This window comes from Urocitellus parryii, chromosome 3 (genome assembly GCF_045843805.1).
Source record: "Urocitellus parryii isolate mUroPar1 chromosome 3, mUroPar1.hap1, whole genome shotgun sequence".
In the NCBI taxonomy this organism is placed as follows: domain Eukaryota; kingdom Metazoa; phylum Chordata; class Mammalia; order Rodentia; family Sciuridae; genus Urocitellus; species Urocitellus parryii.
The window spans coordinates 52,337,022-52,458,917 of NC_135533.1; the positions used below are offsets into that span (position 1 = coordinate 52,337,022).

The following is a 121,896-nucleotide window of genomic DNA, read 5'->3' on the forward strand; positions in this document are numbered from 1 at the left end:
AGAAAAAAAAAATGACTTTATCCAGACATAATTTACAGTGTACAATTCCCTCCATAGGGATTCAAATAAGGGGTGCTTTGTCATTGAGCTATATCCCCAGGCCTTTTTATCTTTTTTTGAGACAGGGTCTTGCTAAATTGCCCAGGTTGGCCTCAAACCTTCAATCCCCCACCTCAGTCTCCCGAGTTGGATGTGCACCACTGGGCCAAGCATCCACACGTTTTAAATATGTTCACCAACTTGTGCAATTATCTTTTTTTTTTTTTTTTAAGAGAGAGAGAGAGAGAGAGAGAGAGAGAGAATTTTTTTAATATTTATTTTTTAGTTATCAGCGGATACAACATCTTTGTTTGTATGTGGTGCTGAGGATCGAACCCGGGCCGAACGCATGCCAGGTGAGTGCGCTACCGCTTGAGCCACATCCCCAGCCCCAACTTGTGCAATTATCACCACTAATTTCATAACATTTCTTCACTCCCAAAATAAACCCCATATCTATTAGCAAACATTCCCCATTCCCCTGACAACCATTAACCTATTTTCTGACTCTAAATTTGCTTATTCTGACATGTCTCAAATGAAATCATACAATATGTGCCCTTTTGTGTCTGATTTCTTTCAGTTAGCATGTTTTCAAGGTTCATTCATATTGAAGCATGCATCAGTACTCCATTTTTTAAAAAAATGTTTTAAAATTGTCAGTGAATCTTTTATTAATTTACTTTTATGTGGTGCTGAGGATCGAATCCAGGTCCTCACGCATGCTCGGCAAGCACTCTACCACCAAGCCACAACCCCAGCCCAATATGCCATTTTTTTATGGTTGAATAATACTTTATTGTTTCACATTTCAACTATCCTTTCACAAGTTGATCAACATTTGAGTTGTTTGCATTCATTTGGCTATTGTGAATGATTCTATGAACATTTGTGTACATGCTTTTGTGTGAATGTATGTCAATTATTTTGAATATACTTAGGAGTGGAATTGCTGGATCATATGGAAACTCTGTTTAACCTTTTGAGGGACTGTCAAGCTGTTTTCAAAAGCAGCTACACCATTTTACACTTCCAATAGCAACATACAAGCAAAACATCCATTTTCTCCATATTTTCACCAACACTTCTTTTTCTGATTTTGTTTGTGTTTATTATAGCCATCCTAGTGGGCCTGAAGAAGGATCTCATTGTGTACATTCTAACTGGTGGGTTTGTTTTCATACAAACTGACACACACTATACTTGCACTATATGCTTATCTTATCAACATACTGTGGAGATGATGTCAGTATGTACAGAACTGCTTCTTTTTTTTTCTTGCCAAATTTAACCAGTTCCTTATTGATGTTTTTTTCCCCCCAGTTTTTTGCTATTACTAACAGTTGCTGCAATGACTATCCCCTACTACATTCTCCACACATAGAATATTGTCCACAAGGATAATTGCTTGGTGTGGAAATCCGGGTTAAAGGGTACAGACATTCTGGTATAATGAAGGACCACAAAATTGCTGTGGGTTGAGGAGGGAAGTTGGTTTACAAGTGCCTGTCTGTCAGCACGTCTTCATCCCCAACTTTCTCCTTTTCCAGCCTCCCCACCCTATCTTCCTCACACACCATAAATGTGAAAAGTAGGGGAAAGGTTGAGGCAGGGATTTGGCTTCTCCCTTCCCATCAGTTCAGCGCCTTTTGGGCAGAGCTAGCCAAGTTGGGGGAGTTCCCGGGTTCTCTCAGCCCAGCCAGGGCACTTGGTTTGGGCACAAAAATTCATTGCATCCCTACTTGAGTCAGCACTGCTCCATGAGCTTTGACCTGCTGTCTCCTCCTTCTCAGGATAAAGACCCTGAAGCTACCCCCAGCCTTCCCTTCTATGGAGTGGATGTTCATTCCAAGTGGCCTCTTCATTCTCATGGTCTCCCCAGGACTCTTTTTTTCTGAGATATTCTCTGGCTCTCTCACAACAGAACATCGTATTGTTTTGGTTGGTGTGACAGATGGCAGCCCTGTCCCCAAATCTGGGCATAAAACTGAATTGCAATCTCCTTAGCTCTTCAGATCAAGTATCCTTAGCAATTATATAGGGGGCGAGAGCGTGGCTCACACCTGTAATTCCAGCTAATCCGCTGATGGTTTACATTTGATGGCAACCTGGGCAATTTGGTGAGACCCTGTATCAAAAATTAAAAATACCGGTGAAGGCTAGGGCTGTGGCTGTGGCTCAGTGGTACAGCATTTGCCCAGCACATGTGAGGCACTGGGTTTGAGCCTCAGTGCCACATAAAGATAAATTAATTAATTAAATAAAGCTATTGTGTCCATAAAAAAAGTTTGGAAAAATACCGATGGAAAAAAAATCACTCAGCAGCCAGTGCCCCCACAATAGATGAGACTGAGTGTTTTGCCCATACCTCACCAGGGCCAGGAGTACCTCCAGTCTCTTAAGCAACATGACAAACTTTTATGAAAAGTGAGTTAACATGATACAAAAGGGCTGCCACCATTCCAGAGAGATCCGTGGTAAATTCAATCTCAGGATCTGGAATGGAGGGTGGAGAATGGAGTCTCAATTGGTTCTTCTAAGAATTCAAACAAAAGCCGCTCTTCAGTCCCTGAAATGGAGGGGTGGAATGGGGGTCCGACGCCCTCTGACAAGTTGTTCTTTGGGAAGTCTCTGGTTAACTCCCTCTACCGGCTGGGGTTGTGGCTCAGTGGTAGAGTGGTTGGCTGTTGTGATGGGCAAAAGGTGCGACTTCTGCAGTCCAGGGGGAGAAATACAGAATGTCCACGAGCTTCTGCCCTTTTCAATACTTTATTCACTCAAATCACTCAATACAATTTAACTCTATAGGTTCTTAGTCAAGAAAAGATAATCCTTAATGCTAGCTACTGCAACAGATATAATCAAATCACAGCAAACAATTCTAGATTAATTCTAAGCACTGCAAACACACTTAATCGTGACAGACTATTGACAGACATTTCCTCTGTGTGCTAAATTCAATCCAGATCAAAAGTCTTAAGGCTTAGGCTTTAAGTCCAGCAGATGCACACTCACTCAGATGGAGGTGATCAGATCAGGAACCAAGTCAGGCTTCTCCTGGGATGGAGCTGATGGCTGAGGAGAGGGTCATAGAGAGAAGTTGCGGTTCTCAACAGGGTCAAGATGCGACTATAGAGTTTGAGAGCAGTGAGGACCACACAGAGAATCAGGCAAACAATGACAAGTGATGGGATGTCAGTCCAGGTCCTCATCATCAGGCTCTCCAGCTTGAGTGCATCTGTATTGGACTGGCTTATATCTGTCATTTGCTCTATTATTTATACTAAATTTGGGGGCTTTTGAACCCCCCTCCTTTTTCAATCCTTTATCAGCTATCAAGGCTTCACTTTTGAGTTTATCAGGGTGAGTGGAAGTGACTTGTTTGTGCCTGGGGGGCCATACTGGAGGGCTCAATTAGGTTGCCTCACGAGACAGCAGGTTTCAAACCGAAGCTTAGGGTCTGGCCTAAGGCCATCCTCACATTGCCTAGCAAGTGTGAGGCAGTGGGTTCAATCTCCTTCACCAAACACAAAAATAACTAAATAAACAAAATAAAGGTATTGTGCCCATCTACAACTAAAAAAAAAACCCCCAACCAACCAACCCAACCAACCAAAAAAACCCAAGAACCCCTCCGCCATGGCGGAGCCTTCAGGGGTCATCTGAGGTGTGCTTTCCGCGGGACGTGGCACAGATTTATGTGTCTTCTGACTCCTTCAGAAGTTTAGGACAGGCGAAGGCAGGCGGAGGTAATGCACTCGACAAGTCCCACCCTGGCGGCAACGATTCTGAACCATTCGCCACACACTTTTAAGAACACGTCTGCCCTTAACCACCCACGCAGCCTCCAACACCAGACCGCTTCGCGCCGGGGCCGGGGCGGGGCCGCTGGCGGAGGTGCGTGCAGGCCTGAGCGTGCGGACGCCATCGCGAGTGCGTCAGCCGCTCGGGGGCGGGGCCGCGGATATAAGAGGCGGGGCCGGGCAGGCTGACTGTTGGTGTCGCCGCGAGCTGGGCTTTTGCCTTCGTAGACCTTAGTGCGTGGGGCGCTCGAGCTGCTGCTGGTCGAAGGACTTGCCTTCCGATTCCTGTGCGACCTGCTGTGACCGTTTGCGGGCCACTCCCGGCCTTCCCCCTCGAGGTGAGTGGCTTTCCCGGCTCCCCGCCCCCATCCTCCGAGCTGCGTGCTGGGCTGGCCGCCTCGTGGACTGGGCCGTCAGGAGCTTTGGCTTCTTGTCTCTACCGGTCAGCCGCCCCAACCCGTTTTCCTCTAAAATGGACTGGGATTCCGGTAGCCCACCCCTTGCTTGCTGGTGTTTGGATTAGGCATCCCTGTCACGCCCCCCAAAAGCACCCTCAGCATATTTTTTCCTATCCCAGCGTGTAGCTTGTTGTGTCCTAACTAACTGTCCAGTGAGGGCATGGTTTGAGTCTGTGGGGTTATCTTGTGGCCCTAGTACCTTCTGGCGTGCCTGACACTCTTAAGTATTCAGGGTTTATTTGTTGAGTAAATGAACTGATAGATTTGACTCTTAAGGTTATTTTAACTTTCAAAAAAATTATGGTTAATTGGAATCTAACAGTAAAATGGGAGAGACTTCTTGGTAAGTTGTCTTGTATTTCCCCCTTTCCCCTGCAAGAAGGCTCTACCTCTGCTACAGGTAGCAGCACTGTAGTATAGGGTCTGTGCATTGTACCTGCCAAGAACAGTCTTAAAGAGAAGTAGAAGTTTTAAGTAGTACTCTTGAATTAGAGAAGCAAGTGAGGCTCTACAGTAGTGGAGTTTGCAGTGCAAATATGTACTTGGGGATTTTGTTGTGGGAAAACTGTTGGCCACTGACTCCCTGGCTGGCCAAGCCTCTCATTTACTCCTGGGAGGCAGAAGTGTTGGGGAATGATGCATGTAGATCTCCAAAGGCTGAAGATTAACCCCTTCCTTTCTTTCCTCAGGATCCAGAGACCATCCAGAAGTAGAAGGCAGCACTACTGCTCAGCAAAGGAGTGGGGTACTTTCAGCCATGAAGAATATGTTGAACCTTTACCTGCTAGGTGTGGTGTTGACCCTACTGTCCGTCTTTGTTAGACTGATGGAGACTTTGGGGGCCTTAGTGGAGAGCCCATTGCCAGGGAGTACATGGAACACCAGAGGTCAACTAACCAACACAGAGTCCCCCAAGGGCCTACCAGACCATCAATCCAGAGGGGTGCAGTAAAACTGTCCTCTGCATCAGCCATACTTTGGAACATACTTTGCAACGCCAGCCAAGTTTCCCATTTACTAGCAGGCAAGCTCACACCACCAGTGTTTCCAGAGAACTGTTACTAGGCACAGACAGACCTGTTTGACTGGATATGCTCCTTGCCCTCGGGGTGGGGGAGCCTGTTTAATGCACAGATATGCATGGGTTGCCTATGGCTACGGGATGGAGTGAACTTGCCCTTCTCCCCAGGATGGGCTGTATGCTTTGCTGTCCTTCACAGTGTGGATCTTGACACATCTGGGATGCGGACTTGTGCTGCACTTTCAGCTGTTGGGAGATGGTGGTGTTTTCAACCCAGCATCCTAAACATCTGCCAAAGGTTTCTTTGGACATGAATGTCTTGTGGTCAGTTTATTTGGTGTTCAGTTTTTTCTTCCTGAGAGCGCCTCTGTTTCTGGGTAACTATTAAGGTGTGTACATTGGCTACAAGGAAGGAGATGATAGAATATCCACTGTTTAATTCTCATTGTCCTATATTTTTATAAGTTCTTTCTCCAACATAGCATGCATGTGTTTGTGTATGTTGGTCTGAAGAGGGCAGTGGGATGATAAAGCCTGCTTAGGATGTGGGCATTTTGGCCACTATGTGGTTTAAATGAATTTTTTGATGCAATAAAGTTGAAAAAGTATTTCCACTGTGTTATTTTGACTTCTGACCTTGAAATTAGTGATAGGGAAGAGTTTTAATTCCTAGTCTAAGGATTAACATCCTAAAACTTCAGAACAGGAAAATGCTTAAAGCACTTTTGTTTAATCATAAACTTCTGAATTTGGGGGTGTAGGCAGTTTACTACCCATATAACAACCAGTTATTAGAGCCTATGCTTCGACTATTACAGTTGACTATATCAGACTAATAAAATTTTATATTCATGGATTCAGCCAAGTGTAGATTAATAAGATTTTTTTTGTTGTTTTCAGTACTAGGAATTGAACTACCATTAAGCTGCATCTTAGCCCTTGAAAGTATTTTTAATTAAAAAATTGCTTCTGAACCAGGCACAGTGGTAAGCTCCTGTAATCTTAGTTCCTTGTCAAGCTGAGGCAGGAGGATTGCAAGTTTGAGGTTAGCTTGGGCAATGTGGACCCTGTGTCAAAAATAAATAAAAAGGGCTGGAGATGTAGCTCCGAGGGAGAACACCCCTGGATTCAGTCCCTACTACAGCCAAAAAAGTCTGTACTGAACATTTAACATTAACAGATTTGTCATTCCTAAACAATATAGGATAACTACATGGTATATGGCATTGTAAGTCATCAAAAGATGATTTAAATTACATGGGAGAATGTGCAGAGGTTATATGCAAATACTATACCATTAAATAAAACAGACTTAAGCTCTAAATGGGGTAGGGGCAGTCCTGGAACCAACCCCTAAAGATAAAGAGGGACAACCACAGTCCTTTCGTGACTATCCATTCCCTTTTTCCTTTTTTTGTGCTGCTGGGGATTGAACCCAGGGCTTTGCCTGTGCTAGGCAAAAACTATACTATTGAGCTATATCCTCAGCCCATTTATTTTTTATTTTGAGGCAGTGTCTCACTAAGATACTGAATCTGGCTTCAAACTTTTGATCCTTCTGCCTCAGTCTCCCGAGTTGCTAGGATTATAGGAATGTGCCACCACGCTCAGCCTCTATTTCTAAAAAAAAAAAAAAAAAAAAAAAAAAAAAAAGATCCCTCTTCCAGGCCCTCAACTTTAGTCTCTGGGGAAAAGAGAATTACCAGTCCAGGAGACTTTTTTCCTTCTATGTTCTTCAATGTCTTTTCTTTACGAAAATGACTGCTTTATTCTGATCAGGTCATCTGACAATATCTGCATCTCACAGGTAATTGTTTTTGTTCTCTTGTATCCATCATCACTCCTCCACATCCTGTCGCATGTGTAAGTATACATCTATTCACTCTGCTTTTGGTAATATACCTATTTACACTCCCATCTGGGTGTATGCATTATTTTATTAATTTAATTTTACCAAAGAAAAGAATGGAACATGATGTCCTCTGTTAAACCAGTTTATCTTCCCGAGTATTTTTTTTTTCTAGTTGTGGATGAACACAATGCCTTTATTTTTACTTGTTTATTTTTATATAGTACTGAGGATAAACCCAGCACCTCATGCATGCAAGGCAAGCATTCTACCAGTGAGCTACAGCCCCAGCCCCTGAGTTTCTTAAATTTAAATGCCACTACCTGAGAAACTAGTGGTTTAGGCATCAGTTTTATTTATTACACTATGGTAGTCAGTATGGGACTAGTAGACTAGTCCCTAAGAGGTTGGTTAGATTTATGTGACTTGTATTTTGTTAGTATAATACTATAAAAAATGTAGTTGGCCTTTTATCTCTGATTTTAGGGCAGTTTCATGTGCTAATACCTGCCCTTTTCTAGATTTTTTTTTTTTTTTTTTTTTTTTGAGTACTGGAACACACTGTAACTCTACCATTAAGCTGTATCCCAAACTCCTTTTATTGAGACAAGGTCTCACCAAGTCTCCTAGGGTGCTCTTTAACTTGTGATCCTCCTGCCTCAGCCTCCCAAGTTGCTGGGATTACAGGTATTCACCTCTGCTCCTGGCCTGTGGTCTGATGCTTTACACCTTCTGACAAATAGCTATTCTAATAGTTTGTTGTCAGTGACAACAAATAGTAACCCATATTCATGTTGCTAAAATTCTGTCTCTCCTAGATCTACAAGCTTGTTAGATAAAGTCACTGTAGGCTACAATTCTACCACATATTTTGCTACTACATAACAAGTGTTTGACATCCTTCCAGCCTCCAGCAAGATCTCTGCTGCCCTCTGTGTAAGTTAATATCGTACATGTTACTTTTTTTTTTGTTTCATTTTGTTCTTTGTGACTCTGGGAGTTGAACTCAGGGCCTCATGAATGCTAGGCAAGCTGTCTACCACTGAGCTCTGTCCCCTAGCCCTTTTTTTTTTTTTTTTTTTGAGAGAGAGAGAGAGAGAGAGGGAGAGGGAGAGAGGGAGGGAGGGAGGTAGAGAGAGAAGAGAGGGAGAGGGAGAGGGAGGGAGGGAGAGGGAGAGGGAGAGAATGTCCCCTAGCCCTTTTTAATTTTGAGGGTACCAGGGATTGAACTCAGGGGCACTCAACCACTGAGCCACATCCCCAGCCCTATTTTGTATTTTATTTAGAGACAGGATCTCATTGAGTTGCTTAGCTCCTAGCTTTTGCTGAGGCTGGCTTTGAACCTGTGATCTTCCTGCCTCAGCCTCTGGAGCCACTGGGATTACAAAGTACACCACCACGCTTGGCTCCTTTTTAATTTTGAGATAGAGTTTCACCAAATTGCTGAGGCTGCCCCGAACTTGGGGTGGTTCTTTTTCAACCTCTTGAGTACCTGGTATACAGGCATGTGCCACCATGCCTGTTTTATTTTTTAAATATCAATACCCCTCTCTAGATTCCAGTTTCTGAGTCAGTCAAGGACACATTAGGTTAGGTTATGCTGTAGCAAGAACACTAAAGTCTCAATGGCTTAAAACAGAAAAATAAACAGCTCTATTTTGTATTTTATTTAGAGACAGGGTCTCATTGAGTTGCTTAGCACCTTGTTTAGTTGCTGAGGCTACCTAAGAATCCCCTCCTAAGAGGTGAAATTGGAGCCTAAGCAAGGTTATCCTCTTCCCCCAGGGCAAGAGGTCCTGCCACATCTGCCTAGTGGGATATCATCATCACTACATTGTGGTGCCTCCCATTCTTCCTCTTCCTCCTTTACTGCTTTAGTCTGTCATTATTCATTACTGTGCATTAGATATGCAGGGCACATAGCTTGTCTTTTTAATTATAGATCTCCACCTTAAGCCTCATCTGAAACTAGTGGAGAAACTTTTGTTCATCACCCAGAGATTGTTATATTTGAATCTAATATTATTATAGCCAACTCTTTAACCAGTCTTGGATTGTTTTCTTTGGGGGAAGGGTAATGAGTATATGCCACCTGCAGGAGGAGAGAGTGAGCTGCATGATTGTCAACAAGAATCCTTAGTGGTAGTCTTTGGTATTCAAATACGTCTCCCATACATTCTAAGCACCAGGTAGATGGTACTTTTTGACCCCTTTCTGGTTGGATGGGGCCATGTAATTAATTCCTGACAGTGAGTTGTGAGTGGAAGTGACTATATCAATTCTAGGTTAAAACATTTTAAAGAGCTGATTCCCAAACCTGCAAGGCCCTCTTCCTTTGCCTCAGTGACTGGAATTGTTCCATCTGGAACTGCTCCATTAGGGTAGGTCCTGGAGTGGAGAAGCCACAGAAAAGAACCCTCAATGGGGGCGGGGGGCTGGGGTTGTGGCTCAGCGGTAGAATGCTCACCTAGCACGTGCAAGGCCCTCAGCACCACATAAAAATAAATAAAATAAAGGTATTGTGTTCAACTACAACTAAAAAAAAAATTAAAAAATAAACCCTCAATGGATCCCTGATGAATACAATTACTTTGCTGTGTTAAGTTACTGAGATTTTGGGATTTGTTGCTGAGGTATAACTTTGCCTCTCTGCGCTGATAAATTGCTTACAGAACATTTCAGATGTCAGGCTTTAACTAAGACCCCCAACCACTATTTCCTCAGATAATGTATGTACACAAGGGAGTAGAGGGTACTGACACTGTGGCACATGCCTGTCATCCAAACATCATGGGATCCTGAGGCAGGAGGGTCCTAAGATCAACCTCAGCAACTTAGTTAAACCCTGTCTCAAAAAAATAAAAAGGGGCTTGGCACAGTGGCACATGCCTGTAATCCCAGTGGCTTGGGAGCCTGAGGCAGGAGGATTGTGAGTTCAAAGTCAGCCTCAGCAAATAGCGAGGTGCTAAGCAACTCAGTGAGACCTTTTCTCTAAATAAAATACAAAAAAGAGCTAGGGATGTAGTTCAATGGTAGACTACTTGTCTAGCATGTATAAGGTCTTGGTTCAATCCCCAGTTAACCCTCTAAAAAAGATAGTAGAACGAAATTCAGGTAAAAAGATGTACATAGTTCTGTAAAATAAATAAATAAATTTATACACACACACACACACATATATACAAAAGGGTACAATAAAGTCATTTGCAGGCAACAGTAGATGTTAAGGAAGGGCTTCTTAGAGGAGCTGAAATTTTTCTTAATTTTTTTTTTTTTAGTTATAGTTGGACACAATACCCTTATTTTTATTTTTATGTGGTGCTGAGGATTAAACCCAGCGCCTCACATGTGCTAGGCGAGTTGCTGTACTGCTGAGTCACAACCTCAGGCCCATAGAGGAGCTGAATTTTTTTTTTTAAATTTTTATTTATTTTTTGATATTGGGGATAGAACTCAGGCAAATTGACCACTGAGCCACATCCCCAGCTCTGTTTTGTATTTTATTTAGAGACGGGGTCTCACTGAGTTGCTTAGCACCTTGTTTAGTTGCTGAGGCTAGCTTTGAACTCACCATCCTCCTGCTTTAGCCTCCCCTGAAATTTTTAAAATGAGTAAGCTTGTGGGCCTGCTGCCCAAGGTGAGTAAAGAGTTTTCCAGTTGAGGGAATAATGTGAGCAAAGCCAAGCAGATGAGACTATGCAGAGCACAGTTTAGGAAGGTGCAAGTACAAATTTTAAATTTCTAAATTATTAGGTAGAGGTCGGAATTCTAGTGCCATCTAGTGGACACTAAGGAAGGAAGGGATTACTTCAAACATACATGCTGCAGATGCTTTCTTGATTTGTTTTAGAGAGGAGAATATTAAGGGCTGGAAGATATGATCTAGCCCAGTGTCATTCAATAAAAATACAATGAAAACCACATGTATAATTTTAAATTTTGTAGTGGCCATATTAGCAAAAAGAAACAGGAAAATATATTTTTAACACTTCACCTAATATGTTCAACATATTATCATTTCAACATATAGTCAATGTAAAAAATCATTAATGGGGGCCAGAGTTGTGGCTCAGTGGTAGAGCACTTGCCTAGCATGTGTGAGGCACTGAGTTCGATCCCCAGTACTACAAAAAATAAACGAAGGTTAAAAAAAAATCCTACATTAAAAAAGTCATTAATGAGATAGTTTAAATTATTTTTTAGTGTACTAAGTGTGTATTGTGATGATGGGCATTTTACTCCTCCAATACATCTCCATTTGGACTATCCTCATTTCAAGTGCTCAATAGTCAGAGAAATGTGGCTACTGTATTAGACAGTGTAGGACTAACCCAATCTTCCCATTTTACTGTTGAGGAAAAGAAGACACCAAGTGAATCAAATAGTTTTAATGAGCTAATTGGTGGTAGAGTCTCAGAATAAAGCTCTATTTTCTACATCATATTTTCTTCTTTTTCTAGGACTCTTTAAAATGCATTATAGCAAAACATATTAATAATAATGAACTTTTTCACTCTCGAGGTAATTCTTATGTGGGAATGTGTGGAATTCTAAAAAATAAATAAACCCTAAACCAGGTGAGGTGGCATATAAACTGTAATCCCAGCAACTCTGGAAGGTGAGGCAGGAGGATTGCAAGTTGCCCAAGTTGCCAGCCTGGGCAACTTTATTTTGAGACTTTGTCTAGTGCCACCTAGTGAACACTGAGAACATTTGGTCTCAAAATAAAAAATTAAAAGGTCTGAGGAGATAGCTCAGTGGTAAAGCACCCCTGGGTTCAATCCCCTGTATTACAATCAGTCAATCAACCAATCAGTTTTATTGTAAACAAATTAAAATTCTAAACAGATATAACTTAAAAATGTGTGCTGCTTTGCCCATGAACTATTAATAATGCATATACACTTGATGTACTTTATATAGTAAAAAGTTTGCCAAATTATAACTCATAACTCATCACTTGGATACTATTTTTTTATTGTTTCCTTCTAGACTTTTTCCATACACGTGGAACATTCATATATTGCTGTACTAGTATGAGTGCAATTTGGACTTTTTCCTTTTATTTAACACTGTAAATGCAGAACTAAATAATTGATTAAAGGTAGTTTTCATTTTTATGTAGTGTGAAAAATCCTACCCAGAAGGACATACATTCCTATAACTTATTAGCAAAATATAATGTTAAATAAATTAATACAGTGTTACATTTTTAGGTTTTAGGTGCCCAGAGGTAAAAGAGATTAATAATCAGATGGAAGAATGCAGAGAAGACAAGACATTACCTTCAGAAATATGCTAAAAGTGTTTCAGAGGAAAACTAAATTATTATACAATAATCAAGAAGAAATCAAGAGTTCCTCTCCCTTCTTATGTAAAGTTTTCCCTTTTCTTTAGGGCTTTTCTTTTCCTCCTCCTTTTTTGGTTGATTCCATTTGTTTCAGTTAATATTTCAGTTTTCTGTTACTGTGTAACAAATTATCCCTAAGCTTAGCAGTTCAAACAATTGTTTTCTTATACAGTTGCAGAAGGTCGGGAATCTGGGAGTGGCTTAGCTGGGTGGTTGCAACTCAGCATCTCTCTTGACATTGTAGTGGTGCTGTTGGTCAGGATGACTGTCATCTGAAATCTCATTGGCCCCTAAAAGATTCCTTTCCAAGGCCATTCATGTGGCTCTTGATAGGCCTTAGTTCTTCACTATGTGGGCTTCTCTGTAGGGCTACTCAAAACATGCCAGATGGTTTCCTCCAGGGTGAATGATGAAAAAGGAGCGAGAAAGAGAGAGGAAACCACCAAATGGAAGCTTCAGTGCTTTTTATTACCTAATCTCAGAATAAACATCCTACCACTTCTGCTTAGTTTTTTAGTCACACAGACCAACCCTGTGAGATTTTGGTGACAACCAAAAGTAGGAGTAACAGGAGGTGACATCACTGGGGCCCTCTGGGAGACTGACCACCACAGTTGTCTTTTCCTTTTCAGATCACTTACAAAGATTTTGTTACCACAGAGATAGCTGTGGGTATTATCAAAGGGTACATGTTGTACAGTACTTTATTGTACAAAACTCTGCAGTGAAACAATGAATAGATCATTGCCAAAACAGTTATAAAGTGTAGAATTGGGGGAGGGGAAAACTAAACTGTCACATGATAGGACTCTCAAAAGTCTGCCTGTATACACACATAAATGTGCATTAGGGAAAACTAAGAAGTGACCCAACAATCTTCCTAAAGTAGTATTGTCTAGAGAGACTGATAGATCTAACAGCATCCTGAAACGGTGTTTCTGGGGTTTCAATAGTTATAAAGAACTTGACAAACAAAGTTGACAAATAAGTTAATCTAAAAATTACCAATTTTTGCAGGTTCATTTCAGTATACCAATTATAATCTTAAAAGAAAAGGGAGAAAGGATTGATTTTTTTTTTTTTTTTTTACCAACTGTATTCCCATTTGGGCTTTTACTACTGTAGAAATGGAAATACTGAAGTCCTTTTTTGAATGGGTATGGTATTGTGGGATAAATCTGCAAATGATAAATCAATAGCTATATTTTCCTGTTATACAAGATATTCATGTGATATGATGTACTAATGCACACTGTGAACTTAGATTTAGATTCTATTGGTTAGATGTGAATCTAAATGTTACTCATTTCCTTTTTAACCTTAAATATTTACATATATAGGTTTTTAATAATAAAGATCACTTTTATAGCATTTCAAGATATAGATATTGTTTTTCTTTCTTTTTTTTTAAAGAGAGAGAGAAAGAATTTTTTTAATATTTATTTTTTAGTTTTCGGCGGACACAACATCTTTGTTTGTATGTGGTGCTGAGGATGGAACTTGGGCCGCACGCATGCCAGGCGAGCGCACTACAACTTGAGCCACATCCCCAGCCCCTAGATATTGTTTTTCTTTGTTTTATTTGGTACTGGGCATTTAATCCAGGCACATCTCCCACCAAGCTACAACCCCATCCCTTTTAATTTTGCTAAAGTGCTAGGCTGGCCTTCAACTTGCAATAATCCTGCATCAGCCTCCCAAAATACTGGGATTACAGGTGTGCACCACTGGCAAGATAAAAACTATTCTTAAATAATTTAAAAAAATTTTTAGCTATAGATGGACACAATGCCTTTATTTATTTTTATGTGGTGCTGAAGATCCAACCCAGTACCTAACACATGCTAGGCAAGCACTCCAACACCAAGCAAAAGCCCCAGAAATAATTTTATTCATGTTAAATTTTTCTGATTTCAAAAACAATGATGAAATTGGTAGTGTATTTGGAAATTGTAGAAATTTGGGAAAGTCCCAATGTGAAAATGAGGATTCCGATTCAGATCAGCTGCACCCAATGTTACTAATTTTGTATCATCTTCATATTTGACAATTATAGTTAGGGTCTTCTTTTTTGGTACTGGAGATTGAACCACTGAGCTACATACCCAGCCCTTTTTATTTTTTATTTTGAGATAGGGTCTTACTGTGTTGCTGAGGGCCTTGTTAAGTTGCTGAGGCTAGCTTCAAACTTGTGATTCTCCATCTGAGCCTCCTGTCTCTGAGATTATAGGCATGCACCACTGGGCCTGGCTCAGAGTACTTCTTTTATGATGTAGCGTTAGTAATTTATTTTATGACTAACTTTTTTTTTCATGTTGAGGATTGAAACCAGGGCCTTGTGCATGCAAGGAAACCAGTCTACCAACTTAATTATATCCCTAGCCCTAGGACTAATTTTCCCTGAGCTGTTATTATGAAAGTCTTTTCTCTGCTGTGAATTTTATCCAGGCAGAGACAAGGAACCAATTGCAAACAATTGCTTGTCTTACTGAAATTTTTTAAAAACTTGCCAAATATGAAGTGCCTTACTATTCAAACTTATCTTTCAAATTCTCTGTGTTAGAAATATCCCATTCAGGGCTGAGGGGGTGGGGCAGGAATAGGCAGTGGTAGAGCACTTGCTTAGCATACCAGAGACCTTGAATTCAAACCCCAGCAAAGGAAAGGAGGGAGGGAAGGAGGGAGGAATTATTTCCTTCAAACTAACCTGATCAGATTAGGAAATATTATAAATCCTCAATATTTAAAATGGTATGGTACTATACTATGAATGGACAGATCAATGGAATATATAATAAATTGTGAAATTGGGCCAATAATAGGACTTTTGATTATGATGAAGGTGACATTGTTCTCTTAAATCTCAGTGAGATTAAAAAAAAAATCTATTTATTTTCTATGTGGTGCTAAGGATTGAACCCAGTCACACATGCAAGGCATGCACTCTACCACTGAGCTATAGCCCCAGGCCTCTCAGTGAGATTTAAACTACAATCTGCTCATTCCATCCTCCACCAACCTTTCTGGTCCCCTTTATTCTGCTTCCCCAACCCCCCACTTTTTACCCATATTTCATTTCCTAACTTCTACATAATTATTTGTTGTGTTTATTTTTTATTGTCTGAATCCCCTTCCAAAAATGTAAACTTTTTGTTTTGTTTTCTTTTGTTCAAGCACCCAGGATGTAGTAGCATGTAGTAGGTACTCAGTAAACTCAATGAATGAATGACTCTCAAATCAGTGACAAAAATATGTAACTTACTATACAGTAAGGGTGTTGGACAATTAATTGGTAGCCATCTAGAGAAACAGAAAAAAAAATACATTGATTATAAACTTCACATGACATACCAGGAAAAGAATCTAGATAAATTAAAGGCATATAGAAAGGTAACAAACATAAAAGTAATACAGAAAAGCCTGGGGAAATTATTATATAACCTTGGAATGAGAAAACTTCTTCAAAATATAATACCATAAATAAAAAGATTAATAAATTTAATTACCAAAATAATTCCACCTGGCAAAAAACACTGTAAACAAATTCAAAGACAAATTACAAACTAGAAAATAATGCAATTCAGTTTACACACACAACAAATTATGTTTCCAATATTTAAAAAAAGGCCTGAAAACAGAGAAAAAGAAGACCAGTAATGTAATAGAAAAATTGGCAAATGCTATGAACAAAAATTAATGGAAGAAAAAAAAAGCAAGTGGAAAGATGCTCAATTAAAATCACATTGAGATGTCATTTGTTTTGCCTTTCAAAGTTCAAAAGTTTGATGATCCACAGAGATAATGGATCTATAAATATGAGCTATCAAACATTATTAGTGGAAATGTGAATTGGTGTAATGTTATAAACATCTTCCAAAGGATGAAAAGAAAATGACAACTTTACCAAAGGCCAAATGTTTTCTCTGTTAAGCAGATGCTGATCCATAATGCAGGTGGGGGGTTGGGTAGGGGAGAAGGAAGGAACTCTGTGGATTGTGCAGATGGGAGGGAGGGGAGGGGAAGAGGGGGTGAAGAGGGGAAGGGCAGTGGAATGAGATGGACAGTATTAACCTATATACATGTATGATTATACTACTGTATCATGTACAGCCAGAGGAATGAGAAGTTGTGCTCCATTTGTGTACAATGTGTCAAAATGCATTCCACTGTCCTGTATAACTAATGAGAACAAATTAAAATAAGAATGACAACTGTGGCTTTGTTTGGGGGAAGGTTAGTGGGAATTGGGTCAAGGACAGGGGTGGGAGGGAGACGACTCTTCTCTATCTCCCCTTTCATGCTGTTGGATGTTTGTACCTTGTGAATGTGTTGTCTGCTCAAATTTTTATCTTAAAAATAACTATAATCAGTCTTTGCCAATTTCTAGTTTCTGGAATTTTTATTGGGGCTTTATTCAATATACAGATCTACTTAGGGGAGAATTGACATCTTAATACTGAATCTTCCAACCCCTGAACAGAATATGTCTCTTTTGGTTGTGGGTCAGTGATTTTGTGTCCATTTCTGACTAGTCCTGGTCTGTTGATTTTTTTTTTCTTACATTGTCTTTATTTGGTTTTGGTAATGCTGGATCATAAAATGAGTGCTATTTCATTTCCTGAGTTTAAATTGATGTTATTCATTCCTCAAATGTTTGGTGGACTCCTCTAGTGATGCCATATGGACCTGGAGTTTCATTTGTGGAGAGATATTTAATTACGAGTATTGTGTGAATATATATATTTATTTGATATATATTCCTAAACAAATTTTAAAAGTCAGCCAAAGGCTGGGTTATAGCTCAATGGTATAGCGCTTGCCTAGCTTGTGTGAGGCACTGGGTTGGAATATCAGCATCACATATAAAAAATAAATAAAGGTCCATTGACAACTAAAAAATAATATTTTTAAAAAGTCAGTTAAAAAAAAAAATATATATATATATATATATATTTGATACTGGGGATTGAACCCAAAGGGACTTTACCCCTGAGCCACATCCCCGCCCTTTTTATTTTTTAAGACAGGATTTCACTAAGTTGCTCCAAGCCTAAGTTGCTGAGGCTGGCTTTGAACTTTCAATCCTCTTTCCTCAGCATCCCAAGTTGCTGGGATTACAGATGTTGACCATTGTACTTAGCTTAAAATGTTTTTTTAAGACAGTTTTACTCAATTGTATGTAATGGCATAGAAATAGAAAGTCTAAGTTGTCAATTTTTGGCATGAAGTTATTGGAACTATTTTCTTTTCATACTTTTAAAATTCATAATATCCATAGTGATATTCCTTCTGTCTTTTAAATTGGTCATTTGTATTTTCTCGCTTTTCTAGATCACTGTAGCAACAATTTTTTTTTCAATTTTTATCAATTTTATTGTTTTTTTTTATAAATCAACTTTTGGTTTTATTTATTTTTCTTTGTCCATTTCTATTTCATTGATTTATATTCTTTATTTTTTTACTCTTTCCATTTAATTTGTTTAATGTTTTCTTTTTAGCTAAATTTTATATGGAAGCTTAATTAATTTTTGAACTTTTCCTATAAGACAATTAAACTATAATTTCCCTTCCTAAGTACTGCTTTTATTTCAATTCATGTTTTATGTTTTCATTTTACTAAATTCACAATATTTTAGCTGGGCATGGTGGACTTGGGAGGCTGAGGCAGGAGGACAAGTTCAAGGTCAGCCTCAGCAACATAGTGAGGCTCTAAGCAACTTTGTAGACCCTGTCTTAAAATAAAAAATGAAAAGGACTGGAGATATAGCTCAGTGGTAAAGTACCTCTGGATTCAATCCCCAGTACCCTTTTTTTCCTCTCTCTCCATATATATTATATATAATATAGTATATATAATATATATTTTTATATATTTTATAATTTCCCTGGTGATTTCTGATTTCTTCTTTGATGATGAGTTATTTAGAAACGTGCTATTTTATTTGCAAATACTTTGAAGTTTAAAAAAGAACAAAAGTTTTTTTGTGATGGGGTCTCTCTATGTTTGCCAAAGTTAGCCTCAAACTCTTTGGCTCAAGTGATCTTTGTCCCTCAGCCTCCCAAGTCATTGGGACCACAGACACTTGCCACTGCACCTAGCTTCCTTCATGACCCATTTTGAGTTGGCTCAAAACGCTGTGCCAAATACTTCTTCCTTTGTCCACTGTTTCTAAATAAATGAGCCTCTTTGTTAATAGCCTGGTAATTAAAAAATAATTCTCATTTTATCCCATGAGATGGGGTAGGAAAAATGAATTCCATTCTCCCACCCTCCATTCTCTCCACTCATCTGGGTAGGTCAGAGCCTGATCTGAGGTGAGCAATTCAGTCAGAGTTTATGTGAGCAGTTTCACTGTGAGGAGAGAGAATTAAAGCCTGTGGGTGTCCCCAGACCCTTTCTCGCTGTCCTGGCCAACTCACTTCTCTCACAGTATAATCTTGGGAAGGTCATTTTCCTCCTTCTTAAAGTAAGACTGAATGTTGGAAGAGTGGAAGAGGCTTCGTGACTGGTGGTTTGTAGCCAGTAGAGAGAGGTACAAGAGGGTCCTGCATATCCGTCATGCTTCCTGTCCTCTTCTTTTTTCCTTTCCTGTTGTTGCCCCTCACACTCCCTGATGTCATTCCTGCCATTGTGAGCTGACAGGCCCTCCCAGCCCTGGGGGACAGCCATAAGGAGGGAGGGAGGTAGAGCTGCAGGAGGTGGGGGAAGCAGTGGTCACAACAGCAACACCTTGGAGTTGGGCTGGGTCTGCAAGGAGCCCCAGAGATGTTCCCCAGCCCATTCTTCCCAAGAACCAATGAGTAAAATTAGGGGCCTCCCTCCTAAGGTCAGGGAACCAGGCCCTGGAGTAGCACTTGGGGTGGAAAATGGCCTTCTTTGTCGACTGATTCATTCTCCAGAATTCAACTTATTCTCCAACTCAGTAGTGTTTGAAAGCAACTTTATCCAGGTATCTCCATGCCTGTCAGGGCCACCTGTCTTCCCCTTCCTGAAACTGTTCCTAGGGGTTGTTCACAAGATGCTGTGGACTTTGAAAGCCCTGGGGTGGAGAAAGAAATCACCAAAGCCAGAACAAAGCAGAGGATCTGGGTCCAAAGTTCAACTTCAGTTTGTGTCTACAGCATGAGAGAGCTCCCTGCAGGCATGTGCTTTAAGGAACTAGACTCAAACCTTACAAGGAAGCCAGAGCTGTCTCCAGGTAGGACCACAGGTGCCCTTTCTGGGCCATTTGTCTGAAGTGGATGGTTTCAGGGAATGGAGGCCACTTTTGGAGTCCCTGCTCTGAGACCCAGCCTCTCTTTCTAAGATAGTTTAGAAACATCTATTTGAAAACAAGGCCCCTGGGCAGATTGGTCTTGTTTAGATTCTGCCAAGTTCCCACAGAGAGGTGATAATGACAGTGGAAGTGTGCATTCATGGCCTGGGGAAGCATGGAGCCACTGGGAGTAGTGTGAGGTGGTTGTTTGAATAGGCATCTGTTATTACCCAGGTCCTGCCTGACCTCCACAGACACTAGCCTGACCCTGTGTGTCTATGCTCCTTTGTAGTATGATAAAACCAATTAGCTAGGAAGCACATTCTCAAGGCCTATTGCATGCAGGGCAGAAGATGCCCAGAATATCAGGTAGTGTCTTGGGCTGAGAAAGCTTATATGTTTGGTCTACCCATCATAAAATGCTGTCTAAGTAAGCTCTGTGTTGAATAGTTTGGAACAACTGATCCCCAAGGCATGAGCACAGAGAACAGGTACCTGGAGCATCCAGAGCACCTCCTTTGAACTTAAACAGTTGGAAAAAGCTTTCCAGAAAACAGTGTTGTGAGGTATTGCTGAGTCTTTGGTGAGCGGAAGAACAGGAGTGGGATGTATCTGGCATAGGAATTTCAAAGTATCTGGGTCAAGGCAGGAAGGCTGGAATTCACAGAGTCTGCAGGACCCACCCAGATGAAGTGAATAAGGGGCAAGGAATTGTAGGAGAGAAGGGGGGAACGTCTGGAGGTATGTCAGCGGCTTAATTTGGGGATTACTCACAGAACAATAAGCTACTTCCTATTGCAGTTCCAGAGTGGAGGAGCTGTGCTCAGGGGTCCTGGTGCTCCTCAGGGGGTCATGTACTTGGGGTCAGCTGGTAAGCCCAGGCAGAACTCATTGCTAACACTCTCGTGGAAAAGGAGCATTAACATGGACTTGGGATCTGATTTCTAGTCGTTTCTCTTTGGATGTAGTGTTTTGGCAGCAGATTTGTCCTCTTAATATTTTCTAGTTGGTCTAATATTAAAACCATTTGGAATCTCTGAGTGGATACCAGGTGGCCTAATAGGCAGTAGGGAACTCAGAATGTGCCAGGGAAGATGGACCCATAGCAGAAGTCAAAGTTTACTTGTTGTGATTGAGCCCGAGATTAGTCATAACGCAGTGGTGCTGCCTCCTCTGTTCCTGCTGTCTACATCACCACCTTCACCTCAGAGCAGGTTCAGCTTTTATGGAACGCTACTTTCAATATGTGCTGTCCTCTATGTTTCGCAGGGAATACAAATTTCATTCTACAACATGGGATCCAAGAAATGTCACTTTTCCCCATAACATCAAAATTCATGTTTCTTTTTTCTTTTTTTTTTTTTAGTTGTAGATGGACACAACATGTTTGTTTATTTTTGTGTGGATCGAACCCAGTGCCTCACACATACTAGGCAAACTCTCTACCAACTGAGCTGCAATCCCAGCCCAAAATTCATTTTTCTAGGAGTACCATTTGGTCAGGCTGTTGGGAAATAAGTTCCTGTTATTCCTGGGGCCTTCTCCTTGTCCCCAAGAGCAGAGCAACAGTCTTGGTGACTTTACAAAGTCTAAAATGTTGGGAGAAGGCTTAGTGTCTTGGGAACATAGGTGTCTCTCCTCATTTGTACCTTACCTTGGTCCCTGTGTCTCCTTAGTGGCCACGGCTCTTATGCCTTTCTGTCAGTGAACTGAGACATTGTGTCCCAGTGCCCGGCATCCATCCAGACTTTCTGTCCTGGCATGCCCCCACTTGCTTCAGAACAAGTCATATGGCACTCAAGACCTAGCAACAAGCTGCTCCTTGTGCTGAGGAAAGCTCTTGAATCTCCCTCCACTTGAGTTGTCTGGGTCTTCTCCCTTTGACATCTCTTCCCTTTCTCCCCTCCTCTTCTGGGACTTTCTTCACAATAACTCCCTTTCAAGTCATTAGAAGCCAGTGCTGGCTTCTGCTAACCAAGGAAGAGAAGATAAAATTTCAGTGCCACTTAACTTTTTTCTTACATCTTTTTACAGTTAGGAAATGCTACACAGGGTTCCTGTAGCCAGAGAGCTTAAAGACTATTTGCAGAGACCAATAAAAAGGACTAATAGTAGATCATGGCCCAACCCAGTATGCTCTACACCTGTCACAAGCTGAAGTACTGTTTTCTGTATCCTCCTACCCTTCTGCTCCTTTCTGATCCATGTTCCTGGGGCTGATTTCCAGGTCAATAAACCCACAGACTGGATGGATGTCTGGGAAGGTTCTACCCCCATCATTCTTGGGGTGACGTCCTCAGTGCCCTCCTTGCCACTCCCCAACGTCCTCCTGATGGCCAATGTCACCTGGCCCCAGAATCAGTTTTCTACCTGGAACACACCTCGTGTCCCAGTCATCACACTGAGCAGGTAAAGGCTGGAGGGAGGGACTAAAAGTGGTAGGAGGTTACAGCTGTTCTGCAGTTAGATTTCAGATGAAAAGAAAGAACAGTGTTCTTCAGAGTGACCCTCATTCATTCATTTAATAAGCATTTAGTATCTAAATATAATAAGCATTGTGTATGGTGCTGGGGGTGAAGTTCCTGTCTCAAGTTGTTGAGGATTTTGTCTTCCTTTTGTTTAGTTTAATTTTTTTGCAATATGGAGGTTCCCCAAGAAAAGATAGAGATATGAAAGTAAAATCTGACTGTAATGTGTTAAGATTGAAAAGAAAATACTGACTATATAGGAGACATCCATCCTTGTCCTTACCCTCTCAACACAGATAATCACAATGTAGGGAGAAAGCCTGGAGATGGAGTCAGAAAAACCTTGTTCCAGTTCCCATTTGAGCAAACTGATAAGACTTCCCAAATCTCAGTTTTAAAATCCGTAAAGTGGAAGTACAACACTTATTTTTCCTCCATCAAAATGTTGCTGTGGGAATTAAATGAGATATTACATTGTTATTGATGTGGGCAGATTGGTTAACAAAAGTCCTGGTAGTCAAAGAGGAGTCATCCCCACTCTCAGAACACAAGCTTTCTCGCCTCTGTATTCCCAAGCAGTGGTGGGAGGCACCAACATGGGAATTTCCTGATTATGCCCAGGATTCTCCCCCTGAAGTATGTGGAGCTACAAATCTATGACCGGACCCAACGTATTCTGCGACTTAGAACAGTGACAGAAAAAATCTACTACCTGAGGCTCCATGATAAACATCCAGAGGCTGTGTTTCAATTTTGGATCCGCTTGGTGAGAATTCTACAGAAAGGTCTATCCATCACCACCAAAGACCCAAGAATCCAATTCACTCACTGCCTGGTACCCAAGATGCCTAGCCCCTCCACTGAAACAACAGTAAGTAGGCATCCCTCCAAGGTCTGCAGTGAAATAAAAATAAATGTAGATGTGTCTGTATGCACACACATAATATACATATGTACAGAGGCACAGTGGCCTTCCATATCTGCAGGTTCCATATCCATGGGTTCAACCTCAGAAATATTTGAAAAATAGATGCTGGGCTGCATTCAGTCTGGCCCATCGACTGACTTCCTCTCTCCTCTCATCCCATTCCATTGACACTGGCCCATAAAGCTCCTTGAAATTTTTCCCTCAGAACTTTGCACTTGCTACTTCCCCTGCCTGGAGTTTTTCCCCAGATTTCTATAGGTCTGTTCTCTCAGCTCTGTTAGATCTTCGTTCAAGGGTCGTCTTTGCAGTGAGGCTCTCTCTGACAAGACTCCATATTCCCTTCCCTTGCTTCCTTCCAGTTGGATGCATGTTACCTTAGACCACATAAAAACTTATTTATTATTTTACCGTTTGTCTCTGAAATAGAATGTGAGGGCAGAGATTTCTTTTTGTCAATTGCGGGTTGGGCTATAAAAGGGTAAGATAGTATATATTTTAGACTTTCTGAGTCATAGAGTCTTTGCACAACTATTCATCTCCACTGATATAGAGCACTGAAGGATATAAGGAAGCAAAAGGGCATGAATGTATGTGTTCCAATAGAATTTTACAAAAACAGGTGGTTGACCAGATTTTGGTCTAGGGACTAAGATTTGATGAACCTTTGTCTAATGTGTTCATTGTTTTATCTTCAGTGCCTACAGTTGTGCCAGATAAACAACTGGTCCTCAGTATTTTTTTTTTCTGCTTTTGGACTGAGCTAATAACTAAAATGGAATTCAGTGTAATTTTTTGAAAAGTTACAAATTAGGAAAACACCATGATTGCTTTCATTACTACACTTTTAGATAAATATCAAATCAAAACTGTGAGGTTAATTATGTCTTAGGCTCTAGTGATTTTTTTGCTTTTGCTATTATTTTTGTTAATGCTGTAATAGAGTACACACATACACGACTTTATAAGTAGTTTGAAATTATTTTGCTCAGAAAAATTTAAAGTTTTAGATATGTAAAAAGAATAACAAAGCAAATGATTATTTTTCCACTGCATAGAAATAACAATGAGCAATAATTTACAATACTGGGCTGGGGTTGTGGCTCAGCTGTAGAGTGCTCACCTAGTATGTGAGAGGCCCTGGGCTCGATCCTCAACACCACATAAAAATAAGTAAATAAATAAAACAAAGGTATTGTGTCCAACTACAATTGAAAAATAAATATTTTTTAAAATAACTTACAATATTTTTTCAAGTCTTTTTTTTCAAATGTTGATGGACTTTTATTTTATTCATTCATTTATATGCAGTGCTCAGAATCAAACCCAGTGCCTCACCCATGATAGGCAAGCAGTCTACCACTGAGCCACAACCCCAGCCCCTCAAGTCTATTTTTTTAATGAATAAAAGGTTGCAGGTTAATTGGAAATCCTTTTTGAGCACCTCTAGTCCTAGTTATCTTTCCGCTCCCTAGGGGTAACCTATCATCATGAGTTTGATGTAACCTTTCTGATCCATGATATTATTCTTCTGCTCTATGTAATTTGAGATATATCTCAATGTTAAGTTTAAACACCTGTCCTTGGTGTATGTATGTGTAGTTCATTATTTTCAATTGTTGTTAATGCTAAATTTCATTATGTATAGACAACATGAAATAAAATATTTTCATTTTCCAAATGAAAATATTTACAAGGACAAAACTTGCAAAACCATTTATCGTATTATAGGGCAGTCTTAATCATTTTTTTTAGATTGTGCCTACTGAAGCCCAGTGTTGCTCAAGTCTTTTACCCAATAAAATAATTTAAAACAAACAAAAGAATTTGGAATAAGAAATTGTATCTGGCCAGGTGTAGTGGTGCAGGCCAACCTGAGCAACTTAGCAAGACCCTGTCTCAAAATAAAGAAGGCTGGGGATGTAGCTCAGTCCCTAGTACTGTGAAAAGAAAGAGAGAGAGGGAAGGAAAGGGAGGGAAGAGGGGAAGGAAGGGAGGGAGGAAAGAAAGAGGAAAGGAAAGGAAGAAAGGAAGGGAGAAAGAATGAGGGAAAAAAGAAAGAAGAAATAATAAATTGTGTCTGTAGTGAACATATCACACATTTTTTTTTGTCATTTTTCCCCAAACAATATGGTCTATTTACATAGAATTTACATTGTATTAGGTATCATAAGTAATCTATAGATGATTTAAAGTAGGAGGACATGTGCAGATGATATGCAGTATTGTGCTATTTTATGTAAGGGACTTGAGCATCCATGGATTCTGGTATTGGGGTCCTGGAACCAATCCCCATGGATACTGAGGCACAAGTGTGTATATTGGTGAATGCTGTTTTTTTCACTTTAGATTATATTATAGGATTTTTTCCATGTCATAGAGATTCTGTATCCTTATCACAATAGAGTAATGATAAGTCTTAACAAATTTTCTCATATGATGGGTAAGAATGTGGCAGATGGATAAGAATGTGGCATTAATTTCAAGGAGTCTGAACATTGTTACTTGTGTATTTGTGTTTTATTCCTTTTTTTTTTTTGCATTAACTGTTGTGTTCCTATTTAATTTTTTAGTGGTGCTGAGAATCAAACCCAGAGCTTGCTCATACCAGGCAAGCGCTCTACCATTGAGCTACTTCCCCAGATCATGGGGTGATTTTTGACACCTTTGCAGCCTTTCTAGGACCTGCCTAGTGTAGAAGCACAAGAAAGAAAGCTTGATAGATTATATTTCCCTAAACCTTGGTATTTCAGAACCTGAATCCTTGCCTCCTCTCATTATGTGGTATAGTTTAGGTGACTTATCACGGACTTTGAAAGTCAGCCATTTCGACCACAAGATCTTGTGTTTTGGACCAAGTAGCCTCTAAAACCCATCAGAGACAGGATACAGTCCTTACAGGCATCCTGTGTTTGGTCTGATGATTCTAGGGCTGAATGCTGAAGGAACAGATTTCCAGGATTAGGCTGTGAAACTCATGTATAAGCCCACAAATTCCTTCAAGGTTATGCCTGGGGAGTCCAGGGATTCTCAGGAGCAGCCTGGCTTTCTGACATGCATTTCTCCACACAGCCTGAATGCAGCCTCTCATCATCCTCCCAGACCAGTGAGACCCTCAGGCTGCTGGCAGCTGAGCAGAAGAGTGGCAGTTGCTTGGGACTCTCTACAAGGACCCAGCTCACATCAAACAGGTGGGTCCAGTTTGGTCAGCTCCATTGTCCCTTCCTCCTGCATGGAGTCACAGGGTCACTGACAACCTCTACCAACTTTCCTTTTATTCTGAATAGTCATGCACATGACTCCACTTTGTTGTAAGCCCATCCTTGAAAATAGAGTCTGTAGGGGCTGAGGCTGTTGCTCAGTGGTAGAGCACTCACCTAGCACAGGTGAGGCACTGGATTCGATCCTCAGCACCACATAAAAATAAATAAATAAATAAAAATAAAGTCATTGTGTCCACCTACATCTAAAAAAATACTTTAAAAAGGGGGGGTCTGTGGTATTCAGGTCTCTTTGATCTGACTGTTCATTCCCTAGGCAAACCACAGTGTTTTCATATGGCAGGTGCTTATTAATAAAAGGGATGAAGGATGAGTAAATTAAGCTTAAGAAACATTCTTAATAACCCCAGTTCATAGAGTTAGCTATTGACTCTCTTTGTCCCAGCTTAAAAGAGTTACTTGGGAAGATGCTACTTCTCTTTGCCTCACCCATGTCTTCTGTCAAATGGACAGAACAGACAGTGACCCATAGGGGAGATATCTCTAGCTCCAATGTTTTATTAATTTGCTAATTATATTACATTTTTTGGTAACATGCAATAGAAATCCACAGCAAGTGCAACAATATGTTGAATGAGTATAGCTTATAGTTGGGCACAGTGGCCCACACCTGGAATCCCAGCTTCTTGGGAAATTGAGGCAAGAGGAGGTTAAGTTTGAGGCCAGCCTGGGCAGTTTGACAAGACCCTGTCTCAAAGTTAAAATTAAAAAGGGCTAGGGATGTGATTCAGAGGCTTAGTGCCCCTGGGTTCAATCCCTAGCTCTACAAAACAAATAAAAGTAGAATTTGTAGGATATTATCAAGATGCAAACTTTTTTGGGGAGGAGGGTACCAGGGATTGAATTCATGGGTACTCAGCCACTGTGCCACATCCCCAGCCCTATTCTGTATTTTATTTAAAGACGGGGTCTCTCTTAACACCTCACTTTTGCTGAGGCTGGCTTTGAACTTATGATCCTCCTTCCTCAGTCTCCTGAGCTGTTGGGATTACAGGCATGTGCCACAATGCCCAGCACAAACTTATTTTAAAAAAATATATTATTTTAGTTATTGATGGAACATTATTTATTTGTATGTTGTGCCGAGAATTAAATCCAGTGCCTCACGCATGCTAGGCAAGCGCTCTACCACCCCAGCCAGCCCCACAAAGTTATTTTTATATTGATTTTTTTCAGTGGGAGAAGTTTTCCTTTTGCTAAAGGATAAAAACTGCTTTTCTTGGCAGTCCCCATAGCATATGGATCTCTGTGTGTGCATGTGTGTGTGTGTGTGTGTGTGTGTGTGTGTGTGTGTGATCCCTTTAAATTGCAAAAGTGGCCTCAATTCTGAAATTAGAATGTCCAATGCCTGAAGATTTCAAGACACTAAATTTATTACTTTATTACTCCTCTTTCTCTTTACTACCTTAACCTGGCCCTTTGTCAAATTGTCCTTTCCTAGTGGTAGACTGGCAGACTGAGTTGTCACTCTTTCTAATGCTTTAAGGTGACTCTTAGGAGCTTGTTTTCTCCCTTCCTTTGTCCCCCTCTTCCCCAGTACGGGAGATCAAACTCAGGACCTTAGCATGCTAGGCAAGTGCTCTCCCACTGAGCCACATCCTTTTTGAAAATTTTTCATTTTTGAGACAGGGTCTGGCTAAGTTGCCAGTTTGTTTTTTTTTCTATTGCTTTCAATGACCCTGACATTTCTGGTTTCGCATAGATATACCCAAACTGCCAACTTAAGCTAATTTGCTTAAGTTGCTGGCCTTGAATTTACCTTTCTCCTATTAGCCTTCCAAGTATGAAATTATATGTGTGAGCCACTACCTGCAGCTTTTGGGTTCTTTAGAGTCCCTCTCTTTAATTGCAACTCTGGAAATATTGTGATATCTCCCTTGTATATGGCCACTCCTTTCCCTCAGGGTCTGGCTCTACAGATGTCCTTGCCACCAAGCACCAGTTGTCAGCGTGCCCTCTTGGGTAGGACTTGCAACTGCTTCATGCTGGTATACCATCTGTCTGTGTGTCTCTGGCTGGTACTCCCCACATCTGGTCCTCAGGAAATGTCCTCTTGTACAATGACCAGCCACTTGGAGGAGGACCGTGCTTCCTTGATAGTAGCAGCTTGTTACTGCACAAAGAAAGAAGCCCTTGTCTCATCTCTCCTGCCCTCCCTGTGCCTGGTCCAAAATGTGCCCCATCTAAAGTGTCTCCAGATCTTAGGACCACAGCTCCAGCTTTTGGGTGGCCTCAGGAAGGCCCTCCCTTTAGCCAGTCACTCTTTGCAAACGACGCCCTGGGCACAGGGCCAGCCCTTGATTCCCAAAGCTGGAGAGTCCCACTGGCAGCCCACTTCACACTCCCTTCTCTGGTTGGGGATTTGGGGTTCCTGGGATTATTTGATTTGTAAACTCAATAATGCACTTAAAATTACATTTCATATCTTTTATCCAGGCATTTTGTAGCAAAGAGGCCTTTAGATATTTTAGCCGTATTGCCAGTTTTTAGCTTTTAACTAAATTCTAAAATTATCTTCACTTAAAAGAACTCATTGCATTTATCTCTGAATAGTCACAGTGTGAGCAATTTTTACTTTCTTTTCAGTGTTCTTTTATAGTTTTTGTGTTTTTCTCTTAATCATCTATATCACCACTGAGCCACATTCATAGCTCTTTTTTTTAGAGTCAGCATCTTGCTTAAGTTGCTGAGGCTGACTTTGAACCTGCAATCCTTCCTGTCTCAGTCTCCCAGGTCACTGGGATTACAAGTGTATGTAACAGTGCCTGACACCCCCAACTCTTTTTATTTTTTATTTTTGAGACAGAGTCTTGCTAAGTTGCCTAGGCTGGTCTTGAACTTCCAATCCTTCTGACTCAGCCTCCCAAGTCACAGGGATTATAGGCCTGGCATAAAATGGTTTTTAAAGTAGAATTTTAACCATGTTTTTTTTTCCATTGCTTTCAATGACCCTGACATTTCTGGTTTCCCATAGAAACACCCAAACTGCCATTGAAATAGGCAGTTGCCACAGCTATAAGAAACCCTCACTGGTGACATCTCCATTCAACTTGAATATACCCATGAGAGCCACCTTGAACCACAGCCTCTGGGAACAAGAAGATCCAGACGAGCATTTCCTACAGGTTCCTGTAGCCAGTTCCCTAGGAGAGAACTTTCTGGGCCCCTGACACCTAGCTAAAATGGGGTGATCATCCTTGATGTCTGTGCAGCCTCTAAGGCTGTTCACCACGGTGCCAAGAGACATGGGTGGGGTAAGATGGAGTTACTAACAACGTGCTGCTGTACTTCCACCAATAAACCTCCATGTGAGTCCCTCACTGTTTGTTGGTTGTTCCATGGGGAGATTCTAGGCTGGGGAACAGGAGCTTGCTCTGTGGGAAATGAGAGGTAAGAGAGTTGAAACCCCAAAGCAACTTCCTTTCTCAAAGGGATAAGTAGGTACACAGGAAGGGCTTGGCTACAAGCTCAAAGTTAAAGAAATCCAGAGGATGATGGTGACCAACTGGGAGATACCTCTGTGTGACCCTACTTATCTCGAGTAAAAAATTGAGTCTTCATTTCCCCACTCCCTGTATTAGTGTAAAAGGTGTAAAGGGTCATCCTGGGCCATGAAGACTTAGATTGCTAATGAAGACATGGCTTCTGGGAAGGAAGATGTTACCTATGTATCACTGCAAGCCCCAATCGAATTGACTATCATATTTCTATCCAGGACCTAATGAAAGTAGACTGAGTGACATTGTGTCTTTGCATATTGGGGTTGGGGCAGGAGTTTTGGCCACCCTCTGCACAAGTAAGAAATATTTATTCAGAAAATTCCAGCACACTGCGGATCAGAAAGTCACAAAAATGGCATTTTTCTCCTAATTTTAACAATTGATATACCTTGCTTTAGTCTCTAAGAATACTCATTACATATTATGCCAGATTATAAAATACTTATTTTTTAAATGAAATCTATATATTGACTTTCTTATCAATTATCTTATTGTGCAAACAAAATTAGAAATACTTGGTTTAAAAACAACACCTAAGGGACCTCCAGATAACTTTTAAGAACTTATTTAGCTTTGTGGGTGGTAAAAGGGTTTAATATTTTGTAGAAGTTTGGTCATATTTTAATGGTCGTTGTATGGCAGTATGTACAAACTGTGTTAAGTTCTTCAACAATCTCTCCTTTAAAACTTTGAGGTTAATACTTTTGTGCAACTGTGTTTGTGGATAAAGCCAAGAAAGTGTTAAAAAGAAAACAACAACAACAAAGAAAATGCCAGCACACTATTCAATAAGTATTTATCAAGTTCCTGTTTGTGTCAGACACTGTACCTGATGCTGAATGTGTTATATCAGAGAAGACACAACAGACGGTCAAGTTACCTGTCATCAGGGAGGGTATAGGAGAAATATAGAGCTCTGTTTTGGAGACAGAGCAAGGCCATTAAAGCTGACATGATGTTTGAGCCACTTAATGTACAAATAAAGGCTGGAGGATCTGCCTTCCTGTAGTTCACATCCTGAGTGATGCAGAGAGAAATAACTCGATTTCCCTCCCTCTTGTGCTTGCTTAGTTGGGCTAAGTGGTAAATCCAGGCTAGACTGAGCCAGAAGAGATAGCTGAGGGGATGCCTAATGGTTGTGGGTTTCTTCCTGCTTCTGTTAAAAATACAAACATAACAAATTTCCTTTGACATATTATAATCAAATAAGCTGAGCATTGTTGGTGCTGGTGAGAGACATTTAGAAGCTGAAATGAGAAGGGACTAATGTGGAAAGTTCCTGTAATTCCCAATTTATGTCTATTGTCCTACTATTACTGTATATCTATTTATCTCCTAATTGTTCCTGTATGGATAAATTGTATGAATACCCTATGAACATGGTATGTGAATGAACATTTAAAGGGTCTCTGGCCCCATTTCTGTGGCTTGGGTTTAAGCTTATATTAATTCTCAGCTAGACTGTTGAGATTATCCTAATTGGTCTCCCAGGCTCCATCATCACCATAACAATAATAGCTTATTAGAAACTTTCTATGTGCCTAACACTATGCTAAGGCTGTACAGTTATCACTCAGTATACACCACAACTCACTGGGAGGTAGCTACTCATTACATTTTATAGGTGATACATGTGGGCACAGAGAGACTAAACAACTTTCTTGAGATTACATACAGGTAGTAAGTAGCAAAGCCAGGTCTTGAATCCAGTCTTCAAAGCCCACACTCTTAATATTCCTCTAGGCTTTTCCCAGTCCATCCCCTTTCCACACCTCTAACACAGCAACCTTTCTGAAACACACATATAACCAGAACTTCACTTCAATAAAACTGAACTCTTTGACATGAAATGACCAGGACCCTGCCAATATTTCAGCCTTTCCACTGGACACCATTTCATTTGAACTTTATGCTCCCATAACACCAAATTTATTATGGTTTCCTAAGTACACCATGTTTATTGTTGTTGTTTGGTTTTGTTTTGGTTTGGTTTGGTTTGATGTTTTGGGGTACTGGGGATTGAACTCATGGGCACACAACCACTGAGCCACATCCCTAGCCCTCTTTTGTATTTTATCAGAGACAAGGTCTCATTGAGTTGCTTAGGACCTCACTAAATTGCTGTGGCTGGCTTTGAACTTGTGAATCCTCCTGCTTCAGGCTCCTAAGCCACTAGGAGCCACTGGGATTACAGGTGTGCACCACTATTCCCGGCTTAAGTGCAATGTGTTTTTAGATACTGCAATGATGTTGCATCTACCAAAGTCACTTTCCCTTGCATTTTCTCTCCATTGCCCTCAAGATACTTTTCCTTGTTGACAGAGCTTTTCTGTATTACTTATGTGCCCTGTGTGTGCCTTGTATTATAGCATTTCTCACGTTATTGTAGTTATTTGTTTACATGCCTGTCTCCTTTGTGAAACTGCAAACTCTTTGAGAACAGATATCATTTGATATCAGAATGCTTTGGTTGCAAGTAAAAGAAACTGACGACTGTAACTAACTTAAACCCAATGGATTTCACTGGAAGGATGTGGGTTGACTCACAGAACCAAACGGACAACTGAAGAGTCAGTCTTAGAATGCAGTGACACCAGAATGGGTCTGGGAATCAGGGAGAGGCGGCTGATTGATCATCACATCAAATGCTTCAGCAGGCCAATTGTTTTCCTCAAGAGTGTTAAAAGAAAACAAACAGGAATGGGTGTCTGGTTGCTAATAATAACAAGTATCCACTGTACTCACCTGTCGGAGACCAGCTCCAACAGGGGGTCTCAGGAGACGAACGGATGGTGAGGAGTCGGCGAAAGAGGGGGTGGAGAAACAACACAGACACCAAAGTGAAGGTGTTGATCCCAATCTTTACTTGTGAAGTTGATCATATATACTTTTCATTTTGGCAGGCTTACAGTACTTTGTGGTTACAAAACAGTAATCATTATTCAAAGAAACAAAATATTACGTAGTTACAATTAGAATAGAAGAATGTATCTTGGCTTATGCATAAGCAAGCATTTGTACTTTCAGTTCGCGTTTTGTTTTGAGCTGTTTCTGCTTAGTTAACTTTTAATAATAGTTACAAATGTCCCAAACTATTGGCCTATACCTTGACTATTGTTTCTTGACTTACTGACTGGAACCGGTGCCATGGTTACGGCAAGTGGTTGATTTGTTATTACTTTTAATCAAACAAAAGTAAGAGCACAAACCATTGTGCACAGGAACAAGAACAAGTTGCCCAGTACTAAGCACTAATCTATCTTCTCTAGATTTTAATTTAATTTCTCAAAAACTTCCTTGACAGGAATACAGGGAGTTTTTCTTTAGACATTAACAATTTACACTCCATAGCTGAATCATTGCATTTAGAGCAAACAGATCTATGCTTTAGAAGTAGTTGCATTAATTGGGAAAGTCATGATTTTTCCTTCATACTTAATGGTCATATGAGAAATCACAACTATACTTATTAAAGGAATACAAAAACAAATCAGCCCATTCCCAGAAACATACTGCGCTCCTCCAGAGGATGGACGCCTTGCGCCATCCACCTCAGTAGGGCCTTGCCATTGCCTGAGTCAGGGGAGGGGCGAAGCACTCACCTTAGTTTCTTTTATGGAAATGGTCTGCCATGGCCTTGTGTACATCTCTACACATCCTTACTAAGTATGCCGAATTTCAAGACCTAACTATCCTCTGACCCTGAACTATTTTTGTAGCTAGTCACATAGGCAATTAAGGAGGTCAAGGCAGCCACAGCATGGTTACCAGCTGACTTCTTACTCTCCCAGGGAGGGATCTGGTTTGACTAATGTCTGCTTAATCCTGGGCTCTCAGCTGCACTGCAGCCCATTGCTGGTGTAGCCATGATCTGGGCCCACTATGTTACTTGGGTCAGGGCAACTGGGCCTGCCTTGTGCTCCTGCTATTTGCTGAGCTAGTAGTAGTAAATTATCTGACTTTGACCCATTGAATCCCCTCATCTACCTTAGGTGCCCAAACAATTATGGTAAGTCAAACCGCTTTCTTGTTTAGTCACTTTTTTACAGTATTGTTACTCTTTGCCATCAACAGTGAGACCTAGCTTCTTCCCTTACAGTGACCCCCAAATTCACATATACTCTCATTCTATCATTTTATTCACTATTAAAATCATCTTCAACTAACATAATGCCTCTGTTTCTTTCTCTCTCTCTCTCTCTCTCTCTCTCTCTCTCTCTCTCTCTCTCTCTCCCTGTGTGTGTGTTGTGTGTGTGTGTGTGGTATTTTTAAAATTTTGAGACAGGGTCTCACTACTTTGACCAGGGAGACCTTGAACTCAATGATCCTCCTTGCACATTCCAGGTACAACCTGGAATGCCTCCGAGTAGCTGCCATTCCAGGTTACCCCACCATGCTTGGCCTCAATTTTGAAGAAAACACTTCTCTTTATAAAGACCAAGCCTCTGTCTTAAGTCTGTTCAGGCTGCTTTAACAAAAATATCAAACTGGGTGGCTTATAAATAATAAATATTTGTCTTGGTTCTGGAGGCTGGAAGTCCAAGATCAAGGTGCTGGCAGATTTGGTGTGTGGCGAGGACTCATTCCTCACAGATGGCACCTCCTTGCTGTGTCCTCAGCAGGCTGTTTGCTGTGGTGGAAGCAGGTCCTCTACGACAAGGGCTCTGATCTCATTTGTGAGGGTTCTACCCTCATCATCTAATCACCTCCCAAAGGCTTCTACCTCTCAACACTTGTCACCTTAGGGATTAGGTTTCAACATCACTATCCTGGGGGACACAAAAGTTCAACCCTTAGCAACTCCCTGAGTTACTGTATCCCTCCTCGAATCTCGATCCACTGGGTAAAGTCCCATCTTCCTCTGGTTTGTTTCTGTTTTAGCTTTGTGTTCCAAAATTTCCAGATCCAATGGTAAATTTAAATGCCATAAACACATCCTGCATACAATAATGAGAGGAGGAATAATTTAAGTAATATGTGTCACTGCAAAGAAAGAAATACAGGTAGGAGTTTTAGTTCTTATTCCTGTATCTTGGTTCCAAAGTAGTAGTAGCCGGTACTTATGATTCTGCTTGTTTACTACCCATTTCATATACTTCTTGCTTTGCCCTGCTAGTACCTGATTGGAGTTTTTTCCCTGGTTGGGAGCCCACATACTTTCCCTCCTAAAGGCCCAAGCCCTCGATTGTTTTGCTCATACAGTGTTTGTGATCTTCTATTGGGCTGAGCAGGGTGCAGTGAGGATGCATCTCATTTCCATTTGGGTGCCATTCCTTCTCCTTCCTGTACCCACTTTGTAGAAGTCATTCTTTTTGCCCTCAAAGACATTCCACTCCAAACAACTCCAGAACCCCCCTTATATATATGACCATCATTTTTACCTAAAGGAAAGGTAAGTCCAAAATGGCAACATTTGCCTTAGTTTTCAATCATTGGAATGACTTTAGTGCCCCTATGTATTAAAGTTTTCTTCCCTTAGGTATTAAAATCTCCCAAATTCAGACATGTTACATTATAAATTTTTTGCATATAGCTTGTGTTTGTCAGCTTTCTGTTACTGTGGCAAAATACCTGAGATTAAAAAAAAAAAAACTTGAAAAGAAGAAAGGCTTGTTTTGGCTTATATTTTTGGAGGTTTCAGTCTATGGCCTGTTGGTTCTGCTGCTTTGGGGCCTGTGGCAAAGCAGCACATCATTCTGGGAGCACATGGTAGAAGAAGCCCATTCACCACATGACCAGGAATGAAAGAAAGGAGGAAGAAGGAACTATGGTCCCAATATTCCCTTCAAAGTCATACTTCCAGAAGACCTCCCACTAGGCCTTATCTCTTCAAGTTTCCACTGCCTCCCAATAGAGCCCAGCTGGGGAATTTGGGGGGACATTCCACATCTAAACTACAGCACAATTCTTTGGAGGAAACTCCTAGAGGATGTACCCCATTAAAACAAAATCAAAGCAGAAAGAGGAAAACATAGGCCCAGGAAAGAGGTGGGTTCCATCAAGGAAAGAAGTGAAGGGAATATCCAGGATGACCTTTAAGGGAGAGTCCAGAATGACAGTGGGGCAGCAGTCAACTATTGTTGACCAGGAGAGAAGAGCCTGCTAGATGTGTCAGCCATCAAGTTGGTGGAATGCCTGTCGGGGTTGAGTGCACTGAGGAGATTTGCACATGTCGTCGAGTTAAAGGCATGTAAGGAGCCGAGAACCCAAGCGAACAAAAACATGAAAATAATTATTAACCCTAAGAAGAAAATGTTGTACAAAAAATAAATATCATTTAAGTATGTATTATCTCTGTGACACTCAATACTATAAACATTGAGTAAAGATTTAATCAAGGGTGATGAGAACTATGGTTGAAGAATAGCTGAAGGGCAGGTGTGTTGGCAGGGAGGGAAGGAAAGTGAAGATAATTTCCATCCTCCATAATCAGAAATTCTGTGCCCCTGAACTCCTTTGGTTCCTGCCTATTCCCTCAGTAGATCTGTGCAGACCAATCCAACAGGCTCATCTCCTCCAGTTTCCCGTGGGTTTGGCCAGTGGGAAGTGACCAGAGGGAGGAGGAGTGAGTCAGGACAACTCTTCTTCTTCATGGTCACATAAGGCTGGCTCTGTCCTTTAACAAGGGAACTGCTCCTGTCATTGACCTCCTCTAGGAGAGTCCCCTTTCCTGGTCCAGTAACCTCTCCCTTCCCTTGTCCTTTGGGTTCATGGCATAGATTTAGCTAACCCAATGCTTCTTCCCTCCTGAATTTTATGTGGACAGGGATGGCATTCATCTCCATGCAGGTGTGGCAGCGGGGACAGCATCCTAACCAGGTAGTTCTCTTCTCTCCAGCTCCTTGCTTCTCTTTTTGTTCCAGCCTATTCTCAACACCTGGTGCCCTTAAACTTCAAGTGACGTCAAGACCCCCCAACTGCCATCCAACAAGTTCCCCTTGTCTTATTTGTCTTATTTGCCTGTGTATCCTCCGGTGCCTGGTCCCTACCAGATACCCAATTAGAGGTTGTTAGGTAATCTATTTCTGCCATCACCAGCTGCCCCACGCTGTCCCCACCACCCCAGGCTCCAAACAAGGGAAGAGACTACAGCCCTTGAATGGACTTCTCAGGGAAATTGATTTCACAGAGACTGTTTCTAGGATAAAAACAACACCACTCATGGGATTAATAAAGCTATTAATAGCTGATAAGCATGCCATTGAAAAGAGAAAAGAAAGTGTTGCAATCCAGAGTCAATTAAAGACCACCAGGACATGCCATTTGCAAAAACAATTTCCCAAACAATGAGAAACATACATCTTAAGGTTTCTGAGATTGAATTTAGAAAAAATACCCTCAAGGAATAATAACAAGATGGACCCACTTAAAATATGTAGTGGGAATGAGATAAGAACTCCACAATTGCCCTTGGAATTGAGAAAGATATTAAATGGGGGGTCCATGATGACTCTATTTGTGCTGATGCAACAGCAGGAAGGAGAGGCAGAGAGTCTGGGAACATGGAGAACATGGAAACAAGCAGTTTTGACCTGCACTCGGGTACCATAGAATTCACCCGGACCCTCAGAACCACAGGCCATTCACTTGGAGAAAAAACAAAACACAAGGGGCCAATCTTGAGAAATCCAAAACTATTGTTTGAAAAGGCCAACTGCAGAGAGTGATAAAGGTTCAGAATTTGAAGTAAACATAGAATTATGAAGGCCAAGGCCACTTACAGGAGCTATAACTAACTTGAATGAAAATAACCAGCAATATAGAAATCTGGAGATATGCCCGCAGAAGGCTATTTTGCTTTTCACTCTTTCTCTGATTCCTTCCTGACTTATAGTGTATTTCTCTACTACAGAGATGGATAATTTTTTATTAAAATATCACTGAAATTTTGAATTAAGCCCAAACAAAACACTGTTTGAGGGATGTTTATGTTGCTCTAGTAAGAAGAAGCACTGACGTGTTCCATGACATGCAAAGAAATACTCACAGACGGTTTTTTCCTAAGTTGGGCTTTATAACCCCCTAAAGTCTCCAATTAAGCACATTTCTCTGGACAAAGAAGGAAAGGAATTTCCTTCACATCCATCTCTCCCCTCATTACCATTCAAGGACCAGATCTAGATGCAAGAAGAATGTGGCACCTAGTGATATGGGAGTCACATACTCTCAGACTCAGGGTTTTGAATTTGGAAATGCTTAGCATTTTTGAAAATGTCTCCACATTTGTAACCTAATGAGAGTCTTATAATGGTATAAGATAGCTGTTATTATTAATTATACTTCACAGGTGAGAAAAGTAATACCCAGAACAGCTTAAATTATTAATAAGCCTATTACGATTCTCAAAGTCCAGCAGGCAGTGCGTGATGGCCTCTGGCTAATGCACCAAGGGAAGGGTATAACATGGATGTTGGGTCTTCAGTAGGTACAGTCAGAGATGAGCCATGGTCCTATGAATGTTCTGATCGCCCCTACCCCTCACCCAGTGGACTCAGTTTCTTCCAGGATTCAAGAACTTCTCTGAACCCAGCACATGCACCTGAGGGCCTGATGGTGGTGACCCAACTAACTCTCCAGAGCCCTCCATGGAAAGCGGAAACTGTTTCCCACCTATGGTACTATCAAACATCCCGTGTTCAAATTTGTCTAACTTGTTTTTTAATTTTATTTTTAATTTGTTCTAATTAGTTATACATATCTAATTTGTTTATTTTACAGTAGACAACTAAATCTTATCCCTTGAGCATTTCTTATTTATTTTTTATGTTTGGTACTGGGAATGGGATCAGAGGGCGCCTTACCACTGAGATACACAACAACATTGTTTAATTTTTTTTAAATTTTGAATGAAGCAGCATCTTGCTCGGTTGCTGTGGCCAACCTTGATCCTCTTGCCTCAGCCTCCCAGGTCGTGGGGATTCCAGACATACACCACTAATCCTGGCTACACTTGATCATTTTAAAAAAGATAACAGTTAACCTTTTCTTTGGACGCTTTTTGAGAATGTCACATTTCCTTCCTGGAGCCTTACAGCAACTCTGTGCCGGATTAGCAGTCCTCCTCACAGCCCTAATTGAATCCTCAGGAGCCAGGAAAACAGATAAGTGTGTTTCTTAATATCATTTGTAAACCAGATGCAGCTCCAGCCTCTTGCCCCCTGGAGAGGCAGGTATATACACTTCTCAGCTACTCCCTAACTTTGACCTCCAGCACCACCGCATGCCTTCACTGTCTGTTTTAGTGTTTTCTCCCTCCGGGTACTGGGGATGAGCCCAGGGGTTTCTACCACTGGGCTACATGCCATCCCCTTTTATTTTTTATTTCAAGACAAGAGTCTCACTAAGTTGTCCAGGCTGTCCTCAAACTTTTGAGATTTCCTGCTCAGTCTCCCCAGCAGCTGTGATTACAGGTGTTTAGAGCTCAACCATCACTGTCTTATACCCAAACCTCCAGAGCTCAGGACTTGTCCTTAACTGCTAAAGGAATCTATACCAAGCATATTGTGGACTCTGTTAAAAATCAAGAAGTCAACTAATAGGGATTTCTCCCCTCCTGATGGTTTTCCTCCTCCCTCCCCTTGCTTCCTATTCCTTCTCCCAGATCATCTCCTGACTCCAAACTCTTCTTCCTACCATGCAGGGAAATCCAGCTCTCCCAGCTCCTGCATAAGGATGAGACATACCAGCTTGCTGAGGTACTCAGCAAACAACACATGACCAAGGAGAGAACCCTTCTTGGAGAACATGTGCGATAGTAAATCTCTCCCCCGCTTCACACTGCTTGGGATCAAACCCAAGGTTTCATATATGCTAGGCAAGTGCTCTACCACTGAGCTACACCCCTAGCCCAATATTTTTTAAAGGTAAAAAGGAAAACTAGTTATTCTTGCCTATTTCTCTGGAATAAATAGGCTAAGGATGAGGAAATGATGAATGGGCTTTTGTTCATTATAACATATAATCCATGAGAATATAAATAGACTTTGTTAAAACAATTTTATAAGGGATACTGGTAACAAGTATTTTTCCTCTGTGAGTTTAAGAACCCAGTTTATACATTTTTTTTTCTATATCAGTACACATTAAGGCTCTTTTCTTTGGGAGGTTTATGAGAACAGGAAATGGATTGGTTGAAAATGGCCACATTCATGCCCTGAAATGAAGACTACATTTTGCGATGTAGATGATTTAGGCATAAATATGGTCACCCAACTATAAATACTCAGCTTGGAGTTCTGACGCCTATACTTCCAGGCTTCTGCTTTGCTCAGGTCTTATTTGGACTCTTTGTCCCCAGATCTATTGGTTTTCTTTGTATGATTCATGCTGTCTTCACCAGAAAGTTGCTTCTTGCTTTAGGCTCTATTAGCTATTCTCCTGTTGAACTGTAAACAAGGAGAACCCATTCAATGACAGCTTAGTAACACTTCACTCTCCCGAGCCAGTGAGTGAGAAGGCCACGAGTTCACTGTTTCTAACCTTTAAAGTAAAAAAATGTTACCTAATGTGTCCAAGCCAAACCAAGTTCTTTGGTGTCATGCTGAATATCTGTCTGTCCCTCACTGTCCAGGCCAGGCTAGATCCCATTCCACCACCCTCCGTCCTTTCTGACGGGTGCAGATCTCTATGGGCTGGATCACTGAGGCTCGTGCCTCCTCTGGCTTTGTCAGTGGGGAGGCAGTGCGGGAAGAGTCTCAGGCCGCAGCTTCAGGTCTAAGAAGGTTTTGGCCAGACTGGTAAAGAGCCCTCATATCAGTTGCTCATTAGAGGAGTCTGTTGTCCCCCAGCCCATTGCATTCAGTGGCTGGTGGGAGCAGCAGTGGTTAGCTGAGTTTCAGTGGTCCCAAATCAGTGGTGGGTCCAGAGGCAGCCAGTGAGTCCTCCCCACAGCTGATGTCTAAGGAGAGCATTTTCATGGTCTCACGTAGCACTGCCCAAACCTACTTGAACTGAGAGTACTTTTTCCCTATTGAAACTTCTGTTAATACCCCTTAAAACTGTTATTAAAATGTGGTTTGGAAGAATAACATAAATCTTTCTTGAGAATTTTTATTTTTTATATTGCATTATTTTTATTGCCTTTAACTTCCCCAATAGAACAAATTCCAACACATACTATGTGTTGTGTAAAATAGAATTATGTTTCACAAGATTATTTTCAAGTTTTTTTTTTTGTAGTACTGGGGATTGAACCCAAGGGGGCTCTATCATTGAGTTATACCCCCAGCCCTATATATATATATATATATATATATATATATATATATATATATATATATATATTTTTTTTTTTTTTTAATTTCTGAGACAGGGTCTTGCTAAATTGCCTCTGCTGGTCTTGAACTTGCAATCTTTCTGCTTCAGCCTCCTGAGTAGCTGGGATTACAGGCATATGCCACCACACCCAGTCCTTTTCAGATATGAAGATGTGTTCCCAAGGATGTATGGATGCCTGTGTAGAATCTCAACACACCCCCTTTTCCCTTTGTGCTTTGAAATTGCCTCTCTCCCTCTCTTGTTGTTCTATTTATCGTATCGTCTCCTGTGTCCCTTTTGTACTTTAAATGCATTTGTATTGACTTTGTCTAGTCCCTCTCTCAACTCAGATTTCTGTCAGTAGACTGAGATATTCGACCAGGTTATTAATGTTGTCCAAGTCTGATTCTAAGTCAATGAGTTTTAGAGGGGCATAATCTGCTTTTAGAGTTGTTTGGAATTTTTTAATTGATGAGAGGTGTTTGGGGAGTTGCCATAGTTGGAGGCCACTAAAGCATCTTGTAGGCCAGGCCCATGATGCCAGAAGTCCTATGGAGAACAAGTTACCCAGCACCCTGAATAATTTTTTTTTTATGCCACTGGAAGCATTCTAGTAAGTGTAAATCTGTTTGCAACTACTCAAGTCTAGATGGTAATTCTGAAGTAAGCCAAAGATCTCCCAGCCAACTCTCACCCCCAGTTTTAATATATACTAAATTTTTCCAGGAATGTAACCACCATGTACATTGAAGGGAGACAATATTTTGTTTTCTTTGGCACTTGACCACGTTTGTTCACAGTTGAGAAAATCATAACAAAGTTGTATTTGGTACAGTATAATCTATCTAATAAGCAGATTTGGATCCCAAACCCTCATCTTAGTTGGGATTCACTGAGCAGGTCTTGAAGGGAAAGGCAAAATCTTCCAGGAAAGGAGGACAACCAGTCTTGCAGGTGGAGGCCTCTCTTCTCCTGTGGGTCCATATTCTCCCCATCCTTTTCCCCAAATCAGGCCAAGGAAATAGGCGCCAAGCAACCAGAGACTGCTGGAATCCAGTGCCTCTTCTGGAGATCCTAGCCAGCCTCAGACTCTGATTTTTTCACAATACTACATAAGCAGAATGAAAGATGCCACTACGTGGCGCCACACACAGTAGGGCCCCTGTGATGGGATCTGCCCCTCCCATCTGCCCCTCTCAGCCCCCAGTGGAACAGGCTAACCCAGGCATTTTATTAACTTCACAATAATGCTACCCTATCTTGACTATTTTAAACCCCATTATCAATCTGCAGTGGAGCTTAACTGTTTTTGAGTAACCAGTTCAATTCACCTTTACGAGTCTGTTTTGTTCCTTCTGCATTTTGGGTACAAGCTCTTGATTGTATTTCATAACCTCTAGTGGAGTCACAATCAATCATTTATGTATTGGCACACATATTATTTTATGCCTTTTCCTTTTATACTACAGTTGGAACAGTGTGCCTATTTTTTTTTTAAAAAATTAATAAGTAGGTTATAATTGCTGTTAATTTTATTTCAGGATGGTGAAAGAGTGTTACAAAATATTTGTCATCAAAAAACCTTGGGCTGGATGTGGTAGCACACACCTGTAATCCTAGCTACTTGGGGGGCTGAGGCAGGAGGACCTCGAATTGGAAGTCAGTCTGGGCAATTTAGTGAGAATTTTTGTCTCAAAATAAAATTGAAAAAAGGGGTGGGAATGTGGCTCAGTGGTTAAGGACCCATGGGTTCATTCCCCACTACCACAAAAAAGATGACAACTTGGGTGAGACAGAGTTCGAGTCACTTTATTGGAGCATTGGCCTGCTCCTCACTACTTCTCTGTTGAGCCTCACCAAAGTGAGGCTTCTCCACCATCTCCACTGCCTCCTACTCCCACCTCATACTGCGGCTGCTCCTCAAGATTCCTTTGCTCAGTTCTTCCCACACCTTCTCCTTGCTCTCAGGGTAGCAAATTCCTGTTAACCTCACCTAAACCCAGGTGCACTCCCAGCATGGCACAGATGGCACAGCCCCCTCCTCAGAGTTGTCCTCCTCTGCAACTCGGTTCTGCCTGTCTCAACTCATCCACCTGGAGCCCCAACTCCATTCTCTTCTGGGCTGTCCATGCACGTGAGGGGACCCATTTGCACTCCTCTCCTGTCCACAGGTCCAATGCCCCCTCATCATCCAGTCCTGGGTCAGCCTTCTGAGCCCCTGGGGGTTCCTAACCAAGTCCTGTCATATCTGTAGTCACCTGAGTTGTCAGACATTCTCTATAATCAATGTCTTCCCTGTAGGCTCTTGTTCCTGAAGTCTTAACTGTCTCTGTCACCACAATACTCTAGGACAACCAGGTTCAAGTCCTCCTAGTTACCTTTTTTTTTAAATAATATGATAATTTTAGAAAGCCTTTTATTTTAAAATCACAATAGACCCTCAGAAAGTTTAAAAAATGATGTAGAAAGGTTCTGGGTATTCATCATTTAGCTTCCTTGAATAACAGCATCTTATATCTCTTGTAGTACAATATCAAAACCAAGAAATCGACATTGCTAGAATCTACAGGCTTTATTCAGATTTCAACAGTTTTCAAATTATTTATTTGTTTTTAGTTATAGGTGGACATAATACCTTTATTTTATTTTTATGCGGTGCTGAGAATTGAACCCAATGCCTCAGGCGAGCACTCTCCCTCTCAGCCACAACACCAGCCCCTCAACAGTTTTAATATTTGCTTATTTGTGTGTTTTCATATGACAGTTCTATGTAAATTTACCACATGTACAGACTTTTTCAAAATACATAAGAATGATAAATACTTTTATTATCATGATCTCCAATGCACATTTTTTTCTTTTTTTTTCCCTCCTGGTTATCTTTGACTCAACTTCACCTTTGTCTCTCATATTTCATCAAACACCAATTGAATGAAACTTAGTGAACATTTTAATGAGATTTTTGTTTTGCTTTTTATAAAATTTAAAATATGTATTACAAAAATAATGTTCATAAAGATGCCAATTAAGAAATAGAGTCATACAGGTCTGCAGGAAAGGACCCATTGATGTTAAATCAGCACTGTCTCAAACGTGGGATCAAAAACTGAGACAGGTATGTTACCTGTCTGAGTTGCTCAATCTATGTGGGAGAGAGGTGGACGATAGTCCTTAAGGCTCTTCTTATTTTATGACTTGCAATTCTTTGTGGCATTCCTCTGATGGAGATAATAAATTCTCTTTGGTCAGGAAAAAAAATAAAATAAAAGAAAGAAAGAAACAGAATCATTTCTGTGCCCATTATCTGTCCATCCCTCCAAAAAACACTTTGTTGAAAAAAAAAAACACTTTGATAAACTTTGAAATTAAGAAGAAGTCTGTGGTATCAGACTAAAACCAAGCTCTCTACCAAGAAATGAAGACTACTGGAAATAAAATAAAGGAAAGCAATATGGAATTCATTTGTTAAGATTTTAACTTCTCTAATAGATAACTGATTGTCTAAGGAAAAATAGTAGCAATATTTGTGAGTTTATAGTATATATAAAAAGAAAATGTGTGATAACAATAGCAGAAAAATCAGGAGGGAGAAACTGGGAGGACCTTTTGTAAGGCTGTCTCACTACATAGGATGCAGTATATTATTATATATTCTAAATATGCAACATATTCATTTTTAGGTTTAGATGAGGTGTCCCCCAAAAGCTCATGTGTGAGACAATGCAAGAAGGTTTGGAGGAGAAATGATTAGGTCACAACCTTAACCTAATCAATAAATTAACCCCCTGATGGAATTAACTGAGTGGTAACTGGAGGCAGGTGGGCTGTGGCTGGAGGAAGTGGCTCATTGGGGTATATATATATTTGTAAGTGAAGTGTCTCTCTCTCTCTCTCTCTCCCTCTCTCTCTCTCTCTCTCTCTCTCTCTCTCTCTCTCTCTCTCTCTCTCTTCTGATTATGATGTGAGCTGCTTCCCGCTCCCATACTCTTCTGCCTTGATGTTCTGCCTCACCTCCAGCCCCAAGGAATGGAGCTAGCCTTTTATGGACTAAGATCCTTGAATCTGTGAGCCCTCTAGTCACAGCAGCAAAAAAGCTGACTAAAATATTCATAAAATAATAGTGGTGATAAAATGAAATCATAAAAATAGCAATAAAAAGAGAAGGCAGAAAAAGAGAAAGAACAAACAGAACACACAGTGCTTGGCAATAGTATGCAGCAATAATCATATTATATATGGACAGTCCCTCTAAATGCACCAGTTGAAAATCAGAAATTGTCAGACTGGACTTAAAAAATAGAACCCTAGGGGCTGGGGGTGGGCTCAACAGTAGCACACTTGCCTGGTATGTGTGAGGCACTGGGTTCAATTCTCAGCACCGAGTATAAATAAGATAAAGGTCTATCAATAATTAATATAACCTAACTATTTTCTCTCTACAAGTACATTGCTTTAAAATATAAAGACATGGAGATGTTAAGAACAAATGTATGGAGACATCTATACAACACACAGACACTAAGGAAAAGAAAGCTGGAGTGATAATTTTAATGTCAGATAGCATAGATTTCAGAACAAGGAATATTATAAAAAATAAAGGGGGTAGTATCGAGTATCAAAGAGATAAATTCTTCAAAAAGACAAAACAGTTCTAAACATGTATGCATGTAACAAAAAAGCTTCAAAATACATAAGGGAAAATATAATAGAGCTTAAAAAAGAAGAAAAAATAAACAAGTCCACTGTTATAGGTAGATAATTTAATATTTTTTCTCAGTAAATTGATAAAAATAGAAAGTCAATGATGATATAAAAAATCTTGGCTGGCATGGTGGCACATGCCTGTAATCCCAGTGGCTTGGGAGACTGAAGCAGGAGGATCAAGAGTTCAAAGGCAGCTTCAGTAACATAGTGAGGCCCTAAGCAACTCAGCAAGACCCAGTCTCTAAATAAAAATTTTTAAAAGGGCTGAGGATGTGGCTCAGTGGTTAAGCACCCCTGGGTTCAATTCCTGGCACACACACACACACACACACACACACACATACCAAAAAATCCTGTCCACCAACTAGGTCAAACTGATATTTACAGGACACTCCATCCAATAACAGTATGAGGCACTCTCTTTTCAAGTGCACATGGAAATCTTTTAATTAAGATAGACTACATTTTGGACCTAAAACAAACCTCAATGACTTTAAAAGAAACCATATAAGCATGGAATCAGACCACAACAGAATAAACTAGATATCAATAACAGAAAGATTTCTAGGAAATTCCCAAGTATTTGGAAATCAAACAACACATTTCTTAAATAACCCATGGGTCAGAGAGTACTCAAGGGAAAATTTTAAATATCTTGAACTGCACTGAATGAAAATAAAAGTACAGTCTATCAAAAATTTGTAGGATGCTGTCACAGCAGTGCTTAGCAGGATGGTGAAGAATTCAGTGGGGCCCGGCATAGTGTTGCACACCTATAATCCCAGTGTCTCTGGAGCCTAAAGCAGGAAGATCAAGAGTTCAAAGCGAGACTCAACAATTTAGCAAGGCCTTAAGCAATTCAGGGGGACTCTGTCTCAAAAAAAAAAAAAAAAAAAAAAAAAAAAAAGGACTAGGGATGTGGTTCAGTGGTTAAGCACCCTGGGTTTAATCCCTGACACTCCCTGTCCCTCCCAAATAAAAACACCCAGTGGCACTAAGTAGAGGCTGGGGAAAGGTTTGACTACAGGCCCCAAGGCAATTCTGGGGTGGCCCCATATTGGTGGATACGTACCTATGCATTTGTGAAAATCTATAGCATATATATTACTAAGGGAGTTTCACCATATGCAAAGGGGAAAAAAAATCAATCAGAATGTCAGGGGGACCCAGGGAAGAGTGCACACTATGACAAATGAAGGGCACAGCTACTCTGAAGGGAGTGCAGGAGAAGGAGTCCACCCAAGTAACTTGGAAAAACAGTTACTAATTAAGAACCAGAAAAATTGTCTAGAAACATTGCACTCAAGCAAATTTGTTTCTCATGGGTGTGGATTAGCAATTCTGAAATTCCATTGCACAAATGAGAAAATATTTATAATGAAAGCAACCTTTCCCTAGGGAAAGAAGTTAAAAACTTATCAGACAGTACACACGCTTTCTGTCTCCTTGTGCTTAGCCTTGTTGTTGCATCAATAGTTTATTCTTTTTGTTGCGGAAAGGGATTTCATTGTGTGGCTGCACGGGTTTGTTTATCCAATCAACCTGCAGAAAGACATCTGGATTGTTTCCAGTTGGGGTGATAAAGCTGCTACAAACATTTCATAGTAAACATGCATGGAATTTTGTTTTCCTGTCTTCTTTGGTAACCTCTCCCTACCCCCAATCTGGAAGTTTCTTGGCCTTTCCTTGTCTTTCCAGTTCTCAACAGTTGTAGATAGTACAGATTTTGCGTTTCCACTGGGTCTCTGGGACTTTCCTCACAAGGAGTCTTGGGTCATGTTCTCTTGGCAGGAATCCCTAGGGAATGGTGCTCTGCTATTCTAAGCTGCACATGAGGGGGCATGATTTTATTGTCTGACAGATTTTTACACTGTAACATCACTATTTCTGCCCTCCAGTAGGATGTTCAGTTGGATTTTTTTGGATGAGAGTCCAGCATTACATCCATACTTGGTTCCTTATCAAACCTCCTCTATTCACCAGCTTCAGCCTCTCCTGAAAACTCCCACCTGGAATTACCACCACACTGATGGTGCCAAATTCTATTTCCATTATCCCTTCCACAATTCATAGTCAGCATTCTACTCTAAGGAAAAGCTTTGTCTTTTTATACATCTGTCCTTCTACTATCTATCTATCATTTATCTATTATCAGCATGGTTTATGGGTTCCAATTTTATTCAAAGGTTTATAATTTACTACTATTATTATTTGCTTTGCTACTCAAACTGTCTCAGATCTGGCCAGTAGCAGCACCTCCATGTTGGCTTCTGAGTTCTTTTGACTTGTCCCTATCCTTCTCTGAGTATTTCCTTCCTTTCTGACAAATAAGATGTTCGTCTTATCTTGTACTTTTCCTGCTCCAACATGGAATCAGCCATTTCTCCAAGAGAAAAAAATATATATTTCCTTTTAGGGAAAGACGGTATTTAGAAAACCAATCTGGGCATTTGGTATGATCTTGGGTACTATGATGTGACTGCTTCTAGGTCCTCTGACGGAGAGAGTTAGAAATACACACACACACACACACACACACACACACACAATTCATAGATACACATTTACATACTCAAGCATCTATAACTATTTCCTTTTTTTTTTTTTCTGACACTGGGGATTGAACCCAGGGCCTTGTGGATGCTAAGCACACCGTCTACCACTGAACCAGCCCCTATAACTGTTGATTCTATCCATATAAATGTACATATTTAAAAAACTGATTCATATTGATTTCTCCAATTTTAGTCCAATGTCTATCTCCAGTTCTTTTTAGCCTTCCCAAACTGTCCACGTTTACAACACCTTGTCTAATGATGGCAGGAGCTGGAGCTCAGTGATGAAGGCCGCATGCTCAGAATGGCAGAGGTACTCGTACCAGCTCAGGACCACCTGCTGAAAACTTTTAAAACACCTTCTTCTCTAGTCAGGGAACTACCATATCTATTCTCACGGATGTATCCTATTCCATCAATTCAACTTGAAAGTCTGAAAAATGATGAGCCCAGCAGAGCACTTTTTGCTTCTGGAGACTGGCTGTGATCAGTAGGGACTTCTACTCTTGAAGATTTTTTGTCTTAAATTGTTCTCCCTGAGCCCATCATTCATTTCATCAAACTCTCCATTTTGCGTGGGAGTGGAAGAGGCAATTATATGATCATATAATTAACACAATTATATAAACGAGACTTCTTTCTCTGTTTTCAAATCATACCTAGATTTTATGTTGTATGTTTTAGCCACCCAACTTAACCTCCTTCCTTGTTAGGTTGTCACTAGTTCAACTTTTGCTATTAAAAAACTTAGTATGGCCAGGCACAGTAGTGCATGTTTGTAATCCCAGCAGCTCGGGAGGCTGAGGTAGGAGGATCTGGAGTTCAATGCCAGCCTCAGCAAGTTAGTGAGACCCTAAGGAACTCAGCAAGACCCTATCTCTAAATAAAATATGTTTAAAAGGGCTGAGAGGGGCTCGGGCTGTAGCTCAGTGGCAGAGTGCTTGCCTAGCGTGTGTGAGTCAATAGGTTCGATCCTCAGCACCACTTACAAATAAACAAACAAAGGCATTCTGTCCATCTACAACTACAAAAAAAAAATTAAAAATAAAAAGGGCTGAGAATGTGACTCAGTAGCCAAGCACCGTTGGGTTCAATCTCTATTACAAAAAAAAAAAAAAAAAACTTATTATGGACTTACTGTGCAGAGGGCGTAGTTCTATGACATAGCTTCTTAGCAGTAGGGACTAATTGTCCACAGATATCCTTCATCTTTAAAGAATAAATAATAAAATCTCTACTTCTAATTAGGCTTATGGCCACCCAGCTAAGAGGTACATTTCCCAGCTTCCCTTGTACCTGGGTGTGGTCATGTGTCTGAATTCCAACCAATGGGGTGTGAGCAGGAGTGATTATGTCATTTCTAGGTCATGGCTTTAAAAGGAATGTGTGTGAGCTCCCCTTTCCTTTCCCTTTTCTCACTGACCAGGATGCAAACACTATGGCAGAAGCTGGAGCAGCCACCTTGGACTTCAGAGATGAAGGCCACATGTTGAGAATGGCAGAGATATTGTACCAGCTCTGGACTGCCTGCTTCTAAACTTCTGTGTAAGAGAAAAATCAGACTTCTATTTTCTTTAATCACTATATTTTTGGGCCTTGGATTATATCCTAAGTAATATAATTTTATACCACTACTTTTACCCAGAAGCCTGTACTTCCTTTTTATTTATACATCTTTTTAATTCAAAATTTATATTATATGTCCATGCTTTAAAATCAAACTAATAGCTAGTGATTCAGGTATTTTTTTCCAAAGAGAAAGCTGTGGGTTTACTTATTTTAGTATTATTAGTGTTTTAAGTTACTTTTGCTACCTCTACACTCAAATGAATTTTAAGCCATTTATAGAATTATGGAGTCACATCCTTTCCCCCCTCAACATTCTTTCTACATTGTTCCATTGTCCTTTGCTGTTAAAATTGCTGAAAAGTCTGAGGCCAGTCTCAGTTTATTCTGCTGGACAGATTGTCTGCTTCTTCTACCTGGACATTTATAGTAGGATTTTTTTTAACTCCAAAGATTAATGAACTTCATAAAAGCCATTTTGGTCTTAATGACGTCTTTGCTCAGTTTACTTGGAACATAGTAAATCCTGTCCATTTGCCAATTTAAATCTTTTTTGTTGTTGTTGTTGTTGTTTCCGAAATAACTCTTTTTCTACTATGTTTTTTTTTTTTTGACTAATTATTTCAATGCCATTAATTTCCTCTTCATGGGGGATTCTGTCCATATGTTGGATCAACATAAATATCTCTCCTAGCTATCATTTCTTTCTAATTGCTGTCTCTCTTTCCTCTTCTTTGTTTTGTTCTCTAGGATATCCTTCAACCCGTCACCCATATCACTAATTCACTTTTCTGCCATTCAGCTCTGCTTCTTGTGGCTTCTGATGTGACTTGCAGAATTTGGGGAAGTTTTCTTTTTTTCCTCCTTATCACCCAGTCTCCCTTTCTTGTATTTTAGAAACTCTAATTTCTTATTTCATCAGGTCCAGAGAAGATTCTTATCAAATAGTCTTCTGTTTCCTGAATCATTTCTCTTCTGATAGGGAGTCATTCTATGTATTTTCCTTCTGACATTGTTTGAGAGAAGAGTGTAGTATCTCACATATATCTCATGGCAGATCTTTAATAAGAAATAAGGACTTTTAAAATTTTTTAAAAATGTTTATCTTGAATCCAAAAACCCTTTAGATATAAGTTCTAGTTCACGAGAAATTAGTGAGAACCAAGCTACATATCACCACAAAGAAACAACCAGACAAATCCAGAAGGTGAGACATTGTGTAGGACAACTCACTTAACTTCTTTCACAAATAAGTGTCCTAAGAAAGGGACTACACTAGATTAAAAGAAAGTAAGGGAAAATGTATGGTTCTAGATTTGATAAGTCAGCTGTAGCAATAATTGCAGTTAACTGGAAAAATTTGTAATATGAAATGGAAAATTAGATAAGATGAAAATACACTGAAACACAAAGACAGAGAGTGTTGACTAGATGCAACAGATGATTAAAAGGTTTTAAAGCAATATTTTAAGGATGGTCTTATTTTGGTTTTACACACCCACCCACCCATACACACAGTGGTAACAAGGATGTTCTCTAAGAAGGAGGAATATCCTTGTTTTTTTAAGCAACTTGTCTGCATTTTATAATGTTCTACAGAGTATAGTACTGCCTGTGTAAAAAAAAAAAAGTGTTTTAAATAGTGACATAGATTTAAATGGTATTTACCACAAGGAGAATAAAGCTTAAGTTTCAGAATCCCTTATACACATGAGCCTTCCAAGGCCCTAGGAACAATTCTAAATTTCTTTTTAGTTTTTAAAACACACACACACACACACACACACACACACACACACACACACACACACGGAGATATATTTGCTATGCTGGGGATTGAACCCAGGATGCTAGGCAAGTGCTCTACCATTATGCTTACTATGCCCCTTGTCTGATGCAATCTTACTTTTATTTTATCTTACTCTTGTGAGGTTTTAAATTTATTTTTTAAGTTCAAGCATCTATTTGTAATTTTAAAACACAGATCATAAAATGTGCTACTTTAACCACTTTTCAGTGGACAGTGCAGAGGTGCTAAATACCTCCAGACTGTCGAGCAGATCACCACCGTCCACTGACAGACTTTTATCTTTCCAAACTGAAATGCTGTGCCGAATAATTTTTGATGATTCACTGTTTCCCCTCCACAAAGTCTTCTTTCTTATCTTTGAGGGTGTCCGAAACTGTATATAGAGATTTTTTTTAAATGATACTGGAGATTAAACCCAGGGGTACTCTACCACTTAGCTATACCCCCAGGTTTTTTTTATTTTTTGAGACAGGGTCTTTCTAAATTTTCCAGGCTGGTTTCACAGTTGTGTTCCTCTTGCCTCAGCCTCCTGAGCCATGGGGATTACAGGTGTGTGCCACCATGCCTGGACATAATTGCATAAGCTGTAAATTCTATGAAACCCAGCTCCATCCCCAGCTAACAACCAGACATCCTGGTTAGCCCTGCACAAGCTATAGAACAACAACTTGCACTGTCAGAGTGGCTTTAGCCTCAAACCAAAGGACAGTTAATACAGTGAGGAGACGGTCACCAAAATTCTCATCACCAAATATGCAAAGAATGGTGATTATGATGACATCAATATTACTGAATACACAAGGAGGACAAGAGCAATGTTTGCTCAAATTATTGGAATATCTATACAATTTCCCCCCAAAAGCTCTTAGTTTGCTATACTGAGGTTCTAATTTTCTGTAAATCAACCCTATTTTCTTTGTTGCTTGTAATTATTTGTAAATAATTGGTAAGCAGCAGGAATTTGAGAACAGCTGGGCAACATAATGAGACCCCATCTCTCTCTTAATCACACACACTCACATACACAGAATCTAGAAATACACAATTAAGGACTGTTATGGTAGTTTGATGATCATCAAAGAAGATAAAAAGCCCTTTTATCCTGCCATTCTACTGCCCTTAGCATGTCACTTCATACCCAATAGGGATGCTCAAGCTCCAGCCATCAGATTCTGGGGTGCTTAACCACTGGAGCCACATCCCCAGCTCTTTTTTGTATTTTATTTAGAGGCAGGGTCTCACTGAGTTATTTAGGGCCTTACTCGGTTGCTGAGGCTGGCTTTGAACTTACCATCCTCATGCCTTAGCCTCCCAAGCCTCAGAGATTACAGGCATGTGCCACCATGCCCAGCCATCGTGTCTTATTTTGATCAGAGGAAAAAAACAAGGAGTGAAAAGAGAGCATTCCTGCTTCCTACAATGATTCCTTTCAGAAATTGCACCAAATACTTGAGCTTACATTAAAAAAAAATTTTTTTTTAGTTGTAGATAGACACAATACCTTTAATTAATTTATTTTTTTATGTGGTGCTGAGGATCAAACCCACTGCTTCACACATGCTAGGCAAGTGCTCTACCACTGAGCCACAACCTTAGCCCGAGCTTACATTTCTTTTGCCAGAACAGTCAAATGGCCTTATCTAGCAGCAAGGGAAGCCAGGCAATGTACTTTCTATTCCAGAAGACCTTGTGCCCAACTAAATGCCACTTATTTTGTACTCAAGAGATGGAAAGAATGGCTGCTGGGATACACAAATAGGCATCTGTCATATGGTTTTTAAAAGACTCAGTGTGCTAGTATTGGAGGTTTAGCAGAGACAGGAGGAAGGGGTTGATGGTGTTTTGTTGTTGTTTGTTCATTTTTGTTTTTGTCTTGATACTGGGGGGTGACCCCGAGGGTGCTTTACCACTGGAGCTATATTTTCAGTCCTTTTTTTTTAAAAAAAAATGTCATTAAAAAAGGTCTCACTTGCTATATGCTTGAGGCTAGACTCAATGTTGTAATCCTCCTCCCTCAGTCTCCCAAATTCCTAGGATTACAGGCATGTGCCACCATGCCTGGCTAGGGGCAGACATCTTAAATCACTATTTATACAATTGCTCAGCATCTTGTTTAGATCCACAAGCTCACTTCCTCACACTTAGCTTTCTAGATGGTGTGCTAAAGCTCTCATCCACTGTAGCTTGAGGAAATCCACGGGAGTGGACATTGTCCAGTCAACTTTGGGATGTCTCAGTGGCCAAATATATCCAAACCATATGTTTAAATCATAAGCTTTAAGCTTTAACTGCAAAAGCAACATATCAATATTTTTTCTTATTAGAACTTTTTTATTATTTGAGCTTTTTATCAGATCCTGAATTTTTTTTCTAAACCTATAATGATTCAATCACAGGACTGGGAACATTGCTTCTGAGAAAGACTCATTTGCTAATGGGAAAGTTCAATTCCAACTGGGGAAATTTACCCGAGTCCCAGCCTTTTCAGCTTAACATTATACCTATCCCCTAGAAAAACAAATCCAAGTATTCATCTGGGTTGAAGAAAGAGAGTTAATTATAATTTTATTAAAAAAAATGGAACTATGGAATGTAAAATTCAAAAGAAGTCAGATAGTGCTAATAAGACATATTCTTTTTCGTAGAAGAAAGGAATTATATGGAAACTTCTCATTTTTTGCCTTCCACTCCTCTATGTCCAAAGTTGAAGGCAGATTATACTTTAGGGTCCATCACATCTTAACTAAAAAAACCACTCATGCTACTTTTCTTCCAACCTTGGCCACATGGAAAACTAAATCTTATGTGCTATATGACCCCACAAAACAGGATGAATAAAACTGTACTAAGTGGCCTCTCATCCCAGGGGGATGAATAGAGTTCTATCACTGGACTTAATTATGTTTGCTTTTACTACACTTTCCACTAAATGTAAGCTTGCATTTACAGGGTTAGCTGCTTCATAATCTTTTCCTCCATAGAAGAATGAAAAAGTTTAAAAATAGCAAATGTTCTAAGACTTTTTAAAAAGTCAACAACAGTGTCTTTCTCCAGGAGGAAAACCCCTCCTCTTATTCAAAAATGTGGATTTTTACATAAATTTATTCAGATATGAATCAATCTTTATATCTTTATGCTTCTTTATCACATCAAGAGCTAATGCAAAACAGGAACTTTGTTTCTGTCCAGGAAATCTATGTCACAAGATGAATAAGAATTTAGAGCTGGGCATGGTAGTGCACGCCTGTAATCCCAATGGTTTGGAAGGCTGAGGCAGGAGGATCATGATTCAAAGCCAGTCTCAGCAACTTAGCAAGACCCTAAGCAACTTAGTGAGACCCTGTCTCTAATTTTTTTTTTAAATAAGGGCTGGGGATGTAGCTCAGTGGTTAAGTGCCCCTGGTTCAAGCTCAGTGCTTAAGCATCCCTGGGTTCAATCCCTGCTTTAAAAGAGAGAGAGAGAGAGAGAGAGAGAGAGAGAGAGAGAGAGAGAGAGAGAGAACTTTTTAACATTTCTTTCTTTTCAAATTACAACAAATATTTGGAAGTTATTGCTGAGGTCTCAAATGTGCTTATCAAATGTGCCAAAACTGGAAGGGATTTTTAAAAGACCCTGAAGTCATCTTAACTTGCCATTTGTTTAGTCTTCTTTTGGGGCAAAAGGCAAAGAATTCACAAATGCTACATCTTAAGCACCTGTTTCAAATTAAACATCAGCCTTTAGCTGGCAAAATAATTTCTTGATAATTAAGCAAATTGCAGCAGAAGACCCATCTCAGTTGATTTTTTATTTCCTGGGAAAGTCAGCAGGATAACTGTATACTAAGGGTTTCTTTCTGTGTTGAATCTGAAAGGTGGAACAAAAGAAAAGCAGTCTTTTCCATTCTAAACTGTGGAGATCATGTAAAGAAAGATATCTGTATTTTTTAAAATATGTTTTTAGTTGTAGATGGACACATTATCTTTATTTATTTTTATGTGGTGCTGAGGATTGAACCCAGTGCCTCACATGTGCAAAGCAAGCGCTCTACCACTGAGCTACAGCCCCAGCTTCAAGATATCTGTATTTTAACAGGAAAAGTGGATGAATAAAAGAAGCAGGGCTACCTGCTATAGAAGACTACATAGAAATATGTGCCATGTCCTGAATTTTGTTTTGAGATAAATGTAAAAGCACCTAAATGTCAAGAAAATGTTCTTCCTGTACGATAAGGATCCTCCCATGGTCCAACAGACACAATCATTCTCTCACAGGCCCACTGCAGGCCCAGATGACAGACAGACAGACAGACAGAGGGTCAAGCACACCTCATTCCCACATCTTCACTTCTTCCAACATATCAGCTTATTAATGACCATTGCTGTGGTATCGTAATTCCGTTTCTAGGGAAATGCAAACCACAGGATGTGGTCTCTGAACCCATCCTTAGAGAATATTACCATGGAGGATATTTTTCCCACATAGTAAACAAAAGAAAATGAGGATAGTGATCTCGGAAGTTGTGTCACTGACCAGGGAGCTGTAACAGGCTCAGGCAGGGTGTAACCTAGATGACTAGGTGACCAGGGGAGACAGTGGCCACATTGCATGGGGAAACCTCAGCCCTCTCCCTGATTCTGCAATGAAATAATAAATCATCAGGCTTTGTCCTTCACTTATATTTGTTGTCAAGCTGGTTTTCTATACTGATCACATTTGACTTTGATGGTGATACATTATAAGTGCTGGAATTTTATCCCAATTAAAAGATTATTTCTGCCAGGCGCGGTGACATGCCTGTAATCCCAGTGCCTTGGGGGGAGGCTGAAGCAGGAGGATCAAATAAATAAATAAAACACAAAATAGATCTGGGGATGTGGTTTAGTGGTTGAGTGCCCGAGTTCAATCCCCAGTACACTCCCCCCACCACCACCAAAAAAAAAAAAAAAAAGTAGAATATGATTTCTCCTTGAAATGCCTTTGATCAGTGATCCACCTGCTTGGTTCTTTGCCCTTGATGTAGCTGCTCCAGGATTTGGGCTCTTCCTCTTGCTCAGTGGAGGTGGGAGGCACTGTCATTCTCAGAGAGGAGGATCTGCTTGTTGATCCAGAAGAGCGGCTCATGGGTGCTATTCCTCCTGCGAGATCCAAAGCCTGCCTCCGGGTAAGAAACTAATTACTTCTCCTGTTCCTGCATTTTGGCCTCCTAAGGGAATGAACCCTGCAGCAGTAACCAGCCAGCCATAACACAGCACAGAACAAGTGTCAGCTGCCCTGCAACCCCTAGAAGCAGAAAAGGCAGTCAAACCCAGGGAGTGAAGGACCCCATCATGCAGAGCTCGGGAAGACTGGAGTTTGAATAGATGAGCAGCCCTTAACATTATTTACCATGTGTTGCACTAAAACAAGGGAGAGCTGGCGCCAGGAGCAGTGGCACGTGACTCAGCAACTTAGCAAGGCCCTAAGCAACTTAGTGACACCCTGTCTCTAAAGGAAATATTTTTAAAAAGAGCCGGGGATGTGGCTCAGTGGTTAAACACCCCTGGGTTCAATCCCCAGGACCAAAAAATAAAATTCCCTGGTACCAAAAATAAATAAATAAATAAATAAATAAATAAATAAATAAATAAATAATAAAGTAAAATGTAGAGTGAGGGATGGTTGGGTTAGGTGTGTGGCTTCATGGTAGAGTGCTTGCCTAGAATGTTTGAGATCCTGGGTTGGATCCCCCCTGCTAAAAAAAAAAAAAAAAAAAAAAAGTAAAAAAAAAAATAGGGAGGGTGGAAAAGCAAGGTTGTTTCCTCTTGGCAGCAGAAGGAGCTCTTGCTTCCTGCCTCTTTCACTCCCTTCTCAGCAAGTTCTGGGAGAGCTACGTCCTGGGGTCCAGGAAAGGGCTGGGGGTTGATAGGGCATCAGTAAGTCCCAGCAACAGTCTAGAGGAAAAGGGAGGTTCCTCTGCATTTCCCTTTCCTGCAGGCCTGCTGGTTTTTCATGATGTCATCCATTCATCATTGTGAGCTGATTGGCCAGCCCGGGGCTTGGCCAGCTGCCCAAGGCCAGAAGGGAAGAGCGAGATCCCAGGACAAATGTGCAGCCGGCCCCTGAGCATGTGTAGAAATGTTGACATCAGTTCCACATAGAAAGACTTGGTGGAAATCAAAGAAGACAGTACAAGTCACAAGATCTTTTCCAACCTTCCCTTCCCTGAATGCCTGGGAAGAATTCAGGGGCCTCTTGCCTGTGGATGGGGAACCGAACCCTGGAGTAGGCCTGGGTGTAGAGGAGGGACTTCTCTGCCAGATGGTTCATTCTCCAGAGTTCAACCTGTTTCCTGACTCAGTGGTGTTTGAAAGCAACTTTGTCCAGGTATTCTTGGGTGACTCAGAGTAGTACTCCTTGATTAAAAGAAAAGAAAACCTGTTCCCAAGATGTGAGCAGGACAATCACTCCTGGAACTAGAGTGGAGTGAGAACTGAGGCAAAAGGAGAAGCTGGGGGCCTGGAATACAAGACCAGTCCCCCTGACCAGGGCTTCTCCTGTAGCCATGGACACCTGGGAAGAGTGGAGGACTTGAGATGTGAAGCTCCAACTTATGTCATCCTCCAGGCTTTTGCCCAAAGTCAGGTGGAGACGGAGGCAGGAAAAGGAGATGGTCTTTGAGGGTTCAGGACAGAAATGATGATGGGAGAAAGAATAGGAGCTGGGGACCCAGAAAGCCTGGGCTCAGATTCCAGTCCTCCGCTTTATCATGGGGGAGGTGTCACTTTGCACAAAACCTGCACATCCTTATTCCACTTGCTCTAACGTAAGAGGGTTGGACTGATCTGAAGATTAAATGTAGATGCAGCAAGCAAGGCACCTGGTGGAATAGGCACTTAAGGTGTCCCCTAGGGCCAGACAGAATCTTGAAAAACTAGACTGTGGAGCTGGAAGGGAAATTCCCAGCCAATAAAGGTGCAGGAGGTTAGAGAGCCCCTCCAAGGAGGGCCTGCAGGATGAGTTTCTCAGAGGAAAGGCAGGAAATAGACCAGGGTGGGATTCACGGAAATGTGATAGATGCCTAGGTTATAGTTCTTGTGGACAGTTGTTAATAGCAGGTCATTTAGACACTAGTATAAGCTTGTGGGGATTTTTGGGTGGTGTTTGTTCTTTTTTTTTTTTTTTTTTTAACCAATGTAAGTTAGAACACTTATTCTCAACAAGCCACGATATTGTGCCCCTTTACCCGGGGACATTTGGCAATGTCTGAAGACATTTTTGGTTCTCACAATTTGAGTGAGTGGTTGCTAGTAGCATCTGGGGGCAGAAGTCAAAAATTCTGATAAACAATCTACAATGCACAGTACAGCCTGTCTCTCAAACAAAGAATCATCTTAATAGTGCCGAGTTGAGAAACCCTGGGCTAAAACATACTGCTACTTCTGCCAAATACTCAGGCTGTGCCTGGGGGCTGCATTGCAGGTCAAAAGGGGCCGAAACTGGATAGACATCAACAAAGCCCCCAACACCGTGGCCCTTGGGGTGACCTCCTCTGTGCCGTGCCTGCCCCTTCCCAACGTCCTCCTCATGGCCAGAGTCAAATGGCATCCGGGGCAGAGCCAGACATGGAACAGACCATCTAAAGCTCCAAAGATTATCCTGAGGAGGTAAGCAATGCAGGTGGGAATGAGGGACAAGACAGTGACAAGGGGACCCAAGGTGGTGACTAAAGGTGGGGAGAAAGCAGACACAGTGGTGATGTGACCTTTTTTAGACAGCAATAACCCCAGATAGGTAGTAAAATGGAAGGGCGTGTGGGATAAGGGAGGGGTGGTGTGGACAGGAGGAGGGGCCAGTCTACAAGCCCACTCCCTTCTTGCTGCACTCATCCCCACCCCTGACTTCAGAGGAGCCCTCCCAGTCTGTGGCTAAGGAGCGAGAAGGCAGTGAGGTCTGACAGATGGAGTGCTGGTTGGGAGAGGCCAGTTCTTTCCAGTCCTTGATATACAAGTAGCTAGACTTAAAATTAGTTTGAAGCACAGGTCACCTACTGCATCTCAGTTTTCCCATCTATAAGATGTCTGGGACCGGGTCCCATTCAGAATTTAACATACGGTCACATCGTATTTGTCTGGAATAAAGCAGACGTTCTTGATGTTTAAACCTCTTGAGACAATTTGTAGTCTGCCTCATGAATCTCTAGATAGTCCCAGAGTTCCAAGAAACCCCTTCATTTCTCCATACTACTGCATGGCAGGCCTCTCTGCTATGTTATTGGTGTACCTATAGCAAGTACAACCAGGCCCAGATAACTAACATTAGACCCAAGGCCAAAACCTCGAACTTCAGCACCTTTGGGAAGAGTTATGGAGGCACTAAGGTCAATGAATGGACAAATTGGACACATGGACTTCTTCCTGTCAAGACAAAATTTGCAAAAACCCATAATCCCAGCCATCCCACTCCTAGGCTGTGTCTCAAGCTGGATCTAAAGAATATCAGCATGAAAATTATGGCAGGGAGGGTGGAGATTAAAATGCAGATTCCAGGGCCACGGTCCAGACCTAGAGAATCTGAATCCTTGGGGATATCTGCAGGCATCTGTGTTTTAAGTAAGCTCCTCTGTGTGTCTGGTCTCCACAAAGTTTGAGCAGCAGTATGTTAAGTGTTCTTTCTCCTACCCCTAAAAGCTTCCATCCACAAAGAGACACCCCTTGTTTTAGTGAAGATAGGGTCACATCAGAAGCAATGGGGTTGTCAGTGTCTTCCCCTGTGCCTTCAGGATTCTCCCATTGAAATTTGTGGAGCTCCAGGTCTGTGACCGCCTTCAACGCATCCTGCGGTTGAGAACAGTCACTGAGAAGATCTACTACCTAAAACTCCACCCTGACCATCCAAAGACTGTCTTCCACTTCTGGATCCGATTGATTCAAATTCTGCAGACGGGCCTGTCCATCACCACCAAAGACCCTAGGATTCTTGTCACTCACTGCCTGGTACCCAAGAATTGCTATAGCCCATCTGGAAACTCTAAGGTAAGGGAAGGGATCACTGTCACCAGCCTTCAGAGGCTGGGCTTAGACTAGTTGTTGGTGAGCATCCTGGGTAGGCAATTCCAGCTTTAGGCCTTTTACAGAGAGTTTTACTCAGTTACCATTTATAACCATAAAATTCACACACTATAAGTATACTGCATACTTTTTTATCCTGTTTTATTCAACAATTTTGGTAAATTTATAATTTTGAAATTGTTAATCGTCAACCCAATCCAGTTTTAGAACATTTCTATCACCTTAAAAAAGTCCCTGTTGCCCGTTTGCAGTCATTCCCCGTTTCAACACCTAGCTCTAGGGAACCACTGATCTGTTTTCAATCTCTGTAAAGTCATCTTTCTTAGGATTTTATATACATGGAATCCTAATATATAGTTTTTGTGTCTGACTTTCATTTATCACAGTTCATCCATATAACAACATGGAACCAGTTCTGGGGCAAAGTCACTAACTATCAGTAGTTAATTCGTTTTCATTGCTGAGTAGTATTCCATTTTGTTCATCCATTCATGAATTGATGGACATTTAGATTGCTCCAGTTTGGGGCTCTAATGAATTATGCTGCTTTGTACATTTGTGTACAGACTGTTGTATAGTCATGTTTTCATTTGTCTTCAGTAGATTCCAAATAATAACGTTGATGAGTTTTATGGAAAGTTTATGTTTAACTTTTTTTTTTTTTTGGTGGCACTTGGGATTGAACCCAGGACCTTTTGCATGTGAGGCAAGCACTCTATCAACTGAGCTATATCCCCAGCCCCTATGTTTGACTTTTAAAGAAACTAAAAACCTGTTTTACCAAAGTGACCATTTTACATTCCAACAATTTGTGAGGTTTTAAGTTTCTCCACATTCTAACACCAGCATTGTTCATCTTTTTGATTATAGTCAGTCTTGCAGATATGTGTTGGTTATAATTTGGATCTCCCTAGTGACTCAGAATGTTGAGCACCTTTTCCTAGGCTTTTTAGTTTTTCATACATCATCTTTGGTGAAATGTCTATTCAAATATTTCACCAATTTTTAAAGTGAGTTTCATCTTCCTACTGAGTGTGAGAATTCTTCAAATTCTACTCTGGATACAAATCCTTCATCAGATATATAATCTGCAGATATTTTCTCTCACTCTGTAACTTGTCTTTATTTTCTCTTCTTTTTCACTGTCTCATTCCTTCCTTCTTCCTTTCTTTTCCTTTTTCTTATCTTCAGTGCTAGGGATTGAACCCAGGGTCTTGCACTTGCATGCATCTACCACTGAGTCCTAGCCCTGGTTTCATGCTCTTTTTTAAAAAAATATTTTTAGTTGTAGATGGACACAATACCTTTATTGTATTTATTTATGTGGTGCTAAGGATCAAACCCAGTGCTTCACACCTGCTAGGCAAGTGCTCTACCACTGAGCCCCAGCTCCAGCCCTGGTTTCATGCTCTTAATGACATCTTTTGAAGAACGAAAATGTTTGATTCTGATCAAGTGCAGTTGGTCAACTTTTTGTGGATCAGGCTTTGGTTCTGTATCTAGCTCTTTATTCAACCTAAACCCACAAATCTTTTATCCTGTTTTCTTCTAGAAGTTTTGTAGATTCAGCTGGTACACTTAGGTTTGTGATCCATTTTGAATTAATATTTGTGTGTGGCATGAGGTAAGAGACTAAATTCTTTCTTCTTTTCATTATTTTGTTTGTTTTTGCATGTGGATATACAATTGGGGTCCCCATCATTTGTAGAAAAGATTATCATTTCTCCAGAATCACCTTGACATCATTGTAAAAAAATCAATTGATCCCAATAAAAAATGGGAAAGGAAAAAAAAGAAAACTCAATTGATCTTAAATTTAAGGATTTATTTCTGGATTCTCACTGATTCATACAAATCTACAAAAGTCATTTATGTTACCCAAATATTGCTACTTTAACCTGTAAAATAATACACTGATCTTATCTGCAAACAAGATAGATATATTTGCAATCTGGATTTATCCATTTATTTATGGCCTTATTGCAGCTGCTAGAACATTCAGTATGATGTTCAATAGAAGAAGCAAAGCAAGTGTCTTTGCTGTGTTCCCAGTCTTAGGGGAAATGCAGTTAGTCATTTGCTATTAAGTATGATGCTAGTTCTGGGATTTTTGTAAATGTTCTTTATCAATTTGAGGATGTTCCTTTAAAATGCTTCTCTGCATCTATGAAGACAATCATGATGTTTGTCCTTTATTCTGTCAACATATGCTATTACATTAATTGATTTTTTATGTTAAATCAACCATATATTCCTGCAAAAATAAATTGGTTTTCTAGCATTCTGATAAGTATTTAGAAGACTATGTTCCTGGGAGATGCTGAGTTATAGTTTTCTTGTGATATCTTTATGATACTCTGGCTTTGGGATCAAATTAATTCTAGCCTCAGTGAGTGAACTGGGAAGTGTTCTCTCCTCCTCTATTTTCTGGAAGATTTTGTGAAAAATCTTAAAGTGATTTTTTTTTTACTTCTTAAAATATTTGATAGATTTCACCAATAAAGCCCCCTGGGCCCTTTTGCCCCAGGTCTTTTCTGCTTATGAGCTATACCATACATCCCATGAAGACAGATTCTTATCTGTTATATCCTTATTGCCTTGCATTGTTGATTTTCAGTAGTGAATGAATCAATTAATATGGGGCAGCGTGTGCAGCTGAAGTACATTTGGTATATCATAATCAACAGGAAAGAAATTAATTTTAGACAGTTGTAAAAAAGCAACTTCATGTAGGATTTTCTTAGAGAAGTTATTTTTCTAAAACATTTATTTTTTAGTTGGACACAACACCTTTATTTTGTTTATTTTTATTTTTATGTTGTGCTGAGGATCAAACCCAGGGCCTCGTACATGCTAAGCAAGTACTCTACTGCTGAGCCACAACCCCAGCCAGAGAAATTTTTTTAATTCATTAAATTCTTAAAATAAATTTATGATCTCCTACATTTCATTATAAAACCAAGTAGCATTAACTTTATTAAAGTTTACATTGGTAGGCTATTCAATAAACTATGTTAAGGTATATTAATGGGAATAGGCTCTCTACTAAATTGTTATCAAGTATTCAATGAAGATATTAACTTTAGAGGCACAAAGTACATGGCTATAAACAGACATGGTCAGAATTGCCTCTATACATACAAGCTGCCCAATGGGAGAGATTGGATTCCAACTCTTGAGAGTTTTGACTATGATCCTGAGAAAATACACAGAGGTCCTAAGGCCTTAACCACCATTTTGGTTTTTGTTCATTCTTCATATAGTTAGTACAGAAGAAACCCCAAGCCTCCCACCCCAGTGAGAGCCTCCTGCAGCTGATGGCCAAGGGGGAGAGTGAGGCCCTCTCTCAGATCTTTGCCGACTTGCACCAGCGGAACCAGTTCAGGTACATGACTTAAATCAAGCAGACCATGATGTCCCTTCCTGCAGCCCAGATGATCTAGGCAGTGAGCTCCAGAAACCAAGTCCCTGGGTTAATGAGCCCATGGAGGTTCAATAAAGTACTGCCACACAGCGCAGCACCCGGTCTTTATCCTTGGCTTAGCCTTTTCCAGGTGCCCTTTACCTTTGTCCCCTTCTCCACAGAGCAAGCAAGGTAGGTTTGACTTCAAGGAGGAGTCTTGCACAAAATGAAAAGTAACTCTTCGACAAAGAAAATGGGGAAGGTAACGCAGGTGGAAAAATTAAACCTAATTTCGGATCCAATTCCTGGTCCTATACAGAAATACCCCAAACACCGATAAAAACACTTGTCAATCTATTGGGTTCATTTACCTGCTCACTTGGCTTCTGCTTGGACTTCATGGAGTTTCTGTGACTGTTTTCTAAATGTATAGTCTGTTCTGAAAAGGTCTATGGTACAAGCCTATCTTCTTGGCTTGAAGAAATATCCCTCTATGTACAGATGACTTCACATTGAATTTTATGTATTAAGAAAGATAGGAGTTGAAAACACTGAGACCAGAAGGTACCATGACCAGTAAGCAAGTGGGGCTCTAGGTCCCAGTGAATGTCATTGTGGCTTAAAAGAACAGAAGCTGGATGTGGTGGTGTACACCTGTAATCCCAGCGGCTTGGGAGGCGAGGCAAGAGGATCACGAGTTCAAAGCCAACCTCAGCAAAAGCAAGGTGCTAAGCAACTCAGTGAGACTGTCACTAAATAAAATACTGCCCCTCCCCCCCCCAAAAAAAATAGGACTGGAGATGTAGATCAGTGGTCGAGTGCCCCTGAGTTCAATCCCTGGTAACCACTCTACAAAAAAGAAAAAAAAAAAAGAACAGAAATAGATGAGTAAATATCACCAGGAGAAAAATGAATTGCCACAAAGAGATTTTTGGCACAATAGGAACCAGGTAGACCAGAAGCTCAGAGGCAGAGCAAATCACCATTTTTTTTTTTTTTTCTGAGTGATGGTAGCAAACTAAGAACCAGTTCAGCTCAATGGAAGCAATCTCTTATAGTGATGAAAAGCTCATATAGATCTGGGCCCATGTCCCTGCTCCAAGAGTACCTGTGAGCATACTGTGTAACTTTTCTGGGCCTCAGTTTTCAGATCTGTAAAATGAAAATAATGCCAACCGCAGCCAAATATTGTCAGGATTAAATGAGCTTATACTACATCACGTGCTTAGCATACTTCTGTGAAGGTTTGGAGGTGGATATAAGTAAGCTGTCAGTAATTATTAATGTGTATTATGAGCTCTAACTTGGGTTGGAGGTAGAAAAGTATTAACACAAAAAGTCTTAACAGTTTTCCAGTGCTAAAGAACATATACCAGGCATCATTACTGTTTGTATCATACAGAGATCTCTAAGAAATTTCTGAATAAGATGTCACATTGCTGAGCTAAAGAGTGCTAGATTCTAATAAAACAAGATATTTCAAAAGGACAGTTTTGACTGTCTCCAATTATTAAATCACTGATTTTTAATTACTACCTAAAAGACATTTTCTGCTCATATCTCATTGGCCACAACTCAGTCCCATGGCCACACTCAAGGGAGTCTGGGAAATGTATTTTGTTCTAGTAGCAAGCCTGAAAAAAATTAGGTGCTCTGCTGCATTATTGGTATTATTTTCACTTTAGAGAACTGAAAACTGAGGCCCATTATGCTCACAGGTACACTTGGAGCGGGGACTTGGGCTCAGATCTATATGAGCTCTTCATCACTATAAGAGATTGCTTCACTGAACTGGACTGAGTTACGAGGGGCCTACTGGAAATCTCGGACCTAGACAGCTTTTGATGTTTCTGGAAGGTCACAGGAGACTAAATCCTGAAGGGAGGTATAGTCAGTAACAATATAAAGGGTGGAAGCTGCAGTGGCACAGGCCTGTAATCCAGTGGCTCAGGAGGCTGAGGCATGAGGATCGTGAGTTCAAAGCCAGTCTTGGCAATTTAGTAAGGCCCTAAGCAACTCAGGGGGTTGGGGATGTGGCCCAGTGGCTAAGCACCCCTGGATTCAATCCAGGTACCAAAAAAAAGAGAGAAAGAGTGGAAAAGGAACAAATGGGTGCAAGTGAATGAAAGAGGAAGAAGCTTGGTGAGTTTAGGGAAAGGGTAGGAAGGCCAGTGGGGAAGAAGAGCAGATGGCAGTGGAAGAGAATAAGCAAAAGTGGGCAGGGGCTCAGCCAGGCAGGGCCTAGGAAGCCACAAGAAGGAATTTAGACTTTAAATGTAGTGGGAGCCTTAGCAGCATTTTAAATAGTCAAATGTCGTGATCCAATTTACATTTTGAAAAGGTCATGCTAGCTGCTGCTCTGACAGTTGATTTGAAGGGAGGGAGAAGAGACTTGAAGAGATCAGCTATGAAGCCATGGCAACCTAGTCTGTCCCAGCACACACAAAATGGGTCAGAGGGGTGCAAGAAAATGGGAGGCAGGGTGGGTTTTGCTTCACTTTATGTCAGTACTTTGTATGGACATTTGGTTGCTTCAGTTTACCAGCAGAAACCCTTGAGTGGTGATTTTTCTCCTCATTCAGGCAGGTTCCAGTCTGGTTGCAATTAGTATCAGTTTGTGCACATTGGCAACAACATGCAGTGTCACAGTAAATAAAATAAATGGCTGAGACACGGGACCCAACAAATGGAGTCCCAGTCCCTTCTCCTCAGCAGAATCAGTAGCATGGGCTCTGCTTCTTGCCTCCCCCATCTCACCTCCCTCTTCCTTTTTTTTTTTCTTCTGGAAATTTAATATGCATTGCACCCACCTAACGTAGCCACAGCTGGTCTTTTTCATATTTACATCTCTCTAAAGCTTCTGCATCAGGAAAAATCTAACTAGAAATAAGTTTGAAATACGAGTTTGATGTTCTATTCTTTTTACTTTCAACCTTCATTTCCTTGACCTTGAAATGACTGGAGTTCCAGGAGCTGCAAAAAGATGAAGATCCACAAGATCTGCACAGGTAAGAGAGGGCCAAGGCACTGTGCCTGGGAGAACTGCCCCCACGGCAGGCATAGGAGTCAGATCCTCTGCTGCTCCCTCTCCTGACCTTCTCTGTGCCATGGGGACTGCCATCATCTTTCCCTGCCACAGCAGAATTCCTCTGGGCAATTTGGCTACTATAGTCAATTTGGCACCAAGTTCTAACAACGGTTTGAAATATTTCTTATATTCTTTACTTCATTTCCAGGACCCATAGACCTTATCTTCACTCAGTCCTTCCCCCAAAGACTGCAGTAATTTCCCACTAGTTCATTCAGTCATTTTTTTTATTCAAAAGCATGTACTGAGTGTTTTATAAGTGCCACTCATTGTTGATAGGCTTTGGGGTCACTGTGTAGAAAAACACAGTGGCCCTTTCAAGGACTTTATCCTGGAATGGAGTCAGATGGGTAAATACCAAAATTACAAACCTCTCCTGCCAAAGGAGCACAAAGAAGGAGGTTTCTCATGCCCCCCAGGACTCTGGCCCCGGGAGGCACGGGGTCTGAGCCGAGTCATGGGGGATGATGAATTCCTGTGAGCTGGCTGAGCGGATGAGAGAAGGCATTCCGGGAAGAAGAGGCCATCTGTGTGGGCGGTCTTGACACATTCTGGAAGCAGTAGTTGATTGTCTTATTTCCCGGTTCTAGTTTATCCCCAATTCACTTGCAGCCCTGCATAAACTTTCCCCATCCTACCTGTCTCTCACCTCCTCTGCCTCCTCATCACCCACCTCCAGCCCACAGCTTCTGCAGCCAAACCTCAGCTATTCTTTCCCATAGCTCATTCATCCCCTCTCTGTTCCCCTCCCTCAAGGCTCACTTTAAATCCTACCTGTCCTAAACCCTATGTTCGCACCACCTTCCTGCCCAAACTTATCTGTCCTTGTCATAAACTCTCAACATTATTCTCTAGTTGTTTTGTAGGCTTATTTCTTCAACAAATACTAAACTGTATTCCTGTCTCTGAATTATGCACACCAACAAGCACAGGCTGGGGACGCAATAGGAGTTCAATAAATACCCATATACCATACTACTAACAAGTTATTCTCCATATTGGCTCAGGAGACAGACAGAACATCATGTTCTATTTCGGAATTTAGAGGAGGTTGCTCTTAAGGGAGCTCTACTAACATTTGTCCAAACCAGGCCTACACACTGGTGGTATAAATGGGTAAAAGTCTGGGGACATTAATAGAAGAAGTAGTTGACTTTTCTCTAACTCAGTTATAATCAAAATACTGTTGAGAGGCTGGGGTTATGGCTCAGTGGTGGAGTGATTGCCTAGCATGTGTGAGGCTCTGGGTTCAATTCCCAGCACCTCATATAAATGAAATAAAAACAAAGGTCCATCAACAGCCAAATATATATACATAAACAAACTGTTGTCAGCAGAACCTTAGTTTCAACCTTGAAGAGACAATAGGGAGTGGTGGAGACAGTGGCAACAAAACAAAAAAAGGGGAAGGTTTCAATTGATTGTGGGTGTGCTAGAACACAGGTCTGCTAATGCCACATACTTTAAGTTTTTGAAAGACTTAAATATGGATTTAAAAAAAAATGGCATGTCCCTCCTCCATTAAAAAAATTAAAGCATAGTGTAGGGTAACATCTAGTGGGCAAACATAACATAGCCACAGACCACATTCAGCCAGCTCACAGCCCCTGTCCTGAATGGCGAGCAGAGCTGCTGCTGCCTCTCATTTCCTCCCAGTCTGACTGCTTTCTCCTGTTCTGTGACATTCGATTTTTACACATGCATTCAAACATAAACACACACAGGTACGTACATACTTAAACATAACCCACAAAGTTAGGGTGGAAAAAACAGAAACAGAGAATATTTCTAATTTATTTCTGGGACTGAAGAGAACAGCTAGAATTTCAAGGTCACAGAATATCTGATGTCATGGGGGCCAGATGTTTGAAGATGCTCCTAGGCTGATTTCAATGAACCATCCTGGGATGTCCCCTGGACCTCTTTTCTCACTGGACCAGGTAGTGGAAAGACACTTTGAAAGGGCAGTTATACTCCAGCCTGTGGAACTTTTGGATAAAAAGAGAGAGTTGGAAAAAACCAGAGGCCCAAAGCTTATCTGCATAGCTAACCTTTTAGCTCTCCATCAGTGGGTGGCATGGCCTGAGACTGCAGTGTTTTCCAAAATTTAAAGCACAAACAGACCATGTAAGTCTTGTTAAAGTGCAGATTCTAATTCATTAGGTCTGGGGGCTGGAGAATAGTACATTTGAAACATGCTCCCAGGTGATGCCAAGGTTTCAGCCCTAACCAGGGCTAAGGAGACCAAGAACAGTTTCTGGCTTTGATCTGAGTTCAAGGCCATTGCCAATTCAGCTTGCCAATCTCCTGGGAGAAATGTACTCAGTTAACTTGTCCGAGCCACAGTGGGTCCCTCCTTTCAATGGGGCTGTCTTGCACACATGGTGTGATGGGAAAAATGTGAGCTCTGGAGCCAGGCTGCCTGGCTTTGAATTCTGACTCTGTCACCTCATAATGTGACCATTGTTAAATTACTCAACCTCTCTGGACCTTACATTTCTTCTCCATAAAATGGGGATTATGGCAGCACGGCCCTCACCAAGTTGTCATGAGGCTTAAATGAGGAAGAATGTGTGTAATTGTCTGGAACAGTGCCTGGCGCATAAGTAGTCCACCCCACCCCAATGACTGGCTGTAAGCTGTAAGAGTGCTCTGTAAACCAGAGTGCAAATGCTTTTCTTTTCTTAACCTAGAGAAATATACTGCCCGGGAAGACAGCATCCCTTGTACCCGTGACCTCAGTTGGAGGGAATCGTTCACTTGTGGAGAGTGGGAAAGAGAGAACCCCTCTGGGCCGCAGCCACTGTCACTCCTCAGCACTCTGGCGGCTTCCACCTGGCCACAGCTGGCCCCATCCATAGGTATGGTGATGGGGTTGGTCTGGGGGGGTCTTCATGGGACAGCACTGGTGCTCAGCCTCAGGACTGGGTCCAGTGCTGAGGGTGATTTCAGAACACGTAGTGAGGTGGGGGTGAGGGGCGTGGTTGAGATGACCCCTGCTCTCTTCTCTCCTGCTGCATACCTCCCTGCCTCCAATGGGGCCGAGCAAACCTCTGCAGTGTGGCTCCTCCAGAGCTCCCAGAGTTCTCACAAGTGACTGGAGACAAAGACATGTGTAGAATGATGCTGGGGCTCCGTCTCCTTGCTCTGTGGAGAGGTGTAAGGGCTTCCTCGGGGAGTTATTAACCACCCTTCCCTCCAGCCAGTCTCTTTTCCTACAGCTCTTGGCACTTGGTTTTCTTTTTCTTTTTCCCAGTAATGGGGATTCTACCCAGGGCCTTGAACATGCTAGGCAAGTGCTCTATCACTGAGCTACACCCCCAGCCCTTTTAACATTTTGAGATGGGGTCTTGTTAAGGCTGGCCTTGAACTTGCAAAACCCTCCTGCTTCAACCTCCTGAGGAGCTAGGATTAGAGCCCTGCTCCACCCCACATCACTTGGTAGTCTCTGTACTGCCAGGGTTGGGGTACAGAGAGGGAGGCCTGGGTCGGGCAAACTTCCCTGAGGTCCCACCTTTTTCTCTTTTGCTCCAAGACTCCCCCATCCATCCTTCATTCATTTAATAAGAATCTGTGAAGGCTCTCCTATGTGGTCTGACAGAGACAGAGCATAGAGAAGGTGGGGTGATTTGTTTTCTAAAGTAAAAAAAATCAATAATTCACCCCCTCCCCAACTAGGGCTTTGAACCCAGGGGAACTCTACCATTGAGCTACATTCCCAGCTCTTTTCTTTTTTTTTTTTCCTTTAATTTTTATTTTTGGTATGGTGATTGAACCCAGGGGTACTAACCACTGAGCCATATCCTCCCCAGCCATTTTTTTATGTTATTTAGAAACAGGATTTTGCTAGGTTGCTGAGGCTGGCTTTGAACTCACTATTCTCCTGCCTCAGACTCCCAAACCACTGGAATCACAGACCTGGCTCATTTTTTATTTTGAGACAATGTCTCGCTAAATTGCTGAGGCTGGCCTCAAACTTTCCATCCTTCTGTCTCAGTCTCCCAAGTAGCTGGGATTACAGGTGCATGCTACAATACTCGGCATGAACCACTAATGCTTACAAGAGACCATTAATAAGTTTAAAAAATTAACCTGGGTACAGTAGTCCCCCTCTTCTTTATCCGCAGCTTTGCTTTCTGAGGTTTCAGTTACCTAGACAACTTCAATCTAATAAATATTAAATTGAAAATTCCACATTTTGAGAGAGAGAGAATGAACTACATTCTACATTTGCATAATTTTTGTTATGTTATAATTTTTCTTTTTAATGATAGTTATTATTAATATCTTACCATGCCTAACCTGTAAATTAAGCTTCATTACAGATATATACCTACAGGTAAAACAGAATATTTGCAGGTTTTGGTACTATCTGCCATTTCAGGCATCCTTGCCCCACAAATATAAGGGGAGACTATTGTCTCTATGTGCCTATAAAAGAACTTTCTGAGTGATTTATATGCTATCAAACACTTTTCTCTCTTACACTCACAGGAAACTCTATCTGACTTACACGGGGGCAAGTCTGTGCAACCCTAACCAACACTGCTGGGCAGCATTCAGCTCCATCCAGGGACTCTAACTGGACAGAGGGGAAGAGAAAGCAGCAACTAAGAGAAAACTACGGTCATCATCATCATGTGGTGACAGCAGAGCCTTTCCTCATTCCAGCTGTGCTTACCTCTGCATCCTCAGTACCACACACAAGCACAGCCCAATCCCATCCCAAGGGCCGTGAGTGGGCACAGAAAGACCTGCACTCCGAATGGCTGGAGCCAAGAGATGGAGAAGCAATGTGAGGATCAGAAGCAGAGGGGAGGCTGAAGAGAGCCAAGTGGAGATGAAGAGAGAGGTGGCAGGAGGGAGTCAAAGAAGATAAGAGATACAAAGAGAAGAGGTAACAGAAGGAAGCAGAAGAGACTTGGGAGAAGAGATGAAGAGGACAAGAGAAGAAGTACATCACTGAGAGATGCCTCACTAAGCTTCTATTTATCTAATTTAAAACTTGAAAGTAAAGCCATAAACCAAAAAAAAAAAAAAAAGTGTGTGTTTTCTTCTCTGTTCAGATCACTTGAACAGTGCAAGGGACTCTCCTTCAAATTCCCCTTTCACCAGTTTTGCTTTATGGTCCTTCTCTTCTGATTCAAGCTATATACCTGCTTCCTTAGCCTGTTCTTAACCTGGCCTTGCTAGCACAGCCCTGGTGTGTCAGACTTGGGTTTGAGGTTGAGGAATGCTTCCTACAGAAGGTTGTAAGATGTGTGTAAAGTAGAGTGAATTGCTCTTTGGTTTTCAAACTTCCTAGGTTTGCTGTTGTGTCAGTCCTTCAAACACTGGCTAATTTCTTTTGTGTATGACATTCCCTTGAATTGCTGACATACTGTGCTAGTGCTTATTAAATTAATGATTCCAAAGAGAGATGATGACAGACTCAAAGTACATGTTCACAAGTTATAGATCAAGAGGGCTTCTAAAAAGTGTCCTGTCCGATGGCTCATGGACTGGTCTCTTTTTATTTGTGCAATATTTTGCATTCAATAAAGTCCAGACTATGAGGATTGCAGAACAGCCAACTAACTTCCAATTGGAAGGTTTCTTGGATGTTTTTGCTCTGGTTTAAGATATTCCAAAAGGGTCTTTGTCTTCATCAAATGGGGCTTTCGACTGAAATGGTTGGAGAACTTAAAAAAAAATAAGCTCTTGAATCACTGTACTCCCAAGGACGAATTACATCCTAACTATTGGTGATTTCAATGTCCACATAGATGACCCTTCCATACTCTGGTCGCCATTCTGTGAGCTTCTATCCTCCACCCTTCTCAGCCACTGACTCCTCTGATTTCAACTAGATTTTTCCATTAAAACCTGCATCCTACCCTATTACTCCTACTGTCCCACTATGCCACCTCCTGTCTTTTCCTCTGAGTTTGAGTCTCATTCAACCCCACCAATCCTACAACCTGTCGCTCCTACCAGGCATCTCAACAAGTCCAAACTAATCTTTCAATGTTATCACACAAAACTTACTCTCCCCAAATATTCCCCCATCTAGTAAATGGCAGCTTCATTTTTCTAGTTGCCCAAAACCTTTCAGTTTATCTTTGACTTTTCTTTCTCTCCCTCTTCACCCCATTTCTAACCCATCAGGAAATCCTTTCAAAATCTATTCAGAATCTGACCCCTCTCATTACTTTCACTGAATCACCTGGACAAAACTTCCACCATCACTCACCTGCACTATCAAAAAAAAAAAAATAATCTTCCTCAATGCCCTCCCTGCTTCTAACCTTACCCTTTCCAGTCTACTGTAATTCTATTGAAATCTTAGATCATGTCCCTTCTCTACTCAAAACGATGTCTTCCCACCTATATTAGCAGAATGCTGGCTCCATAAGAGATAAACCCCCATACATAAATGGCATAAACCAACTAATTTTTACTTCTTACCCACAAAAAGTCCAAAAAGATTGCTTCCGGTCAATGAGTGGCTCTTTAATAGGAACTTGGATTCCTTCCATCCTGTGGTTTAAAGGGTTTATAGAAAGAGGACTTAGAAAACTGTACATGGCTCACTGATGGCCAGTAGTGGAAGGTAGTGTACATCAGTTCTGTCAACCTTCCTTGGTCAGAGATCAGTCATTTGACCACCAGGTAAAGGAGCCTGGAAATGTGGTCAAGTAAGATTCACAGGATGACAAGAAAAGAATTTGGTAAATAGCCAGGATCTGCCACACCATCTCAGATTGAGGCCCTAAGTGTGGCTCTCTCCCCCTCCCCCCAATCCCTGCTACCTGGCTGACCTCATACCCTCCTCCTACTGCCCTCCAGCTGCCTGGCTTCCGGCTGCTCCTCAAATATGCTCCCAGCTCCACGCCTTTGCCTTTGCTGTTCACCTTTCTCAGAATGTTCTTAACCACCATCAGATGTTCACTCAGGTGTTACTCCTGAGCCCTCCCTGGCTGTCCTTTCTAAGATGGCAACACCACTCCCAATAGTCCCAACACTCCTCACTCTCCCTCTCTGCTTCATTTCTGCCTTAGCACTCATCACCACCTCTTATCTATTTTTCTTTTTAAATGTTTTTAAGGTACTGGGGATTAAACAAGTGGTACTCTACCACAGAACACATCAACAGCCCTGTATATTTTGTTTTTTAATTTTGAGGCAGGGTCTGCTAAGTTGCCCAGGCTGGCTTCAAACTTGCAATTCTCTTGCCTTACACTTTCAGTCGCTGGGATTATAGGCATGTGCCACCACTCTTGAATTCTTTTTATATCTTGTTCAGTATCTGTTTCACCTGCCCCTACAGACCAGAATATTAGCACCATGACAGAGTTTAATCCATTTTGTTCACTGCTATATTGTCAGTGTGTGGAACAGTGTCTGACACTAGGAAACACTCAATACATCCATTTGAGGAGTGCGGGTTCAATAACAGCACATGAACAGAGCTAGGTTGCTTGGCGGGGAACATCACCTTTCTGCAATCAACATCATGCCTTTTGCAGCAGTCCTTCGATGCTGTGCCCAGAGAAGGAATCCAGGGCTACAGGAGTACAAGAGAATAAGCAGCACTATATAGCAAAATGTGACAGCGCAATTGATGGCGACGTTTCTTTTGTGTATCATCTCACCGGTCCTCAAACCCTGCTACCTACTTTCTAACTCTGAGGCTCCCATGATGCCTAATCTGCTTCATTCTCCTCAGAATGCTCATCTGTTCTTTTGGCTCCATCAGCCCAGTTCTCCACCTTAAGTATCTCTTCCAGCCTATGGGCTCTTTCTTTTTAGATGTTCTTTCATAACCTAGACTCACCATGTCTTGGAATTCACTCATTTCCCTCTACCTCCATGTGTCTAGCTCATTCTCCCCATCTCCATGATTAAAACTTTTAATTTTTGAGTCCCTTCTTCATTTCTTTCATCCAAGTGATCACTAAATCCAGGACATGTTATTTCTATCTTTAATTTTTTTGTTTTTAATTGATAAATACAAATTGTATTTAAAATCTCTCTGGCATTGCCAGGTACAGTGACGCATGCCTCTGATCCCAGCTACTGGGGAGGCTGAGGCAGGAGGCTGATCATGAGTTCAAAGTCAGCCTCAGAGAGATCCAACATGGCGGCGGGCGCGGAGAGATCAAATCTCTGACCTCTTCAGCTGTGTGGGCATAGGGAGTCGTAAACTGTCTAAATGCTATCTGCTCAGGATCACTAGGCAATGCGGATCACTAGGCAATGCAGAGCTGACGTGGATCTGGGGCGAACAGTCCGGGCCTCTCAGAACACACACCGAGCCGGGATCGGCTGCATTCAAGCTCTCGTTCACCTGCTTCTCACAGCCAAACCGCTATGACTCAGCACTAACGATCCCGCCGAAACAACTGGTCAGCCTTTCTGATCCTACAATGTAAATGACAACCGAGCCTTCATAGGCAGTGGCCACAGGATTGAAACGGGGCTAGACACATGGAGGTAGAGGGTGTGTAATCCCCTAGCCTTCCCTCTCCACACAGTGGGGGAAACCTTAAGGGCCCCTCCCCCTCCCAGCTCTCCCGGTGAGCGCGTTAGCCAGAACGAGGGAATCAGGAGTGGCGCGGGACTCGCGGCACAGAACTCCCAGCTACCGCTCCCACCAGTGCTGACAACTGAGGTCCCTTGCACCAGCTACCGGGGGCGTGGCTACTGGAGGGCAAGCAAATTCCCTGGGGGTTCTCAGCCCCAAGCTCTACAAACTTAGGGTCTGAGGGAGGCAAACAGGGAGAGTGTGCAGGAGTTCATGAAAACAGAGCTCCAAGGAGCAGCAGACCTGGCGTGTAGCCAGTATCGTGGTGAGCGTCACCAGTGAGCGGGGCCTGGCTTGAGGAAAAGGGGAAGTGTCTAGACACAAGAGAAGGCCCTAGGCACCCAGGATTGGAGACCCGCCCAGTCTGGGAGGAAGAGCTGCTGCACAGTGATTGGTTCCCGCCTATTGAGAGGAGAAGCATGGCCCAGTGGGCACAGCTCCACCTACTGGAAGAGAAGTTAATCAAACTCTAAGACTGCATTTATTAATTTTTGTTAATTTGGGTTTTTTTTCATTTTCATTTTTTTTTTGTTGTTTTGTAAATATTTTTTTTAATTTTTAAAAAATTTTTTAAAATTTTTTTATTATTTTATTTTATTATTTTTTTAATTTTAATTTTCTTTTTTTATTATTATTTATCTTTTCATTTCTTGTCAATTCTCTTATTCCCCCTTCCTTGAATTATATCTGCTTACTCTCATTCTCTTTAATGACTTTTTCCCTTCCCTTCTAATACCCTTTCTCCCAAGCATCAAATAAATTTATAGGAGTAAACAGTAACTCAGCAGTCAAACAGAACAAGAAGTAACATGAGCAGCATGAAAAAGCAAGGAAGAAAAGGAGTACAAACAATGCAGGACAGCCTAAATATTCAGGAGGACCTACAGCCATCAGAAAAATGGTCATATAAGGAACTCAAGGAATACCTTAGACAGATGGAATGGAACCTTAAAGAAGATATGAGACAGCAAATTCAAACAGTGAAAGAATACATTGAAAATGAATTACATAAACAGATAAAAGAAGAAGTTAAGCATCTTTATCAGGAGATAGAGATTATTAAAAAAATCAAACAATAATTCTAGAAATGAAAGAAACTATAAACCAAATTAAAAACTCAAATGAGAGTATCACTAACAGAGTGGAGCAAGTAGAAGCCAGAACGTCAGATAATGAAGACAAAATATTTCATCTTGAAAAGAGTCTAGCCAACTCAGAAAGTCTGGTTAAAAATCATGAGAAAAACATCCAAGAGATATGAGATAACATAAACAAAACAAATTTAAGAGTCATCGGGATAGAAGAAGGCACAGAGATTCAAACCAAGGGAATGAGTAACCTGCTGAATGAAATAATTACAGAAAACTTTCCAGAAATAAAAAAGGAAACGAATATACAAATTGTAGATGCATACAGGACACCGAGCACACAAAATCACAGTAGACCAACGCCAAGACACATTGTTATGAAGATATCCAATATACAAAACAAAGAGAAAATATTAAAAGCTACAAGAGAAAGGAGGCAGATTACATTCAGGGGTAAACCAATAAGGTTAACAACGGATTTTTCATCACAGACGCTGAAAGCAAGAAGATCCTGGAACAACGTATTTCAAACACTGAAAGACAATGGATGCCAACCAAGAATTCTGTATCCAGCAAAATTAAGCTTCAGGTACGACAACGAAATAAAAATCTTTCATGATAAACAAAAGCTAAAAGAATTTGCAGCCAGAAAACCAGCATTGCAAAGCGTCTTGAGCAAAACATTACACGAGGAAGAAATGAAAAACAATAACCAAAACCATCAGTGGGAAGTGCCTCGGTAAAGACAGAGGACGGGGGGAAGCTAATCATGGAGAAACAAACTAAATTAGAAAAAAAAAAGATAAATAATCAAACATGGCAGGAAGTATAAACCATATATCAATAGTAACTCTAAACGTTAATGGCTTAAACTCTCTAACAAAGCAACATAGACTGGTAACATGGATTAAAAAAACAAATCCAACAATATGCTGCCTCCAGGAGATACATCTGATTGGAAAAGACATACACAGGCTCAAGGTGAAAGGTTGGGAAAAAATATACCATGCACATGGTCCTCGTAAGCAAGCAGGGGTGGCCATCCTCATATCGAATAAAATCGACTTCAAGACTAAGTTAATCAAAAGGGATAAGGAAGGACATTATATACTGTTAAAAGGAACCATTCACCAACAAGACATAACAATTATCAATATTTATGCACCAAATAATGGTGCTGCGACGTTCATAAAACAAATTATCCTCAAGTTCAAAAATCAAATAGACCACAACACAATAATTATGGGTGACTTCAACACACCTCTCTCACCATTGGACAGATCCTCCAAACAAAAGTTGAATAAAGAAATTATAGAACTCAATATCACAATCAATAACCTAGACTTAACTGACATATACAGAATATATCAACCATCATCAAGTGGATATACTTTTTTCTCACCAGCACATGGATCCTTCTCAAAAATAGACTATATATTATGCCATAGGGCAACCCTCAGTAAATATAAAGGGGTGGAGATAATACCATGCATTTTATCTGATCATAATGGAATGAAACTGGAAATCAATGATAAAAGAAGAAAGGAAAAATCCTACATCACATGGAAAATGAACAATATGTTATGAATGATCAATGGTTTACAGAAGACATAAAGGAGGAAATCAAAAAATTCTTAGAGATAAATGAAAATACAGACACAACATGTCGGAATCTATGGGACACAATGAAAGCAGTTTTAAGAGGGAAATTCATTGCCTGGAGGTCATTCCTCAAAAAAAGGAAAAACCAACAAATAAATGAGCTCACACTTCATCTCAAAGCCCTAGAAAAGGAAGAGCAAAACAACAGCAAATGTAGCAGAAGGCAAGAAATAATTAAAATCAGAGTGGAAATCAACGAAATTGAAACAAAAGAAACTATTGAAAAAATTAACAAAACTAAAAGTTGGTTCTTCGAAAAAATAAATAAGATTGTCAGACCCTTAGCCATGCTAACGAAGAGAAGAAGAGAGAGAACTCAAATTACTAACATACGGGATGAAAAAGGCAATATCACAACAGATGCTACAAAAATACAGAAGACAATTAGAAATTATTTTGAAAACCTATATTCCAATAAAATAGAAGATAGTGAAGACATCGATAAATTTCTTAAATCGTATGATTTGCCCACACTGAGTCAGGAGGATACACACAATTTGAACACACCAATATCAATGGATGAAATAGAAGAAGCAATCAAAAGACTACCAACCAAGAAAAGCCCAGGACTGGATGGGTATACAGCAGAGTTTTAAAAAACCTTTAAAAAAGAATTAATACCAATACTTTTCAAGTTATTTCAGGAAATAGAAAAAGAGGGAGCTCTTCCAAATTCATTCTATGAGGCCAACATCACCCTGATTCCGAAACCAGACAAAGACACCTCAAAGAAAGAAAACTACAGGCCAATATCTCTGATGAACCTAGATGCAAAAATCCTCAATAAAATTCTGGCGAATTGGATACAAAGGCACATCAAAAAAATTGTGCACCATGATCAAGTGGGATTCATCCCTGGGATGCAAGGATGGTTCAATATACGGAAACCAATAAATGTTATTCACCACATCAATAGACTCAAAGATAAGAACCATATGATCATCTCGATAGATGCAGAAAAAGCATTCGACAAAGTACAGCATCCCTTTATGTTCAAGACATTAGAAAAACTAGGGATAACAGGAACTTACCTCGACATTGTAAAAGCTATCTATGCTAAGCCTCAGGCTAGCATCATTCTGAATGGAGAAAAATTGAAGGCATTCCCTCTAAAATCTGTAACAAGACAGGGATGCCCTCTATCACCACTTCTATTCAATATAGTTCTCGAAACACTGGCCAGAGCAATTAGACAGACGAAAGAAATTAAAGGCATAAAAATAGGAAAAGAAGAACTTAAATTATCACTATTTGCGGACAACATGATTCTATGCCTAGAAGACCCAAAAGGGTCTACAAAGAAACTACTAGAACTAATAAATGAATTCAGCAAAGTGGCAGGATATAAAATCAACACGCATAAATCAAAGGCATTTCTGTATATCAGCGACAAAACTTCTGAAACAGAAATGAGGAAAAACACTCCATTCACAATATCCTCAAAAAAAAAAAAATACTTGGGAATCAACCTAACAAAAGAGGTGAAAGATTTATACAATGAAAACTACAGAACCCTAAAGAGAGAAGTAGAAGAAGATCTTAGAAGATGGAAAAATATACCCTGTTCATGGATAGGCAGAACTAACATCATCAAAATGCCGATATTACCAAAATTTCTCTATAGGTTTAATGCAATGCCAATCAAAATCCCAACGGCATTTCTTGTAGAAATAGATAAAGCAATCATGAAATTCATATGGAAAAATAAAAGACCCAGAATAGCAAAAGCAATTCTAAGCAGGAAGTGTGAATCAGGCGGTATAGCGATACCAGATTTCAAAGCATTACAGACTTGTTACAGAGCATTAGTAACAAAAACAGCATGGTACTGGTACCAAAACAGGTGGGTAGACCAATGGTACAGAATAGAGGACACAGAGTTGTCGGAGACCAGCTCCAACAGGGGGTCTCAGGAGACGAACGGATGGTGAGGAGTCGGCGAAAGAGGGGGTGGAGAAAACAACACAGACACCAAAGTGAAGGTGTTGATCCCAATCTTTACTTGTGAAGTTGATCATATATACTTTTCATTTTGGCAGGCTTACAGTACTTTGTGGTTACAAAACAGTAATCATTATTCAAGAAACAAAATATTACGTAGTTACAATTAGAATAGAAGAATGTATTTTGACTTATGCATAAGCAAGCATTTGTACTTTCAGTTCGCGTTTTGTTTTGAGCTGTTTCTGCTTAGTTAACTTTTAATAATAGTTACAAATGTCCCAAACTATTGGCCTATACCTTGACTATTGTTTCTTGACTTACTGACTGGAACCGGTGCCATGGTTACGGCAAGTGGTTGATTTGTTATTACTTTTAATCAAACAAAAGTAAGAGCACAAACCATTGTGCACAGGAACAAGAACAAGTTGCCCAGTACTAAGCACTAATCTATCTTCTCTAGATTTTAATTTAATTTCTCAAAAACTTCCTTGACAGGAATACAGGGAGTTTTTCATTAGACATTAACAATTTACACTCCACAGCTGAATCATTGCATTTAGAGCAAACAGATCTATGCTTTAGAAGTAGTTGCATTAATTGGGAAAGTCATGATTTTTCCTTCATACTTAATGGTCATATGAGAAATCACAACTATACTTATTAAAGGAATACAAAAACAAATCAGCCCATTCCCAGAAACATACTGCGCTCCTCCAGAGGATGGACGCCTTGCGCCATCCACCTCAGTAGGGCCTTGCCATTGCCTGAGTCAGGGGAGGGGCGCAGCACAGAGTCTAATCCACAAAGTTACAACTATCTTATATTTGATAAAGGGGCTAAAAACATGCAATGGAGGAAGGATAGCATCTTCAACAAACGGTGTTGGGAAAACTGGAAATCCATATGCAACAAAATGAAACTGAATCCCCTCCTCTCACCATGCACAAAATTAACTCAAAATGGATCAAGGAGCTTGATATCAAATCAGAGACTCTGCGTCTGATAGAAGAAAAAGTTGGCTCCAATCTACATATTGTGGGGTCGGGCTCCAAATTCCTTAATAGGACACCCATAGCTCAAGATTTAATAACAAGAATCAACAAATGGGACTTACTTATACTAAAAAGTTTTTTCTCAGCAAGAGAAACAATAAGAGAGGTAAATAGGGAGCCTACATCATGGGAACAAATTTTTACTCCTCACACTTCAGATAGAGCCCTAATTTCCAGAGTATACAAAGAACTCAAAAAATTAGACAATAAGATAACAAGTAACCCAATAAACAAATGGGCCAAGGACCTGAACAGACACTTCTCAGAGGAGGACATACAATCAACCAACAAGTACATGAAAAAATGCTCACCATCTCTAGCAATCAGAGAAATGCAAATCAAAACCACCCTAAGATACCATCTCACTCCAGTAAGATTGGCAGCCATTATGAAGTCAAACAACAATAAGTGCTGGAGAGGATGTGGGGAAAAGGGTACACTTGTACATTGCTGGTGGGACTGCAAATTGGTGTGGCCAATTTGGAAAGCAGTATGGAGATTCCTGGGAAAGCTGGGAATGGAACCACCATTTGACCCAGCTATTGCCCTTCTCGGACTATTCCCTGAAGACCTTAAAAGAGTGTACTACAGGGATATTGCCACATTGATATTGGTAGCAGCACAATTCACAATAGCTAGACTGTGGAACCAACCCAGATGCCCTTCAATAGATGAATTGATAAAAAAAAATGTGGCATTTATACACCATGGAGTATTACACAGCACTAAAAAATGACAAAATCGTGGAATTTGCAGGGAAATGGATGGCACTAGAGCAGATTATGCTTAGTGAAGCTAGCCAATCCCTAAAAAACAAATACCAAATGTCTTCTTTGATATAATGAGAGCAACTAAGAACAGAGCAGGGAGGAAGCAGGAAGAAAAGATTAACATTAAACAGAGACATGAGATGGGAGGGAAAGGGAGAGAAAAGGGAAATTGCATGGAAATGAAGAGAGATCCTCATTGCTATACAAAATTACATATAAGAGGTTGTGAGGGGAAATGGGAAAATAAGCAAGGAGAGAAATGAATTACAGTAGATGGGGTAGAGAGAGAAGATGGGAGGGGAGGGGAGGGGGGATAGTAGAGGATAGGAAAGGTAGCAGAATACAACAGTCACTAATATGGCATTATGTAAAAATGTGGATGTGTAACCGATGTGATTCTGCAATCTGCATTTGGGGTAAAAATTGGGAGTTCATAACCCACTTGAATCTAATGTATGAAATATGATATGTCAAGAGCTTTGTAATGTTGTGAACAACCAATGAAAAATAAAATAAAATCAAAGTCAGCCTCAGCAAATTAGCATGGCACTTAGAGACTCAGTGATACCCTGTCTTTAAATAAAATACATAAAAGGGATGGGGATGTTGCTTAGCAGTTAAGAGCCCCTGGGTTCAAATATATATCTATCTATCTATCTATCTATCTATCTATCTATATATATATATATATATATATATATATATATATATATATATATATCTGGCATAAAGGTTTCATTTCTGTTTCCTTTTTCTTGCCAGGACAGGTCCCTATCCACAGGGAATGTCAAGGTTTGAGGGCTGTATCTCTAGCAGAATCTCACTACCTGTTCAGCCTTCACTATGTCACTTCCAGAATGGTGGTTCTCCCACTTGGCTGTAGTTTCTTGAGGGCTGGGATGATGTCCCCTTCATTGTGCGTCCACCAGTACCTAGCACAGTACCTGACTTCAGGTGGCATTTTAAAAAAGTTTTTGAAGTAATACCTCCTGTTTTATAGTCAATCCCTATTTGAAGATGTGCCTGTCTGAGAGAACCACTCTCAATCTCATTCCACAGGGCCCCCACATAGGCACAAGTTTAGAAAACTTCCAAAGGAGACTCACAATTCCCATTGCCTTCAGCTTAGTGGCATCAGACTATCAAGACCTTCCATGCACCTATTTTTTCTGCATGGTTTCCTTTCTTAACCTTTCTCAGTACCTACCTGGCCTGAGGATTTACCCTCTGCTCTGCTTCCCCACTTGCTTTTATTTTTGCTATTCCTTTTGCTGACTAGTCCATTTGGGATTTTCTTAGTCTAGCCTGAGTCACACCTTCCTATGAATCCCTCTCCGGCTACCACCAAGGGTCACTGGCACTCCTTTATTTGAATACCCAGAGCATTAGTTGTCAGTCTTTCATCTTGGCACTTTAAACTAACTTGCTTTGCATTTAAATCTTTCATGAACTTACTACTTGTCTTAACTGAATTTTAAACTATAGAGGCTTTATGTTAAGAATTTAGGTTTGCAGTCCAGTAGTGTAGAAAATAGAGTACCCTTCATCGGTATTTGTTTCAATTCATGACACTAAAATGAACAAGTGAGTTATATCCTGTGTTTCTCCTAAACCAGGGATACGCAATGAAGTCCACTTCTTCAGTTTATTTATATTACTGAGCAATTTCTCGGACCTGGGCAGTAAGCTCAGGGCTGTAAATACAAAGAATAGGCAGATCTCTACTCTGGAAGTTAGTTGGAAACTTAGTCTGTTTCCCAGAGTAAGTTATTATAGATAAGCAATGTTATACAATAAAATTTGGTAGTGTACTGAAGGTACAAAGTGCTATGAAGGCAAATAAAATAAGTGTTATTATGCTTAGTGGGGTCAGGAAAGGTTTCTAGAGCTAACATCTGAACTGGGACTTCTACTGGCCTTCACAAACAGAAAATTAAGAAAATGAATTTATTCCAGGCAAAGGAAGACGCTTGGTGAACAAAGATCACAGAAATGTGAAAGGACAAGTAGTTAAGGAAAGACTAGGCGATGGTGGCCAGAGCAGTATAAGTGAAAAGACTAGACGATGGTGGCCAGAGCACTATAAGTGAAGGGGCGTGGTGGGAGACAAAGCTAAAAGATACAGGATAGCCAGAGAGAAGAGCTTCCACTAGATGCCACGTCTGGGCAGCAAGGTTTAAGGGTAAGAGATTGATACTGTTCACCATTGTAATGGCGGTGACCGTAAAAAACGGATTTACGGTCTTGTGGGCATGAAGATTACTAGCAGGGTAATTCTAGACATCCTGTGGAGGCAGAGTCACGCGCTATGAATGGGGACGTGGCGTCCGGACAGCCGCGCCCACACGCCGCCCAAGCACCAGGCTGGGGCCTGCAGCAGGCCCAGGGACTAGACTTGGGCGGGAATCAGCTCCACGCAACTCGGCGCGCTCGCGGGGACGTGGCGCTTTCCAGCCTATCCGGGCTACGCAATTGTGGGGCCAATGGCTACTCGGGAAAGCTCTGCGTCGACGGGGTGCTTGTTAATGATTGGTTGGGAAGCAGCGGCGAGGCGGATGAGGGCGGGGCGCGGACTCGCTTCCGGTTGGGCGGTGCTTTCGCGTGTGAGCTGAGCCGGTGGGTGAACCGCGGCCACCGTGACTTGGGCTGTGAGGCTGCGAGAAAGGTAGGTATCGTGGTGCTCAAGCCTTGTGCCGCCGCCGTGTCCTTATTCGCTTTCTTTCTGTCCTGGATCCTTGCTGCTGGAGAGGCGTGGGATTTTTTTTCTTTCTTAACTCGTGTCTCTGCTGGTGCCGGAGTCCAGGCCTGAGCCTTTCCAGGATTCCAGGGCCCGAGGCGCTCCGCTTGGGTTGGAACTCCCAGCTAGCATTCCCGCACGCTGTGAGTGCTGCGTCGCGTCAAACTTTGGCTCCCTAACTCATGTCTTGTTGGGTACTGTTTTGTGCCTGGCTTGCCGTGTCCTTGCCCTCCGGTCCCTGATCTACACCCTTCACAGTGTACCTCGGACTAGAGGGTCACTTTTGTTTGCCTCCTGAAGGTCGGAGAACTGTAGGGAAGGGTTATTCAATCTGCTGCCTGCCACCTCCCACTCCCCAGCCAGCGTTGATCTGCCAGCCCCGCCCCAAGGCCGCATCCCGGGAGTTGGGTGCCACTGCCAAGAAAGTCGTGTTCGCTGACTTAAAGGGTGTAGGAAGAGGGTGGAAATTACGAATGAAGACCCTACGTGATTTTTTTGTTGTTGTTGTTTTAGAATATCTTATATAATTGCAAAGAAAAACAGAAATTTTTGAGCTCCGGTGTTTGGTGCATAGTTGAGTCAGCAACGAGAACGGTCTTAAAAGCATTATTAAGGAATTGCTCTTTTTTTTTAACCTTGTTTTATTGCTTCCAACCCTAGATCCCAGTTCTGACTTTATCATACTGTGTTACGAAGTAAACTTAATTCCCTACAGCTGCCATGATTAAGAGTTGTTGAGTGGTTTGAAGTTTGGAAAGCTGCTTTTGTATCAAAGAAAAAACTTCCTGGATCTCCTGCTAAAACTTTTGGGCTTTTTGTTTGAATTTCTAAGTGTACATAGTCCCCGATAAGTGGATTTTTGTTTGTTTGTTTTATTTGAGAACTGAAATGCATTCACTTCCTAAGTTGGACCATAAAGTCAACGTTAATGAATTGTGAATAGGTTGCATCCAGTTTTTTTTTTTTTTTTCCTAGTGTTTTATTGAGCTTTGGGAGTAGAGCTTTTAGCCAGAATCTCTGATAAATTAGTGTTTGCCGTGGAAAGAAACTTGACCTAAGACAAATGCATTTTTTTACCTCATTAGATGAGCTAACCAAGTATCAAATAATAGTCATCACTGAAGAATTTGTGGAACAGTTGCAATGAGGGATCAGAGATCATCTGTGAATTGTATTTGTAGATAAAATGATTTCCCTAGGCCTGATCTGAGTATTCAGCAATTCAAGGGTTTCTATTTTCTTTTTTTCTTTTTCTTAGAATTACAACTAGGAGAGCCATAAACTACAAAAATCAAATGAGTATTCTAGAGTGTATGGTGCTCAATAGAGCTTTGAAACCAATGTCTCATCATTATTTGCTTCCATTCATCCAGTAAAGTATCAAGACTGTAGCAGTATCTATACATTCATCACACAATCTGTACATTGGTACTACAGATTTTCTGTAACATGGAAATGCCAGGGATGTTGGAGGGATAGCAGTATAGTCAGGAATAGCAATTAGAAATGCCTGTTAGGATATAAGGCCCTAGATCCTGCCAGGAGTGATAGCTCATGCCTGTAATCCCAGCAGCTCAGGAGACTGAGGCAGGAGGATTGCGAATTCAAAGCCAAAGCCAGCCTCAGCAACAGTGAAGCACTAAGCAACTCAGTGGGACCCTGCCTCTAAATAAAATACAAAATAGGGTTGGACTGTGGCTCAGGGGTTGAATGCCCCTGAGTTCAATCTCCAGTACCCACTAAAAAGAAAAAGGCCCTAGATCCTCTCTCTCTGAGCTTTTCAATATGGATGTTGCTGATGTTGCAATTTATGTATTAGAGTTAAGACAGCTGAAATAACACTTTTGGAAGTAGCTGGCTTTTAGCCAGATCCAGTAAGGGGAATTGGGTTGGAGAACACAAACAGGCAGCACCATAGTACTGCCCAGTACTACCCACTTAATCTGATAAAATGTTATCTAAAAAGTGCAAGACAGTGCATTAGAAACTATAGAGGGAGAAAAATTTATAATAGCTAGATGAAGAAATTCTCCCAAATATGTAGAATCTGTAGGGGAACTAAGGAGATAACTTAAAGTAGCCTGTGATCATGATTATGGAGTGTTACAAACAAATGTAGAAGAATTAGTACTGACCACTTCCAGCTTGAGTGATCATAGTAAATAGGTCTTTTCATCTAGAATTTTAAAACAATTTATAGGCATTTGACCCTGAGGAAAGGTTGAGCTAAAATAACTACCAAGTTCTGAAGATTTCATGTGTATTATTACCAATACACAAAATTAACAAACATCAAATCTCTTGTTTCTGTATTTTGCATAGCACTCTTATAATACTTAATTATGTATTAAAGTTTCATCAACCAAAAGGAGACGTTTTTCTTCCGGAATTTCTAGAACTTTTTTCTTACAAGAAAATTTTTGATTTTGTAGCCAGAAAAATTTCAGGTTCCTGCTGGGTTGCTTTGATTATAGAACTAATGAAGCTTGGACCATTAGTTTCCTTATCAGGTATTTTCCTTCAACAGCTAAATTTTGTACTTTTATATACTTAACAGTCTTGTAAATGAATTCCCACTGCCACAATTAATAAGAATGTATTAATAAACTAATATAAATTCACTGTCACTAGAGAAATGTTAAATAAGTGGCTTGTCAGTGTTATGTCTCCTGTCAAATTATGAAGGATGACATTATTTTTTCAGATTTTATAACCTGGGCCTTGGTACAGTTGAGTATAGGTAAATTGCTGTCAGGCTGTTAACCATAATCCCCAATTGAAGTAGACACTTAAGCAGTGAGATTCCATTTTGGCTACATTATGGAGAAATGCCTTTTCTGCTGAATATCCAGCTCAGAGAACTGGAATTTTACCACCACACCCATTTCTCACACTGATTAAAGTTGAGCAATGGGTCTATGGTCAACCGTAATTGGGGAATCACTTATTGTTAATATTCCTGAGAAGTTGAATTTAATTTTAAACATCTGAATTTCCTGAAACAGTCTACTTTCTGTGATCAATGGATTTTTTTTAATCAAAAGTAGGAAGGAAGGAATGAGGATAGAGATAAGAATTTAGAGCTTTCAAGGAAATTTTTGCATATATAAAATAGATTTCATATGACTCATTGTTATTAAAATCAAACTTATGCCATTGATCTTTTCTCCTTTAGATTACTGAAATAATTCATGATAATAACTTTGCAGAAGACCATTATTGGTGACATACTACAAAAGGATGCTAGCTACTTGATAACCTTTTCTGTTCTAGGCCTTTAGTTTGTGACTCTCTAACATGGTGCTGTCCAGTAGAAGTATAATACCAGACACCTGTGTCATTTTAAATTTTCAGAGGAAAATTTTTAAACAGGTGAATTAATTTTGATACATTTTATGTAATGTAATACATAAAATAGTATACTTTTGATATAAAATATAACACTATAAATGTGGCATTAACCACATAAAGTAAGGTATTAGGATTCATGTGGATAATGGCTAGACATTTTTTTCTTTTTTAGAAAAAAAAATATTAGATGCTGCTGAGTGTGGTGGCTCACACCTATAATCCCAACAGCTTGGGAGGCTGATACAGGAGGATCTCGAGTTCAAAGCCAGCCTCAGCAATGGCGAAGTTCTAAGCAATTCATTGAGACCCTATCTCTAAATGAAATACAAAAATAGGCCTGGGGATGTGGCTCAGTGGTCAAGTGCCCCTGAGTTCAATCCCTGATACTGAAAGTGTGTGTGTGTGTGTGTGTGTGTGTGTGTATGATACTGTGAAAAATGTGTGTGTGTGTGTGTATACATGATACTACTGTTGATAAAGGAGGGACAGAATTTTAGAGAAACTTATAGGATATTTGATATTGGGAGAAGGAGAGGTTCATTTTTCACAACCCTTGGTTTACCTTCTAGATCACATGTTAGAGCTCATACAGCTAAGTTTTCATTTGTATGTCATAAATTTTCCTAATATGTTAATTGTTGATGTGTAGCTGTGCTGAAGTCGGTAGAGAAGTGAGAAGGGTCCTTTAGCTTGGAGCTTTCTAACTTTTGAGTTCAGTGTGGTTAAAAAAAGAATGATAGAGTTCAGATTGGGGTTCAGAAATGAACTCTATTAATGTAGTTCTTCATATGCCTTGTATGAAAAACTTATTTTATGCTGCTGCTTTTCATTTTTCCCACATAAAATATCCTTTGTCTTATAAGGATATCCTTTGTTTCTACTTGAAATTTTATATGTATATGGATTTTCTATTCTTATGTGTCTATATTTTCTATTCTTATGTGTCTATATTCATAAAACAAGAGTCTGATAGCCAGGAGCTGGTATATGTGGGCACAAAGAGCTTTTCCCCCCCCAAATAGAAGTTATTTAAAGTGCAGATTTTTGCATTGCTTATTGCAGAGAGGTGAAGATTAGGTAGGACCATTGGCCTTGTCCGTCAGGTGGTCCTTGATGAATTTTTTAGGCAGTTTCATCAATGGTAAGATAGAAAGCCAGATTTTAGGTGATGGTGGATGTTGAAGCAGAGGCAGCAGTGTACACTCCTGTGTGTATGCGAAAGCAAGCTGGAAGAAATAACAGTCTAGGAAAGACTGATTTGGGATGGTAGAGACTTGAGAAGTGTTGATTAATGAAATGTGGGAGCCTGTAGGGAAGTGGGGATGGCAAAATTAAGAGAGTAGAAGGAAAGAAAAATGAATACATGATCAAGCCAGATCTTTATTGTCTTTGGGATTCTTATGTTCTTGTATCAAAATATTGAGTCAGACATAAATGTAGTATTCCCTCTAAATCACAAAGTGAATCAATTTGTTGTATTTCTGTATGCTACATGTCTCCAAACTGTACAGTTTCTACTCTTTCCAGGACCCAAGTGTTTAGCCATTTATTCATTTTGTAATATTTGGGGTTTGCAAGAGTTGTTAGGGTATTATGCTGTATTTTATTCTAAAGACATATTTAACCACTTACAACATTTTTCTAAACATGAAGTTCCCTTATTAGTAGTCATAAGGGAAATCCCTTGTTACAGTGACTCCTGATTTTACTTGCCTCTGAAAGCTTCTGGCATAGCTATTGCTTGATCATGTTACCAACATCAACAACATATCCTGTTCCTCAATTCATAAAATTGTATTTATCTAAAGAATTATTTAGTTTTAGGTAGAAATTTCATTTTACCTTAAAATAAAGATTCTAATAGCCAACTTTGATGTTGAATTTAAAAGAGCCACTAAGTCTCTGATTTTCTCTGTACTGTTCAACTGATGTAACTGATAGACTAAATTATTGAAGGGTCAGCTGAAATGTTATTTGCCTTGACCAATTTTTTACTTAAAAAAATTTTATCTTATGTTTTAAAGATAGATATGCATTTTTCCTTCAATCTTTTGAAATAAGCTTGAAAATATCTGTTTTGCCACTTACTATTGAAAAGATTTTTTTAATGTTTAAATTAAAAGGTAATACATATGAGAGAGTGCTTATTTACAAAAATTAAATGTGCACTAAAGTTCACTTCCATAGTGGTCTCACTGACCCACTGCACTCCTGTGTCTTTTCCCTTGAGCCTAGAGATTACTACTGTTTACACGTGGGTGTTTGTTTGACCACCCCATTTTCTTGTGTGTGTTATATTTTATATATATTTAAACAACCTGGGGAGACTCTTTACTTTTTTTTGCTTTTATAAATGATATCTTGAGCTGAGCGCTGTGGCACATACCTGATATCCCAGTGGCTCGGGAGGCTGAGGCAGGAAGATCGAGAGTTTAAAGCCACCCTCAGCAACTTAGCAAGGCCTTAAGCAACTCAGCCAGATGCTTTCTCAAAATAAAATATAAAAAGGGCTGGGTGTGTGACTCAGTAGTTGAGTGCCCCTGGGTTCAATCCCCCAGTACCTTCCTCCACCTCCACCTCCACCCCCCCAAAAAGAGAGATCTTGACATTATTTTTTAAATTGCTTTTTATACTTAATATATCTTGGTGAGTGCTCTTTCACTGAAGATAGATCCACTTCATTCTTTTTAAACTCTGTGTACTTTTCCTTTATGTAGATTTAATGTCTTACCAGTTCTCTAGTATAGCTTGTTTCCAATTATTTTATTTTATTTTCTTAAACTTTTATTTATTTATTTTTTTAGTCATACATGACAGTAGAATGCATTTTGATATATAATACATACATGGAATGTACATACATCAATCATATTGTCTATTCTATTCTGCTGCCCTTCCTATCCTCCCTACTCCTCCCCCCTCTCCCATCCTTTCTCTCTATCCAATGTAATGTGACACACTTTTTTTTCTTTTTCTCATTACAACATCATATATGTATTCTGTATAACAATGGGGTTCTACTTCCATCTTCTGTGCAACTCTCCAATTATTTTAATAACTAAAAATTCTCATGCTGGTTGCAGTGGTATGCACCTGTAATCACAGCTACTCAGAGAGACTGAGGGAGGAGAATCACACGTTCAATGCTAGCCTGGAAAACTTTTCAAGACCCCATCCCAAAATAAATTAAGAGGTCAGTAGCTGCGGTTAAGTGGTAAAGCACCCTAAATTCAATCGCCAGTACCCAAAAATTAAAACAAAAAACAAGCTGTCATCATTGAACATCTTCTTATGGTATCTTTGTACAATTTGTGTGTTTTGATGGAATGGAATGAAAATGTTGAGGAAGTTTCAGAAGTATAACCAAATCTAACATTGGTGGGAGCAGTATAAGAAAAATAACACTTTCTACCCCCTTTCTCTATGGATCTCGTGATCTTGCTTTCTCCTTGCTTCCCCTGATGGATTTTCATCAGTCTTAATTATCACATCATTGGGTAACAGGTTCTTTTTTTGTTTTTAATATTTTTAGTTGTAGATAGACACAATAACTTTATTTTTTTATGTGGTACTGGGGATAGAACCCAGTGTCTCACACATGCCAGACAAGCGCTCTACCACTGAGCCACAACCCCAGCCTAACCATCTCTTTTGAGAATGGGTGCTTAGGGAGTAACCACCCCTGATTACCTCCTTAGCTACCTTTCTTTTTATCTTTTTCCTTTGTATTTATTTTTTAGTTGTAGTTGGACACAATGTCTTTATTTTATTAATTTTTATGTGGTGCTAAGGATTGAACCCAGGGCCCCACATGCCAGGCAGTGCTCCACCGCTGAGCCACAACCCCAGCTATCTTTTTTTTCTTTTTTAAAAATATTTTTTAATTGTCAGTGGACCTTTATTTTATTTATTTATATGTGGTGCTGAGATTCAAACTCAGTGCCTCACACGATGCTAGGCAAGAACTGTACAATCCCAGCCCTTTAGCTATATTTTTTTTCATTTTATTGGCGCTGATCTATTTACTCTGTAATGCTTTCTACTCTGATGCTGTATCCTCTATCAGTCCAGGACTTCTCCCTTCCCCTGCTTTCCCAGTGATTGTATCCTGTGCCCTTTATGCTCTTTCATAGCCTGGAAGTTGTTCATGGAGGCCTCAGCTTGTGCCTTTCTATATAGTCAGCTCTATAGGTTGTATTGTAATTAAACTTATTTCTCTATTTGCTTTCCTTTTTATAGGATCTTTATATAACATATTCACCTTTAGCTGTACTGGGCTTTTTTTTTTTTTAATTCAAAGGGCTGTATAAATCCAAGTTAATATAACCTACGTTTTTAGCTATTAATTGGGACTTACAAGAAAAATGGACTTACATTGAAAGGTGTGTAATATATTGGGATGTTTGATTTCCTTATCCCCTGACTCAATTCACTTCCTTCATTCTGGTTCCCAAAACTTTGAGACAGGATCAAGATAAGGAATTTTATAGGGATTCTAAATTGAGAACTTGTAGAAGTTATGCTGAAAGAATTTTTAAATTTTTATCAGTATTTACATAGAAAATGTGAATGCTTAGACTAGCTAGGTCCATTAGTGACATCCTGAGGAAGGTGAAATCTGTGACTGGTTTAAAATGCTGATTAGGACAGGGTGTAATTCATTTAACTCTCCTGTGGTACAGGATCCCTGTGTACTGTAGCCTTCTATTAGTTTCCTAGGGCTGCTATAACAAACTGTTACAAACTTGAGTGAATTAAAAGAATAGAATTTTATTGTTGTTCAGTTCTGGAGGCTAAAAGTTCAAAGTCATAGGTGTGGACAGGACCATAATCTCTGAAGACTTTAGGGGAGGATCCTTCCATAGCTATTCCTGGCTTCTGCTGTTAACAGTCTTTGGCATTTCCTGACATGTAGATTCATCACTTCAATCTCTTCCTCTTTCAGTATATGGCACTCTCATTCAGTGTGTCTGTGTTCAAATTATTGTCTTATAAGGACTCCAGTCTTTGGATTAGAGCCTACTCTAGAGTAACATGACTTCATTTTAACTTGATTACATCTGCAAAAATCCTCTACTTCCAAATAAAGTCAGTCAAAGGTACCAGGGATTAGGCATAATGGGAGATGAGTGAGCAATAATGTGAAATTGCAAAAACTTATTCTCACTGGGGGCAGGAACATTCAAAGTCCATGTTCTACTGATGGAAGATTAATTTAAAAATGAAAACCTAGGGGCTGGTTTGTGGCTCAGTGGTAGAGCCTTGCCTGGTATGTGTGAGGCACTGGGTTTAATTATAGGTACTGCAAATAAATAAATAAATGTCCATCGATAACTACAATTTTTTTCTTTAAATGAAAGCCTAGGAAAACCTTTCCCCTTGGTTTTTAAATTTTAAGTTTTTTGTTTGTTTTTACCTCTATGGCCTTATCCTCTGGACATTACTGTGGGATATCTATAGAGTGTGCTAAACAGGTATTTAACTCAAAGCTTTTCTGCAGATTTTTAGTCATATTTTTTCAATAAAATGTTCCAGCCTTGTGCTTGTTCATGAAATTCCCTGTGATTGCAGAGCAGCAGTGTGGAGGTCTGGAGAAGAGCCTGGGAGTCTGTATTTGAATAGTACTCCTTGTGGTTCTTATGCTTGAGCAAGTTTGAGAAACCCAACTGTACAAAGGGATAAAGAAGTTCTTATGACAGGACCATCTAACTGGTTTGGTCTTTGATGGAGATTCAGGGTTGAACTGGGACTTGGGAAAATTGGTGTTATAGAACAAGGAAACTATTCAATATTTCATTAGTTCCTAATGGGATGGTCATCAGAATCATGGGAGAAGCATTTAAATATACAGATGCAACTTTGGAGATTCTAAATCAATGGGGAAACTTACTTAAAAACGCTTCCTAAGTGACTAATAACCAGCCAAGTTTGAAGACCAGACCACTAATATAGTATAAAAAAGTAAAGGATTTGGAGTCAGGATTTAAATCTTGGTCCTATGACTTTAAACTGTTATCAACTCAGACAAACGGATTAAAGTTCTATTTTGATGTCTTTTAAAGAGACACTACTTACAAAAAGATTTTAGCTATAAATTCCTTATCAACTTAAAATCGATGAAGAACACTGGTAAAAATTTCCCACCATCATAATCTTGAGATTTCAATAATCTTCCATATTTATTGTGTGGATTAAATAAAATACTTGGATAATATAACTGACTTGCATAGACTTGTATGTATATTAAAAATTTAACTGGTACATGAATGTTTTCTTGTTTAATTGTTAAGCTTATTGTCTCCTTTATCAACTGCCTTTTGTTTTCTTAAGATCCGATTATCATGGACCTGCGACAGTTCCTTATGTGCTTGTCCCTGTGCACAGCCTTTGCCTTGAGCAAGCCCACAGAAAAGAAGGACCGTGTACATCATGAGCCTCAACTTAGCGACAAAGTTCACAATGATGCTCAGAGTTTTGATTATGATCACGATGCCTTCTTGGGTGCTGAAGAAGCAAAGACCTTTGATCAGCTGACACCAGAAGAGAGCAAGGAAAGGCTTGGGTAAGGTGCCAGATCTCAAGGGGCTACTTAGGGTAATACCATTCTTTGTAAATCAGCTGATTCTTTTTTTCTTTTCTGGTTTAGTCACCACTAAAGTTATGCTGAACCCTGTCTTCTGAAAGCTAACCACAGAGTTGCTACCACTAAAATTTAATTAAGTGCCTGCTTTTCTTCATTTCTCCATTGAATAACAATTTGTATCTCATTCTACAAAGCGAAATCATTTTTTAATAAAAGTACCAGGTACTGCAGGACCCATCTTGAACTGTATTGTCTTGATCTCAGAACATTACATGGGCCATCTTTATCTCTGCTGCTTTTAATTTTGAAAAATAGTTTGTGACCTTTTTATTCATTATTGCCCAAACCTAGTCTTTGGGAAAAAATTGCAGATTTTACCCCTGGACTATCACTTTCTGTACAGTTTATAATTTTCAGAGTGTCCTTCAACACAAGCCAAAGCAACCTTGCCTTTTAGAGATCATAGCAAGTAATGGTCTTATTGTCATAGCTTCAGTAATGGCTGGGCCATAGTCAGGTTCTGTGACTCTCTGAGCAGATAACCTTTCACCTAGAGAGTTTATTTAGTAGAATCCCAGCTGATTATTTCTAATTGGAGGTCCTAGAATGTCCTTTGGGTCTTCTAAGGCCTTGCTTTAAAAGAAAAAGTCAATTTTGTGAAAAAAATTTTCTCTTCAATGAGCACTGTTGGTGCAGCTTTCTGAACTCTACTCCAGAGATTTGTGTGGAAGTTGTACCACTCAGTAATTTCCAAAAATATTTTGCCATTGGGGATAGTGCTATGATATAAGGCATTAATATAGAGTTTACTTTATACTTCAATTTAACATTTTTTATTTGTGTTATCTGCTGACTAAAGGGTACAATATTTTATTCTTCAACAGTAACAGAAAGTAATTAAAAGATTTTGCTATACAACCAGCTATCCCAAGACATTTGAAAGTAGATATAGTTGGATGCAGTGGTAAACTCCTATAATCCCAAAAATTTAGGAAGCTGAAGCAGGAGGATTGCAAGTTCAAGGCCAGGCTGGGCAATGTAGTAAGACCCTGTCTAGTAATAAAAAGGGTTGAGTACTGTAGAGTGCCCCTGAGTTCAATCCCCACTACCATCAAATAAAGGAAAGAAGCTAGATATAGAAACCATATATCAGCCAGGTGCAGTGGCACATGCCTGTATTCCCAGCAACTCGAGAGGCTGAGGCAGGAGAATCGTGAGTTCAATGCCAGTCTCAGCAGATTAGCAAAGCACTTAGCAACTCAGTGAGACCCTGTCTCTAAATAAAATATTAAAAAAAAAAAAAATGGCTGGGCATGTGGCTCAGTGGTTAAGCGATGTAGGTTCAAAAAAAAGAAAGAAACCATCTATCAAAAAGTCAGTCTTGGGCTGGGGTTGCTGGGTTCAATTCTCAGCACCACATGTAAATAAATAAAATACAAAGATCCATCGACAACTTAAAAAAAAAAAAAAAAGTCTTCTTGTTAGGTTGCTTTTCTAACTTTGAGAGACTGTGCTCACTTTCAGTTTTAATCATGTAACTATATAACATTCCATGCTGAAAATAGAGATTCATGAGGGTGTTCTCAGCCTGTATGTCATTGCCTGTTAATATTGTACCTGTCCATCCTACATTCAATCTGCAAAAATTGCTTCACAGAATTACCCTTAAATAATGAAGGTCCTTTAGGTTTGGTCATTTAAGGTAGATGTTCTGTCCTTTGCAGGCAGTAGAACAGTTTTGTTAGCAGTTTTCAGTAGAGGAAAAGATGTTCCTTTCTGTTCTCAGCAAATATCAAAGGTTCAACACATAAGTGGACTGTATTTAATTAGAATATGAATGAACTAAGTACTGTTTGCTTCTCCCAAATTTTGGAGATAGTGACAAATATCCCTAGTATATGCAGTAACATACTATTGGAAGCAAAAATCCTAGGTTACTTAAAAAAAAAAAAAAAAAAAAACTTATTTACTATGGCATTTCTAAACATTGTTTTGGCAGGTAACTATATACCAGAAGTTGAAAACTAGATTTCCCCCTTTTTTCTCATCTGTCTATAAGGCAAATAATTAAGAGAGTTGTAGATGGACACATTTATTTTATTTATTTTTTCATGGTGCTGAGAATCGAACCCAGTGCCTCACACATGCTAGGCAAGCACTCTACCACTGCGCTAGAACTCCAGCCCCCAATTTTAAGCAATTTTAACATACAACTATTCACACCTTTTTCTTGTTAATTAAGATTTGACAAATAAGAAATTTTTTCTGCATGTATATTATCATTCTCCCTCTCCTTGCAAAGCACTGATTTTTACGTATGTATCCTTCAAATGAAGGTTTTTGTTTTGAGGTGGTATGCCTTAATATTAAAAAGTTCTTGTCCTTGATATATTTACTACAGAAATGAACTATAGCAATTCATGATCTTTTGTGGGATCACAGGCGCAAACACTTTGGAAGTCTAATGAAAACTAAGTATTCTTCCTTAAAAAAGTACACATGTATGGATCTATACATATAAAATTTTGCATACCCAAAATTTCAGGACTATTATACCTCCTTCTAGAGCCATTTATTGACCAAATTTTTAAAAACAGGGTCAGCTTTATGCCACTTGAAATGTGTAGAGACATGTGTTACCTTGTAACTGTAATAACAGGAGGTCCACAATTGTATTATATCTGTCCTAGAATAAGTGCTGGTTAGTGGCATCATAACTATGGTTAGTGGCATCATAACTATGTCTATAGGATTCTCCACTGTCATAGTATACTATGCCATTAGCTTCATAAATTAACACAAGCTTTTAAAGATCAGAATTAAGAGCTTCATGCCTTAAATAGGATGTGCCTGATATACTTTCATAACTAACTGCCTGCAAGCTGCATGAACAGCAAGACATTAATCACTTCTTTATTAGAGTGTTGTCATATACATGTATGTGCATATATGTTCTCATGCCAGACCATGTGTGTCTCACAAAGTAAGAAATATTGCTGGGCATGGTGGTGCACACCTGTAATCCCAGCAGCTTGGGAGGCTGAGACAGGAGGATCACAAGTTCAAAGCCCCCCCCCCCCCAGCAATACTGAGGCACTAAGCAACTCATTGAGACCTTGTCTCTAAATAAAATACAAAATAGGGCTCAGGATGTGGCTCAGTGGTCAAGTGGCCCTGAGTTCAATCCCTGGTACCAAAAAAAACATACATTAAACATTTGGGATATTTCCATTGACTAAAATGCTATTCAACCACTTTCATTTTTAAAAAGCCCATCTTGAATAGTCATATGTCTTTTATTAATCTGGGTGATACACTTCAGGCTATTTATAATAGTTTAAAAATATCATTTGAGGGTAGAAGTTTTGATACCTTGCCATTTTTTTCTTAATAGTGCAATGGTATTATTGGTAGCCAATGCCATTTTAATAAAAATTGGATTCCATTATAGATAATGCAGAAGTTTTCAATACTGGTATAACTTAATTCTGTTAATATTGATTAAATTCTATAGATTTAAAGTTGCCAAAAAGCCAGGTATGGTGGCACATTCCTGTAATTCCAGATACTGGGAGGGATGAAGCTGGAAGATCACTAATTTGAGGCTAGCCTGGGCAATTTAGATGCTGTCTCAAAATAATATTTAAAAAGGGCTGGGGATGCAACTCAGTGGTGGAGCACTTACCTAACATTTCTACTACTGCAAAAAATGAGTGAAGTTTTTAAAAAGTTCTGTTATTATGTCCGTGTAATTAAAGGAGGATATATATTAACATTTTAGAGTTAAGGCTACAAGATTACATATTCTGTGAAGGAAAATGCTTGTTATTTGTAGGGTTTATGCAATATGCAATTATGGCTAATGCCATATTAGTATCAAAATTGTATTCACAGTGTCACCAATACTCTTTGATCTAATCACTTTCTTATATTAATGGAATTAAGACAAACTAGGAAAAGCCATCATTTATTACCAGGGGACAGTCTTTTTCAGTCAAGCATAGTAGTAAGCTGAGATTTCACATCTTTTTGGAAGTTTTGATTGTTTCTGTTCACATAAACTTATTTATATGGCTTGATTTTTCTGAGCCTCTATAAGTAAATGATTGCATCTTTAAACAGGAATTTTCATATCATGAACATATTTTTAAATCCCTAAGTTAAGATGTTCAGATCTGGAAGAAAGAAGCTCACAAAGCAGAGAAGTAGATTGATTAGCTTTATAATCTTCACACTAACCCTCTCAGCTTATTAACAGTCTCATTCTTACTATATTTCCTCAGAGTTTTAGATAAGTGTCCTGTCTATGTACCTGTTTTTAAAAATAAACTTGCTTTGGCCAGGTGTGGTAGAACATGCCTTTAATCCCAGTGACTCAAGAGGCTGAGGCAGGAGGATCACAAGTTCAAAGCTAGCCTAAGCAACTTAGGGAGACCCTGTCTTAAAATAAAAAAGAGCTGGGAATGTAGTTCAGTGATAAAACACCCATGGGTTCAGTCCTTGGTACAAAAAAGTAAAATAATAAACTTGCTTTGAAATATAAGTGATATTTTTAAGAAGAATGTTTTTTCCAAAACCATCTACATTTTTAAAAGTCTGATTTAAATATTTTGAATTTTTAGAAAACCATTGTCAACAATTATGATTATTTACTAAGAAATGGAGATTCTCCTTTAAGTGTAATAAAGAAAAAATATAGAGGTTTACCTGTTTGATGTAGTGTGAGAACTTAGATGGGCATGGATATTCCATGAAATTCTGACCATAGGCTCAGACCTAACCAGAGAGTTAGACTGGGTTTGCTTTTGGTTTCAGCACACAAGCTACAACTTGTATTTATCTTAACCAGATGGCTCACTATAGGCAGGAATGGGCCACTTAAGAGAAAAATTTTCAGTTGCCTGTCTGGCAGTTTTGTTTCAGAGACGATTTTTTTTTATTTCTTTGTGTTAGCCCTGGATAACACCTATGGTCACAGCACACACCTGGCTATTTCCAGAGCCTTGTGTCCTTTTAACCTCTTGCTGGATTTCTCTGCATTCTCTACAGAAAGATTGTAAGTAAAATAGATGGCGACAAGGACGGGTTTGTCACTGTGGATGAACTTAAAGACTGGATTAAATTTGCACAAAAGCGCTGGATTTACGAGGATGTAGAGCGACAGTGGAAGGGGCATGACCTCAATGAGGACGGCCTCGTTTCCTGGGAAGAGTATAAAAATGCCACCTACGGCTACGTTTTAGGTAGGTCCCTACTATCTGGGGGAAAAAGTCTTGCGGAGCCGGCACCTTGAAACGTAACTATTTTGTCTTGTAGAATGATTGTAGATAAAATAGACGCGGATAAAGATGGGTTTGTGACGGAGGGGGAGCTGAAAACCTGGATTAAACACGCCCAGAAGAAATACATATATGACAATGTTGAAAACCAATGGCAGGAGTTTGATATGAATCAAGACGGCTTAATCTCCTGGGATGAGTACAGAAACGTGACTTATGGCACGTACCTGGGTAAGGGGCAAGATGTCAGCTTGGCCGAGACTATGGTCTTGAGTCAAAGAAACAAATGGGTCACACAGTAAAGGAAAGGAAGAAATTGTGCCTACCCTAATTAATTTAATACTGAACTGATTCCCTTGCATCTTATTAATTTTAAATTTGTATATTGTGTATTTTTAAATTTGCTTAATTGTGGTTTTCTGAAGTCTAGCATCTTCTACATCATTAGCATTGCAAATATTTTACCATTTTTTTCTATCATCCCTCATAAGAACAATTTTTGGAGTAGAACTCATTTAAAAGGCTGCATTGTACCAATGATGAAAAGCAAGAGACCTTTGGATGTCTCTTAATCCAGTCACACAAAGATGGTGGACCTGAAATTCAAACCAAATTAGATTCCTTCATAATTGGGGAGAAGAGGAAGAAAATCACTGCTTTTCTTAAAATAAAATACAAATAAAACAGCTTCCCTTGATAAAATTTAACTGCTTCAGTATATCTGCTTACTGAAGTTTAGAAATAAAGATTTCCCATTTGTTTTCTCTGGCACATGAGTTTATCAGCCTGCTTTGCAAATGCTCCAAGGCAGATAAATGTTATTTGATTGCTTTCTGTTGATTTGGTAGCTTTTTTTGCTTCTTTGGGCCACCTGTTAGTAATTTTCTTTGATTTTGGCATTTCTATACTTGCCTGCTATGGAATAGTAGGTGGCAATCTTATGGATTTGATGATCTAGGGTGTTTTTATTTGTGAGATTCCTCTATTATACATGGTTACCATTTGCGACAAAAATATATAAATGGCGTTTTTGCATTTTTTATCCTGGAAATTAGGCAAAATTAAGTTAAAGGAATCATTCTCCACCACTGACTAGTAGTGTATATATAAAGATCTGTTTCCCCACAAGATAGCCAGCTGTCCATGTTAATTACAAGAGTGCATACATTTCTGGTGAAGAGACTTTTATTTCTGTGTAGGGCTTGTTCTCATTCCTAAGACCAAAGTGGTAATCTCTCTCTCAATACTTGACATTTAGCCAAGAACCAAACATATCATTCATTCAATAAAGAACATGTGTATTAAAAAGCCAGCACAAATGGAGAGTCATCCTGTGTTTCTTATTTTCTGGCTGAGGCCCAACACCCTCCTGATTTTTTAGAATTAATTATAAATATAAAGCAAAGGGTAGACTATTGGTGATGTAAACAAAATGGTACATTAATAAATCTTAGCTCAGACCTAGACACAAACATGCTGCCCAGAATGCTGCTTCAACTGGTATGATTATGTACATAAAAATCTGTTGAGAGCTCTGTTGCCTCACAGGGCAGATGATTCAATGTAATGGGTATTCCTGCTGCCTGAAACTGTTCACAAGCTGAAGCACTGACTGGAGAAGCAATGTCTTTATAAGGCATCTTTCCCAGGAAGCCTGTGGGGAAATAGCCCTCAGTGGGTAATGAATTGGATTAGAAAAGTGCTGGAGAGTTTTTGTGAAAATGTGTTTTCAATTCAATTTTGAATTCAGGTATAAATAATCTTGGCTGTTAAAATCTGTTTCAATTAATCTACTCTTCACAAAAGGAATGTTAATATTGCCTGTACCCCAAGTAAGATACCAAATACTAAAATCCTCTCTGCCTATACCAAAATTAGATTAAATGGCCAACCAGAGGCTGTGTACAGGCCAGGAAAGTCTATAAAATGGTGCTTAGGATAAGTATAGAAGCCCAAGCAGGACTGTAGGTGTATAAATTTCATCTTTAAAAATAATGCATTGCGGTGCTGGAGTTGTGGCTCAGTGGCAGAACGCTCGCCTAGCACGAGTGAGGCCCTGGGGTTTAAGTGTCAGCACCACATATAAATGAATAAATAAACATTGTGTCCAGCTACAACTTAAAAAATATTTTAAAAAATAATGCATTGCATCCTTTTCCATTCTTTTATATGTACACGTTGCTATTAGGTTGCTTGATGCTAGTCACCACGTTTTATCCCAGAGGAGGGGAGGAGGGCTTTTAGCTGAGAATCTAATCTGAAAATGTGAAGTGACTTTTTCTCTTATCTTCTTTCTGATACATAGTTGGTACTGCAATTTGGTATTTGTTTAGAAGAGATGACTTAGTATCTGAGAAAGATGGTATTTTCCATAAATTCTGCATCTCCCTCCTGTTCTGGCTTTCAGTATTCAAATATAGAGTCCCAAAGCCTTATGAGGCAATAAGCTGTCTCATTATATTTTTGACACTCAACAAAGAAAGAAGCTTCAAGCTGCTTGGCTCTCAAAATAGATCCGTTTTTGGTTTTGTTTTTTAAACTGTGCTTAAAATATGGAAAGATTGAACTGCAATATCAGAGGTCAGTGGTATGATCTTTCTGTTAAAGGGGCCCTGTAGGTCTTAAAAAAAAGTGCCCTTTTTATTTAATCTATATATTACAGGAACAATAATTTCTTACCTTTAACGTGGTGTCTTTTCAAAGTATCTTCATGTCTGCTATCTCATTTGGTTTATATAGTAACTCAATAACTTTTTTATTTTTTGTGGTTAACTCCTTTGCCATTTTTTCAGCTTATGGAAATTAAATTTTATTCTTCTAGATTCTTATAGTATCTGCTACTTGTGTGGTTAAACATAACAAATAGGACTAAATTCAGTTGTAATCTAATGTCTATTTTTACATAACAGCCTAAGCAATGTACAATTGCATATTAAAATGCACAATTAATGAGTCTGATATATGTATACACCAGTGAAACCATCACTACAGTCAATATAATGAGCATATCTATCACCTCTCCCCCCCAAAAAAATTTTCTCATATCTTACCTTCCATATATTCCTGTCCCTAAGCAACCACTGACCTACTCTCTGTAACTCTAGGTTAGTTTGTATTTTCTAGAATTTCATGTAAGTGGAAGATAAATAATACATGTAACTCATGATAGGTAAAATGTAACCTCTTAAAGAGGTGCTGTTCTGTTGCTTAACTCCAAATGTCTTTAAAATGAGGCTGAAGGTCTTTGATATCTATCTTATTAATGTTTAATAAAAATAACAATAATTGACATTTATTGAATGCCAACTCTATGCCAGGCATTGTTCTAAGTGCTTGACTTAGTTCTGTTGTTGCTGGTTCTCACTTGAACCTCATAACAACCCAGTGAGGCAGGCATCATTATTATCCTCATTTTACAGATGAGACTGAGGCACAATTAAGTTATTCACCCAGGGCCACACAGCTAGGGATGGTAGACTTCAAACTCAGTATGGCATTAGAACCACCACTGCCTCCCAGATATAACTAGGAAATTCAAGCCTTAAAATCAATAACAATGAAACATTACATGTTGAGTTAAGTAACCCAGGAGACAGAGTTCCATGTTGATTGGCAGACATTTACTTCAATTTGGACCTGACTGAGATATGATTGATTACTGGAGCTTCATCCCAAAATTGTATGTCTTTAGGCTGCTGCCTGTGTAATCAAGAATTATTTCTTCATCACTTGGTTTTTTTATTTCTTGGAAATTGATTGTCCATACTATATATTTTTGTATTTTCTTTCCATATTTGACCTAAATGTTTGTTTTCTAGATGATCCAGACCCTGATGATGGATTTAACTATAAACAGATGATGGTTAGAGATGAGCGGAGGTTTAAGATGGCAGACAAGGATGGAGACCTCATTGCCACAAAGGAAGAGTTCACAGCGTTCCTGCACCCTGAGGAATATGACTATATGAAAGACATAGTAGTGCAGGTGGGTGAGATCGGGGTTCTGAACAGGAATTCAGTTTCTCTTTTGGTTATTATGCTGTCTCCTCTCTTGAACCTTTCCTGTAATTTTGGAAGAATGACTAGTTTTTCAAGTACTGGCTGGATTCAGAGTCCAGGTTCTGTCACTGCCTGACTCCTGCCTACTATGCATCCATCCATCCATCCATCCATCCAACTATCCATAGTGGAGATTGAACCCAGGGGTATTCTAAACTGAGCTACATTCCCAGCCCTTTTAATTTTTTATTTTGAGACAGGGTTTTGCTTAGTTGTGGTCCTCCTGCCTCAGCCTTCTGAATAACTGGGAATTCAGGCAATTGCTACAGTGCCTGGCTCTGTCATGGTTTTTTCCTAAGTGCCTTAGGCTTTCTGTTTATCATGACATTACTTGACATCAAATGATGTATTTTGCCATTTCATTGGTAGGAAAATCCTTTTTAAAAAAATATCCCCCAGTCAATTACCAGAAACTAATAACAGTGATGTTGAAGAATTTTCACAGAATACAATTACTGATAACATAGACTTCCTATAGATGTAGACATAATTAATGGTCACATCTTCTATTAGCATGTCAAGAGCTACCATCTTTAAGCGGTGTCAGTGTTCTTTCAAGAAGACATAGTTATTTTAGGAAGACTCATAGTTATTTTAGGTTAATGCCAAAGAAATTGCCAATATTTGGCCTTGTGATCTCAATGACTGGGGAGACTGAGGCAGGATGATTGCAAGTTGGAGGCCAGTCTCAGTAACTTAGCAAGATCCTATCTCAAAATAAAAAAAGGACTGGGGATGTTATAACTCAGAGACACTAATATTTTACCATTTTCTAGCTAGAAAAACATCACTTTCCTATGGTTTTAAATGTACAGATACATCATACTCTTCTGTGAAATTCATTCTTCTTTTCTGTTTTAGGAAACAATGGAGGATATAGATAAGAATGCTGATGGTTTCATTGATCTAGAAGAGTATATTGGTAAGTTTCTTTTTCAAGTGTTTTTTCCTTAGAAAAAGCTGAGGCAAAAAAAGAAAAAGCTGAGGCATTTGGGGAGATGTAATCACCCATAGAAACAATTTTTCCCATGATTCAGCTCTTCAGAGATCATTAAACCATACCAGTGTGATGAATAGTGGGTTGTGGTAAACTATCTATAGTAGCACTAACCAATCAAAATGGAAATGTGACCCACATATGTAATTTCTATTTTTTAATAGCCACATTAATAAGTACAAAGAAGGGCTGGGGATATGATTCAGTGGCTAAGTGCCCCTGGGTTCAGTCCTTGGTGTCCCCCCAAAAAAATGTAAAAAGAAGAAGATGAGATTAATTTCAAGATTGTATTTGATATTTCAAAATACTATAATTTCCCCTTATTAATATAAATTGTTGAGCCTGTAATTCCAGCGGCTCAGGATAAGTTCAAAGCTAGCCTCAGCAAAAGTGAGGTGATAAGCAATTCAGCAAGACCCTGTCTCTTAATAAAGTACAGAATAGGGCCGGGGATGTGGCTCAGTGGTTGAGTGCCCCTGAGTTCCATCCCTGGTACCCCTCCCAAAAGAGGGGGAGGGGTGGGGATGTAGCTCAGTGATTGAGTGCCCCTGGGTTCAATTCCTGGTACCACAAAAAAATTAAAAAATAATTTTTTTTTTTTAACACTTATGTATAGCACATGCCAGTGTGGACTAGCCACATTTCAAGGATTTGATACCTACATGTAGCTAGCGCTTACAATCTTCTGCAGCACAGATAATAGTGTATCCCAGATGCCCTGATGAATTGATAGTAAATAGTTACAGGGAGCTCAGAGAGGCATTCAGAAACTCAGGAAGAAGAACTGGGGAGTAGATTAAAAGAGCTGGTTATTTCAGGGATCAGCTCTCTAATAACCTTGTCTTTTCATTATGTTGTATTCATGTTTTCTGTCTGGCACTAGTTTTCTTTTTGTTTAGGGTTATTTTTCTGTTTTGGTTTTCTGTTTCCATTTTCCTTTTTGGTTATCTGTTAATTTTCTTGGGGGCAGGATACTCCGTCATTGGGGCTAATTTCTTCCAAGTAAAGCTCTGGTTCTTTTTTATCAGAATGATTTGAAGATTTTCCTGTGGCTTTTAAAAAAAGAGCTACTTGTCTTACTAAGTAGTTGAATAAACTATTTCACAATTACTAAATATCCTTGTTACAAATGTTATTCTATTTTGAAACATATTAGATATTTTTATACTTCACATCTTTATTCTTTGTTTGTTTGTTTTTGGTGGTACTTTGAATTGAACCCAGTGCCTCACCCAGGCTAGGCAAGCACTTTATCACTGAGCATCCATTTAATTTTTAATTTATATATAATGATTGTACATGTTGATGAGGTAAGTATGACAATATACAGTATGATGAGGTACAGGTATACAAAGTATAACGAGCAAATCAGTGTAGTTAGCCTTTCCTAAACATTTATATTTCTTTGTGTTGGGAACCATTGAATTCCTCTCTTTTGGTTCTATAAATATAAATAATAAATTGTTATAAACTGTAATTTTCTATAGTGCTGTAGAACACTATAACTTATTTCTCCTGTCTGACTTATCTTTTGGTGTCCATTATCCAGCCTCCCTTTATCTACCTTCCCCCTACTCTTTCTAACCTTTAACAATCACTGTCTTCTTCTATCAAATCAACTTCTTTAACTTCCTTCTAGGAAAAGAATATGCCGTTTCTCACTCTCTTTTTTAATATTTATTTTTTAGTTGTAGTTGGACACAATACCTTTGTTTTATTTGTTTATTTTTATGTGGTGCTGAAGATCAAACCCAGGGCATTGCACACGCTAGGCAAGTGCTCTATTGCTGAGCCACAACCCAAACTCCCCCGTTTTTTTCTTCCTGTGCCTGATTTATTTCACGTAACATATAAATGTCCTCTAGTTTCACCTGTGTTGCTGGATATGAGAGATTTTATTATTATTATTTTGGCTAAATAACATTCCATTGTGTGTATATACACCACATTTTCTTTATTCAGCCATCAGTGCATACCTTAGTTGATTATTGCCTAACCTGGCTGTTGTGAATATTGCTGCAAAAATATGGGGATGCAGGTGTCTATTTTTTTTTTAACCTTTATTTAATTTTTTTATGTGATGCTGAGGAGAGAATCTAGTGCTTCTCACATATGCTAGGCAAGTAGTCTACCATTGAACTACAACCCCAGCCCACAGGTATCTCTTTGATATACTGATTTCATTTTCTTTGGACATACAACCAATAGTGAAATGAGTGGATCACATGTGTCTTTAATTAGGTTTTGTTGTTGTTTTGAGGACTCCATATTGTTTTCTTTTTTAGTACCATGGTACTGGGGACTGAACTCAGCGGTGCTTAACCTTGAGCCCCATCTCCATACTGTTTTCTGTAATGGCTGTGCTAATATACATTCTCATCAACAGTGTATAAGAGTTCCCCTTTCTCCACATCCTCTCTAACATTTGTTGTTTTTTTCTTTTGTCTTTTTTTCTGATAGCCATTTTAACTGGGGTGGTACCTCATTATATATAATTTTTGGTTTTCATTTCCCTGATGATTAGTGAGTGATGTTGAGCATTTTATTTATACCACAAACACACACACACACACACACACACACACACACACACACACGGTTGGCCATTTGTATGTCTTCTGAGAAATATCATTTGCCCACATTTTAATTGGGTTATTTGTTGTTTGTTTATTTTGCTGTTGAGTTTCTTATATATTCTAGATATTAACCCCTTATCAGATGAATAGTTGACATTTTTTCCCATTCTGCTTGTTTTCTCTTCACTTCATTGTTTACTTTAATATACTGAAGCTTATTAGTTTAATATAATCTCATTTGTCTGTTTTTACTTTTGTTTCCTGGGTTTTTGGTTTTGGGGGTCTTATCCAGAATATCACTGCCTATATTGATGTCTTAAAAATGTTTCCTCTCTGCTGGGGTTGTGGCTCAGCAGTAGAGCACTCGCCTAGCACATGCGAGGCCCTGGGTTCGATCCTCAGCACCACATAAAAATAAATAAATAAAGATATTGTGTCCAACTAAAAAATAAATATTTTAAAAAAAATGTTTCCTCTCTGTCTTCTTCTAGTACTTTTTAAAGTTTCAGGTTTTACATTTAGGTCTTCAGTCCATTTTGAGTTGATTACTGTATGTGGTAGGAGATGAGGGTCAAGTTTTGGTCTTCTGAATATGGATATTCAATTTCCTCTGCACCATTTATTATAGAGGCTGTCCTTTCTCTGATGTATGGTTTTGGCACCTTTATCAAAAATCATTTTGGCTCAGTGGTAGAGCACTTGTCTAGCATGTGCAAGGCACTAGGCTTGATTCTCAGCACCACATTAAGAAAAACTAAATAAAATTGTGTCCATCTACAATTTAAAAAATATTTTTAAAAAATCAATTGGCTCTAGAGACTGGGGATGTAACTCAGTGGAAAGAGCACTTGCATTGCATGCATGAGGCCCTGTGTTCAATCCTCAACATTGAAAAAAAATCACTTGACTATAGATGTGTAGATTTCTGGGTTCTCTGTTCTGTTGATATTTCACATCTTATTTTTGCTTATAGTTCTAGTGAACCACTGCTTTATTTTTAGATCTCTTATCTTTACCTGAAATACTTATTTTAAGTCTGTAAGGGAGACTAAAGACCTACTTCTATCACCTGTCATTAAACTGCATTGAACAGTCTCTACTTAGATATTGTCTAATCATACCTACTAGAGAAAGAGGGATGAGCAATGAAAATAGCTCCCCCCACCAAAGTTTTTTTTTTTTTTTTTTTTTTTTTAATTGGAGTTCATCAGGATAGTGGATAAATGTCTGAGTGTGTTTTCTGAGTCCAGGTTGATATTTATAGGATTTTCTACTTTTAAATGTTTTTTTTTTCATTCTTCTCTTTTGCCATTTTATCATCATTGTTTAGGTTTAGATTTATCACTATTAAGTATTACCACTTGCCAAGCATTGAGGCCACATGAGGAGATGTTTCTGTTTTCTGCCACATAAGGAGATACTTCTGTTTTCTGTATCATAATAGATTAAAAAGCACAGGGATTATATCTTGAAACTACAAGAACTGTCAAGTATGTGTGCACATCTGTGTGTTACTTCCTTTTATAAGTCAGTAACTAATGGAGACACTTTTACACCTGGGGTGTTGGTCTCTATAAATCTTAAAGTCTCTCCAATACATTTTGTAGTTTCTAGGGCTGTGCCAGTTTCTGTCCTGTTGAGGAAAAAGATCATAAAGAAGCAAAGTTGTTTGCCTCTTACATGTAGCATTAATAAGAGGCCTCAGAGTTATGCTGTTCTTTTGTTTTTTTCAATTTATTACAGAGTATTGTAAACATGCACAAAATTAGAAGAATATAATGACCCCTATGCCTCAACAACCATCAACCCTCCGCCACATCCACTTCTTCCCCTTTTTTTTTGTTTGTTTTGTTTTGTTTTTGTATCTGGCATTGAACACAGGGATGTTTAACACTGAGTCACATCTCCAGCCCTTTTTATTTTTTGAGCTAGGGTCTCTCTAAGTTGCTTAGGGCCTTGTTAAATTGCTAAGACTGGTTTTGAATGTGCAATCCTCCTGCCTCAGCCTCCAAATTGCTGGATTACAGGCATGCACTACCACACCCGGCTTCCTTCTTTTTTAAAAAAATGGAATGAAGGAAGGCAGAACTGGTAAAGAAGCCATCATTTTTTAAAAAATGTTTTTAGTTTTAGATGAACACAATACCTTTATTTGTTGATTTCGGGGTTTTTTTTTTTTTTTTAAATGAGGTGCTGGACATAAAACATTGAGCCACAACCCCAGCCCCTGGCTTCCTTTCTTATTTTGAAGTAAATCCTAATCATCGTCTCATTTCATCTATAAACATTTGGTTATGCATCTCTAAAATAAATGTGTATTTCTAAAAACTTCTTAATCTCAACCAAAAATTTCTGATCCTTAATATTATCCAAGGATTAAATCCTTTTTAAGTAGAATTCAAATAATATTTTTTATGTCTTTACTCATCTACCCCTAAAATGCTCATTATATTGGGGTTTTTTTCCTTTTCTTTTTTTCGGTGGTGGTGGTAGGGATTAAACCCAGGGCCTTGTGCATGTGAGGGAAGCACTCTACCAACTGAGCTATATCCCCAGCCTTATATTGTATTTTCTAGCTTCTATGAAAATAATATATATATTTTAAAATTTGTTTTAAGTAGTTATAATACATGACAGTAGAATGCATTTTGACACACTGTACACAAATGGAGCACAACTTCTCATTCCTCTGGTTGTATGTGGTATAGAGTCACACCAATAGTGTAATCATACATATATATATAGGGCTGTAATGCCTGTCTCATTTTACCATCCTTTCCCTCCCCACAGCCCTATCCCTCCCCTCACTCCCCTCTGCAGAATCCAAAGTTCCTTCATCTTCCCTACACCCCTCACCTCCCCCTCACATACACACTATGGATCAGCATCCGCTTATCAAAGAAAACATTTGGGCTTTGGGAAAACTATGTATTTTAAACATATTTCCATTCCCTCTCTAATTCTGAACTTTCCAATCTGTATACTGTAAATAAGTCTTCTTGACCCTTGAGTAATTGGTACAGGACCCTGGCTTCTGAACCTCATATAAATACATTTTCTGAATATACTATAATAGCCTGGAGAATTTGGCAAGGTTGAAATTCTGAAGAACTTCTTGATAAAGTCAGAGGAAGTGAGTGAATCTGTTCTTAATCCCTAGGTTTTGGAAAATGACAGTACTGACTGACTCCTTTGCTTAGAGTTTCTAGAAACTATTTATCCTTTTTAGGTTTGCTCCCATGTCTTACATGAGATGCAGGTGCATTTAATTAGATATAGTATGAAGTATCTTAGTTCTGAAATATATCTCTAAAATTTGATAAATTAAAAATAAACACCATAGCTACTTCCTACTCATCATTCATGTGAATAATTTGAACAAACTTTATTTTTGTTTTTGCTTTTTTGTGATTTTGTTGTCACTGGAGATTAAACTCAGGGCTCTTTAACACTAAGCTACATCCCCAGCCCTCTGTATTTTTCACATTGATACATGGTCTCATTGAGTTGCTTAGGGCTTTGCCAAATTGCGGGAGCTAGCCTCAAACTTGGCAATCCTCCTGCCTTAGCCTTAGAGGCTGGGATTACAGGCATGTGCCACCATGGCCAGCTTGGACAAACCAACTTTAAAAAAAGAATCAGAAAGTTCAAATTTGGACTGGGTATTAAGATTATACCAAGGAATTGATTTTATAAAACATAACAGATATATTCTAGAATACATAGTGTGAGGGATTACCTGGGATTTGTCCTAAAATAATTCAGGGAGATAAAGTGATAGTATAAGTAGAATGTTTATTATGATGCCTAGAAATCAATAAGCTACTCAATAAATGTTAGCGGCTATGTCTTCATTTAAGAACAATTAAAAATGAAATAGTTCTTTGGTACTGTATTATTTTAAATAATAGCATTCAGTTGGTAATAGTGTGACCATTGTTTGTTTAATTTTGTAGGCATTTGGGGATCTTTTTCTCATTTACTGATGACAAAACTGACAAGAAATAGTATTGTCTTGAATTAGCAATTCTCTACTATTTTTATACTGTCTCGTTTCTTAATTCTATTTTTAATTTACTTTCCCCACAGAAGTATCTAAAAGCCTTTAATCACCTTGACGTAGTTATGCAAGTATATTCTATATATACAAATACTTGTTTCCTAAGCTCTTAAGTATGTTTAAGTGTTGTTTTTAAGTCTTTTCTACGTTCAGTTACTGTTACAATTATTAATAAACAGACAAAATAACATTTACTACAAACATGTTCATATTAAACAACAATGTATCTCTTTGCTACCTTTTTTCCTAGTAGTTTTGTATTTATAGATGGCAGTTACTTCCCATTAGAGTAAAATAATTCAACACTAACTCCTAATTTTATTTTTTTGAAGAGTAGATACTAAGAGACCTGATTTATATAAGTTGATGGGAATGGAATATTTTTATAGCAGTATCATTTAGTTTTTGGAATACCTTTTGACTTATATGAAAAAATCAATTGATCTGTCATCAAAAATTATTTTTAATGATCCCATGGCTAAAACTCAATTAGAACCTCTTTTCAGGTTTTTGGGTTTTTTTAAGCAAAGCCTTTAACATTTGTTATGCATTTTTTCAAACATCTTTCTTAATACCAACACTAATGTTTCTAATTGGCACTTTTTTCATCATCGTGGAGTGGAGCTTTTTACACTGTAAAGTTTCACAATGGCTGAGAGAATATGCCTCTCTTGTATACTGTGAGAAAGGGTAATGATAAAGGGGAGACAGGAAAGAAGCCTTGAGGGCCAGAGCTATATTCTGCAGATAAGCTTTTTAGGGAAATTGAAAGTTCAGGACATGAAATTTGATTCTTTCCTGTCTGGTCCTTTCCTGTGTACTCCTTGACAGTGTTCCTATTTACCCAGGGGCATGTTGCCCTGACTAAAGACCACTGGTATAATGCATTTTATGTAGGAGTTGATTAGTTGGTTTAGTAGTTTGTTCTGGCTTATGACATAACATTTCTAAGTTTTCCAGAGAATTTAAAACTGTGCTTTTTAAACTAGTGGTCCAATTTAAGTAGCTACCAAAATAAAACGTTGGGAATAACTAGTCCACCTGTCATGGTGCTGATCAACTCATCTTATTTCTGTATATCTTAAGATAATAAGGCGTCTCTTTGCTTTTGTGTAACTCAAAGTCAATAGCTGGAAATGGTCTTTTTGTGAGATTATTAATTAATCTCAGGAAAATAAGCTTCTTTCTAAGGGTTCTGGCCTGAAGTACCAATATAAATTGCTATTAGGTTGAAAACAGATGAAGAAGGGTTAGACCAAATTAGCATGAGGCAGTCTTTGGAAAAAAGACAAACTTTTTTTTGTATGTATTTCTATGCACACAGGTGACATGTACAGCCATGATGGAAATGCAGATGAGCCAGAATGGGTGAAGACAGAGCGAGAGCAGTTTGTTGAATTTCGAGATAAGAACCGTGATGGGAAGATGGACAAGGAAGAAACCAAAGACTGGATACTCCCCTCAGACTATGACCATGCAGAGGCAGAAGCTAGGCACCTAGTCTATGAGTCAGACCAAAATAAGGTAAGTCTGAACAGGCCAAAGTAGCCTAGTAATATGAGTCTGTTTCTAAGGAAAACAGACTAAAAAAATTGCCTAAAAATTTTTTTGTCAAGATACTTAGAGCATTTAAGATCTTAATTAATGTGTCTGCTTAGGATTTAAATTTGGCAGTTGAAAACTTTGAAGGCAACACTTGCTCTCTGGTCTCATTTTAGTAATCTCTGCCCAGTGTTCAAGGTGTTGGAGGAACCTGGGCTGCATAAAAGAGCCTCTGTGTAGCCTGCCTCCACACAGCCGTGCATCACTTATTATCTTTGGATACTCAGGAAATTTTCTTTTTATTTTTTTGCTTTGTTACTTCCTTTGTTCTTTTTTTTTTTTTTTTCCTTTAACCTATTACTTATTCTGCCTGCTGGTTATTTCCTTCTTAAATGTACTTTAAAATTTTTTTTTTAAATAGAGAGTTATAAATCAGCTTTTCCTTGGAATTTATTAAAATTGTCTTTGATCGATTATCTGAGATATACAGTTCATTAAGAATAGTGTTAATAGGTTGGGGTTGTGGCTCAGTGGTAGAGTGCTCACCTAGCACGGGAGAGACACTGGGTTTTATCCTCAGCAACATATATAAATAAATAAATAAATAAATAAATAAATAAATAAATAAATAAATAAAATAAAGTTATTGTGTCCAACTACAACTAAAGAAAAAAGAATAGTGTTATCACTATACTCTGTCACTTTTGACAGAGATTTGAGTATTGTGGTTAAAATAAACTGAAAGTCTAAAGATGGGGATTTCTGTTATTTTGAACATTATATTATCTAGGCTAATCTTCAGTTTCAGATGCAGAATCTTAGAAACCTTTTAAGGTTGGTCGGTTTTGAGTTCTTACTCAGTCACTTCAGTTGCCAACTGCCTTGTCTTAGCTACATGAGAGAAGGAAATATGAGCAGTTGTCCCTTGGGAATCTTAATACTGTTTGAGGTGTGTGTCAGAGTCTTTGTTTGGGTGTATCTAATCTGGTTGGTGGCAAGGACAGAGGGAGGTGCAGGCTAGATTTGATACTGGCAGACTTCATTGTTCCTATTAGATAGCAACTTGATTGATTCACTTTGAAGTATTGTCCATTTGTTATTGGCCATCTCTTGCCCATATCTAACAGATGTTTTACATGTTAACAGTTTGCTCTTCAGTCTTGGAACTTTTGAGCTATATTAATCACCACCCTTTCAGTTTTAACTTTCTTAATAAGAGAAACATTCATTGTTATTTTCTCCCTCTGTGTATATATGGAAGAAAGATTTAGGTTGAATTCACATTTAATTAAATCCTGAATAACCCATGTTCTCTAGTAGTATTTCTGTATTTGGAATAGGAAATATTCTGCCTCAACTCACTGCTTTCTCTGATTTCAGGATGGCAAGCTTACTAAGGAGGAGATTGTTGACAAGTATGATTTGTTTGTGGGCAGCCAGGCCACAGATTTTGGGGAGGCCTTAGTACGACATGATGAATTCTGAGTTGCAGACAGAGGAACCCGTGTTTCTTCAAAAGTAATTTATTTTTACAGCTTTTGTTTTCACATGAAATTGTTTGCGCTACTGAGACTGTTATTACAAACTTTTTAAGACATGAAAAGGCGTATGAAATAATGAAAATCATCCCGTCCCCATTCCTCCTCCTCTCTAAGGGACTGGAGGGAACTGCTTCTGAGGAACAACTCTAATTAGTACACTTGTGTTTGTAGATTTACACTTTGTATAATGTATAACATGGTGTGTTTATTTTTGTATTTGTTCTCTATTGGGAGTATGATATGAAGGATCAAGATCCTCAACCCACACTTGTAGGCAAAAATTAGCCCTTTACTCTTTCTCAACCCCTTATGTAATTTTTATAATTCTCATTTAACTAATATTTTAAGCCTGAGATCAATAAGAAGTGTTGAGAAAAGCAAGGAAAATTATATGCTCCATGATTTATATTTAGAGAGAACACTTAATCTTGCCTATGAAAAGTCTTACATTTCACATGTAGTAGTCTGGCATTTCATGTTGCATTCAGTTGCTATGGGTTCAGCAATTGGTCCTGCCATTTCTGGTCAGGGACAGAATCCCTGTGCTCTAAGAAAGCTTGGCTCAACTTGACTTTATTCTTTTTTCCCCTGTAGAACTAGTTACTTGCTAATTTTGTCAAGCACAGCTGTGATAGGAAGTTAGGGCCAGTGTCTTGAAAATCAATCAAGTAGTGAGTGCAGTCTCTTTACAGAGTTAATTCTAGCTTTTTATAGAGCAGTTTCCAGCTAGAAACAGCTGGAAAACTAAAGGAACAATATAAGTGTGTTCAGGGCATACATTTTTTTCTGGGTGTGCATCTGTTGAAATGCTCACAACAACATTATTTGCCTGTTGAAATCACTTTAAGTTCTCCAGGAGGCTCTTCTTCCCCAGGAATTAATCTTGATGTCATTGCAGTTAAAATTCACTCCTTGCCGGCATGGTGGCACATGCCTGTAATCCCAGCAACTTGGAGGCTGAGGCAAGAAGATCTCAAGTTTGAGGCCAGCCTCAGCAACTTAGCAAGACCCTGTCTCAAAAATAAAAAATAAAAAGGGCTGAATGTAACTCAGTCATAGAGCATCCTGGGTTCAATTCCCAGTACCAAAAAAAAAAAAAAAAAAAAATCCTTTCCGATCATGTCATAAAAAGTGCCTTTAACGAGATACGATCATTGAATGGGAATTTGCTTAAGAAACCCTAAGATCAAATGAAGAGATTATTTAGACCATCTTATATGAAAGCTTAAACCCTCCCAATGTAGTGGGGATTTCTTCCCCTTTTCTCTTTTGGATGATAGTTAAATAGCAGTATTAGTTACAAGCTTGGTTGCAGTGTTCTTATCTTGTGGGCTGGTTTCCAAAAACCAGGTGCTGCTGACTTTACCAGGGATCCTCATACCTCGGAATGCAAACCACTCACTACAAGGCCTCTCTGTGTCCACCCTAGAGCTTGAGCTCAGACTCAAGGGTAGGAGGACCTGCAGATAGGGGACTCTTTGGTTTGAGGACCATTGCTCACTCTTCCTGCCTTTGACCATCACACCCCATTCCCTCATTCCCTCCCTCTCTGATGCCAAAAAACAAAAATGGTTTGTCCTGGATCATCAGGTATTCTATTGTTATCAAAGAGAGGAACCCTATAAAAGGAGCTGAAGAAACCACCCTCTTTCCAACTCCATTTTAACCATATTTTATATAATAAACTGTCCACTTTAGTCTCTTACTGATGGACCTCTTCTGAGAAGAACTATTCCAAATCTTTTTAGCCCTCAGGTTACTAAGATAAATAAATATATATAAAACCTTTATTATTTTCTGTATCGCTGGATAATACATTCAGGTGGTGCTGAGTGATGATTGTATCTGAACCTAGGTATATCCCTTGGTCTTCCACAATCCTGTTGAGGTGGGCTGCTTGGTGTGGTAAAGAGCCAGGTGTCACTTCACCCCGGCCTTTGCATCAAGCTCTCAATAGAGGATATACTCTTTACATTTAACCCCAGTATAGATAATGGACATTCTCCACCTCCAGATTCCCCCTTTTTATTAACACCAGAGATAATAAATAATGCCACCACCCTAGCTTAGGTAGGGCACATTATGAACTGTATGAGCCTCAAGGTTTATTAGGTGCAGAGAGCACAGGCATGACATAGAATCATGCACTTAGACAGCAAACCATAATCTGCTAGGATGGCAGCTTTTGGATGTGGGGACTCGCCAGCAAGCATTGTACTCTCATCTCTATGAGCCCCTTGGAGTGTTTGTGGTTTATTGGGGGAGGGTGGGTTTTTTTTTGGGGGGGGGCTATTTGTTTAAATCAAACCTGAGGCTGGTGATGAGTAGCTCCACACCCACAGTATGTATTCTGTGAGTGCTAGTTCTCTTAAATTTGGATATTGGTTATTTTTTATAGAGTGTAAACCAAGTTTTATATTCTATAATGCAAACAGGTACCTATCTGTTTCTAAATAAAACTGTTTACATTCATTGTGGATGTGCGTCCTTCATTCTTGTGGGAATAGAGCTCTAGCTTAGAATTATGGATGCTATGTTACAGAAAAGGACCTCCTAGAAGATTCAGCACACCACTCAATCTCAGAGAAAGTACTACCTTCTCTCAAACTGATTACTCCTTTTCTCCTATTTCTGAAATTGCCTAGTATCCTCTCTCATAGCTATAATCCTTCTGAGCTATTTGTAGGCCATGTCACTGGAGAGGAACCCAGCTGCTCATTGCATACCTGATACCAACAGACACCATTCTTTGTATGATAGATATACGCGTTTATCTTGGGTTTTATTCAAAAAGGCTCTTCTTCAGGGAGTAGAAGGAGGCTATAAAGTGAAACACTTTGGTATAGTTTATAAGGGATAATAAGATATGCAAATTAATTTTGAGACCATCAAGGTAATTAAACTATTTTAATAAACACACAGCTTAAGACATATATTGATTTAGCCAAATGCAGGCAGGGGGAAGCACCTAAGAATAAACCTGGCTCAGGGGCTTCTAGACATAGTTATCCCTACCAAAGCTGTAGCAGTTACTTGCAGAGATAGCATAAGGAAGTTCTCTCACACTCATTTGGGGTCTACCAAGGGGTTTTTTGTTTTTGTTTTTTTATTTTATATGTATATATAATATATATTTCTAAAGCATTTTAATTCAGAATACATCACTTCAGAACTGATCCTCAGTAGGGGGAGAAAGGTCACTAAAAAGGAACAAAAGTGTTATCTACACTCTGAAAAACCAGCTATGCTCTTTTATGGTTCTCCAAATGCTGTAAAGGGTGCCTCTTAGGAGTAGAAACTGGTGATTGTTGAAATGGCTTTTGGGTGGTCTGAAGTAGACCTTGCCGAAACAGCTTTATAGACAGGAAGGGAATAGTAGAAAGATAAAAAAGTGACTTCACAAAACTGCCCTCATTCCCCTTCCCATCTCCTTACTGTGTTGTTAGTAGTTAGGTTTTTGATGGAGAGCATGAAAACTTACTTAAATGACGTTCTAGTTGGCTGCAAACAGGTCAACATGGGGTTCCTAGTTGGGACCAACTTTGCTAGAAGAGACAGTGGAAACTTCTGTTTTCTGGGAGCTGGACACCTCAGATTCATCTGTCATGGGCTTCCTACACACCATCTCCATGATACAAGCTCGGAACTGGAGGGAAAGGCAGAATTGGAGATAGTTCCCATGGCAGATGAATAAAAGGAAGATAACATCAGGAAGTATAGGGGGAAAGTTTTATTTTTTGTATCCCAACAGCCTCTCACAGTGCCTTATACCCAATATCTCAGGTAGTTTTGATTGTCTTCCTTATCCTAATACCTAGCTAAATTCCAGTCTAGAATCACTTGTTTCTACATGCTAGAGTTTAAAAGGGAAAGGTTTCGAAACCTTTTCACAGCCCTTTCTTGGGAGTAGATTGATTTTTTTTTTTTTTTTTTTTGGCTCAAGTTCTATCCTTCCTGGATTCTATTATCTTAAATACCATGCCTTCTTCCCTGTGCTTACCAGGGGCTTTCTAGCCTCCTTGAGGTTCCCATGGCTTCCCTTGTTCACTCCTAGAAATCCTCTGAGTAGGTCTAGGGTGTTCTGAGTTAAAAGGTGTTGGAAAAAAAAACAGTGACTTTATGGACCAGGACCTTATGGGAATGTGATAGACAACTTTACCTGCTTATTCATGAAGCTGTAGATAATGGGGTTGTAGACGCAAGAGCTCTTAGAGAAGAAGGCAGGAATGGTGACGAGCCGTAAGTCCAGCCCATGGTTGCGGTTGTTGACCATGTACATGGCCAGGGCAGCATAGGGCACGTAGCAGACACAGAAGGATCCCACCATCACTACCACCATGCGGCTCACCTCCCTCTCAGCCTTCTGAGTTGTAGCTGACTCCTGCTGCTGAGCTGCCACCTGGGGCAGAGCATAGAGAGCATCGCATCACTCTTTCCCCCAGTCTTCCAATCCCAGATCTCTGGACCCTTTTCTACTGGGAACATTCACTCTGATTGCCTTGCTTCTGGCCAGGTTCTGTTGGCTTTCCTCCCTTGAGGACAGCAGGGTGGAGGTAGCTTTCTGGTTTACAGTGATGGAAGGGATCACATGCATACATCTCTTTACACCAATTTAAGCAGCAATACTCCCTTATTCGTTCCATTTCATATCCCCCCCCACCACCACCACCACTTCCTTTACTGCTTTTTAGATACCCGTTTATCTGGCCATGAACATTTCCAGATATCTTATGTTCTACAGCATGTCACTACTCTTCCATCTCTCCTGGAGACCCCTGGTCTGCTCCTCCCTGATTCTCAAAAACCACTCACAGTTCTGAGGGTCCTCAGCAACTGAGCATAGGAGAAGCAGATGAGGCCAAGAGGTAAGATGAAGCAGAAGATGAAGAGGAACCAGGTGTAGTATTCACTGCGGTATTTAGTGCCCACAGTGTACCAGTCTGGACCACAGGAACACTGAAGGCCCTCAGGAATGAACCTGCAAAGGACCAAGAACTCAATTTACTCTGGGTTCTCCACAAGAATCAGTGGAGTGGGGCTGAGAATCCTGGATTGTGTTCTCCACTTAGAACCCAGAGAGTGCCAGGTTTGGGGCAGGGGGATTTTCTTCCTTTTAATTTTTTTTTTAACTTTTTAGATAGGGTCTGACTAAGTTATACAAGCTGATCTCAACTCTAGATCCTCCCACCTCAGCTTCCTGAATCTGGGATTATAGGCACTCAACACTGTACTTGGTGGCAGAGGAATTTTCTGGTAGAGGCCACAGTAATTCCAACTGCAAAGTGTTGATGCTCATCTCCCACAGCTCTTGCCTCACCTACTACACCAAAAAAAAAAAAAAAATACAGGTCAAAGACTAAGTGGTTATACCCAATCTCCCTTTCTACCCATTTTAACCTGAACCCCCAACTAAGTCAGCACCACTGCCCTGTGCTCTCACCGGCTCCAACCAAAGAAGGGTGGGATGGAAACGCCAACACCAATGATCCAGGTAGCCAGAACCACCACCAGTGCATGCTTGGAACTGAAGCGGAAGTTGCCGAAGGGCTTACAGATGACAATGTAGCGTTCAAAGGCCAGGAAGGCCAGTGACCAGGCTGTCACCAGACCTGTGACAAAATGTGAGAATAGGATAGACAGAGCCCCATCCAGCCTGGCAAGTACAGTGGAAGACAGATGGGTAGAGCAAGCCCAAAGAGAGAGAATTGGCCTGATACGTTTGGAGTGGAGTTTAAAACTCAAACATTTTATTTTGGTCATATGTCTATAGTCAACTTGGGGGCCTGCTCCAAACCCATAGTCTAGTTCCTGGAGTAGTGTCCTTTGCCTCCCCAGACCCCTCTTCCCCTGTAGTACCTGCTGCAGAACCCAGGAAAGCCTCCAGAGCACAAACATGGCGGCCAAAGACGAAGTATCCATGACAGCTGTTGACGAAGACAACGAAGACAGAGAACATGCAGTAGATGAAGCCCCCAAGGGACACATTGACCAGAATGTAGTTGAGTGGCTGTCGCAACTTTTTGTAGCGCAGCGTGGCCACCAGCACTATGGCATTCAGTGGTGTCCCTGCAAAGAAGACAAAGCCCAAGAAAGCTGCCTGGAGGTGGAAGGCCCAAACAGGGGCAATGTGGTACTGAGGCCCATCCCAGGGCCCCACTGATGAGATGTTCTTGAACAGAAAAAACTCTTCTTCCTCTGACATTGTGTTCATGGGATGAACCCCACCCCCTCTGATCCCTCTTATAGATTATCCTTCCACCATGCCCCGCCCCGCCCCCGGCCCCATCAAACCCCTCTTCTAAAGACACTTTTGGGCTCTGTGAATGATCCTAAGCCTCCCAAGGACAAAGTCTGGGATTAAGAGATCTCTAAGCCCCCGCCTAAACCCTTTGTGGTCCTAAAGCCAATTGTGTGTTCTTCAGAGGACAAAAGATTGGGGTCACAGAACCTAATATGCTATATTGGGTGCTGGCATGAGTCAATGCTGGTTCGCTAAATCCTAGAATGTGCTGACCCATATACAATGAAGATACTTCCATCTCTGTCTTTTGGCTTCTGGCACAGCTATATCCCTAAAGATTTCTGAACCTCATCTGCCCTTTTATGGAAGGTGCCCATCTAAATCACCCTCTCCAGAGAGAATGGGAATCAGACCCAAGCTAGAGGAAGGGGTGGGGAGTGGAGAGCACGCTGTAAACAATCATGAAAGAACAGAGGCAGCTTGACT

General features: G+C 39.8%; 5 protein-coding genes across 7 annotated transcripts; 4 read left to right on the top strand and 1 right to left on the bottom strand.

The window, feature by feature from the left end:
- The first annotated feature begins 4,004 nt into the window (after positions 1 to 4,004).
- Positions 4,005 to 5,871, top strand: Hilpda (hypoxia inducible lipid droplet associated). The gene is made up of 2 exons (XM_026411684.2): positions 4,005 to 4,180; positions 4,990 to 5,871. The coding sequence occupies exon 2, from the start codon at positions 5,058 to 5,060 to the stop codon at positions 5,250 to 5,252; it is 195 nt and encodes a 64-aa protein (XP_026267469.1). The 5' UTR covers positions 4,005 to 4,180; positions 4,990 to 5,057; the 3' UTR covers positions 5,253 to 5,871.
- A 13,446-nt stretch (positions 5,872 to 19,317) lies between these two features.
- Positions 19,318 to 29,651, top strand: Garin1a (golgi associated RAB2 interactor 1A). 2 transcript variants are annotated; one of them, XM_026411693.2, is made up of 5 exons: positions 19,318 to 19,471; positions 21,978 to 22,185; positions 22,866 to 23,115; positions 26,242 to 26,360; positions 29,425 to 29,651. In XM_026411693.2, the coding sequence occupies exons 1-5, from the start codon at positions 19,318 to 19,320 to the stop codon at positions 29,618 to 29,620; spliced, it is 927 nt and encodes a 308-aa protein (XP_026267478.1). In that variant the 3' UTR covers positions 29,621 to 29,651. The 2 variants fall into 2 exon arrangements, with proteins under 2 accessions (XP_026267478.1, XP_026267479.1); XM_026411694.2 differs by having other exon boundaries at positions 19,318 to 19,470; positions 22,004 to 22,185.
- A 28,287-nt stretch (positions 29,652 to 57,938) lies between these two features.
- Positions 57,939 to 71,870, top strand: Garin1b (golgi associated RAB2 interactor 1B). Its single transcript, XM_026411663.2, has 7 exons — positions 57,939 to 58,187; positions 59,283 to 59,467; positions 60,583 to 60,835; positions 64,135 to 64,256; positions 67,245 to 67,282; positions 70,056 to 70,223; positions 71,857 to 71,870. Exons 1-7 carry the CDS (start codon positions 57,939 to 57,941, stop codon positions 71,868 to 71,870), a joined length of 1,029 nt encoding a protein of 342 aa, XP_026267448.2.
- Positions 71,871 to 85,023: 13,153 nt separating this feature from the next.
- Positions 85,024 to 116,716, top strand: Calu (calumenin). Of its 2 annotated transcripts, none has more exons than XM_026411681.2 (7): positions 85,024 to 85,109; positions 94,863 to 95,094; positions 100,165 to 100,358; positions 104,213 to 104,379; positions 105,315 to 105,375; positions 113,411 to 113,610; positions 115,009 to 116,716. In XM_026411681.2, exons 2-7 carry the CDS (start codon positions 94,874 to 94,876, stop codon positions 115,111 to 115,113), a joined length of 948 nt encoding a protein of 315 aa, XP_026267466.1. In that variant the 5' UTR covers positions 85,024 to 85,109; positions 94,863 to 94,873; the 3' UTR covers positions 115,114 to 116,716. The 2 variants fall into 2 exon arrangements, with proteins under 2 accessions (XP_026267466.1, XP_026267467.1); XM_026411682.2 differs by lacking the exon at positions 100,165 to 100,358 and adding an exon at positions 100,432 to 100,625.
- Positions 116,717 to 118,695: 1,979 nt separating this feature from the next.
- On the bottom strand, positions 118,696 to 121,371 carry Opn1sw (opsin 1, short wave sensitive). Its single transcript, XM_026411696.2, has 5 exons — positions 121,026 to 121,371; positions 120,610 to 120,778; positions 119,982 to 120,147; positions 119,329 to 119,568; positions 118,696 to 118,815 (listed from the first exon to the last, which is right to left on the bottom strand). Exons 1-5 carry the CDS (start codon positions 121,369 to 121,371, stop codon positions 118,696 to 118,698), a joined length of 1,041 nt encoding a protein of 346 aa, XP_026267481.2.
- Positions 121,372 to 121,896: the final 525 nt, after the last annotated feature.

Excerpts from the sequence above, each read along its gene's own strand:
- Garin1a (XM_026411693.2), top strand. The coding sequence starts at position 19,318 with ATGAGTAAAATTAGGGGCCTCCCTCCTAAGGTCAGGGAACCAGGCCCT. Across the intron at positions 19,472-21,977 it reads TGAAAGCAACTTTATCCAGG|TCCATGTTCCTGGGGCTGAT; the intron begins TATCTCCATGCC and ends GCTCCTTTCTGA. Across the intron at positions 22,186-22,865 it reads CCAGTCATCACACTGAGCAG|GATTCTCCCCCTGAAGTATG; the intron begins GTAAAGGCTGGA and ends GATTATGCCCAG.
- Hilpda (XM_026411684.2), top strand. The coding sequence starts at position 5,058 with ATGAAGAATATGTTGAACCTTTACCTGCTAGGTGTGGTGTTGACCCTA.
- Opn1sw (XM_026411696.2), bottom strand. The coding sequence starts at position 121,371 with ATGTCAGAGGAAGAAGAGTTTTTTCTGTTCAAGAACATCTCATCAGTG. Across the intron at positions 120,779-121,025 it reads TTTCCTGGGTTCTGCAGCAG|GTCTGGTGACAGCCTGGTCA; the intron begins GTACTACAGGGG and ends ATTTTGTCACAG. Across the intron at positions 118,816-119,328 it reads ACAGCTTCATGAATAAGCAG|TTCCGAGCTTGTATCATGGA; the intron begins GTAAAGTTGTCT and ends CTTTCCCTCCAG.
- Garin1b (XM_026411663.2), top strand. The coding sequence starts at position 57,939 with ATGTTGACATCAGTTCCACATAGAAAGACTTGGTGGAAATCAAAGAAG. Across the intron at positions 59,468-60,582 it reads CCAAAGATTATCCTGAGGAG|GATTCTCCCATTGAAATTTG; the intron begins GTAAGCAATGCA and ends CTGTGCCTTCAG. Across the intron at positions 64,257-67,244 it reads CACCAGCGGAACCAGTTCAG|GAGCTGCAAAAAGATGAAGA; the intron begins GTACATGACTTA and ends CTGGAGTTCCAG.
- Calu (XM_026411681.2), top strand. The coding sequence starts at position 94,874 with ATGGACCTGCGACAGTTCCTTATGTGCTTGTCCCTGTGCACAGCCTTT. Across the intron at positions 105,376-113,410 it reads TGATCTAGAAGAGTATATTG|GTGACATGTACAGCCATGAT; the intron begins GTAAGTTTCTTT and ends CTATGCACACAG. Across the intron at positions 113,611-115,008 it reads ATGAGTCAGACCAAAATAAG|GATGGCAAGCTTACTAAGGA; the intron begins GTAAGTCTGAAC and ends CTCTGATTTCAG.